Raw genomic sequence first — 144,179 nt, forward strand, 5'->3', positions numbered from 1 at the left:
AATTCATGTTTATACATATTTATGAACGATAAAACTAGGTTTTAACACCGAAATTATTGTTACCTCAAAAAGGACATAAATTGAGAAACAAACCAAAATGTTAAAATTCATTTAAAATGGAATAAGGGACGATAAAAAGGAAAATAAAAGCCAAGTGTGGGAAAATTCTCCAAGTTATTCAAAACATATATCACATATTTTTGTAACAAATAACTGAAAATACTTTTGCTTTGGACTAAACTAAACTGTTTTACTCGATGAAAGAAAAGAAAAGATGGATCTACACGATGAATCAATTCCATCATTAAAAGGAAGTAAAGTCTTCCGAAAAAGACACGCGCTTCTTGATTTAGGTCATGAAGTTGTCGTCCAGACCAGCTGTAGGTTGACAAAAAATCTAGAAAAGTCATCACTAAAATCAGCAGGAAATCCACGGACCTCAGCATTAAACAGGGTCGCCAAGTGGTCAGATTTATCCTAACCATGAGAAGGATTTATCTTGTACAATGGGGGGGCACCATGCAAATTAGCTGGATAAGACTAATGAATCAGATCCTCAGAAAGGATAATCTCCTTAAAGATTAAAAATCAGCTTTTAAGACTGATATTACTCAATCCTTGAGATTGACCTTAAAGATTGAGAATTACAAACTCGTGGAATTCAATGATATCTAAACTCGAGCTTGAACGAGAAAATATTTTGATAAAAAAAAATTACAAACCGATTTGTTTTCTGAAAACCCTATTTTCAATGCGTTCATCACCATTGAACGTAAAATCCTAGGAATTCACCTGGAATTCATTAGGTCACCTGAACTAAATCGGGTGTCAACCGTAAGAACGGTGGTTGCATAGTGGTCAAAGACAGGACCTTGTGCCATACCGAAAAATTATAAGGGTGAGCTTTACTATTGCTCCTACCAAGGATAGTAATTGCGTCCGACACGTTATAGACCATAATTAAAAGCATGTCAGGGGACATTGCCTTAACAGTTGCTTGTTCAATGCTTTCCTTTACAACCGGACGGTAGTTTACCGAAAGGTAATATACGGAGCAAGTAAACTGGACGTGTTGCTTCCCAAATACAAGGTTAGCAAGTGGGTGACACAAAACCGCAAGTTTTGAGCTAAAATTTTCAAATCTGAAACCCACTAAACCCACAAAAATATTTTGCAAACACCGGTAAAGGGTTATTCCGGAAAACTTATCTAGGGTAAAAACTAGATTTAATTTTCAAAAGATCAAATGTTTTCATAAAGATCCGGTTTCCTTAATGGATCTAAATTTTATAGTCATGCGGGACTGTAAACCATATCGTTACTACCATTGTTTATACCGCCGTATAGAAATCACTGATGTACAAAGTGTGAAGAATAAAGAAGTGATTCTAGTATTTCAAGACGATATTGCTTGAGGACAAGCAACGCTCAAGTGTGGGAATATTTGATAATGCTAAAAACGAACATATATTTCATAGCATTATTCCTCAAGAAAGACAAGCTTTTAGTTGCAATTGTTCTATTTAAAAGTGATATTCGTTTAAATAATAAAAGGTGAAGACAAAAGACAGATTCGACGAATTGAAGACGCAAACGACCAAAAAGCTCAAAAGTACAAAAGACAATCAAAGAGGTTCCAATTATTGATAAGAAACGTCTCAAAATTACAAGAGTACAAGATTCAAAACGCACAGTACAAAATATAAAATTGTACGCAAGGACGTTCGAAAATCCTGAACCGGGACCAGAGTCAACTCTCAACGCTCGACGCAACGGACTAAAAATTACAAGTCAACTATGCACATAAATATAATATAATATTTAAATAATTCTTATAATTATTTAATATATTATATTTATATTTAAAACCGTCGGTAAACAAAGAGCCAAGCTTGTGTGAGCTGTAAAAGTAAACTCCGCGACTCGCGGAGTTTGAAGGCCAAAATGGCCGCGAGTCGTGGAACCCCAATTTCAGAAACTCCCTATAAAGCTCGCGCATTCTGATAGTAAAAAATCCATCTATCTTTTTCTTCTCCTCATTCATACGTAAAATATATATATATATATATATATTTATAATTTATATTTTAATTTTAATTATAATTCTAATAATAAGGGTATGTTAGCGAATGTTGTAAGGGTGTAAGTCGAAATTCTGTCCGTGTAACGCTACGCTATTTTTAATCATTGTAAGTTATGTTCAACCTTTTTACATTAATGTCTCGTAGCTAAGTTATTATTATGCTTATTTAATCCGAAGTAATCATGATGTTGGGCTAATTACTAAAATTGGGTAATTGTGCTTTGTACCATAATTGGGGTTTGAACAAAAGAACGACACTTGTGGAAATTAGACTATGAGCTATTAATGGGCTTTATATTTGTTTAACTAAATGATAGTTTGTTAATGTTAATATAAAGATTTACAATTGGGCGTCCCTATAAATTACCATATACACTCGATCGGACACGATGGGCGGGGTATTTATATGTACGAATAATCGTTCATTTAACCGGACACGGGAATGGATTAATAGCCACTAGAATAATTAAAACAGGGGTGAAATTATGTACAAGGACACTTGGTATAATTGAGAACAAAATATTAAAACCTTGGGTTACACTCAGTCGACATCCTGGTGTAATTATTAAACAAAGTATTAAAATCTTGTTACAGTTTAAATCCCCAATTAGTTGGAATATTTAACTTCGGGTATAAGGATAATTTGACGAGGACACTCGCACTTTATATTTATGACTGATGGACTGTTATGGACAAAAACCAGACGGACATATTAAATAATCCAGGACAAAGGACAATTAACCCATGGGCATAAAACTAAAATCAACACGTCAAACATCATGACTACGGAAGTTTAAATAAGCATAATTCTTTTATTTCATATTTAATTTCCTTTATTTTATATTTAATTGGACTTCTAATTATCGCATTTTTATTGTTATTGTATTTAATTGCACTTTTAATTATCGTACTTTTTAATTATCGCAAGTTTATTTTATCGCACTTTTATTATTCGCAATTTCATTATCGTTATTTACTTTATGCTTTAATTTAAAGTCTTGTATTTATTTGGTTTTAACTGCGACTAAAGTTTTAAAATCGACAAACCGGTCATTAAACGGTAAAAACCCCCCATTTATAATAATAATATTACTTATATATATATATATTTGTATTTTTATAAAAGTAAACTAATATAGCGTTAAGATTTGTTTAAAAAGATTCCCTGTGGAACGAACTGGACTTACTAAAAACTACACTACTGTACGATTAGGTACACTGCCTATAAGTGTTGTAGCAAGGTTTAAGTATATCCATTCTATAAATAAATAAATAAATATCTTGTGTAAAATTGTATCGTATTGAATAGTATTTCCTGCTAAAATTTAATAGTATTTTATACCCCTTAGCTTTGACATCAGCTAGCGACACCAAAAGCATATAGTTCACAATTAAATATGCTAATACAAAATTCACACAACCATGGTTAACCAATCAAACAAGGGAACGGTACTTGAAAGACCGTCGGAGTTCATAACATCCATTAGTGTTACTTAAACACCGCGTAATCACTAATCACCTGGGTGATGTCTTGAACACTGCGACTAACTCACCCCCATGACAATGTGGCGTCTTGAACACCGCGATGATTCCACATGTCAATCAAAACAATGAGTGGTGTCTTGAACACCGCGACAATTCCACTCCCATGACAATGTGGTGTCTTAAACGCCGCGACAATACCACATGTCAATCAAACCAATGAGTGGTGTCTTAAACACCGCGACAATACCACTCGTTACTTAGAATGTGGTGTCTTGAAAACCGTAACAATTCTACATTCATACTACATAAATAAATACATTATATATGCACACGCATAATTATTCCACTCACCTTAACGATTCGGTGGCGGTTTTATACTTTCGCAAGCTTCAAGGCAAGGTACCTAATACAATAAGTACTCGATCAATGCACAAACTAGTTGGACTAAATACCAACAACTTACACATGTGCATTTAATGACTTAATGCATTAAATGCCCCATTTTCACCAAAACCGTACACTAAATGTCAAGACCACCACATATCACTAAAAGCTAGTGATTAAGGTCCAACAACACTAACTAATACGTAATTAGGGTATTTCATACCCCTATTTCTCAATTAGGTCAATTATTACCCATTTGACCACTTTAAGGTTAACACACCCATTTACTAAACATCTAGGTGTGCTAGTAATTAACTAACCAATTTAGGCTCATAAACCCCAATTAACACTTTGAAACCCTAGGTTAGTCATTCTTGAGTCCTCATGGCTCAATCTTACTCAAGAACACCCAAAATCACCAAATATGGGTTTTATGTTCTTCATTTACCCAAACCCTAACCCATACATAAATCAAAGTAAGGAAATCAAAGTTAGAACATACCACTACAACCAAAATGTAGCTAGAGAGGAGATAAACAACTTTATAACTCGAGCTAAGACTCAAAACTAGCCCTTTCTTCCTTTGCTTGAGCTTTCTCACACAAGAATCTCACTCTCTCTCTCTAAAATTGAAGTGGATAGGATAAGGTTGTTGGAATTGGAGTGAATGACACCCCAACATCCGGTCTACCGGCCTTAACTCGTCCACAAGTGAAATTATCAAAGAGCCCTTCAAAATATCTGATTAAAAGGAACAGAATCCGGCTACAGTGAACAGTGTGCCATGCGCACCCCTATGTGTGCGCTGAGCGCACCAAGCTCAGATCAGTCTCTGACCTCTGTTTAAATACACAAGGTCACCCACACTTCATGTACCCTATTTACACTGCTGTACAATAATTATTCGGGTCTTACAACTCTCCCCCACTTGAATCGGAGCACGTCCTCGCGATCCAAGCAGCATGACAAGAGGGAAGATAAACCAACACGAACTTTTCGAGCTCCCATGTAAACTCGGAACCTTTACTACTACACCATTGAACCTTATAAGTTCTCACATCTTTATTCCTCAACCTTTTGACCTTCTCATCGAGTATAGCAATCGGCTCCTCAATATACTCTAACTTATTGTTTAGCTCAATCTCGTCTAATGGCACCCAAGATGAATCATCCGCAAGACACTTACGGAGATGGGAAACATGAAATGTATTATGAATCCCCGCAAGCTCTTCGGGTAATTCCAAACGATACGCGACTTCACCAACACGAGCTAAAATTTTAAAAGGACCAATAAACCGAGGAGCTAACTTTCCCCGTTTTCGAAACCGAATAACACCTTTCCATGCCGAAACTTTAAGCATCACCATGTCGCCTTCTTGGAACTCAATTTGTCGTCTACGCTTATCGGCATAAGATTTTTGTCTATCTTGAGCCTTTTTTAAATGGGTCTGAATCATATCAATATTGTTATTCGTCTCTAAAATCAAATCGGTACTCCCGATTTCTCTTTGACCAACTTCACCCCAACAAATCGGAGTTCGACACCTCCGCCCATAAAGCATCTCATAAGGTGGCATCCCGATACTAGAATGATAACTATTATTGTACGAGAATTCCACCAAGGGCAAATGCTCATCCTAACTACCACCGAAATCAATAATACATGCCCGTAACATATCCTCTAATGTTTGGTTCGTACGTTCAGTTTGATCATCCTTTTGAGGATGGTACGCCGTGCTCAATTTCAATTGTGTACCCATATTGTAACGACCCTACTTTTTTCGTTATCTTTTACCGTTAATTATTTAACGACCGTTAACTGTTATTCATGCCACGTCATTTCTATGACCTATATTATTATTTTTGTAATAATATATTAATTATTATGTGTTAAATGAATATTTGTATTCATATTTTAAATTGCACGTTTCTACGTGTCGTGGATTTCTATCCGGCGAATCTTTTCGGTTTTCAAACCAACGGTCAAGCTTTTGGGATTTTTAAGTCCTAATTATTTTAAATATGATATTTTAATGTCATATATTTATTTATAGTGTTTATATATATTTTTCGTCGCGTATTTTTTATCTCCTCGAATTTTCAATCGCGTAGTCGTGTTTTCGCGTTTCGGGTTTCGATCGAGCGTTCGGGCCATAAGGAAATTGTCATTTAACAAAATTAGCCCATTAAGGGGCCCACTCTACCCATTTTTGGCTGGACCCTCTTTAGAGAGGGGGGGGGGGTAATGTGTGATTTTTGCATACTAGTGCCTTTTAGTCAAAAATTCACTAATACATTCATTTTAATCAAAACCTAAAGGCTCCTTCTCCTCTTCTCTCATCTTGAATGAACAATACAGCCCCATTATCATCATTTTAGGTTTTCTTCATCAACATATCAATTATTCATCATCTATAAAGATCAATTGCATATACGGGTTCTCCATCTCGCGATCTTCAACATCCTTCTTCTTGATTCTTGATTAGGGTATAAACCCTAACCCTAGCTTTTCAATTTTTCTTTAATTTTTCTATTTTTATATGTTATAATGATAGTATGATGCTTATATACTATTGTATTGTTGATTGTATGCGTAGAAATGCTCGTTAATTCATGTTTTCGGTTTGATTAATTTGGGACAGCAGCTTGTTTGATCTTTTCTGTAAATTTAACTATTATAAAAGTTAAATTAAAGTGTCTATATGAGTTCCTCTCATCAAGACATTAATTTTAGACTCCGGATTCATGTCTTTTCGATTCCCGGAGCTCTAGTTATGATTAAAATGGTGTTTTGTTGAGATTAAAATGTGAAAACGAATTGTTCCAGGTTTGGTCCAACTTTGTGACCACTTTTGGAGTCTTTAGGGTGTACTAGTGTGTTAGGATTGATGATGGGATGAACTTTCATGTTCGGGTCATCTAAATCCGAGCCACGGATCACCCGTTATGACTAAAACATGTTTTTGAACGGATTAAAGTTCCAAGTGGTGTAACGGCTGATCATCACGACTTGCTTACTGTTCTTGGTGTGTTCTTGAGTGTACCAATGTGTCGGGTGGTTTGATTAGGCGGAGATATATATAAGGCTCGCCGAAAACCGACACCCGGGGCTCAAGATATGACCCGATGAACTTTTAATTAAAACTTATGGTTAATTATTAGAACTTATGATATAAATAATGATTTTCATTATTATTAAATTACTTATGATATAAAAATTAATTATTATAATTTAAGACTTATGATATATATTTATTATACCATTTAATAATTACTTATGATTTAATTAACATTTTAATTAAATTTATGATTAATAATACTTTTATTATTAATGGAAAATACTTATGATAAGTATTAAACTTATATTATGAGATTATTATTATAAGACTTATAATCAGGATTAATTAATTATTTAACTATTATAAGGCTTAGTTATTATTTAATTATAATTTAATTATTAAATACTTATGATTTAATAATTATAATTAGAAACTTATGATGTGATTAATAATTCATTATTAATTAATAATACTTATGATATGATTTAAAATTTATTATTAATTAATAATACTTATATTATGACTAATATTTAACTAATTAATTAAATACTTATGTTATATTAATTATATCATTTAAAATTATATTAACTTTAATAATTCATTTTAATTTAATTAAACTTATGTTATGACATAATTATACATATTTAACTTTAATTAACATTATAACTTATATTATTATTACAACTTACACTTTTAAAATTAATGTTGACTATGTTTGACCAAGGTTGACTTTTAAGTCGACTTTCGGTTGACTTTGACTTTCAGTTGACTTTTGTTGACTTTCCATATAAGGAAACTTTCCTAACTTAAAGACTTTCTAGAAATAGAAACTTTTTAAATATGGAAACTTTCTAAATTTGGAAACTTTCCAAAAATAGAAACTTTCTAAAAATAGAAACTTTCCTAAAATAGAAACTTTCCTAAAATAGAAACTTTCCAAAAATAGAAACCTGCTAAAAATAGAAAGTGCGTGTCCGTACGCTGTTTCGATCAAACCGATGCATGTTGAGTGTTGTTCTATGTCTACTTGCAACATGTACAATAGCTATCATACTAAGACTTGACCTAAGTTAGTTATTTATATCGACCTGCTTTATTTATAGGTCGGCGTTGTGATCATTCCTGATCACTTTACTTCGTTTGCTGTTCGCATATTTGTGTGGTTACTTCGTTTGCTATTAAGGTGAGTTATAGTCCCCTTTTTCTATTTAAATCTTTTGGGATGAGAATACATGCAATTTATTTTATATTTTGGACTCAAGTGGAGGTTGGATTAAATTATTCATTGTGAGTTGAACAAAAATATTCCCTAGTCTGGTAACTGTAATCACTGGTTTTTACTGGTGAATGCGAATCCTACGGATAGATCTATCGGGTTTGACAACCCCATTTCGAGCTAGTCGCGGTAACAATTTATAATCGGAATGTTTAGTACTTCGTATTTAGTTGAAGATACACTTGTTCGGTGTATATTATTTATTGTATTTGGCAAGGGTAAATAAATGGTTAAGTGGTTACCAGGTGGCTCACGGAAAATGGAATAATGTTTTTATATGTTTTCTAGCATATAATTTTGTGGTCCAAAAAGGAGTTTTTATGTTTTCAAACATAAATTTTTATGGTTAAATTTAAATATTGTTTGCAATATTAAACCTATAATTCACTCAACATTTTTGTTGACAGTTACTCGCATGTTTTATTCTCAGGTTCATGATTGATTGCTTCCGATGTGCTTAGAGAGTCTGCATATTTATGATGGCAGCTTTTGTTAAACATTAGCTTGCATTCTATTTTGATACATTTAATAGTAGATGATGTTGACTTTGTTTTGGTCAACTTTTGGTTAAGTAATAATGTATGGTTTTTCTAAACTTACATATTTTGGTAGGTTTTCTTTATAGGAAATCATTTTTAAATAAAGAATGCAAGGTTATTTATCAAATTCATATAGAGTTATGATCCAGCTGTGGGACCAAGACAACGATGGTCGTCAAGTGTACTTTGACGGGTCGTTTCACATATCTTCATGAAACTTTTCCCAAAACCGAGATGTGAAACGAGTATCTCGATCCGAAATAATAGATATAGGAACCCCATGGCTCGATATCACTTCCTTGATAAACAACTTAGCCAAGGTTTCCGACGATATCGCTTCCCGAATGGGAGGAAACAAAGCACTTTTCGTCAATCGATCAACTATCACCCAAATAGAATCAAATTGGGTTCTCGCTGTCTTAGGTAACTTTGTGATGAAATCCATGGTAATGTGCTCCCATTTCCATTTCAAAATTTTAACGATTGTAACTTACCATGCGGCTTTTGGTGTTCGGCTTTCACTTGCAAACACGTGACGCATTGTTCAACATACTTAACAGCATCACGTTTCATGCCCAACCACCAATACTCTTTCCTCAAATCAAGATACATTTTCGTCGCGCCCAGGTGAATGGAATACCTTGACTTATGTGCTTCATCAAGTAGCACTCGTCGATGATCACACATTTTAGGCACTCATACTCTTCCTTGAAAAGATAACAAACCATGCGGACCTAAAGTAATAAACTCCGTTTGGCCCACAATACGTTCCTCATGCTTGTTGTTAACAAAAGCTTCAATTTGAGTCTCGCCAAGCTTTACAAGAAAATCGTTAGTAATAATCATGCGTAACGATCCTACTCGTATCGCCGGATGTTGACTCTTCCGACTTAGTGCATCCGCGACCACATTCGCTGTAGTGACCCGAACTTTTCCATGTTTATATATATTAATTGAGATTGATGTTTACATGATTAAATGTTTCCAACATGTTAAGCAATCAAACTTGTTAAGACTTGATTAATTGAAATAGGTTTCATATAGACAATTGACCACCCAAGTTGACCGGTGATTCACGAACGTTAAAACTTGTAAAAAACTATATGATGACATATATATGGTTATATATATAGTTAACATGATATTATGATAAGTAAACATATCATTAATTATATTAACAATGAACTACATATGTAAAAACAAGACTACTAACTTAATGATTTTGAAACGAGACATATATGTAACGTTTATCGTTGTAACGACATTTAATGTATATATATCATATTAAGAGATATTCGTACATCATAATATCATGATAATATAATAATTTAAAATCTCTTTTGTTATTATAAACATTGGGTTAACAACATTTAACAAGATCGTTAACCTAAAGGTTTCAAAACAACACTTACATGTAACGACTAACGATGACTTAACGACTCAGTTAAAATGTATATACATGTAGTGTTTTAATATGTATTTATACACTTTTGAAAGACTTCAATACACTTATCAAAATACTTCTACTTAACAAAAATGCTTACAATTACATTCTCGTTCAGTTTCATCAACAATTCTACTCGTATGCACCCGTATTCGTACTCGTACAATACACAGCTTTTAGATGTATGTACTATTGGTATATACACTCCAATGATCAGCTCTTAGCAGCCCATGTGAGTCACCTAACACATGTGGGAACCATCATTTGGCAACTAGCATGAAATATCTCATAAGATTACAAAAATATGAGTAATCATTCATGACTTATTTACATGAAAACAAAATTACATATCCTTTATATCTAATCCATACACCAACGACCAAAAACACCTACAAACACTTTCATTCTTCAATTTTCTTCATCTAATTGAACTCTCTCAAGTTCTATCTTCAAGTTCTAAGTGTTCTTCATAAATTCCAAAAGTTCTAGTTTCATAAAATCAAGAATACTTTCAAGTTTGCTAGCTCACTTCCAATCTTGTAAGGTGATCATCCAACCTCAAGAAATCTTTGTTTCTTACAGTAGGTTATCATTCTAATACAAGGTAATAATCATATTCAAACTTTGGTTCAATTTCTATAACTATAACAATCTTATTTCAAGTGATGATCTTACTTGAACTTGTTTTCGTGTCATGATTTTGCTTCAAGAACTTTGAGCCATCCAAGGATCCATTGAAGCTAGATCCATTTTTCTCTTTTCCAGTAGGTTCATCCAAGGAACTTAAGGTAGTAATGATGTTCATAACATCATTCGATTCATACATATAAAGCTATCTTATTCGAAGGTTTAAACTTGTAATCACTAGAACATAGTTTAGTTAATTCTAAACTTGTTCGCAAACAAAAGTTAATCCTTCTAACTTGACTTTTAAAATCAACTAAACACATGTTCTATATCTATATGATATGCTAACTTAATGATTTAAAACCTGGAAACACGAAAAACACCATAAAACCGGATTTACGCCGTCGTAGTAACACCGCGGGCTGTTTTGGGTTAGTTAATTAAAAACTATGATAAACTTTGATTTAAAAGTTGTTATTCTGAGAAAATGATTTTTATTATGAACATGAAACTATATCCAAAAATTATGGTTAAACTCAAAGTGGAAGTATGTTTTCTAAAATGGTCATCTAGACGTCGTTCTTTCGACTGAAATGACTACCTTTACAAAAATGACTTGTAACTTATTTTTCCGACTAGAAACCTATACTTTTTTGTTTATATTCATAAAATAGAGTTCAATATGAAACCATAGCAATTTGATTCACTCAAAACGGATTTAAAATGAAGAAGTTATGGGTAAAACAAGATTGGATAATTTTTCTCATTTTAGCTACGTGAAAATTGGTAACAAATCTATTCCAACCATAACTTAATCAACTGGTATTATATATTATGTAATCTTGAGATACCATAGACACGTATACAATGTTTCGACCTATCATGTCGACACATCTATATATATTTCGGAACAACCATAGACACTCTATATGTGAATGTTGGAGTTAGCTATACAGGGTTGAGGTTGATTCCAAAATATATATAGTTTGAGTTGTGATCAATACTGAGATACGTATACACTGGGTCGTGGATTGATTCAAGATAATATTTATCGATTTATTTCTGTACATCTAACTGTGGACAACTAGTTGTAGGTTACTAACGAGGACAGCTGACTTAATAAACTTAAAACATCAAAATATATTAAAAGTGTTGTAAATATATTTTGAACATACTTTGATATATATGTATATATTGTTATAGGTTCGTGAATCAACCAGTGGCCAAGTCTTACTTCCCGACGAAGTAAAAATCTGTGAAAGTGAGTTATAGTCCCACTTTTAAAATCTAATATTTTGGGATGAGAATACATGCAGGTTTTATAAATGATTTACAAAATAGACACAAGTACGTGAAACTACATTCTATGGTTGAATTATCGAAATCGAATATGCCCCTTTTTATTAAGTCTGGTAATCTAAGAATTAGGGAACAGACACCCTAATTGACGCGAATCCTAAAGATAGATCTATTGGGCCTAACAAACCCCATCCAAAGTACCGGATGCTTTAGTACTTCGAAATTTATATCATATCCGAAGGGTGTCCCGGAATGATGGGGATATTCTTATATATGCATCTTGTTATTGTCGGTTACCAGGTGTTCACCATATGAATGATTTTTATCTCTATGTATGGGATGTGTATTGAAATATGAAATCTTGTGGTCTATTGTTACGATTTGATATATATAGGTTAAACCTATAACTCACCAACATTTTTGTTGACGTTTTAAGCATGTTTATTCTCAGGTGATTATTAAGAGCTTCCGCTGTCGCATACTTAAATAAGGACAAGATTTGGAGTCCATGCTTGTATGATATTGTGTAAAAACTGCATTCAAGAAACTTATTTTGTTGTAACATATTTGTATTGTAAACCATTATGTAATGGTCGTGTGTAAACAGGATATTTTAGATTATCATTATTTGATAATCTACGTAAAGCTTTTTAAACCTTTATTGATGAAATAAAGGTTATGGTTTGTTTAAAAATGAATGCAGTCTTTGAAAAACGTCTCATATAGAGGTCAAAACCTCGCAACGAAATCAATTAATATGGAACGTTTTTAATCAATAAGAACGGGACATTTCAGTTGGTATCAGAGCGTTGGTCTTAGAGAACCAGAAAATTTGCATTAGTGTGTCTTATCGAGTTTGTTAGGATGCATTAGTGAGTCTGGACTTCGACCGTGTTTTCTTTAAAAATGATTGCTTAACATTTTTGTTGGAAACTATATATTTTTAGCATATGAATATTATGTGATATATTAATCTCTTAACGTGTTTGATATTATGTGATAGATGTCTACCTCTAGAACAAGTCCCATTGACTCACCTAATAATAATGAAGAGTCAAATGTAAATTGGAATGATTTGTGGACTGATTCACAAGTTCCCGAAGAGGAACCGGAAGAAGAGTCGGAACCGGAAGAAGAATCGGAACCGGAAGAAGAATCGGAACCGGATGAAGAAATAGAACCGGTGGGGGAAATAATAAAACGGTTAAGTAAAAGAAAATCCTCAACCAACCGACCAAAGTTAATTATGGTCAATGGTGTTTCCGCCAAGGAAGCAAAATATTGGGAGGATTACCAATTCTCCGATGAATCGGATTCCGACGAGAATTCCGATGATGTTATAGAAATTACCCCAACTGAATTTAAAAAGGCAAAAGAAAATAATAAGGGAAAGGGCATAAAAATAGAGAAATCTAATTCCAACCCCGATGAACTTTATATGTATCGTCAACCCCCGAAGTCCTTAAGTTGTAACAATGACCCGGGAACCTCTAAACCACCAGGTTTTTCTAAACCAATGTGGACAACGACGGCTCGTATTAGGGGAACATCATATATCCCTAGAAACTTGGAAAAACGAACCAAAACCGAAGAAGAAGAAACGAGCGAGTCGGAATAAGATAGTTGTATTCGTGTGGTGTAATATATGGAATATAGTGTTCTTATGCTTTATGATATATGTAAAAATTGCTTGTATTAATAAGTATTTTTTTTATGAATCTAACTCTTGTCTATTTTACAGTTTAAAAACACAAAATGGATAGACAACCCAATATTTTAAGAGACCTACCCGGAGACATGATTGATGAAATCTTGTCTAGAGTCGGCCAGAATTCTTCGGCACAACTATTTAAGGCGAGATCAGTTTGTAAGACATTCGAAGAACGTTCCAAGAATGTCTTGGTTTATAAGAGACTTTCGTTTGAAAGATGGGGGATATCACATTGGGAAACCCATAAGTTACGATGTGTTTACTTTGACGCATATATTGCGGGGAACCCAAATGCTATTTTACGCAACGGGTTAAGAAATTATTTTGACTCAATATATCCGAATATTGGACTTCGTGATTTAGAAAAAGCGGCTAACATGCAACATAAAGAAGCATGTTATGCTTACGGATTAGTAATGTTCGCTTCTCACCAAAGTGAGAACAAGAACATCGGGCTACAACTATTAAACAAAACGTTTCCACAAGTGACGGAGTCGGTAATTGGGGTAAGAAATGAGGTTTTTAGATTATTACGGGACTGTTGGACATTACGTAACCCTCGTCCCTTTGATGACGTTACAACACGCTGTCTTATCAACGGCCATAACGGTTATGTTGCACAAGACCAAGGATGGGAAGTAGTCCTAGTAAAACCAGAATGCATGACTTGTTTCTGGACGTATGAATTACGTGTCTTTATTGCCTTTGCTGAACGACTTGTGTACTAGCTAGAATTGTCTTCACAACTATCTTGTATCAAAGTTATTGTGTGCTATATTTCATGCTTTATGTAAAATAAGCGGTATTGTAAGTTTGTAAAATATTGTATAAAAGTTTGAACGCGAAATATTATTATAATCAGTTTTTCATATAGAATTGTAGTAGTTGAATTGTATATTAGCTACTAAGTATGAACTTAACGGGTAGGTACTACCCGAATTTAAACTTATAAAACGCTAATATGAAGAAAAAGCTTTTATAAATGAGTTCATATTATGCTACGAAATACTATTAACTACTCTTAATATTCTGTATGATTAACTTGTTCCATTTAACTATTTTGAAGGAAATGGCACCGACTACTCGACACACTGTGAATATGAATGAAGAGGAATTCCGTACTTTTCTAGCTTCAAACATAGCCGCAGTACAGGCTGCGCTACATACCAACAATAACCTTGGATCTAGCAGTACAGGAAATCGTGTAGGATGCACCTACAAAGAATTCACTGCCTGCAAACCTTTGGAATTTGATGGAACCGAAGGACCGATCGGATTGAAACGGTGGACCGAGAAGGTTGAATCGGTGTTTGCCATAAGTAAGTGTACTGAAGAGGACAAAGTGAAGTACGCTACGCATACCTTCACAGGTTCTGCGTTAACATGGTGGAATACCTATCTAGAGCAAGTGGGACAAGATGATGCGTACGCACTACCGTGGTCAGCATTCAAGCACTTGATGAACGAGAAGTACCGTCCCAGAACCGAGGTCAATAAGCTCAAGACAGAACTTAGAGGGTTACGAACCCAAGGATTTGATATTACCACGTACGAAAGACGATTCACAGAATTGTGCCTATTGTGTCCGGGAGCATTCGAAGATGAGGAAGAGAAGATCGACGCGTTTGTGAAAGGATTACCGGAAAGAATCCAAGAAGATATAAGTTCACACGAGCCCGCCTCCATACAACAGGCATGTAGAATGGCTCACAAACTAGTGAACCAGATTGAAGAAAGAATTAAAGAACAGACTGCTGAAGAGGCCAATGTGAAGCAAGTCAAAAGAAAGTGGGAGGAAAACGGTGATAAGAATCACCAATACAACAACAACAGCAATTACAACAATAATCGCAACAATTATCCCAACAATCGCAACATCAATCGCAACTACAACAAACGGCCCAACAACAACAACAACAACAACAACAACAGCAACTACAACAATCATCCCAACAACAATAATAACCGCAACAACAACAACAATCAGAAGCAACTATGCCAAAGGTGTGAAAAGAATCACTCGGGGTTCTGCACCAAATTTTGCAACAAGTGTAAAAGAAATGGTCATAGCGCGGCGAAGTGTGAGGTCTACGGACCAGGGGTTAATAGAACGAAAGGAACAAATGGTGTCGGAACGAGTAATGGCGGAGCAAGTAGTGTCGGAGCAAGTTATGCCAATGTAGTTTGTTATAAATGTGGAAAACCAGGCCACATTATTAGAAATTGCCCGAACCAGGAGAACACGAATGGACAAGGCCGTGGAAGAGTTTTCAATATTAATGCGGTAGAGGCACAGGAAGACCCGGAGCTTGTTACGGGTACGTTTCTTATTGACAATAAATCTGCTTACGTTTTATTTGATTCGGGTGCGGATAGAAGCTATATGAGTAGAGATTTTTGTGCTAAATTAAGTTGTCCATTGACGCCTTTGGATAGTAAATTTTTACTCGAATTAGCAAATGGTAAATTAATTTCAGCAGATAATATATGTCGGAATCGAGAAATTAAACTGGTTAGTGAAACATTTAAGATTGATTTGATACCAGTAGAGTTAGGGAGTTTTGATGTGATAATCGGTATGGACTGGTTGAAAGAAGTGAAAGCGGAGATCGTTTGTTACAAAAATGCAATTCGCATTATACGAGAAAAAGGAAAACCCTTAATGGTGTACGGAGAAAAGGGCAACACGAAGCTACATCTTATTAGTAATTTGAAGGCACAAAAACTAATAAGAAAAGGTTGCTATGCTGTTCTAGCACACGTCGAGAAAGTACAAACTGAAGAAAAGAGCATCAATGATGTTCCCATTGCAAAAGAATTTCCCGATGTATTTCCGAAAGAATTACCGGGATTACCCCCACATCGATCCGTTGAATTTCAAATAGATCTTGTACCAGGAGCTGCACCAATAGCTCGTGCTCCTTACAGACTCGCACCCAGCGAGATGAAAGAACTGCAAAGCCAATTACAAGAACTTTTAGAGCGTGGTTTCATTCGACCAAGCACATCACCGTGGGGAGCTCCTGTTTTGTTTGTCAAGAAGAAAGATGGTACATTCAGGTTGTGTATCGACTACCGAGAGTTGAACAAACTTACCATCAAGAACCGCTACCCACTACCGAGAATCGACGACTTATTTGATCAACTACAAGGCTCGTCTGTTTATTCAAAGATTGACTTACGTTCCGGGTATCATCAAATGCGGGTGAAAGAAGATGATATTCCAAAGACTGCTTTCAGAACACGTTACGGTCATTACGAGTTTATGGTCATGCCGTTTGGTTTAACTAATGCACCAGCTGTGTTCATGGACCTTATGAACCGAGTGTGTGGACCATACCTTGACAAGTTTGTCATTGTTTTCATTGATGACATACTTATTTACTCAAAGAATGACCAAGAACACGGTGAACATTTGAGAAAGGTGTTAGAAGTATTGAGGAAGGAAGAATTGTACGCTAAGTTTTCAAAGTGTGCATTTTGGTTGGAAGAAGTTCAATTCCTCGGTCACATAGTGAACAAAGAAGGTATTAAGGTGGATCCGGCAAAGATAGAAACTGTTGAAAAGTGGGAAACCCCGAAACTCCGAAACACATACGCCAGTTTTTAGGACTAGCTGGTTACTACAGAAGGTTCATCCAAGACTTTTCCAGAATAGCAAAACCCTTGACTGCATTAACGCATAAAGGGAAGAAATTTGAATGGAATGATGAACAAGAGAAAGCGTTTCAGTTATTGAAGAAAAAGCTAACTACGGCACCTATATTGTCATTGCCTGAAGGGAATGATGATTTTGTGATTTATTGTGATGCATCAAAGCAAGGTCTCGGTTGTGTATTAATGCAACGAACGAAGGTGATTGCTTATGCGTCTAGACAATTGAAGATTCACGAACAAAATTATACGACGCATGATTTGGAATTAGGCGCGGTTGTTTTTGCATTAAAGACTTGGAGGCACTACTTATATGGGGTCAAAAGTATTATATATACCGACCACAAAAGTCTTCAACACATATTTAATCAGAAACAACTGAATATGAGGCAGCGTAGGTGGATTGAATTATTGAATGATTACGACTTTGAGATTCGTTACCACCCGGGGAAGGCAAATGTGGTAGCCGATGCCTTGAGCAGGAAGGATAGAGAACCCATTCGAGTAAAATCTATGAATATAATGGTTCATAATAACATTTCTACTCAAATAAAGGAGGCACAACAAGGAGTTTTAAAATAGGGAAATTTAAAGGATGAAATACCCAAAGGATCGGAGAAGCATCTTAATATTCGGGAAGACGGAACTCGGTATAGGGCTGAAAGGATTTGGGTACCAAAATTTGGAGATATGAGAGAAATGGTACTTAGAGAAGCTCATAAAACCAGATACTCAATACATCCTGGAACGGGGAAGATGTACAAGGATCTCAAGAAACATTTTTGGTGGCCGGGTATGAAAGCTGATGTAGCTAAATACGTAGGAGAATGTTTGACGTGTTCTAAGGTCAAAGCTGAGCATCAGAAACCATCAGGTCTACTTCAACAACCCGAAATCCCGGAATGGAAATGGGAAAACATTACCATGGATTTCATCACTAAATTGCCAAGGACTGCAAGTGGTTTTGATACTATTTGGGTAATAGTTGATCGTCTCACCAAATCAGCACACTTCCTACCAATAAGAGAAGATGACAAGATGGAGAAGTTAGCACGACTGTATTTGAAGGAAGTCGTCTCCAGACATGGAATACCAATCTCTATTATCTCTGATAGGGATGGCAGATTTATTTCAAGATTCTGGCAGACATTACAGCAAGCATTAGGAACTCGTCTAGACATGAGTACTGCCTATCATCCACAAACTGATGGGCAGAGCGAAAGGACGATACAAACGCTTGAAGACATGCTACGAGCATGTGTTATTGATTTCGGAAACAGTTGGGATCGACATCTACCGTTAGCAGAATTTTCCTACAACAACAGCTACCATTCAAGCATTGAGATGGCGCCGTTTGAAGCACTTTATGGTAGAAAGTGCAGGTCTCCGATTTGTTGGAGTGAGGTGGGGGATAGACAGATTACGGGTCCGGAGATTATACAAGAAACTACCGAGAAGATCATCCAAATTCAACAACGGTTGAAAACCGCCCAAAGTCGACAAAAGAGCTACGCTGACATTAAAAGAAAAGATATAGAATTTGAAATTGGAGAGATGGTCATGCTTAAAGTTTCACCTTGGAAAGGCGTTGTTCGATTTGGTAAACGAGGGAAATTAAATCCAAGGTATATTGGACCATTCAAGATTATTGATCGTGTCGGACCAGTAGCTTACCGACTTGAGTTACCTCAACAACTCGCGGCTGTACATAACACTTTCCACGTCTCGAATTTGAAGAAATGTTTTGCTAAAGAAGATCTCACTATTCCGTTAGATGAAATCCAAATCAACGAAAAACTCCAATTCATCGAAGAACCCGTCGAAATAATGGATCGTGAGGTTAAAAGACTTAAGCAAAACAAGATACCAATTGTTAAGGTTCGATGGAATGCTCGTAGAGGACCCGAGTTCACCTGGGAGCGTGAAGATCAGATGAAGAAGAAATACCCGCATCTATTTCCAGAAGATTCGTCAACACCTTCAACAGCTTAAAATTTCGGGACGAAATTTATTTAACGGGTAGGTACTGTAGTGACCCGAACTTTTCCATGTTTATATATATTAATTGAGATTGATGTTTACATGATTAAATGTTTCCAACATGTTAAGCAATCAAACTTGTTAAGACTTGATTAATTGAAATAGGTTTCATATAGACAATTGACCACCCAAGTTGACCGGTGATTCACGAACGTTAAAACTTGTAAAAAACTATATGATGACATATATATGGTTATATATATAGTTAACATGATATTATGATAAGTAAACATATCATTAATTATATTAACAATGAACTACATATGTAAAAACAAGACTACTAACTTAATGATTTTGAAACGAGACATATATGTAACGTTTATCGTTGTAACGACATTTAATGTATATATATCATATTAAGAGATATTCGTACATCATAATATCATGATAATATAATAATTTAAAATCTCTTTTGTTATTATAAACATTGGGTTAACAACATTTAACAAGATCGTTAACCTAAAGGTTTCAAAACAACACTTACATGTAACGACTAACGATGACTTAACGACTCAGTTAAAATGTATATACATGTAGTGTTTTAATATGTATTTATACACTTTTGAAAGACTTCAATACACTTATCAAAATACTTCTACTTAACAAAAATGCTTACAATTACATTCTCGTTCAGTTTCATCAACAATTCTACTCGTATGCACCCGTATTCGTACTCGTACAATACACAGCTTTTAGATGTATGTACTATTGGTATATACACTCCAATGATCAGCTCTTAGCAGCCCATGTGAGTCACCTAACACATGTGGGAACCATCATTTGGCAACTAGCATGAAATATCTCATAAGATTACAAAAATATGAGTAATCATTCATGACTTATTTACATGAAAACAAAATTACATATCCTTTATATCTAATCCATACACCAACGACCAAAAACACCTACAAACACTTTCATTCTTCAATTTTCTTCATCTAATTGAACTCTCTCAAGTTCTATCTTCAAGTTCTAAGTGTTCTTCATAAATTCCAAAAGTTCTAGTTTCATAAAATCAAGAATACTTTCAAGTTTGCTAGCTCACTTCCAATCTTGTAAGGTGATCATCCAACCTCAAGAAATCTTTGTTTCTTACAGTAGGTTATCATTCTAATACAAGGTAATAATCATATTCAAACTTTGGTTCAATTTCTATAACTATAACAATCTTATTTCAAGTGATGATCTTACTTGAACTTGTTTTCGTGTCATGATTTTGCTTCAAGAACTTTGAGCCATCCAAGGATCCATTGAAGCTAGATCCACTTTTCTCTTTTCCAGTAGGTTCATCCAAGGAACTTAAGGTAGTAATGATGTTCATAACATCATTCGATTCATACATATAAAGCTATCTTATTCGAAGGTTTAAACTTGTAATCACTAGAACATAGTTTAGTTAATTCTAAACTTGTTCGCAAACAAAAGTTAATCCTTCTAACTTGACTTTTAAAATCAACTAAACACATGTTCTATATCTATATGATATGCTAACTTAATGATTTAAAACCTGGAAACACGAAAAACACCATAAAACCGGATTTACGCCGTCGTAGTAACACCGCGGGCTGTTTTGGGTTAGTTAATTAAAAACTATGATAAACTTTGATTTAAAAGTTGTTATTCTGAGAAAATGATTTTTATTATGAACATGAAACTATATCCAAAAATTATGGTTAAACTCAAAGTGGAAGTATGTTTTCTAAAATGGTCATCTAGACGTCGTTCTTTCGACTGAAATGACTACCTTTACAAAAATGACTTGTAACTTATTTTTCCGACTAGAAACCTATACTTTTTTGTTTATATTCATAAAATAGAGTTCAATATGAAACCATAGCAATTTGATTCACTCAAAACGGATTTAAAATGAAGAAGTTATGGGTAAAACAAGATTGGATAATTTTTCTCATTTTAGCTACGTGAAAATTGGTAACAAATCTATTCCAACCATAACTTAATCAACTGGTATTATATATTATGTAATCTTGAGATACCATAGACACGTATACAATGTTTCGACCTATCATGTCGACACATCTATATATATTTCGGAACAACCATAGACACTCTATATGTGAATGTTGGAGTTAGCTATACAGGGTTGAGGTTGATTCCAAAATATATATAGTTTGAGTTGTGATCAATACTGAGATACGTATACACTGGGTCGTGGATTGATTCAAGATAATATTTATCGATTTATTTCTGTACATCTAACTGTGGACAACTAGTTGTAGGTTACTAACGAGGACAGCTGACTTAATAAACTTAAAACATCAAAATATATTAAAAGTGTTGTAAATATATTTTGAACATACTTTGATATATATGTATATATTGTTATAGGTTCGTGAATCAACCAGTGGCCAAGTCTTACTTCCCGACGAAGTAAAAATCTGTGAAAGTGAGTTATAGTCCCACTTTTAAAATCTAATATTTTGGGATGAGAATACATGCAGGTTTTATAAATGATTTACAAAATAGACACAAGTACGTGAAACTACATTCTATGGTTGAATTATCGAAATCGAATATGCCCCTTTTTATTAAGTCTGGTAATCTAAGAATTAGGGAACAGACACCCTAATTGACGCGAATCCTAAAGATAGATCTATTGGGCCTAACAAACCCCATCCAAAGTACCGGATGCTTTAGTACTTCGAAATTTATATCATATCCGAAGGGTGTCCCGGAATGATGGGGATATTCTTATATATGCATCTTGTTATTGTCGGTTACCAGGTGTTCACCATATGAATGATTTTTATCTCTATGTATGGGATGTGTATTGAAATATGAAATCTTGTGGTCTATTGTTACGATTTGATATATATAGGTTAAACCTATAACTCACCAACATTTTTGTTGACGTTTTAAGCATGTTTATTCTCAGGTGATTATTAAGAGCTTCCGCTGTCGCATACTTAAATAAGGACAAGATTTGGAGTCCATGCTTGTATGATATTGTGTAAAAACTGCATTCAAGAAACTTATTTTGTTGTAACATATTTGTATTGTAAACCATTATGTAATGGTCGTGTGTAAACAGGATATTTTAGATTATCATTATTTGATAATCTACGTAAAGCTTTTTAAACCTTTATTGATGAAATAAAGGTTATGGTTTGTTTAAAAATGAATGCAGTCTTTGAAAAACGTCTCATATAGAGGTCAAAACCTCGCAACGAAATCAATTAATATGGAACGTTTTTAATCAATAAGAACGGGACATTTCATTCGCCTTACCCGGATGATAAAGTATCTCACAATCATAATCTTTCACCACATCCATCCATCTACGTTGACGATAATTTAAATCTCGTTGATCGAAAAGGTGTTTCAAACTCTTGTGATCCGAATAAATCGTACACTTGACACCATACAAGTAATGGCGCCAAATTTTCAACGCATGCACAACCGCCGCCAACTCAAGATCATGAGTCGGATATCTCGTTTCGTGTTCCTTTAATTGTCGAGAGGCATAAGCGATGACTTTACCCCTTTGCATTAGAACACACCCGAGCCCATTCAAAGAAGCATCACAATAAAGTCTTCTACACCTTCCGGTAAAACTAACACCGGAGGTTGACACAACTTCTCTTTTAACAATTGGAAAGAAATTTCTTGCTCGTTTTCCCAATTAAATCTCGCGTTCTTTCTCGTTAACTTTGTCAATGGAGAAGCAATCTTAGAAAATTCTTGGATAAACCGACGATAATAACCGTCCAATCCGAGAAAACTTCAGATTTCTTTAGGCATAGTCGGTCGTCCCCAACTCTTCACCGTCTCTATCTTCCCCGGATCTACTTGAATACCCTCCTTGTTCACAATGTGGCCAAGGAATTGAACTTCCCTTAGCCAAAATTCACATTTGGAGAATTTAGCATACAACTTCTCCTTCCGCAACGTCTTTAACACACCACGCAAATGATGTTCGTGTTCCTTCATACTCTTCGAATAAACAAGTATGTCGTCAATGAACACAATTACCGACTTGTCCAACATAGGTTGGCACACTCGGTTCATAAGATCCATGAACACCGCCGATGCATTTGTAAGACCAAAAGGCATAACTATGAATTCAAAATGCCCATAACGCGTTCGAAAAGCCGTTTTCTCGATATCTTCCTCACAGACCCGCATTTGGTGATAGCTGGACCGTAGGTCGATTTTAGAGAAATACGTTGCACCTTGGAGTTGGTCAAATAAATCGTCAATCCTAGGCAATGGATAACGATTCTTGATCGTCACTTTGTTCAACTCCCGATAATCGATGCATATCCGCATACTACCATCCTTCTTCTTCACGAATAAAATCGGAGCGCCCCATGGCGAAGCACTCGGTCGAATAAAACTCTTTTCAAGCAACTCTTGGGTTTGATTTAACAACTCTTGCATTTCCTTCGGCGCTAAACGATAAGGAGTTTTAGCAATGGGGGTAGCCCCCGGAACCAACTCAATGCGAAATTCAACTTGTCTTTCCGCCGGAACACCCGGTAACTCATCCGGAAAAACGTCTTCAAATTCATTTACCACCGGAATTTAACGAATGGGTGGTGGCTCATCACGAGTATCAACAACATGGGCAAGAAAAGCCATGCCACTACTAACAAGGAAACGACGTGCTCGCGCATCAGTGCATAATGGCACAAGTCTTCTCCGTCTCTCGTCGTAAATAATTAACTCTCCCCCACTTGGGGTCTTCACACGAATAGATTTTTCATGGCATGCAATATCGGCTTTATAACGATCGAGCAAATCCATACCAACGACAATATCAAATTCACCCAAGGTCATCAGGATAAGATCAATTTTAAACGTTTCGGAACCAAACACAATATCACAATCATTACACACATCAACCCCGAGCACCGTCTTACCATCTGCTATTTCGACTTCTACCGGATGACTTAACTTAGCTAGCGATTTATCAAGTTTAGACACAAATCTTGGAGAAACAAACGATAAATTAGCACCGCTATCAAATAGGATCCTTGCCGGATTAGAGTTAACCATGAAAGTATCTGAGACAACTTCGTTAGATTGCTTGGCTTCATCATTGGTCATCAAATAATTGTGACCCCTAGCCGTACCCACCGCCTTCTCTAGCTGCTTAGCATTATCATTGCGTAAATCGGGACACTCCGGCCTTCGGTGCCCTTCCTTACCACAATTATAACAAGTGAGTTTGGTTGTCGAAGATGAGTTGGTGCAATCACGGGCCATATGCCCATTTCGTCCACAATTGTGACAAGAATAACGGAGTTCTCCGAGAACACTTTTCTTCACACTACCGACACTCTCGGTTGCACCCCTACCCTTCTTGTTCGAATGACTAGTAGCTTCGAAATTCCTCTTGCCAAAAGTAAAGCCACTCTTTCTCAACACGAGCGCCTCAAAACCCTTGGCCATATTGAACAACTCATCAAAACTCTTCACCACATTTACACTAATCTTCTCTTGATAACTATCGTTCAAGATTCGATAAAAGTGTTCCTTCAACATTTTATCATTCCCGACATACTCCGGGCAAAATTGGGTCTTGGACAAGAAAACGGATTTGGGAGTGTTCAAATCCATCGACCCTTGCCTCAAGGAACGTAACTCATCCTTAAGATTGTAAGATCGGCCGAAGTTCGGTATTCGTCGAAAAATTCCGTCTTGAATTCATCCCAAGTGAATTCCATGCATTGTTCTTCGCCATAAACTTGGATCTTTGCGTCCCACCACAACTTTGCATCGCCCCTCAACATACTACACTCGTACCTTGTCTTCTTATTGAGAGGACATTCACAAGTACGGAAGGCCCCCTCCATATCGGAGATCCAACGGGCACTCTTAAGAGGGTCTCGTTCACCTTCAAAGGTGGGAGGTTGAGAATCCTTGAAGTTCTTATAGAAAAAGTCCCGTCTTCCCACATTATCTTCGTGAAGAACAGCCTTAACTTGCTCCTTTACTACGTTGACTAGTTACTCGTCAATCGTATCTAGAAGCATCTTCTTAACATCCTCGAGGAACTCCGCCTTTTGACGTTTAAAGATGGCCTCAACCTTGGCCGTAAACTCGGCGTCCTCACTCGTACCTCCATAATCATTTTCGGGTCCATTTCTCGTCTTCATTCTATAAAACGAAATAGGTTAAACGACGAAACGAAAGGACTTAACACGTATGTGTGTGTGTGTGTGTATATATATATATATATATATATATATATATATATATATATATATATTTATAGATATATATATATATATATATATATATATATATATATATATATATATATATATATATATATATATACCACACTACCCCATCTTGCTCAACAATCATCGTACATTGCTTGTTTGACACGATTTATGCCCATAACGATGGTAGCTAATCATTGTTACGCGAGCACGTCGCATTAACTCGCTAGTACAACGTCTATCTCGCTTGATGATTGCAAGAACACAACACAAAACAATTAGTGCATAGTTAGTTCACCTAATCCTAGGCACTAACTATTCCCCGGTCCGACCCGTCTCCTACAAGTTCCGCATAAAGCGCACACACAATACAAGTCTAAGTCTAGGCACCTATCTCAAGTCACCTAAATCCCTTAGACCATGCTCTGATACCACTTGTAACAACCCAACCCAATATAAAATCGAATACGCGAAATAATTTTTTTTTTATGTCAGAAGGGTGCGCCATGCGCACCACCTTAGGGTGCGCGGAGCGCAGACTGCCCTGGCAGCTTCTGTCCGAATTTGCAATTTTTCCAAAAAAGAGCACCCACTTCCCGAAATATTTAGACAAAACGCTTTTCACAACATGTTATAATAGTTAAAACTCACACGATTCAATAATAAAATAAGTTTAATGAAACCGGGCCCACATATGCCGTAATACGAGTTTCGTACAAAAATATGTAATTTCCAACCGAATTAGTTTAAATTCCAAACGACACTAGAGCATGATGTTTGGGGGTTAAACTACCCAACTCTCGGTCAAACTTCAAAAGCTAACACATCCAAAAGCGTCCCCTATCAAAACAAAGCGGGATCTCTAATCCAATCGAACGCCCTTACCCTTGTCAACGCCCGAGCCTATAAAAAGGTAAACAACGATGTAGTGACCCGAAATTTTCCATGTTTATATATATTAATTGAGATTGATATTTACATGATTAAATGTTTCCAACATGTTAAGCAATCAAACTTGTTAAGACTTGATTAATTGAAATATGTTTCATATAGACAATTGACCACCCAAGTTGACCGGTGATTCACGAACGTTAAAACTTGTAAAAACTATACGATGACATATATATGGTTATATATATAGTTAACATGTTTTTATTATAAGTATGTATCTCATTAGGTATTTTAACAATGAGTTATATACATAAAAATGAGACTATTAATTTAAGAAACTCGAAAACGATATATATAACGATTATCGTTATAACAATGTCTTACTAGGTACATATGAATCATATTAAGATATTGATACACTTGGTTAATTATGTTAAATGATAAGTAAATATATTATCAAGGGTATTAACAATGAAATACATATGTAAAAATAAGACTACTAACTTAATGATTTCGAAACGAGACATATATGTAACGATTATCGTTGTAACGACATTTAACTGTATATACATCATACTAAGATATATTATATATCATAATATCATGATAATATAATAATTTAACATCTCATTTGTTATAATAAACAATGGGTTAACAATATTCAACAAGATCGTTAACCTAAAGGTTTCAAAACAACATTTACATGTAACGACTAACGATGACTTAACGACTCAGTTAAAATGTATATACATGTAGTGTTTTAATATGTATTCATACACTTTTGAAAGACTTCAAGACACTTATCAAAATACTTCTACTTAACAAAAATGCTTACAATTACATCCTCGTTCAGTTTCATCAACAATTCTACTCGTATGCACCCGTATTCGTACTCGTACAATACACAGCTTTTAGATGTATGTACTATTGGTATATACACTCCAATGATCAGCTCTTAGCAGCCCATGTGAGTCACCTAACACATGTGGGAACCATCATTTGGCAACTAGCATGAAATATCTCATAAAATTACAAAAATATGAGTAATCATTCATGACTTATTTACATGAAAACAAAATTACATATCCTTTATATCTAATCCATACACCAACGACCAAAAACACCTACAAACACTTTCATTCTTCAATTTTCTTCATCTAATTGATCTCTCTCAAGTTCTATCTTCAAGTTCTAAGTGTTCTTCATATATTTTACAAGTTCTAGTTACATAAAATCAAGAATACTTTCAAGTTTGCTAGCTCACTTCCAATCTTGTAAGGTGATCATCCAACCTCAAGAAATCTTTGTTTCTTACAGTAGGTTATCATTCTTATACAAGGTAATAATCATATTCAAACTTTGGTTCAATTTCTATAACTATAACAATCTTATTTCAAGTGATGATCTTACTTGAACTTGTTTTCGTGTCATGATTCTGCTTCAAGAACTTCGAGCCATCCAAGGATCCGTTGAAGCTAGATCTATTTTTCTCTTTTCCAGTAGGTTTATCCAAGGAACTTAAGGTAGTAATGATGTTCATAACATCATTCAATTCATACATATAAAGCTATCTTATTCGAAGGTTTAAACTTGTAATCACTAGAACATAGTTTAGTTAATTCTAAACTTGTTCGCAAACAAAAGTTAATCCTTCTAACTTGACTTTTAAAATCAACTAAACACATGTTCTATATCTATATGATATGCTAACTTAATGATTTAAAACCTGGAAACACGAAAAACACCGTAAAACTGGATTTACGCCGTCGTAGTAACACCGCGGGCTGTTTTGGGTTAGTTAATTAAAAACTATGATAAACTTTGATTTAAAAGTTGTTATTCTGAGAAAATGATTTTTATTATGAACATGAAACTATATCCAAAAATTATGGTTAAACTCAAAGTGGAAGTATGTTTTCTAAAATGGTCATCTAGACGTCGTTCTTTCGACTGAAATGACTACCTTTACAAAAATGACTTGTAACTTATTTTTCCGACTATAAACCTATACTTTTTCTGTTTAGATTCATAAAATAGGGTTCAATATGAAACCATAGCAATTTGATTCACTCAAAACGGATTTAAAATGAAGAAGTTATGGGTAAAACAAGATTGGATAATTTTTCTCATTTTAGCTACGTGAAAATTGGTATCAAATCTATTCCAACCATAACTTAATCAACTTGTATTGTATATTATGTAATCTTGAGATACCATAGACACGTATACAATGTTTCGACCTATCATGTTGACACATCTATATATATTTCGGAACAACCATAGACACTCTATATGTGAATGTTGGAGTTAGCTATACAGGGTTGAGGTTGATTCCAAAATATATATAGTTTGAGTTGTGATCAATACTGAGATACGTATACACTGGGTCGTGGATTGATTCAAGATAATATTTATCGATTTATTTCTGTACATCTAACTGTGGACAACTAGTTGTAGGTTACTAACGAGGACAGCTGACTTAATAAACTTAAAACATCAAAATATATTAAAAGTGTTGTAAATATATTTTGAACATACTTTAATATACATGTATATATTGTTATAGGTTCGTGAATCAACAGTGGCCAAGGCTTACTTCTCGACGAAGTAAAAATCTGTGAAAGTGAGTTATAGTCCCACTTTTAAAATCTAATATTTTTGGGATGAGAATACATGCAGGTTTTATAAATGATTTACAAAATAGACCCAAGTACGTGAAACTACATTCTATGGTTGAATTATCGAAATCGAATATGCCCCTTTTTATTAAGTCTGGTAATCTAAGAATTAGGGAACAGACACCCTAATTGACGCGAATCCTAAAGATAGATCTATTGGGCTTAACAAACTCCATCCAAAGTACCAGATGCTTTAGTACTTCGAAATTTATATCATATTCGAAGGGTGTCCCGGAATGATGGGGATATTCTTATATATGCATCTTGTTAATGTCAGTTACCAGGTGTTCACCATATGAATGATTTTTATCTCTATGTATGGGATGTGTATTGAAATATGAAATCTTGTGGTCTATTATTATGATTTGATATATATAGGTTAAACCTATAACTCACCAACATTTTTGTTGACGTTTTAAGCATGTTTATTCTCAGGTGATTATTAAGAGCTTCCGCTGTCGCATACTTAAATAAGGACGAGATTTGGAGTCCATGCTTGTATGATATTGTGTAAAAACTGCATTCAAGAAACTTATTTTGTTGTAACATATTTGTATTGTAAACCATTATGTAATGGTCGTGTGTAAACAGGATATTTTAGATTATCATTATTTGATAATCTACGTAAAGCTTTTTAAACCTTTATTGATGAAATAAAGGTTATGGTTTGTTTTAAAATGAATGCAGTCTTTGAAAAATGTCTCATATAGAGGTCAAAACCTCGCAACGAAATCAATTAATATGGAACGTTTTTAATCAATAAGAACGGGAAATTTCAGTTGGTATCCTAGCGTTGGTCTTAGAGAACCAGAATTTTGCATTAGTGTGTCTTATCGAGTTTGTTAGGATGCATTAGTGAGTCTGGACTTCGACCGTGTTTACTTGAAAAATGATTGCTTAACAAATTTTGTTGGAAACTATATATTTTTAACATGTGAATATTATGTGATATATTAATCTCTTAACGCGTTTGATATTATGTGATAGATGTCTACCTCTAGAACAAGTCCCATTGACTCACCTAATAATAATGAAGAGTCAAATGTAAATTGGAATGATTCGTGGACTGATTCACAAATTCCCGAAGAGGAACCGGAAGAAGAGTCAGAACCGGAAGAAGAATCAGAACTGGAAGAGGAGGAACAGGATGAAGAAATAGAACCGGTGGGGGAAATAATAAAACGGTTAAGTAAAAGAAAATCCTCAACCAACCGACCAAGGTTAATTATGGTCAATGGTGTTTCCGCCAAGGAAGCAAAATATTGGGAGGATTACCAATTCTCCGATGAATCGAATTCCGACGAGAATTCCGATGATGTTATAGAAATTACCCCAACTGAATTTAAAAAGGCAAAAGAAAGTAATAAGGGAAAGGGCATAAAAATAGAGAAATCTAATTCTAACCCCGATGAACTTTATATGTATCGTCAACCCCCGAAGTCCTTAAGTTGTAACAATCACCCGGGAACCTCTAAACCACCCGGTTTTTCTAAACCAATGTGGATAACGACGGCTCGTATTAGGGGAACATCATATATCCCTAGAAACTTGGTAAAACGAACCAAAACCGAAGAAGAAGAAACGAGCGAGTCGGAATAAGATAGTTGTATTCGTGTGGTGTAATATATGTAATATAGTGTGCTTATGCTTTATGATATATGTAAAAATTGCTTGTATTAATAAGTATTTTTTTATGAATCTAACTCTTGTCTATTTTACAGTTTAAAAACACAAAATGGATAGACAACCCAATATTTTAAGAGACCTACCCGGAGACATGATTGATGAAATCTTGTCTAGAGTCGGTCAGAATTTCTCGGCACAACTATTTAAGGCGAGATCAGTTTGTAAGACATTCGAAGAACGTTCCAAGAATGTCTTGGTTTATAAGAGACTTTCGTTTGAAAGATGGGGGATATCACATTGGGAAACCCATAAGTTACGATGTGTTTACTTTGACGCATATATTGCGGGGAACCCAAATGCTATTTTACGCAACGGGTTAAGAAATTATTTTGACTCAATATATCCGAATATTGGACTTCGTAATTTAGAAAAAGCGGCTAACATGCAACATAAAGAAGCATGTTATGCTTACGGATTAGTAATGTTCGCTTCTCACCAAAGTGAGAACAAGAACATCGGGCTACAACTATTAAACAAAACGTTTCCACAAGTGACGGAGTCGGTAATTGGGGTAAGAAATGAGGTTTTTAGATTGTTACGGGACTGTTGGACATTACGTAACCCTCGTCCCTTTGACGACGTTACAACACGCTGTCTTATCAACGGCCATAACGGTTATGTTCCACAAGACCAAGGATGGGAAGTAGTCCTAGTAAAACCAGAATGCATGACTTGTTTCTGGACGTATGAATTACGTGTCTTTATTGCCTTTGCTGAACGACTTGTGTACTAGCTAGAATTATCTTCACAACTATCTTGTATCAAAGTTATTGTGTGCTATATTTCATGCTTTATGTAAAATAAGCGGTATTGTAAGTTTGTAAAATATTGTATAAAAGTTTGAATGCGAAATATTATTATAATCAGTTTTTCATATAGAATTGTAGTAGTTGAATTGTATATTAGCTACTAAGTATGAACTTAACGGGTAGGTACTACCCGAATTTAAACTTATAAAACGCTAATATGAAGAAAAAGCTTTTATAAATGAGTTCATATTATGCTACGAAATACTATTAACTACTCTTAATATTCTGTATGATTAACTTGTTCCATTTGACTATTTTGAAGGAAATGGCACCGACTACTCGACACACCGTGAATATGAATGAAGAGGAATTCCGTACTTTTCTAGCTTCAAACATAGCCGCAGTACAGGCTGCGCTACATACCAACAATAACCTTGGATCTAGCAGTACAGGAAATCGTGTAGGATGCACCTACAAAGAATTCACTGCCTGCAAACCTTTGGAATTTGATGGAACCGAAGGACAGATCGAATTGAAACGGTGGACCGAGAAGGTCGAATCGGTGTTTGCCATAAGTAAGTGTACTGAAGAGGACAAAGTGAAGTACGCTACGCATACCTTCACAGGTTCTGCGTTAACATGGTGGAATACCTATCTAGAGCAAGTGGGACAAGACGATGCGTACGCACTACCGTGGTCAGCATTCAAGCACTTGATGAACGAGAAGTACCGTCCCAGAACCGAGGTTAATAAGCTCAAGACAGAACTTAGAGGGTTACGAACCCAAGGATTTGATATTACCACGTACGAAAGACGATTCACAGAATTGTGCCTATTGTGTCCGGGAGCATTCGAAGATGAGGAAGAGAAGATCGACGCGTTTGTGAAAGGATTACCGGAAAGAATCCAAGAAGATATAAGTTCACACGAGCCCGCCTCCATACAACAGGCATGTAGAATGGCTCACAAACTAGTGAACCAGATTGAAGAAAGAATTAAAGAACAGACTGCTGAAGAGGCCAATGTGAAGCAAGTCAAAAGAAAGTGGGAGGAAAACGGTGATAAGAATCACCAATACAACAACAACGGCAATTACAACAATAATCGCAACAATTATCCCAACAATCGCAACATCAATCGCAACTACAACAAACGGCCCAACAACAACAACAACAACAACTACTACAACAATCATCCCAACAACAATAATAACCGCAACAACAACAACAATCAGAAGCAGCTATGCCAAAGGTGTGAAAAGTATCACTCGGGGTTCTGCACCAAATTTTGCAACAAGTGTAAAAGAAACGGTCATAGCGCGGCGAAGTGTGAGGTCTACGGACCAGGGGTTAATAGAACGAAAGGAACAAATGGTGTCGGAACGAGTAATGGCGGAGCAAGTAGTGTCGGAGCAAGTTATGCCAATGTAGTTTGTAATAAATGTGGAAAACCGGGCCACATTATTAGAAATTGCCCGAACCAGGAGAACACGAATGGACAAGGCCGCGGAAGAGTTTTCAATATTAATGCGGCAGAGGCACAGGAAGACCCGGAGCTTGTTACGGGTACGTTTCTTATTGACAATAAATCTGCTTACGTTTTATTTGATTCGGGTGCGGATAGAAGCTATATGAGTAGAGATTTTTGTGCTAAATTAAGTTGACCATTGACGCCTTTGGATAGTAAATTTTTACTCGAATTAGCAAATGGTAAATTAATTTCAGCAGATAATATATGTCAGAATCGAGAAATTAAACTGGTTAGCGAAACATTTAAGATTGATTTGATACCAGTAGAGTTAGGGAGTTTTGATGTGATAATCGGTATGGACTGGTTGAAAGAAGTGAAAGCAGAGATCGTCTGTTACAAAAATGCAATTCGCATTATACGAGAAAAAGGAAAACCCTTAATGGTGTACGGAGAAAAGGGCAACACGAAGCTACATCTTATTAGTAATTTGAAGGCACAAAAACTAATAAGAAAAGGTTGCTATGCTGTTCTAGCACACGTCGAGAAAGTACAAACTGAAGAAAAGAGCATCAATGATGTTCCCATTGCAAAAGAATTTCCCGATGTATTTCCGAAAGAATTACCGGGATTACCCCCACATCGATCCGTTGAATTTCAAATAGATCTTGTACCAGGAGCTGCACCAATAGCTCGTGCTCCTTACAGACTCACACCCAGCGAGATGAAAGAACTGCAAAGCCAATTACAAGAACTTTTAGAGCGTGGTTTTATTCGACCAAGCACATCACCGTGGGGAGCTCCTGTTTTGTTTGTCAAGAAGAAAGATGGTACATTCAGGTTGTGTTGTAACGACCTGGAAATTTCCGACCAAATTTAAACCTAAAACTCTATATGTTTCCGACACGATAAGCAAAATTTGTGATGTTGAGTCTAGAAAGTTTGAAATCCATATTCGGATAATCAATTGACCTTCGACTATTCCCGACGATTCACGAACAATTGGTTGTAAATAAATATGTATAGATACGTGTAAAATAAATAAATAAATAAATGTTCAATATATGTTAATTATATGAGTGTCAACTATTACATAATTAATAATATATAATATTAATATAATAAATTTAACTACAAGAAAAATATAATTATTATACTTATTACTCTCATTATCATTGTTAAACATTAATATTATTATATTTAGTATTATTATTACTAGACAATAAAACAAATTATTATCATTAACATTAATAATAATATTATTATTATTATTTTATGTATTTATTTATTTTCATTAATATCATTATTTTCTAGTATGATTAAAATTATCATTAATATATGAATTTTTATTTGTATTATTAATAGTATAAATATATATACACTTATTATTTTCCAAAATTTAGAATTACATACAGAAACATATATAAAAGTTATATAAATGGATATATACCTAGATACTGTTATATAACACGGATAAATACAGATCAATAGGATACAGATACTGATATTTACGCATCACTATCTGATATATATGTTTTTATCTTTATCTATTTGTTTTAAAGAATCCTGTCAAATCTCCATGTGATATGTCGACACCCATGATCTGAATAAATCAAGTGATTATCTTCTTACTTGATAAAAATTATCTATCTTTTTCCACACACCATGATCTTGTTTCTAACCCGTCACAACTATCATCGTGTTCTTCCAAGACAACTGCTTCTGCTTCGTATCACTTGACCCACAACCATCTCACCACCTCGCTCACTTTATCTCCCTCTCTCAAACCCACTTCCAATCGTGAATACCAACATACTTCTTTTCTTGAGGTGTAATCATGTGTAGACAACAGACTACACTCATCTTCTCGGCTTTATTCTATAGCAGAATCGTAACTCAGAATAACCACATAACAATTCTTTTCTTCCTTGTGATTTCCTAACCGAGAACTCATCAAGAACCACCATCACCCGCCACCATAAACAATCCCCGGCCACCATCAACAAACGTTACCTATTTCTTCTTCCACTCTCTCTCTTCTATCTCCCACTTCGTTCTTTTATTTTAATCAAGCCAAAACCAAGAACCACTATCAATTATTCTTTGTTCCTTTTAAATTTTGTGATACTCCTGCTGCTATTATTCACTATAAACACCACCTCAATAAACCACAAATCGTCACCCAAACTCAGGATAAACTACTGCAACCTCGAATTTGTTTTCTGATTCAGCTAGTAACCGACACCACAACACCCTTCTTCAAACCTCCGGTCACCTTCTTACTCAACCCATCACTACCGGTTACATCTTCTAACATCATCTCCACCATCGAATTAACTGGAAACCGTTACAATCACCTGCAAACTACTGCTGCAGTTCGATTTATGATTAAACCAGAATCCATTAAAATATTATGGTAGTAATACTGAAACATATTCTTTTTATCGGCTTAATTATAGGAAGGGGAAACAAAACCTTTTTGGTAGTGGAGAGAATAGAGAATATATGTGGGACATTCAAAATCATCATAGCCGACCATTTTAGATAACATATTGGAATTGTTTTCTTTTGAACAAACCGTAATACATATTCTGTGGGACTTGAGAAAAACTGTTTTGGGTCGACTTGTGTTATTACATCCCACATGGACCGTAACAATATCAAAGTATCGGGCCATAACATTTCTGTTGGACTTAGGAAAATAGTTTGGGCCAAGACTTCCTGATTGGGCCGTGGATGGTGTTGGTATTTTGTGAAAAATAATGAAAACCGAAAATATGGGTTAAAATAAATTTGATTGTGATTCTTAAACAGAAAAGCCTGAGATGGTGTAATGGTTAAGGTGTGTGTTGGGTGAACGTCAGGTCACGGGTTCGAGCCCTGCTGTGGGCAATTCTTTTTAGGAATGCTTATTAAGAAAGGGTTCGTGAATCGAAGGTCAACCTTATAATTTACCAATGGTGTTATATGTATTTTTACTACAAAATACATTAGGTGAGTATATAGTCCCACTTTTAAACTCTAAATATTTCGGGATGAGAATACATGTATTTTATGTTTTACGTTATGGACACAAGTAACTGAAAAATATATTCTACGTTGAGTTGTACCACTGGCATACTTCCCTGTAGCTTGGTAACTAATATTTACAGCGGTATTGTAAACGCGAATCCTGTTGATAGATCTATCGGGCCTGACAACCCCAACCGGACTGGACGACCAGTATTCAACGGTTGCACAGTACTTCGTTTTGTGACTACACTTGGTACAGTGTAGTAAGATTTCATAATAAAGGGAATATGCGACGTGATTAAATGTTAAGTATGGTTACCAAGTGCTCAACCACTTAGAATATTTTTATTAAATGTTTAAATCTATGAAATCTTGTGGTCTATAGTTATAACGCTGCTAGTATCAAACCTATATATCTCACCAACTTTATGTTGACTTTTTAAAGCATGTTATTCTCAGGTATGAATTAAGTCTTCCGCTGTGCATTAGCTCATATTAAGGACCTTACTTGGAATCGATCATCGCAATGGAACCACTGTTGAAGACTTCGTCCGGGAGGATTAGGACCGGTCCTTTCAGTTGGTATCAGAGCGTTGGTCTTAGTGAACCATGACTTGCATTAGTGTGTCTAACTGGTAGTTGTTAGGATACATTAGTGAGTCTGGACTTTGACCGTGTCTACCTGTCAAAAAGTTTTGCTTATCATTTCTAGTCGTAAACCATCTGCTTATCATCCTTAGGGAATTGTCTACTTATCATTCTTTAGTCTAGACACATCTTACTGCATTTAGTGCATCGATAGTGTATAGACAAAAATTCATATCTTAGCTCATCTGTAGACTTTCTTGTCATATGCCGTAAGTTCCTCTGTAGGTTACGAAATCTTTAGTATTATAAATATTCTATGAAGTTAGAATATCATCCTATATTCGAAAATCATTTCACATCAAAGATCCTTCTCAAATTGCCCTCTTAGCGATGAACTTGAAGCACTTACCGGCGAACCTGTTCGAAAAACCATTTTCTCTCTCATTTCTGGAGTATCTCGTCACGATTATATATTATCCTATATTTCAAATCTTACTCATCCACTCGCTTCAACCGTCAATCATCCCGTCATAAGAAGTTAACGAACTACGCGCTCGTGTGACGACTTTGGGAGAACCTGGTGCGAAGGTTACGAATACCAGCAGCAGCACCAGTAGCATAATCAGTACCACCATTATTGACGTTGACAGTACCCTTATTATCCCTAAACCATAACCGCGCCGTAACTCTCAACTTCACAACCTGTACCTCGAATATCAACATTTCACGCCTCAATATCACCATCTGTACTTCGAGTATGAACTTCGTTCTACACATCGATCTACATCGATTATCTTCGCTTTACGTATAATTCCATCTCATTTTACCTTCGTCCGACATGGCAATTACGTAATCTCTAAAGTTTTAGAGATCATGTAATCCAGTATTAACGATAAATCAAATGAGTATAATATCTTATTGACTCATTAAATCTATGATTACATCCGACGAAAATATATATGCAAGTATATTTTCATAAAGATTGTAATTTAAAAATTCTTTCGTACAAACTGTTAATGATGAAAATATTTTAACGGGTGGGTAGTACCCGAGGAATATTTAAAATTCTCATTAATAAGTTACGTTGTACGTTCTCTGAATCTGATTCAACGGTCATTTGCTATCCTACTTACAACCACCGATATATGTATCCGTTTATCCCAGATTAATCATTTCCATTTAAATTTCATATTTGGATTTTACCTACCCGAATCCAACAAGTGGCATAAAGAAGAAATATTGGACAAATTAAAAATTGTTAGAAACACACGAATTAACTAATTAAAAATCTGTTAAGGACTTCACGCTAACTGTTCCGGCTAACTGTTCCCAGCTAACTGATTAACATTTAATTTATCGCAATTTACATTCTCGCAATTTTATTTATTGTTATTTAATTTCCGCACTTTACATACCGTCGGGACACATGTACAACAATACGTCGGATTAATTCTGAGACAACACGTTGTGCAATGGGTCATGATATATATTTATTTATTTTACGCACTATAAATAAAGGGACATGTATACAAGGTTTCGACTTATCATATCGACCCATCTATATATATATTTCGAAACGACCATAGACACTCTATAGTTGGCTATACAGGGTTGAGGTGGATTCCAAAATATATATATGGTTTGAGTTGTGATCGACACTGAGACCGGTACACGGGTCACGATACGTATTATTTAATTCGAATATTATATATGAATCATTGAACTATCGGACTATTGGACTGCTAACTTTGGACAATTAAAATAAATTAAAATGTTGATTATAACATATGAAACTAAACAATTCTTCAAGTTTGCCACTTGATTTCATTCTAAAACTCATTTGTACTTTGACAATTACAATTCGCGTTCAAACCTTTCATAATCCTTGAAAACATTTCGATCGAGAGAATGAACTAACCGCACCTCATCTCTGGAAGAAAATATTCTTGCGTATAGTTGTGCACTCGAAAACTCTCGGAGACTGAGTTAACGTTTAACACGCAGCAGTATTAATTTCTTTAGTGTTATTATTACCCAAAACAACTTTGTAATCCCTTTCCAAATTAGCCAATTTTATCACAGCTCCAACAAGTTAACCTCAACTTCTCAGAAGGGTTAGTCTCGATATATACGTTATCCTTGCGCCGTCGCTATCGGAAAACCTTTTATATTCCACCATATTACCATAAGCGTTTAATCATCTAAAAACACAATTAGCTCGAAAACACCTCGGATTGATAACCGACGATTCAGTTATGGCTGCATTAAATGCAGAGGAAACAGTAAATTCATAGATGGCCTAAATAGCCAAAAGTTTGATGATAAAGAAGGGAGTGTTAGGAACGCACGATAGAAAATTTGGTACTGAAAAACGGTTTCAGCTAACCGTGAAGGAAACAAAGAACAAATACAAGGACTGAACCTGTCTTCAAAGAATCTAAACGATTCAGTGCCTGCTGAAACCGTTAGTAAGAACCCTACTCATTATTCTAAACCTTTCCAGATGATATTCTTCATCATCATCAAATCTTAGATACTATAAGATATCTTCATATCTTCCGTTAACATATCCTTCATATTTCTGGAAATATTTTCATAACTATTCTTATCTGAGATCATTTATCTCTCCGTGACATCTGCATTACAACATAAAAGAAACTGTGTTAGTTTCTAAGTTCTAAAACCTTCGAGTTTAAAATAGGAATGTTCTGAAGCAGTGTTGGGAATTGATGCATGAATTATTATAATATAATGAAACTTGATCAACTTCATTATATTACAGTAAGTCATGTTGAGTTTCTAATGGAATGTGATGATTCACAGTACCATCATCATGTACCATGTTACACGGCTCTTACATTCAATTCAAATTCTAAAAATATCAAGAAAATATTTCTTGATGATTCGGTCTTTTCCAGGATATTCTGGTAATTTGACAAATCAAAATCGTGCCAATACCATTTCTTTCTAAAAGCATTAGCTATGTTCATTCCAAATTTCATACCTACGAATTCCGGACCATTACTCACTTGACTCGAAGTCGGGAAGAGAAAACGAAAGCATGAAGCTCTGAAAAATAATGAAGGATTTACAAACCGTGTATATCAAAACGTGTTGCAACGTAAAGACACGGGAGAATTAAAAACATTATAATTCCGAATGATAGAAGTGAATAGATTCTTCTGAGAGTAGATGAAAAGAAGAATGACAGATGTGAAAATTAGGGGTATATCAAGAATCAGAATTGGGTGGAGGATATCGACGAATGTTTTAAAATAGGAATTAAGGAGAAATAGTGGAAAATGTAGGCTATGGAAATAAGAAGTAAAGGAGGCGGATTTATAGTGAAATATCCGACAGAGAGATCAAAACAGATTGTCGCATTAAATCAAAAGAAGATCCTGATCGCCGAATAACCAAATCTTATTATGTAAGATTTTCTTTAAATCCCTTAAATCTCGGAAATTCAAACATACCCACGTCATCGGTTAAAACAATTCCATATTCACTCATTTCATTCTTTTGTGATAGCTTCACTTGTGCGCTTCACATGATCGAATCGTTTTATCCATATCTTCCAATAATGATAAAACTCTATTATTACCTTATATTCGTCATGAAAACATTCCTATTGTTATTTATGACAACCTCTACCAAATTTCGGGGACGAAATTTCTTTAACGGGTGGGTACTGTAACGACCTGGAAATTTCCGACCAAATTTAAACCTAAAACTCTATATGTTTCCGACACGATAAGCAAAATTTGTGCTGTTGAGTCTAGAAAGTTTGAAATCCATATTCGGATAATCAATTGACCTTCGACTATTCCCGACGATTCACGAACAATTGGTTGTAAATAAATATGTATAGATACGTGTAAAATAAATAAATAAATAAATGTTCAATATATGTTAATTATATGAGTGTCAACTATTACATAATTAATAATATATAATATTAATATAATAAATTTAACTACAAGAAAAATATAATTATTATACTTATTACTCTCATTATCATTGTTAAACATTAATATTATTATATTTAGTATTATTATTACTAGACAATAAAACAAATTATTATCATTAACATTAATAATAATATTATTATTATTATTTTATGTATTTATTTATTTTCATTAATATCATTATTTTCTAGTATGATTAAAATTATCATTAATATATGAATTTTTATTTGTATTATTAATAGTATAAATATATATACACTTATTATTTTCCAAAATTTAGAATTACATACAGAAACATATATAAAAGTTATATAAATGGATATATACCTAGATACTGTTATATAACACGGATAAATACAGATCAATAGGATACAGATACTGATATTTACGCATCACTATCTGATATATATGTTTTTATCTTTATCTATTTGTTTTAAAGAATCCTGTCAAATCTCCATGTGATATGTCGACACCCATGATCTGAATAAATCAAGTGATTATCTTCTTACTTGATAAAAATTATCTATCTTTTTCCACACACCATGATCTTGTTTCTAACCCGTCACAACTATCATCGTGTTCTTCCAAGACAACTGCTTCTGCTTCGTATCACTTGACCCACAACCATCTCACCACCTCGCTCACTTTATCTCCCTCTCTCAAACCCACTTCCAATCGTGAATACCAACATACTTCTTTTCTTGAGGTGTAATCATGTGTAGACAACAGACTACACTCATCTTCTCGGCTTTATTCTATAGCAGAATCGTAACTCAGAATAACCACATAACAATTCTTTTCTTCCTTGTGATTTCCTAACCGAGAACTCATCAAGAACCACCATCACCCGCCACCATAAACAATCCCCGGCCACCATCAACAAACGTTACCTATTTCTTCTTCCACTCTCTCTCTTCTATCTCCCACTTCGTTCTTTTATTTTAATCAAGCCAAAACCAAGAACCACTATCAATTATTCTTTGTTCCTTTTAAATTTTGTGATACTCCTGCTGCTATTATTCACTATAAACACCACCTCAATAAACCACAAATCGTCACCCAAACTCAGGATAAACTACTGCAACCTCGAATTTGTTTTCTGATTCAGCTAGTAACCGACACCACAACACCCTTCTTCAAACCTCCGGTCACCTTCTTACTCAACCCATCACTACCGGTTACATCTTCTAACATCATCTCCACCATCGAATTAACTGGAAACCGTTACAATCACCTGCAAACTACTGCTGCAGTTCGATTTATGATTAAACCAGAATCCATTAAAATATTACGATAGTAATACTGAAACATATTCTTTTTATCGGCTTAATTATAGGAAGGGGAAACAAAACCTTTTTGGTAGTGGAGAGAATAGAGAATATATGTGGGACATTCGAAATCATCATAGCCGACCAATTTAGATAACATATTGGAATTGTTTTCTTTTGAACAAACCGTAATACATATTCTGTGGGACTTGAGAAAAACTGTTTTGGGTCGACTTGTGTTATTACATCCCACATGGACCGTAACAATATCAAAGTATCGGGCCATAACATTTCTGTTGGACTTAGGAAAATAGTTTGGGCCAAGACTTCCTGATTGGGCCGTGGATGGTGTTGGTATTTTGTGAAAAATAATGAAAACCGAAAATATGGGTTAAAATAAATTTGATTGTGATTCTTAAACAGAAAAGCCTGAGGTGGTGTAATGGTTAAGGTGTGTGTTGGGTGAACGTCAGGTCACGGGTTCGAGCCCTGCTGTGGGCAATTCTTTTTAGGAATGCTTATTAAGAAAGGGTTCGTGAATCGAAGGTCAACCTTATAATTTACCAATGGTGTTATATGTATTTTTACTACAAAATACATTAGGTGAGTATATAGTCCCACTTTTAAACTCTAAATATTTCGGGATGAGAATACATGTATTTTATGTTTTACGTTATGGACACAAGTAACTGAAAAATATATTCTACGTTGAGTTGTACCACTGGCATACTTCCCTGTAGCTTGGTAACTAATATTTACAGCGGTATTGTAAACGCGAATCCTGTTGATAGATCTATCGGGCCTGACAACCCCAACCGGACTGGACGACCAGTATTCAACGGTTGCACAGTACTTCGTTTTGTGACTACACTTGGTACAGTGTAGTAAGATTTCATAATAAAGGGAATATGCGACGTGATTAAATGTTAAGTATGGTTACCAAGTGCTCAACCACTTAGAATATTTTTATTAAATGTTTAAATCTATGAAATCTTGTGGTCTATAGTTATAACGCTGCTAGTATCAAACCTATATATCTCACCAACTTTATGTTGACTTTTTAAAGCATGTTATTCTCAGGTATGAATTAAGTCTTCCGCTGTGCATTAGCTCATATTAAGGACCTTACTTGGAATCGATCATCGCAATGGAACCACTGTTGAAGACTTCGTCCTGGAGGATTAGGACCGGTCCTTTCATGTGTATCGACTACCGAGAGTTGAACAAACTTACCATCAAGAACCGCTACCCACTACCGAGAATCGACGACTTATTTGATCAACTACAAGGCTCGTCTGTTTATTCAAAGATTGACTTACGTTCCGGGTATCATCAAATGCGGGTGAAAGAAGATGATATTCCAAAGACTGCTTTCAGAACACGTTACGGTCATTACGAGTTTATGGTCATGCCATTTGGTTTAACTAATGCACCAGCTGTGTTCATGGACCTTATTAACCGAGTGTGTGGACCATACCTTGACAAGTTTGTCATTGTTTTCATTGATGACATACTTATTTACTCAAAGAATGACCAAGAACACGGTGAACATTTGAGAAAGGTGTTAGAAGTATTGAGGAAGGAAGAATTGTACGCTAAGTTTTCAAAGTGTGCATTTTGGTTGGAAGAAGTTCAATTCCTCGGTCACATAGTGAACAAAGAAGGTATTAAGGTGGATCCGGCAAAGATAGAAACTGTTGAAAAGTGGGAAACCCAGAAAACTTCGAAACACATACGCCAGTTTTTAGGACTAGCTGGTTACTACAGAAGGTTCATCCAAGACTTTTCCAGAATAGCAAAACCCTTGACTGCATTAACGCATAAAGGGAAGAAATTTGAATGGAATGATGAACAAGAGAAAGCGTTTCAGTTATTGAAGAAAAAGCTAACTACGGCACCTATATTGTCATTGCCTGAAGGGAATGATGATTTTGTGATTTATTGTGACGCATCAAAGCAAGGTCTCGGTTGTGTATTAATGCAACGAACGAAGGTGATTGCTTATGCGTCTAGACAATTGAAGATTCACGAACAAAATTATACGACGCATGATTTGGAATTAGGCGCGGTTGTTTTTGCATTAAAGACTTGGAGGCACTACTTATATGGGGTCAAAAGTATTATATATACCGACCACAAAAGTCTTCAACACATATTTAATCAGAAACAACTGAATATGAGGCAGCGTAGGTGGATTGAATTGTTGAATGATTACGACTTTGAGATTCGTTACCACCCGGGAAAGGCAAATGTGGTAGCCGATGCCTTGAGCAGGAAGGACAGAGAACCCATTCGAGTAAAATCTATGAATATAATGATTCATAATAACCTTACTACTCAAATAAAGGAGGCGCAACAAGGAGTTTTAAAAGAGGGAAATTTAAAGGATGAAATACCCAAAGGATCAGAGAAGCATCTTAATATTCGGGAAGACGGAACCCGGTATAGGGCTGAAAGGATTTGGGTACCAAAATTTGGAGATATGAGAGAAATGGTACTTAGAGAAGCTCATAAAACCAGATACTCAATACATCCTGGAACGGGGAAGATGTACAAGGATCTCAAGAAACATTTTTGGTGGCCGGGTATGAAAGCCGATGTTGCTAAATACGTAGGAGAATGTTTGACGTGTTCTAAGGTCAAAGCTGAGCATCAGAAACCATCAGATCTACTTCAACAACCCGAAATCCCGGAATGGAAATGGGAAAACATTACCATGGATTTCATCACTAAATTGCCAAGGACTGCAAGTGGTTTTGATACTATTTGGGTAATAGTTGATCGTCTCACCAAATCAGCACACTTCCTGCCAATAAGAGAAGATGACAAGATGGAGAAGTTAGCACGACTGTATTTGAAGAAAGTCGTCTCCAGACATGGAATACCAATCTCTATTATCTCTGATAGGGATGGCAGATTTATTTCAAGATTCTGGCAGACATTACAGCAAGCATTAGGAACTCGTCTAGACATGAGTACTGCCTATCATCCACAAACTGATGGGCAGAGCGAAAGGACGATACAAACGCTTGAAGACATGCTGCGAGCATGTGTTATTGATTTCGGAAACAGTTGGGATCGACATCTACCGTTAGCAAAATTTTCCTACAACAACAGCTACCATTCAAGCATTGAGATGGCGCCGTTTGAAGCACTTTATGGTAGAAAGTGCAGGTCTCCGATTTGTTGGAGTGAAGTGGGGGATAGACAGATTACGGGTCCGGAGATTATACAAGAAACTACCGAGAAGATCATCCAAATTCAACAACGGTTGAAAACCGCCCAAAGTCGACAAAAGAGCTACGCTGACATTAAAAGAAAAGATATAGAATTTGAAATTGGAGAGATGGTCATGCTTAAAGTTGCACCTTGGAAAGGCGTTGTTCAATTTGGTAAACGAGGGAAATTAAATCCAAGGTATATTGGACCATTCAAGATTATTGATCGTGTCGGACCAGTAGCTTACCGACTTGAGTTACCTCAACAACTCGCGGCTGTACATAACACTTTCCACGTCTCGAATTTGAAGAAATGTTTTGCTAAAGAAGATCTCACTATTCCGTTAGATGAAATCCAAATCAACAAAAAAACTCCAATTCATCGAAGAACCCGTTGAAATAATGGATCGTGAGGTTAAAAGACTTAAGCAAAACAAGATACCAATTGTTAAGGTTCGATGGAATGCTCGTAGAGGACCCGAGTTCACCTGGGAGCGTGAAGATCAGATGAAGAAGAAATACCCGCATCTATTTCCAGAAGATTCGTCAACACCTTCAACAGCTTAAAATTTCGGGACGAAATTTATTTAACGGGAAGGTACTGTAGTGACCCGAACTTTTCCATGTTTATATATATTAATTGAGATTTATATTTACATGATTAAATATTTCCAACATGTTAAGCAATCAAACTTGTTAAGACTTGATTAATTGAAATATGTTTCATATAGACAATTGACCACCCAAGTTGACCGGTGATTCACGAACGTTAAAACTTGTAAAAACTATACGATGACATATATATGGTTATATATATAGTTAACATGTTTTTATTATAAGTATGTATCTCATTAGGTATTTTAACAATGAGTTATATACATAAAAATGAGACTATTAATTTAAGAAACTCGAAAACGATATATATAACGATTATCGTTATAACAACGTCTTACTAGGTACATATGAATCATATTAAGATATTGATACACTTGGTTAATTATGTTAAATGATAAGTAAATATATTATTAAGTGTATTAACAATGAAATACATATGTAAAAATAAGACTACTAACTTAATGATTTCGAAACGAGACATATATGTAACGATTATCGTTGTAACGACATTTAACTGTATATACATCATACTAAGATATATTATATATCATAATATCATGATAATATAATAATTTAACATCTCATTTGTTATAATAAACAATGGGTTAACAATATTCAACAAGATCGTTAACCTAAAGGTTTCAAAACAACATTTACATGTAACGACTAACGATGACTTAACGACTCAGTTAAAATGTATATACATGTAGTGTTTTAATATGTATTCATACACTTTTGAAAGACTTCAAGACACTTATCAAAATACTTCTACTTAACAAAAATGCTTACAATTACATCCTCGTTCAGTTTCATCAATAATTCTACTCGTATGCACCCGTATTCGTACTCGTACAATACACAGCTTTTAGATGTATGTACTATTGGTATATACACTCCAATGATCAGCTCTTAGCAGCCCATGTGAGTCACCTAACACATGTGGGAACCATCATTTGGCAACTAGCATTAAATATCTCATAAAATTACAAAAATATGAGTAATCATTCATGACTTATTTACATGAAAACAAAATTACATATCCTTTATATCTAATCCATACACCAACGACCAAAAACACCTACAAACACTTTCATTCTTCAATTTTCTTCATATAATTGATCTCTCTCAAGTTCTATCTTCAAGTTCTAAGTGTTCTTCATATATTTTACAAGTTCTAGTTACATAAAATCAAGAATACTTTCAAGTTTGCTAGCTCACTTCCAATCTTGTAAGGTGATCATCCAACCTCAAGAAATCTTTGTTTCTTACAGTAGGTTATCATTCTTATACAAGGTAATAATCATATTCAAACTTTGGTTCAATTTCTATAACTATAACAATCTTATTTCAAGTGATGATCTTACTTGAACTTGTTTTCGTGTCATGATTCTGCTTCAAGAACTTCGAGCCATCCAAGGATCCGTTGAAGCTAGATCTATTTTTATCTTTTCCAGTAGGTTTATCCAAGGAACTTAAGGTAGTAATGATGTTCATAACATCATTCAATTCATACATATAAAGCTATCTTATTCGAAGGTTTAAACTTGTAATCACTAGAACATAGTTTAGTTAATTCTAAACTTGTTCGCAAACAAAAGTTAATCCTTCTAACTTGACTTTTAAAATCAACTAAACACATGTTCTATATCTATATGATATGCTAACTTAATGATTTAAAACCTGGAAACACGAAAAACACCGTAAAACCGGATTTACGCCGTCGTAGTAACACCGCGGGCTGTTTTGGGTTAGTTAATTAAAAACTATGATAAACTTTGATTTAAAAGTTGTTATTCTGAGAAAATGATTTTTATTATGAACATGAAACTATATCCAAAAATTATGGTTAAACTCAATGTAACATCCCGCCTTTTTCCGTTAAATTTATTTTTAACACCGTCTTTTTTTTTTTAAATAATACCTTTCGTTATTTAAATTCGTAGTTTCCGTTGACTAACGTTCATAATAATTCCGTCATTTAATTATAACATCTCTCGTTAACTTGCGTTTTAAAAAAAAAAATATTTGATCGGTTAAATCCCGCACCCGCTTTGAAACTCGAGGGACCGGAGTTGCCAAATGGGCAAACTAGTTGACTAGGTCAACTAGTCAACCCATTTTTCCACCATTCATTCATTCCATCATCTCCCTCATCTCTTTTCTCTCCATCTCAAGAACACACACACAAACCCATTCCATTCATTCATCATCTAAATTCAATCTTGGAAGCTCACAACAAATCCGACTACATATTCTTAATCCTCTCGTCATTCTCTACGATTTGATACTAACTTCATCGATTTTGGGTAACAATTCTAAAACTCTAGATTTCTATAAATTCGTGTTTTTGACTTGAAATTGTGTTAGTTAGTGTCTATGGCTCGTGTCTAGCATGAATATATGATTTACTTGCTCGATTTGTTGTTTTGAGTAACTAGTTTGAACATTTGAAATGGGTTTGCTTAATCTTGCATTTTGGAAAATTAAATGTTGTTTGATTGTTAAAGTTCATGTTTTAATTGTGTTACTAGTATCACTAGCTTCGTTTTGATGCGTAGGTTGATTAAGAAAACTTCAAAAGCATGATTATTGATTTTGAGATGTTTGGCTAGGGTTTGATAGTTCTTGACATGAATTTTTGGATGCTTGAATGCCATGGAATGTTAATTGTTAGTGTTTAGTTGTAATGTATGCCTCATTACCTTCAAAACGGCATATCGTATGTGTAAATTGGATTCCCGAATCATAAAATACGTTTTACGAACTTGAAACTTTGAAAATAAACCTTTCTTGATCAATTGACGAGTTTTCGGTTATTGTAAATGATGTTTTTGCTTGATGAAAAGTGTTTAGTTGTATTCCTTGTCAAATTACCTTTCCAACGATATATAGTATGCATCTTGGATGTTTTCGGTTCATAAAATATGTTAATTTGAGTTTTGGTTCGTGACTTGGTCTATTTTTCTGCAAACTGCATGTTTCCCAGGTATTGCGCGCCGCGCATATACCCGCGCGCAGCGCAGAATTAGAAATCCCAGAGGTTTGCCTTCGTGGTTAAGTTCTGACCAGGATTTACACTTGGGTGCGCGCCGCGCAACCCATTGCGCGCCGCGCATACTGCCCAGCTCATTTGTCTTTGTTTTGCATGTCACAAAAATGTTTCCCGCTTTACTATAACCCCGTTTACCATGAAACTTGACTATTATGCTCGTATATGACTTCTCATCATGAGAAAATTATCAGACACCCGACCCGACCCCGTTGACCTTGACTTTGACCAAGTTTGACTTTTAGTCAAACTTAACCAAACTTTTATACAATCATTCTAACATGCTTTTATACTTGTTTCTTGTATGAAACTTGACAACGTGATTCACATGCTATATTTAATCGAGTCGTAACGAGCTATAGGACTAATTGAACACATTTCACCCGACCTTGTGTCGTAACCGGTTAATTGATATAACTTACTTGTTTAGGTCAAGGCTAAGCAACTTTCATGCACACGTTTACTTGTTGAAGTACCTTTATACTCGTGCACTCGAGGTGAGATCATAGTCCCACGTTTTACTCTTTTGAACTTACTTTTGGGATGAGAAAACATAAACGATTCTTTTGAACTAAGTGAACACAAGAACGGGAAAACAAACATTCTACATACGAGTTTAGAACGAAAATCCTCAATCCGATTATCATTAGTTACATCAGATGGTGTAAGCGAGAACTTATGTTATATGGCCATATGGGTTGACAACCCTCATCCTTGACGGTTCGCTACCGTCTACGGATGAAATATATTTTCGAGAATCATTGTTTGTTCTAGCACTATGGATGGGGTATACAACGGACGGAATGTTAAGCTTTGATAATTGGGTGCTCGTGAATATTAACTTTTAGAATGTACTACTATTATTTCAACTTTGCAAATCTTGTGGTTCGACTTACTTTACTTTTACTCACTTACTCAAACCTATGATTTCACCAACGTTTTTGCGTTGACAGATTCTTCTATGTTTTCTCAGGTTTTCACATGGCTATTTGTTACACGCTTCCGCACTCTTTGATTACTTGATTGGAGTCTACCATGCATGCATACGCTAGGGATAGCATTTTTGGATTTAAACTTTTGTCTACTTACTTACGCTATTTATAGCAACTGTGGTTTCAAACTAATTATGTCGCAAGTTATTTCATTCATACTTTATAACTTTGTAAACTTAAACTTATTGTCGATCCGTTTGATAAACTAAACTTTGTACCTTTCAAATGAACGCGACATAATTTTGGTCAAACGAGTCTCATATAGGGACTACGACCACGCAACGGGACCTAAGTTAACGACGCCGTCAATAACGGTTTTGGTCGGGTCGTTACAAGTGGTATCAGAGCGTTGGTTGTAGAGAACTAGGATGCATTAGTGTGTCTAACAGAGTCGTTAGGACGCATTAGTGAGTCTAGACTACAACCGGATAGTTAGCCATTGCATTCTGACATACATTTGCTATAGATAGCACTTACTTGACTACTTGTGCATTATACTTGAATCATTCTTAGGCAAACTTTTTTTTAATGGTACCCAATCTTCATCATACGAACTCGTATTCCGCCACTTTTTGGTAACACGTAAATTCATGATTCATACACGTATGGATGACGACGACTTCATTAGTCACACTTGTTCGGGAACTCTGTCTCCCGGATTGTTATTTGCCACCGTTTCAACTTACTATCGGTTTCCCACTGGTGTTTCTTACTATCTACTTTTTGGTGTTACTACCATCACTACTCTAGGTGAGTATCGTCATCAACATTTATCACTACGGTTGCGTGCTACTCGTTATCATGACTCGTTACTCTTTTCATACCTGAATACCTTATTGTCTGACTCGAACCACATTGACGTGAACAATTATTTATACACTTCCCTCGGGGAACGCTTCTTTATAGTTGCACTAATTCTTTCGATTCAATACGAGTCACGTTAGAGACGTCGTTACACTTTGTTTATTTTAAACTTCACGATTACACGAACTTGAATCTATAGAGTGATGTGGGAATGGAGGTATGAGTTAGCGTAATATAATGACACTCGATCAACGTGGTTATATTACGGTAAGACATACCAAAGTTCTAGTGACACGTGATGGTGGTTAGACTCGATCAACCTAAACACCACCATGTGCCATGTACATGACTTCATCTTTTCAGGTTTGGACATCCGAAAACTCCGAGAATATTTATAACAACCATACCGGGGACACACCTTCAATTATTGTCAAATTATATTTATGCTTCCGAATGAATTACCGATTCCATTCGACTTCAACCGTATGTCACACGGGTATACTAGCTCGTCCTCGCGCAGTCTTATTGACTAACTACAATTTACTCGTTATGCTCACATCGGGGCGGGAACTTCTCTTGCATCACCCTCGTACTTCCGGTTCAGGAGGTCCTTATTCTAAATTCTCAATGGAGAGCGACTCTTCACGTCATACAAGTATTCGCCGCGAGGGTGGATAGTCCTAACAATCGTTTTCAAAACCCGATAAGAACTTGCCCCGACGAACGTATTTGGAAACCGATAAATCTTCCGCGACGCGAATTTTCTTGAGAAACTTGTCCTAACAAACTTGTTCAAATATACCTTACGGAATGTACTTTGTTTCGGATCGAGATCCTCGTTTCATTTCTAGACTTCGGAGTGCCTCACAAAAAGCCTCGGGACCACGTTTAAACATGGGTACCGCGTATCATCCACAAACCGACGGACCAAGCAAACATATGATTCAAACCTTGGAAACCGTAATACGAATTTGTATTACTAACTTCAAATTTACTTGAGAAAAGTATTTTCCTTTAGCTTAATCCTCGTACTACAATGATCTTCATTCGAGTTTTAACGTCACACCTTTTGAAACCACATGTGACCGGAAACGTCATCCTCCTTTTTGTCGAAACCAAGTAAACGATGATCAATTCACCGGGGCCGAGCTTATTCATGAGCAATCGAGAGGATTTATTCATATTCAAGCAAGACCCAACGCGACTCGTAATCACCAGGAGCTATGCCGATGTTACACGTAAACCTTTCGAATTCCATGGGAAACCGCGTCACGTTAAGAGTCGCACCTTGGAAAGGTGCAATCCGTTTCGGGAAAACGTAGGAAGCTAAATCCGCGATATTTTGATCCTTTAAATTCTTGGGGTGTTTTGGACCCGTCGCTAGCCGTTTAGACTTTTCCGACTCATTTTGGGTCTCCGTTTATCCTACATTCGATGTATCAACTCAAAGACGTGTTTTGCGAAACGAGAACTTGTTATCTTCTTTGATGAACTCACTATCGACGATAAACCTCACTTCCTAGGAGGACCGGAAACCATAAAATCATGGAACCAAACCTTAAAACAACATACGACCCCGACCTTCAGGTTCGTTGAAATACCCAAGGACGTACCTTCACTTATTCGTAGAACCGACAACGCAAGATCTCGAGGAAGAAACAACGACTACTACTTCCAACTAAATTTCGGGACGAAATTTCTTTTAAGGTGTAGGTAATGTAACATCCCGCCTTTTTCCGTTAAATTTATTTTTAACACCGTCTTTTTTTTTTTTTAAATAATACCTTTCGTTATTTAAATTCGTAGTTTTCGTTGACTAACGTTCATAATAATTCCGTCATTTAATTATAACATCTCTCGTTAACTTGCGTTTTAAAAAAAAAATATTCGATCGGTTAAATCCCGCACCCGCTTTGAAACTCGAGGGACCGGAGTTGCCAAATGGGCAAACTAGTTGACTAGGTCAACTAGTCAACCCATTTTTCCACCATTCATTCATTCCATCATCTCCCTCATCTCTTTTCTCTCCATCTCAAGAACACACACACAAACCCATTCCATTCATTCATCATCTAAATTCAATCTTGGAAGCTCACAACAAATCCGACTACATATTCTTAATCCTCTCGTCATTCTCTACGATTTGATACTAACTTCATCGATTTTGGGTAACAATTCTAAAACTCTAGATTTCTATAAATTCGTGTTTTTGACTTGAAATTGTGTTAGTTAGTGTCTATGGCTCATGTCTAGCATGAATATATGATTTACTTGCTCGATTTGTTGTTTTGAGTAACTAGTTTGAACATTTGAAATGGGTTTGCTTAATCTTGCATTTTGGAAGATTAAATGTTGTTTGATTGTTAAAGTTCATGTTTTAATTGTGTTACTAGTATCACTAGCTTCGTTTTGATGCGTAGGTTGATTAAGAAAACTTCAAAAGCATGATTATTGATTTTGAGATGTTTGGCTAGGGTTTGATAGTTCTTGACATAAATTTTTGGATGCTTGAATGCCATGGAATGTTAATTGTTAGTGTTTAGTTGTAATGTATGCCTCATTACCTTCAAAACGGCATATCGTATGTGTAAATTGGATTCCCGAATCATAAAATACGTTTTACGAACTTGAAACTTTGAAAATAAACCTTTCTTGATCAATTGACGAGTTTTCGGTTATTGTAAATGATGTTTTTGCTTGATGAAAAGTGGTTAGTTGTATTCCTTGTCAAATTACCTTTCCAACGATATATAGTATGCATCTTGGATGTTTTCGGTTCATAAAATATGTTAATTTGAGTTTTGGTTCGTGACTTGGTCTATTTTTCTGCAAACTGCATGTTTCCCAGGTATTGCGCGCCGCGCATATACCCGCGCGCCGCGCAGAATTAGAAATCCCAGAGGTTTGCCTTCGTGATTAAGTTCTGACCAGGATTTACACTTGGATGCGCGCCGCGCAACCCATTGCGCGCCGCGCATACTGCCCAGCTCATTTGTCTTTGTTTTTCATGTCACAAAAATGTTTCCCGCTTTACTATAACCCCGTTTACCATGAAACTTGACTATTATGTTCGTATATGACTTCTCATCATGAGAAAATTGTCGGACACCCGACCCGACCCCGTTGACCTTGACTTTGACCAAGTTTGACTTTTAGTCAAACTTAACCAAACTTTTATACAATCATTCTAACATGCTTTTATACTTGTTTCTTGTATGAAACTTGACAACGTGATTCACATGCTATATTTAATCGAGTCGTAACGAGCCATAGGACTAATTGAACACATTTCACCCGACCTTGTGTCGTAACCGGTTAATTGATATAACTTACTTGTTTAGGTCAAGGCTAAGCAACTTTCATGCACACGTTTACTTGTTGAAGTACCTTTATACTCGTGCACTCGAGGTGAGATCATAGTCTCACGTTTTACTCTTTTGAACTTACTTTTGGGATGAGAAAACATAAACGATTCTTTTGAACTAAGTGAACACAAGAACGGGAAAACAAACATTCTACATACGAGTTTAGAACGAAAATCCTCAATCCGATTATCATTAGTTACATCAGATGGTGTAAGCGAGAACTTATGTTATATGGCCATATGGGTTGACAACCCTCATCCTTGACGGTTCGCTACCGTCTACGGATGAAATATATTTTCGAGAATCAGTGTTTGTTCTAGCACTATGGATGGGGTATACAACGGACGGAATGTTAAGCTTTGATAATTGGGTGCTCGTGAATATTAACTTTTAGAATGTACTACTATTATTTCAACTTTGCAAATCTTGTGGTTCGACTTACTTTACTTTTACTCACTTACTCAAACCTATGATTTCACCAACGTTTTTGCGTTGACAGATTCTTCTATGTTTTCTCAGGTTTTCACATGGCTATTTGTTACACGCTTCCGCACTCTTTGATTACTTGATTGGAGTCTACCATGCATGCATACGCTAGGGATAGCATTTTTGGATTTAAACTTTTGTCTACTTACTTACGCTATTTATAGCAACTGTGGTTTCAAACTAATTATGTCGCAAGTTATTTCATTCATACTTTATAACTTTGTAAACTTAAACTTATTGTCGATCCGTTTGATAAACTAAACTTTGTACCTTTCAAATGAACGCGACATAATTTTGGTCAAACGAGTCTCATATAGGGACTACGACCACGCAACGGGACCTAAGTTAACGACGCCGTCAATAACGGTTTTGGTCGGGTCGTTACACTCAAAGTGGAAGTATGTTTTCTAAAATGGTCATCTAGACGTCATTCTTTCGACTGAAATGACTACCTTTACAAAAACGACTTGTAACTTATTTTTCCGACTATAAACCTATACTTTTTCTGTTTAGATTCATAAAATAGGGTTCAATATGAAACCATAGCAATTTGATTCACTCAAAACGGATTTAAAATGAAGAAGTTATGGGTAAAACAAAATTGGATAATTTTTCTCATTTTAGCTACGTGAAAATTGGTAACAAATCTATTCCAACCATAACTTAATCAACTTGTATTGTATATTATGTAATCTTGAGATACCATAGACACGTATACAATGTTTCGACCTATCATGTCGACACATCTATATATATTTCGGAACAACCATAGACACTCTATATGTGAATGTTGGAGTTAGCTATACAGGGTTGAGGTTGATTCCAAAATATATATAGTTTGAGTTGTGATCAATACTGAGATACGTATACACTGGGTCGTGGATTGATTCAAGATAATATTTATCGATTTATTTCTGTACATCTAACTGTGGACAACTAGTTGTAGGTTACTAACGAGGACAGCTGACTTAATAAACTTAAAACATCAAAATATATTAAAAGTGTTGTAAATATATTTTGAACATACTTTAATATACATGTATATATTGTTATAGGTTCGTGAATCAACAGTGGCCAAGTCTTACTTCTCGACGAAGTAAAAATCTGTGAAAGTGAGTTATAGTCCCACTTTTAAAATCTAATATTTTTGGAATGAGAATACATGCAGGTTTTATAAATGATTTACAAAATAGACACAAGTACGTGAAACTACATTCTATGGTTGAATTATCGAAATCGAATATGCCCCTTTTTATTAAGTCTGGTAATCTAAGAATTAGGGAACAGACACCCTAATTGACGCGAATCCTAAAGATAGATCTATTGGGCTTAACAAACCCCATCCAAAGTACCGGATGCTTTAGTACTTCGAAATTTATATCATATCCGAAGGGTGTCCCGGAATGATGGGGATATTCTTATATATGCATCTTGTTAATGTCAGTTACCAGGTGTTCACCATATGAATGATTTTTATCTCTATGTATGGGATGTGTATTGAAATATGAAATCTTGTGGTCTATTATTATGATTTGATATATATAGGTTAAACCTATAACTCACCAACATTTTTGTTGACGTTTTAAGCATGTTTATTCTCAGGTGATTATTAAGAGCTTCCGCTGTCGCATACTTAAATAAGGACGAGATTTGGAGTCCATGCTTGTATGATATTGTGTAAAAACTGCATTCAAGAAACTTATTTTGTTGTAACATATTTGTATTGTAAACCATTATGTAATGGTCGTGTGTAAACAGGATATTTTAGATTATCATTATTTGATAATCTACGTAAAGCTTTTTAAACCTTTATTGATGAAATAAAGGTTATGGTTTGTTTTAAAATGAATGCAGTCTTTGAAAAACGTCTCATATAGAGGTCAAAACCTCGCAACGAAATCAATTAATATGGAACGTTTTTAATCAATAAGAACGGGACATTTCAAACGAGAGGGTAAGCAAAACGCTTAGTGAATGCAATAATTATACATATACATATATAACCTACTTACTTGCAATCACTTACACAATACCGCATACAAGCTAGCAATTCGACAACTATGCAAACATTATGCATAAACCAAATACCGCAATTCATAATAAGCTAGCGACACCAAAAGCATATAGTTCACAATTAAATATTCTAATACAAAATTTACACAACCATGGTTAACCAATCGAACAAGGGAACGGTACTTGAAAGACCGTCGGAGTTCATAACATCCATTAGTGTTACTTAAACACCGCGTAATCACTAATCCCCCGGGTGATGTCTTGAACACCGCGACTAACTCACCCCCATGACAATGTGACATCTTGAACACCGTGACGATTCCACATGTCAATCAAAACAATGAGTGGTGTCTTGAACACCGCGACAATTCCACTCCCATGACAATGTTGAAATGTCCCGTTCTTATTGATTAAAAACGTTCCATATTAATTGATTTCGTTGCGAGGTTTTGACCTCTATATGAGACGTTTTTCAAAGACTGCATTCATTTTTAAACAAACCATAACCTTTATTTCATCAATAAAGGTTTAAAAAGCTTTACGTAGATTATCAAATAATGATAATCTAAAATATCCTGTTTACACACGACCATTACATAATGGTTTACAATACAAATATGTTACAACAAAATAAGTTTCTTGAATGCAGTTTTTACACAATATCATACAAGCATGGACTCCAAATCTTGTCCTTATTTAAGTATGCGACAGCGGAAGCTCTTAATAATCACCTGAGAATAAACATGCTTAAAACGTCAACAAAAATGTTGGTGAGTTATAGGTTTAACCTATATATATCAAATCGTAACAATAGACCACAAGATTTCATATTTCAATACACATCCCATACATAGAGATAAAAATCATTCATATGGTGAACACCTGGTAACCGACAATAACAAGATGCATATATAAGAATATCCCCATCATTCCGGGACACCCTTCGGATATGATATAAATTTCGAAGTACTAAAGCATCCGGTACTTTGGATGGGGTTTGTTAGGCCCAATAGATCTATCTTTAGGATTCGCGTCAATTAGGGTGTCTGTTCCCTAATTCTTAGATTACCAGACTTAATAAAAAGGGGCATATTCGATTTCGATAATTCAACCATAGAATGTAGTTTCACGTACTTGTGTCTATTTTGTAAATCATTTATAAAACCTGCATGTATTCTCATCCCAAAAATATTAGATTTTAAAAGTGGGACTATAACTCACTTTCACAGATTTTTACTTCGTCGGGAAGTAAGACTTGGCCACTGGTTGATTCACGAACCTATAACAATATATACATATATATCAAAGTATGTTCAAAATATATTTACAACACTTTTAATATATTTTGATGTTTTAAGTTTATTAAGTCAGCTGTCCTCGTTAGTAACCTACAACTAGTTGTCCACAGTTAGATGTACAGAAATAAATCGATAAATATTATCTTGAATCAATCCACGACCCAGTGTATACGTATCTCAGTATTGATCACAACTCAAACTATATATATTTTGGAATCAACCTCAACCCTGTATAGCTAACTCCAACATTCACATATAGAGTGTCTATGGTTGTTCCGAAATATATATAGATGTGTCGACATGATAGGTCGAAACATTGTATACGTGTCTATGGTATCTCAAGATTACATAATATATAATACAAGTTGATTAAGTTATGGTTGGAATAGATTTGTTACCAATTTTCACGTAGCTAAAATGAGAAAAATTATCCAATCTTGTTTTACCCATAACTTCTTCATTTTAAATCCGTTTTGAGTGAATCAAATTGCTATGGTTTCATATTGAACTCTATTTTATGAATCTAAACAAAAAAAGTATAGGTTTATAGTCGGAAAAATAAGTTACAAGTCGTTTTTGTAAAGGTAGTCATTTCAGTCGAAAGAACGACGTCTAGATGACCATTTTAGAAAACATACTTCCACTTTGAGTTTAACCATAATTTTTGGATATAGTTTCATGTTCATAATAAAAATCATTTTCTCAGAATAACAACTTTTAAATCAAAGTTTATCATAGTTTTTAATTAACTAACCCAAAACAGCCCGCGGTGTTACTACGACGGCGTAAATCCGGTTTTACGGTGTTTTTCGTGTTTCCAGGTTTTAAATCATTAAGTTAGCATATCATATAGATATATAACATGTGTTTAGTTGATTTTAAAAGTCAAGTTAGAAGGATTAACTTTTGTTTGCGAACAAGTTTAGAATTAACTAAACTATGTTCTAGTGATTACAAGTCTAAACCTTCGAATAAGATAGCTTTATATGTATGAATCGAATGATGTTATGAACATCATTACTACCTTAAGTTCCTTGGATGAACCTACTGGAAAAGAGAAAAATGGATCTAGCTTCAATGGATCCTTGGATGGCTCAAAGTTCTTGAAGCAAAATCATGACACGAAAACAAGTTCAAGTAAGATCATCACTTGAAATAAGATTGTTATAGTTATAGAAATTGAACCAAAGTTTGAATATGATTATTACCTTGTATTAGAATGATAACCTACTGTAAGAAACAAAGATTTCTTGAGGTTGGATGATCACCTTACAAAATTGGAAGTGAGCTAGCAAACTTGAAAGTATTCTTGATTTTATGAAACTAGAACTTTTGGAATTTATGAAGAACACTTAGAACTTGAAGATAGAACTTGAGAGAGTTCAATTAGATGAAGAAAATTGAAGAATGAAAGTGTTTGTAGGTGTTTTTGGTCGTTGGTGTATGGATTAGATATAAAGGATATGTAATTTTGTTTTCATGTAAATAAGTCATGAATGATTACTCATATTTTTGTAATCTTATGAGATATTTCATGCTAGTTGCCAAATGATGGTTCCCACATGTGTTAGGTGACTCACATGGGCTGCTAAGAGCTGATCATTGGAGTGTATATACCAATAGTACATACATCTAAAAGCTGTGTATTGTACGAGTACGAATACGGGTGCATACGAGTAGAATTGTTGATGAAACTGAACGAGAATGTAATTGTAAGCATTTTTGTTAAGTAGAAGTATTTTGATAAGTGTATTGAAGTCTTTCAAAAGTGTATAAATACATATTAAAACACTACATGTATATACATTTTAACTGAGTCGTTAAGTCATCGTTAGTCGTTACATGTAAGTGTTGTTTTGAAACCTTTAGGTTAACGATCTTGTTAAATGTTGTTAACCCAATGTTTATAATAACAAAAGAGATTTTAAATTATTATATTATCATGATATTATGATGTACTAATATCTCTTAATATGATATATATACATTAAATGTCGTTACAACGATAAACGTTACATATATGTCTCGTTTCAAAATCATTAAGTTAGTAGTCTTGTTTTTACATATGTAGTTCATTGTTAATATAATTAATGATATGTTTACTTATCATAATATCATGTTAACTATATATATAACCATATATATGTCATCATATAGTTTTTTTACAAGTTTTAACGTTCGTGAATCACCGGTCAACTTGGGTGGTCAATTGTCTATATGAAACCTATTTCAATTAATCAAGTCTTAACAAGTTTGATTGCTTAACATGTTGGAAACATTTAATCATGTAAACATCAATCTCAATTAATATATATAAACATGGAAAAGTTCGGGTCACTACAGTACCTACCCGTTAAATAAATTTCGTCCCGAAATTTTAAGCTGTTGAAGGTGTTGACGAATCTTCTGGAAATAGATGCGGGTATTTCTTCTTCATCTGATCTTCACGCTCCCAGGTGAACTCAGGTCCTCTACGAGCATTCCATCGAACCTTAACAATTGGTATCTTGTTTTGCTTAAGTCTTTTAACCTCACGATCCATTATTTCGACGGGTTCTTCGATGAATTGGAGTTTTTCGTTGATTTGGATTTCATCTAACGGAATAGTGAGATCTTCTTTAGCAAAACATTTCTTCAAATTCGAGACGTGGAAAGTGTTATGTACAGCCGCGAGTTGTTGAGGTAACTCAAGTCGGTAAGCTACTGGTCCGACACGATCAATAATCTTGAATGGTCCAATATACCTTGGATTTAATTTCCCTCGTTTACCAAATCGAACAACGCCTTTCCAAGGTGAAACTTTAAGCATGACCATCTCTCCAATTTCAAATTCTATATCTTTTCTTTTAATGTCAGCGTAGCTCTTTTGTCGACTTTGGGCGGTTTTCAACCGTTGTTGAATTTGGATGATCTTCTCGGTAGTTTCTTGTATAATCTCCGGACCCGTAATCTGTCTATCCCCCACCTCACTCCAACAAATCGGAGACCTGCACTTTCTACCATAAAGTGCTTCAAACGGCGCCATCTCAATGCTTGAATGGTAGCTGTTGTTGTAGGAAAATTCTGCTAACGGTAGATGTCGATCCCAACTGTTTCCGAAATCAATAACACATGCTCGTAGCATGTCTTCAAGCGTTTGTATCGTCCTTTCGCTCTGCCCATCAGTTTGTGGATGATAGGCAGTACTCATGTCTAGACGAGTTCCTAATGCTTGCTGTAATGTCTGCCAGAATCTTGAAATAAATCTGCCATCCCTATCAGAGATAATAGAGATTGGTATTCCATGTCTGGAGACGACTTCCTTCAAATACAGTCGTGCTAACTTCTCCATCTTGTCATCTTCTCTTATTGGTAGGAAGTGTGCTGATTTGGTGAGACGATCAACTATTACCCAAATAGTATCAAAACCACTTGTAGTCCTTGGCAATTTAGTGATGAAATCCATGGTAATGTTTTCCCATTTCCATTCCGGGATTTCGGGTTGTTGAAGTAGACCTGATGGTTTCTGATGCTCAGCTTTGACCTTAGAACACGTCAAACATTCTCCTACGTATTTAGCAACATCGGCTTTCATACCCGGCCACCAAAAATGTTTCTTGAGATCCTTGTACATCTTCCCCGTTCCAGGATGTATTGAGTATCTGGTTTTATGAGCTTCTCTAAGTACCATTTCTCTCATATCTCCAAATTTTGGTACCCAAATCCTTTCAGCCCTATACCGGGTTCCGTCTTCCCGAATATTAAGATGCTTCTCCGATCCTTTGGGTATTTCATCCTTTAAATTTCCCTCTTTTAAAACTCCTTGTTGCACCTCCTTTATTTGAGTAGTAATGTTATTATGAATCATTATATTCATAGATTTTACTCGAATGGGTTCTCTATCCTTCCTGCTCAAGGCATCGGCTACCACATTTGCCTTCCCCGGGTGGTAACGAATCTCAAAATCGTAATCATTCAATAATTCAATCCACCTACGCTGCCTCATATTCAGTTGTTTCTGATTAAATATGTGTTGAAGACTTTTGTGGTCGGTATATATAATACTTTTGACCCCATATAAGTAGTGCCTCCAAGTCTTTAATGCAAAAACAACCGCGCCTAATTCCAAATCATGCGTCGTATAATTTTGTTCGTGAATCTTCAATTGTCTAGACGCATAAGCAATCACCTTCGTTCGTTGCATTAATACACAACCGAGACCTTGCTTTGATGCGTCACAATAAATCACAAAATCATCATTCCCTTCAGGCAATGACAATATAGGTGCCGTAGTTAGCTTTTTCTTCAATAACTGAAACGCTTTCTCTTGTTCATCATTCCATTCAAATTTCTTCCCTTTATGCGTTAATGCAGTCAAGGGTTTTGCTATTCTGGAAAAGTCTTGGATGAACCTTCTGTAGTAACCAGCTAGTCCTAAAAACTGGCGTATGTGTTTCGGAGTTTTCGGGGTTTCCCACTTTTCAACAGTTTCTATCTTTGCCGGATCCACCTTAATACCTTCTTTGTTCACTATGTGACCGAGGAATTGAACTTCTTCCAACCAAAATGCACACTTTGAAAACTTAGCGTACAATTCTTCCTTCCTCAATACTTCTAACACCTTTCTCAAATGTTCACCGTGTTCTTGGTCATTCTTTGAGTAAATAAGTATGTCATCAATGAAAACAATGACAAACTTGTCAAGGTATGGTCCACACACTCGGTTCATAAGGTCCATGAACACAGCTGGTGCATTAGTTAAACCAAACGGCATGACCATAAACTCGTAATGACCGTAACGTGTTCTGAAAGCAGTCTTTGGAATATCATCTTCTTTCACCCGCATTTGATGATACCCGGAACGTAAGTCAATCTTTGAATAAACAGACGAGCCTTGTAGTTGATCAAATAAGTCGTCGATTCTCGGTAGTGGGTAGCGGTTCTTGATGGTAAGTTTGTTCAACTCTCGGTAGTCGATACACAACCTGAATGTACCATCTTTCTTCTTGACAAACAAAACAGGAGCTCCCCACGGTGATGTGCTTGGTCGAATGAAACCACGCTCTAAAAGTTCTTGTAATTGGCTTTGCAGTTCTTTCATCTCGCTGGGTGCGAGTCTGTAAGGAGCACGAGCTATTGGTGCAGCTCCTGGTACAAGATCTATTTGAAATTCAACGGATCGATGTGGGGGTAATCCCGGTAATTCTTTCGGAAATACATCGGGAAATTCTTTTGCAATGGGAACATCATTGATGCTCTTTTCTTCAGTTTGTACTTTCTCGACGTGTGCTAGAACAGCATAGCAACCTTTTCTTATTAGTTTTTGTGCCTTCAAATTACTAATAAGATGTAGCTTCGTGTTGCCCTTTTCTCCGTACACCATTAAGGGTTTTCCTTTTTCTCGTATAATGCGAATTGCATTTTTGTAACAAACGATCTCCGCTTTCACTTCTTTCAACCAGTCCATACCGATTATCACATCAAAACTCCCTAACTCTACTGGTATCAAATCAATCTTAAATGTTTCGCTAACCAGTTTAATTTCTCGATTCCGACATATATTATCTGCTGAAATTAATTTACCATTTGCTAATTCGAGTAAAAATTTACTATCCAAAGGCGTCAATGGACAACTTAATTTAGCACAAAAATCTCTACTCATATAGCTTCTATCCGCACCCGAATCAAATAAAACGTAAGCAGATTTATTGTCAATAAGAAACGTACCCGTAACAAGCTCCGGGTCTTCCTGTGCCTCTGCCGCATTAATATTGAAAACTCTTCCGCGGCCTTGTCCATTCGTGTTCTCCTGGTTCGGGCAATTTCTAATAATGTGGCCCGGTTTTCCACATTTATAACAAACCACATTGGCATAACTTGCTCCGACACTACTTGCTCCGCCATTACTTGTTCCGACACCATTTGTTCCTTTCGTTCTATTAACCCCTGGTCCGTAGACCTCACACTTCGCCGCGCTATGACCATTTCTTTTACACTTGTTGCAAAATTTGGTGCAGAACCCCGAGTGATTCTTTTCACACCTTTGGCATAGTTGCTTCTGATTGTTGTTGTTGTTGTTGCGGTTATTATTGTTGTTGGGATGATTGTTGTAGTTGCTGTTGTTGTTGTTGTTGTTGTTGTTGTTGTTGGGCCGTTTGTTGTAGTTGCGATTGATGTTGCGATTGTTGGGATAATTGTTGCGATTATTGTTGTAATTGCTGTTGTTGTTGTATTGGTGATTCTTATCACCGTTTTCCTCCCACTTTCTTTTGACTTGCTTCACATTGGCCTCTTCAGCAGTCTGTTCTTTAATTCTTTCTTCAATCTGGTTCACTAGTTTGTGAGCCATTCTACATGCCTGTTGTATGGAGGCGGGCTCGTGTGAACTTATATCTTCTTGGATTCTTTCCGGTAATCCTTTCACAAACGCGTCGATCTTCTCTTCCTCATCTTCGAATGCTCCCGGACACAATAGGCACAATTCTGTGAATCGTCTTTCGTACGTGGTAATATCAAATCCTTGGGTTCGTAACCCTCTAAGTTCTGTCTTGAGCTTATTGACCTCGGTTCTGGGACGGTACTTCTCGTTCATCAAGTGCTTGAATGCTGACCACGGTAGTGCGTACGCATCATCTTGTCCCACTTGCTCTAGATAGGTATTCCACCATGTTAACGCAGAACCTGTGAAGGTATGCGTAGCGTACTTCACTTTGTCCTCTTCAGTACACTTACTTATGGCAAACACCGATTCAACCTTCTCGGTCCACCGTTTCAATCCGATCGGTCCTTCGGTTCCATCAAATTCCAAAGGTTTGCAGGCAGTGAATTCTTTGTAGGTGCATCCTACACGATTTCCTGTACTGCTAGATCCAAGGTTATTGTTGGTATGTAGCGCAGCCTGTACTGCGGCTATGTTTGAAGCTAGAAAAGTACGGAATTCCTCTTCATTCATATTCACGGTGTGTCGAGTAGTCGGTGCCATTTCCTTCAAAATAGTTAAATGGAACAAGTTAATCATACAGAATATTAAGAGTAGTTAATAGTATTTCGTAGCATAATATGAACTCATTTATAAAAGCTTTTTCTTCATATTAGCGTTTTATAAGTTTAAATTCGGGTAGTACCTACCCGTTAAGTTCATACTTAGTAGCTAATATACAATTCAACTACTACAATTCTATATGAAAAACTGATTATAATAATATTTCGCGTTCAAACTTTTATACAATATTTTACAAACTTACAATACCGCTTATTTTACATAAAGCATGAAATATAGCACACAATAACTTTGATACAAGATAGTTGTGAAGACAATTCTAGCTAGTACACAAGTCGTTCAGCAAAGGCAATAAAGACACGTAATTCATACGTCCAGAAACAAGTCATGCATTCTGGTTTTACTAGGACTACTTCCCATCCTTGGTCTTGTGCAACATAACCGTTATGGCCGTTGATAAGACAGCGTGTTGTAACGTCATCAAAGGGACGAGGGTTACGTAATGTCCAACAGTCCCGTAATAATCTAAAAACCTCATTTCTTACCCCAATTACCGACTCCGTCACTTGTGGAAACGTTTTGTTTAATAGTTGTAGCCCGATGTTCTTGTTCTCACTTTGGTGAGAAGCGAACATTACTAATCCGTAAGCATAACATGCTTCTTTATGTTGCATGTTAGCCGCTTTTTCTAAATCACGAAGTCCAATATTCGGATATATTGAGTCAAAATAATTTCTTAACCCGTTGCGTAAAATAGCATTTGGGTTCCCCGCAATATATGCGTCAAAGTAAACACATCGTAACTTATGGGTTTCCCAATGTGATATCCCCCATCTTTCAAACGAAAGTCTCTTATAAACCAAGACATTCTTGGAACGTTCTTCGAATGTCTTACAAACTGATCTCGCCTTAAATAGTTGTGCCGAAGAATTCTGGCCGACTCTAGACAAGATTTCATCAATCATGTCTCCGGGTAGGTCTCTTAAAATATTGGGTTGTCTATCCATTTTGTGTTTTTAAACTGTAAAATAGACAAGAGTTAGATTCATAAAAAAAATACTTATTAATACAAGCAATTTTTTACATATATCATAAAGCATAAGAACACTATATTCCATATATTACACCACACGAATACAACTATCTTATTCCGACTCGCTCGTTTCTTCTTCTTCGGTTTTGGTTCGTTTTGCCAAGTTTCTAGGGATATATGATGTTCCCCTAATACGAGCCGTCGTTGTCCACATTGGTTTAGAAAAACCTGGTGGTTTAGAGGTTCCCGGGTCATTGTTACAACTTAAGGACTTCGGGGTTTGACGATACATATAAAGTTCATCGGGGTTGGAATTAGATTTCTCTATTTTTATGCCCTTTCTCTTATTATTTTCTTTTGCCTTTTTAAATTCAGTTGGGGTAATTTCTATAACATCATCGGAATTCTCGTCGGAATCCGATTCATCGGAGAATTGGTAATCCTCCCAATATTTTGCTTCCTTGGCGGAAACACCATTGACCATAATTAACCTTGGTCGGTTGGTTGAGGATTTTCTTTTACTTAACCGTTTTATTATTTCCCCCACCGGTTCTATTTCTTCATCCGGTTCCGATTCTTCTTCCGGTTCCGATTCTTCTTCCGGTTCCGACTCTTCTTCCGGTTCCTCTTCGGGAACTTGTGAATCAGTCCACGAATCATTCCAATTTACATTTGACTCTTCATTATTATTAGGTGAGTCAATGGGACTTGTTCTAGAGGTAGACATCTATCACATAATATCAAACGCGTTAAGAGATTAATATATCACATAATATTCACATGTTAAAAATATATAGTTTCCAACAAAATTTGTTAAGCAATCATTTTTCAAATAAACACGGTCGAAGTCCAGACTCACTAATGCATCCTAATAAACTCGATAAGACACACTAATGCAAAATTCTGGTTCTCTAAGACCAACGCTCGGATACCAACTGAAATGTCCCGTTCTTATTGATTAAAAACGTTCCATATTAATTGATTTCGTTGCGAGGTTTTGACCTCTATATGAGACGTTTTTCAAAGACTGCATTCATTTTTAAACAAACCATAACCTTTATTTCATCAATAAAGGTTTAAAAAGCTTTACGTAGATTATCAAATAATGATAATCTAAAATATCCTGTTTACACACGACCATTACATAATGGTTTACAATACAAATATGTTACAACAAAATAAGTTTCTTGAATGCAGTTTTTACACAATATCATACAAGCATGGACTCCAAATCTTGTCCTTATTTAAGTATGCGACAGCGGAAGCTCTTAATAATCACCTGAGAATAAACATGCTTAAAACGTCAACAAAAATGTTGGTGAGTTATAGGTTTAACCTATATATATCAAATCGTAACAATAGACCACAAGATTTCATATTTCAATACACATCCCATACATAGAGATAAAAATCATTCATATGGTGAACACCTGGTAACCGACAATAACAAGATGCATATATAAGAATATCCCCATCATTCCGGGACACCCTTCGGATATGATATAAATTTCGAAGTACTAAAGCATCCGGTACTTTGGATGGGGTTTGTTAGGCCCAATAGATCTATCTTTAGGATTCGCGTCAATTAGGGTGTCTGTTCCCTAATTCTTAGATTACCAGACTTAATAAAAAGGGGCATATTCGATTTCGATAATTCAACCATAGAATGTAGTTTCACGTACTTGTGTCTATTTTGTAAATCATTTATAAAACCTGCATGTATTCTCATCCCAAAAATATTAGATTTTAAAAGTGGGACTATAACTCACTTTCACAGATTTTTACTTCGTCGGGAAGTAAGACTTGGCCACTGGTTGATTCACGAACCTATAACAATATATACATATATATCAAAGTATGTTCAAAATATATTTACAACACTTTTAATATATTTTGATGTTTTAAGTTTATTAAGTCAGCTGTCCTCGTTAGTAACCTACAACTAGTTGTCCACAGTTAGATGTACAGAAATAAATCGATAAATATTATCTTGAATCAATCCACGACCCAGTGTATACGTATCTCAGTATTGATCACAACTCAAACTATATATATTTTGGAATCAACCTCAACCCTGTATAGCTAACTCCAACATTCACATATAGAGTGTCTATGGTTGTTCCGAAATATATATAGATGTGTCGACATGATAGGTCGAAACATTGTATACGTGTCTATGGTATCTCAAGATTACATAATATATAATACAAGTTGATTAAGTTATGGTTGGAATAGATTTGTTACCAATTTTCACGTAGCTAAAATGAGAAAAATTATCCAATCTTGTTTTACCCATAACTTCTTCATTTTAAATCCGTTTTGAGTGAATCAAATTGCTATGGTTTCATATTGAACTCTATTTTATGAATCTAAACAAAAAAAGTATAGGTTTATAGTCGGAAAAATAAGTTACAAGTCGTTTTTGTAAAGGTAGTCATTTCAGTCGAAAGAACGACGTCTAGATGACCATTTTAGAAAACATACTTCCACTTTGAGTTTAACCATAATTTTTGGATATAGTTTCATGTTCATAATAAAAATCATTTTCTCAGAATAACAACTTTTAAATCAAAGTTTATCATAGTTTTTAATTAACTAACCCAAAACAGCCCGCGGTGTTACTACGACGGCGTAAATCCGGTTTTACGGTGTTTTTCGTGTTTCCAGGTTTTAAATCATTAAGTTAGCATATCATATAGATATATAACATGTGTTTAGTTGATTTTAAAAGTCAAGTTAGAAGGATTAACTTTTGTTTGCGAACAAGTTTAGAATTAACTAAACTATGTTCTAGTGATTACAAGTCTAAACCTTCGAATAAGATAGCTTTATATGTATGAATCGAATGATGTTATGAACATCATTACTACCTTAAGTTCCTTGGATGAACCTACTGGAAAAGAAAAAAATGGATCTAGCTTCAATGGATCCTTGGATGGCTCAAAGTTCTTGAAGCAAAATCATGACACGAAAACAAGTTCAAGTAAGATCATCACTTGAAATAAGATTGTTATAGTTATAGAAATTGAACCAAAGTTTGAATATGATTATTACCTTGTATTAGAATGATAACCTACTGTAAGAAACAAAGATTTCTTGAGGTTGGATGATCACCTTACAAAATTGGAAGTGAGCTAGCAAACTTGAAAGTATTCTTGATTTTATGAAACTAGAACTTTTGGAATTTATGAAGAACACTTAGAACTTGAAGATAGAACTTGAGAGAGTTCAATTAGATGAAGAAAATTGAAGAATGAAAGTGTTTGTAGGTGTTTTTGGTCGTTGGTGTATGGATTAGATATAAAGGATATGTAATTTTGTTTTCATGTAAATAAGTCATGAATGATTACTCATATTTTTGTAATCTTATGAGATATTTCATGCTAGTTGCCAAATGATGGTTCCCACATGTGTTAGGTGACTCACATGGGCTGCTAAGAGCTGATCATTGGAGTGTATATACCAATAGTACATACATCTAAAAGCTGTGTATTGTACGAGTACGAATACGGGTGCATACGAGTAGAATTGTTGATGAAACTGAACGAGAATGTAATTGTAAGCATTTTTGTTAAGTAGAAGTATTTTGATAAGTGTATTGAAGTCTTTCAAAAGTGTATAAATACATATTAAAACACTACATGTATATACATTTTAACTGAGTCGTTAAGTCATCGTTAGTCGTTACATGTAAGTGTTGTTTTGAAACCTTTAGGTTAACGATCTTGTTAAATGTTGTTAACCCAATGTTTATAATAACAAAAGAGATTTTAAATTATTATATTATCATGATATTATGATGTACTAATATCTCTTAATATGATATATATACATTAAATGTCGTTACAACGATAAACGTTACATATATGTCTCGTTTCAAAATCATTAAGTTAGTAGTCTTGTTTTTACATATGTAGTTCATTGTTAATATAATTAATGATATGTTTACTTATCATAATATCATGTTAACTATATATATAACCATATATATGTCATCATATAGTTTTTTTACAAGTTTTAACGTTCGTGAATCACCGGTCAACTTGGGTGGTCAATTGTCTATATGAAACCTATTTCAATTAATCAAGTCTTAACAAGTTTGATTGCTTAACATGTTGGAAACATTTAATCATGTAAACATCAATCTCAATTAATATATATAAACATGGAAAAGTTCGGGTCACTACAAATGTGGTGTCTTAAACACCGCGACAATACCACATGTCAATCAAACCAATAAGTGGTGTCTTAAACACCGCAATAATACCACTCGTTACTTAGAATGTGGTGTCATGAACACCGCGACAATTCCACATTCATACTACACAAATAAATACATTATATATGCACACGCATAATTATTCCACTCACCTTAACGATTCGGTGGCGGTTTTATACTTCCGCGAGCTTCAAGGCATGGTACCTAATACAATAAGTACTCGATCAACGCACAAACTAGTTGGACTAAATACCAACAACTTACACATGTGCATTTAATGACTTAATGCATTAAATGCCCCATTTTCACCAAAACCGTACACTAAATGTCAAGACCACCACATATCACTAAAAGCTAGTGATTAAGGTCCAACAACACTAACTAATACGTAATTAGGGTATTTCATACCCATATTTCTCAATTAGGTCAATTATTACCCATTTGACCACTTTAAGGTCAACACACCCATTTACTAAACATCTAGGTGTGCTAGTAATTAACTAACCAATTTAGGCTCATAAACCCCAATTAACACTTTAAAACCCTAGGTTAGTCATTCTTGAGTCCTCATGGCTCAATCTTACTCAAGAACACCCAAAATCACCAAATATGGGTTTTATGTTCTTCATTTACCCAAACCCTAACCCATACATAAATCAAAGTAAGGAAATCAAAGTTAGAACATACCACTACAACCAAAACGTAGCTAGAGAGGAGATAAACAACTTTATAACTCGAGCTAAGACTCAAAACTAGCTCTTTCTTCCTTTGCTTGAGCTTTCTCACACAAGAATCTCTCTCTCTCTCTCTAAAATTGAAGTGGATAGGATAAGGTTGTTGGAATTGGAGTGAATGACACCCCAAGATCTGGTCTACTGGCCTTAACTCGTCCACAAGTGAAATTACCAAAGAGCCCTTCAAAATATCTGATTAAAAGGAACAGAATCCGGCTACAGTGAACAGTGCGCCACGCGCACCCCTATGTGTACGCTGAGCGCACCAAGCTCAGATCAGTTTCTGACCTCTGTTTAAATACACAAGGTCACCGACACTTCATGTACCCTATTTACACTGCTGTACAATAATTATTCGGGTCTTACACACATGCTCTATATCCATCAGAATTTCCACAACCAGCTTCCATCACCCAATGGAACTCTCGAAATTGGGAATTTAAAACGTTTTGGCCCATAAATAATCAGATGGTTCTGATTACCCCACAATAAAACTCTTCATAACACTCGTGTCTCGTGTACTCATCTTACACGAAACGATGCGGAATTAATCACGTTGTTGGTCTATACACAGTCAGATGCTCCTGGCTGCCCCACTAATCTTCACATAATACAAGTGCTTTACTTAAACGCTTACTAAATAAGTTCACCGGACAAAGGAGGTTGTCCACTAAACTTTATGCATCAATGCTTCAATGAATAGTAAATTATCTTCTCATCTCACTATCAATAACGCTTGAGTAGGTCGATGTTGATTATGCGTCTTATAATTACACCCCTCGAATAAAAATCCAAAGTAGCTTCGCACGAGTTCAAATCTTCATTCCTACAGATCAATCGAACCTATACGCCTGAATTTAAGATACGTGTGACATCACTTAATGCATAACAGCAAAGGTTCACGGGCTCATGATGTCTCGTTGGTACTTCTCTCGTGCAGACCAAGGTCGGGTCAGAATTATCATGATGCAAGACCCTAGTGCGTCACTAAATTCTTAAACATGTAGCTTAATTCATATTTCCTGCACAAATCACCTTCTCGTACGCTTCTCGATACAATCACATCTCAATCATCTCTTGATCACATCTCGATCACACATCAATCGGTATAAATGACTTTGTTAGTTGATAAACACATAAGCTCATGGGTTAATTCGAGTTGCAGAATCAAATTCGGATGCTTTTAACTTGAACTTCCTTTATTTCATGGCTATATTGTTGAATCTTTACGTATAAAGGACCATGGTTGAAAAGAATAGTCACTTACAAGCTTCAAGGACCATGGTTGAAAAATTCAAAAAACTTGAGGGACCAAAACTGTAAAGTATGAAACTTTAGGGACCAAAAGTGTAAATTTTCCAAAGTTCAGGGCTGAAAATAAAATTTTCAGAAAGTTGAGGGACAAAAAATAAAAATATTGAAAAGTTTTCAAAAAATTTCATTGGGAGTCCTTGGGGATTTAACAGCCGTTAGATATATTTAACTGAAGGACTGACTGTGTAAAATATTAACCGGTTATGGAACTGGGTCGGATCTTGGGTCGGATCCGAATATGGGTTGTAGAATCATGGATCATGGGTTGTTGGTTGGTTCATGGGTCATGGTGTGATGGTAATCGTTGAATTTAAAAAAAGAATGGAATCTATAAATCTTTGTAAAAGAGAGACAAGGGACAAGGATATGACAAGTGGGGTCCGCATGGTTACTCCTTTTCTTTTAATTCAGCCGACACCAGCTAAGAATAATGGGAAAAATTGTGGGACCCATATTCAAAGTTCCACATAATTACAGTCATGCCATCGTCTTCTTTGCTTTGTATCTGTTTCCTGTTTATGTTCAAAAAAAATTTTCGAACGTACGACTCAGCCATCCAAACTTAAATTTCGATATTTTTTTTTAACATCAAGCGTACAGATCAAATGATCAAGAGTGTATTAGAGTCAGACGTACGGTTCGGTTGTGTGTTTCTTCTTCTTCTTCCTCTTAAAACCCCAAACCGTACGAGTCACATATGTATGCATCAAATTTGAATTTCTAGCTCATCAACCGTACGTTTTGAAGAACCCACTCGTGTAATCAAAATCTCAGCCACACATTTCAACTCTCACACGTGCATTTGGGCTGTTCATCGTGTTCTTCAAGCTTTTGCAGATTCCGGCAGCTGGGCGGCGGTGCAACGGTGGAAGATGGCGGCTTTCATGGAAAATTGCTCAAAACTACACCAAAACTCATGAAATTTGGTAGGAATCACCACTAGGACCCGCTAAACACATCTCCATTCTAGGATTTGTCAAACAAACAACAGAAATTACAGATTAATCGATTTTCAGTTCACTTTTTCATAAACAAAAATTTCTTCAAAACTCGATTAAATCAATGGATTAGGACTTATAATTTTGAGGAATCAATCACTAGACGATTACCAAGATTTTCTCATTCTTATTTCTCTTTAATTCGGCCTAAATCATCAAAACCCAAAAAAGTCAACAAAAGTCAAAACCGAGACCCAAATTTGATTTTCATCAAATTGCTGCAATCAAATCGGTTATTGTTTAATCTTAGGCTCTGATATTGTGATGACCCGTCCAAATTCATTTGGACGAATACATCATTCATTGATTTCACAGTGAGGTACTGAGCTCTACATGATACGTTTTGTAAACATTGCATTCATTTGAAAAGTCACACCATAATTGAATATCAAATTACAAGGTTTTTGACGTTTGATGATTTCTACATATAGACAATCACCATAAATAATAGTTTACAATACTACATCCGTTGATAATGCAGTCAAAATAAGATACATGGTAATGATTTTGTGAATGCAACGTTTTCTTGAATAAAGCATGTATGACTCCATGCACATAGCTTGTATAACGTATAAGTAAACAGTGAAAGACTTCTAGGAACCTGAGATTAAACATGCTTAAAAGTGTCAACACAAAGGTTGGTGAGTTCATAGTTTTAATGTTGCGCATAATCTGTATATAAAGGTGGATCACAAGATTTTAGTTGTTTCATCCAGAAACGTTTATCAAAATATTCTACAAGATTGAGCACCCTGGTAACTAAACTTTAACGTTATAATAAGTACCCCTATTTTAACATACATTCAACCTATCACACCCCCCAATTAGGGCCTGGGTGAATGTGACATTAATATCAAATAAACCAACATATTATAATATACGAGAACAATACTAAATGATAAGAATAAACCTTATTGAGTACGCAGCGGAAAATGAAATGTCGTTACAATAATGGAAATTACAATAAAGTAATTGTTTCAAATGCAAGAATAATAAATACGATATCTCTTGATCCTAAGTCCAAGTAGCATCACATAAGTAGTAAGTAAATAGGCTTGATCAATCGGCACCTAAGACAAACATGCTAAAGTGTCAACCAAAAAGGTTGAGTGAAGTTCATAGGTTTAACAAATAAGTTTGACCGTTGTTTTAGACCATAAGATTTAGTTTATAAAGTTGATCTCGCATGGATAAAAAAGTTATGCCAATTCGTGATATTTAGACTAAACGTTCAAAGTTTGCCAAGTTGTGTCTATACTTGTCCGTTTAATTTCATTATTAAGTAATACAATGACTTGGTCAAATGTATCGGGGACGTTACTCCCGATAGGCCTACCCCCATTAATTAAGAATGCATTTAACGAGCAACTAAAAATATCACTGTAGGGACTTAGTCGGACATAGCCGGGTATAGCATAGTTTAACAGTTGGTACTTGTGTCTAAATTGTAAATAGTAAAGTAGCATGTGTCTCACCCCAAAAAGTTAAATAAGTTGCATGCAATAAAGAGTGGGGCTATGAGTTCACCTTAGTAAGCAGAGAGAGATCGTTATTCCTCGGAATAGAAAGTTTGGATGAATGAGCAGAAAGTCAACCTAAGAACATTTAAGAGTAGTTAAGTGTTTGCCCAAGTTTAAGTTTAAGTATGAAAGTGTTTTAAGTATAGTTCGTTTTACTAAGTTCCATTCCTAGTAAGTTTCCACTTTTAGTAAGTTTCCATTTTTAGTAAGTTAGTGTCGATCACTAGTGAGTTGTCCTTAATAAGTCTACCACCTATTAAGTGTGAATGTATCTAAGTGTATGATTACTATAGTCGGGTTGACATTGTGCACCATACCCAAACATCTATTTCACCGCCGAGTCACTAGAATGACCAATTTTTACCGGTTGGCCCATGATTTCTTGACCAAAATCTAAGTTTGGCATTCGTAATCCACAAGCGTCCCATAGTGGTACCAAGGGTCACCCTAGGCCTTAAGCAACGTCGACGTTCGAGTAATCACACGTTATCGTGAATGACTATTGTAATCGTGTGTCATACTATAAGTAGTATATTATAAGTGATAGTAGTAGTATGAGTGTATAAGTGTTAAGTAGTAGTATAAGTATATGTAGTAGTTTGTATATAAATAGTATTAGGGTTAAGTAGTAGTATTAATTAGGTTTAATTAATTAAAGTAGTATTTAATGATTAGGGTTTATGTGATAAATGTTTAATAGTATTATTAGGTTTAGGGTTTAGTGAAGTAATGATTAGGTAATGATTAGGGTTTTATTTAATGTATTAGGGTTTTATTAAATTAGGGTTTAATAAATTAGGTTTAGGTTTAATTAGGGTTTTATTTATTTAATATATATATATATATATATATATATATATATATATATATATATATATATATATATATATATATATATATATATATATATATATATATATATATATATATATATATATATATGTAGTCGTGTGTATATATGTATATATATATATATATTTTTTATTAGTAAATACATATATATGTAATGTATATCTACTTTCCAAATATAACTGCCCTAACACAATCTTAGTGAATCATTAAGGTTTTTAAGATCTAAACAAAACTCTTTTTTTTATATATATGTAGCCTTATGTATGTATATGTATATGCATATTTTATTTTTTTTACATAAACAATATAGTTGTTAAGATCATGCATGAATGTACAAGTTTAATTATTTAAGTTTAATTATTTAAGTATACAAGGTTTAAGGTTATTTATTTTGTTCACGAAAATTAATAAGCTCACTATTTTTATCTTTTTATTAACTTGTCGTTTATTACACAAAGTTAATTATTATATTTTATAATTCTTAATGCTTAACAATTATTGATTATAGTTTAATCATTAAGTTTTAGTTATATAGTTTGGGCATTTAATAAGAAAAAATATAGAATGGAAAAATGATGGTCGTTATAGTACCTCCCCGTTATTAGAATCTTCGTCCCGAAGTTTTAAGCAGATTCCTCGTTTGCATCAGCAGTTGAGAAGAGATGGGGATATTTCTGTATCATGTGGTCTTTGCGTTTCCAGGTATATTCGGGGCCTCTACGCGAATTTCAACGGACTTTAACGATAGTTATGTTGCTTTTACGCGTTTGTTTGACCTCTCCTTCCATGATTTCTATAGGTTCTTTAACGAAATGCATTTCCTCATCAATGCGGATATCATCCAACGGAATAACAAGTGTGTCATCAGCAAGACACCTTTTAAGATTCGAGACATGAAACACGTCATGTACTTGGCTAAGTTCAGTTGGTAGTTCTAATCGGTACGCCACGGGACTGACTCTTTGAGTGACTGTGAAAGGTCCAACATATCGTGGACTGAGTTTTCTTCGTTTACCGAAACGGACAACGCCTTTCCAAGGGGATACTTTCAACATGACTTTATCTCCAACTTGGTATTCTATGTCCTTTCGCTTTCTATCGGCATAGCTCTTTTGTCAGCTACGGGCAGTTTCTAATCGTTGCTTAATTTGAACGATCTTTTTGGTAGTTTCATGAATAATTTCAGGACCAGTTAAATGTCTGTCCTCGAGTTCGTCCCAACACAAAGGGGAACTACATTTCCGGCCGTATAAACCTTCAAAAGGTGCAGCTTTAATGCTAGAGTGATAACTGTTGTTATAGGAAAATTCAACTAAAGGTAGATGTCTATCCCATCCTTTGCCGAAATCGATTACACAAGCACGTAGCATATCTTCCAAGGTTTGAATAGTTCATTCACTTTGACCATCGGTTTGCGGATGATAGGCTGTACTCATGTCGAGTTGAGTTCCGAGAGCGGATTGTAAAGATTTACAGAATCTAGAAACGAATCGACCATCGCGATCAGAAATAATCGAGATAGGAACTCCATGACGTGAGACAATTTCTTTAATATAAAGCTGTGATAACTTCTCCATCTTGTCGGTTTCCTTGATCGGTATGAAATGTGCAGATTTAGTAACACGATCAACTATGACCCAAATAGTATCGTTACCGTTTTGAAGTCTTAGACAACTTAGTAACGAAATCCATAGTGATGCATTCCCACTTCCACTGCGGGATATCGGGTTGTGTCAATAGACTAGAAGGCTTTTGATGTTCTGCCTTGACTTTCAAACAAGTGAGACACTTACTAACATAAGTAGCAATGTCGGCATTCATGTTAGGCCACCAGTAGAATTCCTTCACATCGTGATACATCTTACTGAAACCTGGATGAATAGAGTATCTAGTCTTATGTGCTTCATCCAAGACTAGTTCAAGGAGATTACCGAAGCGATTGGACCCAAATTCTGTTGCCAAAGTACCGTGTACCATTAGCTTTCACTTGGAGTTGGTTCTCAAAACCGATAGGTCCTTCACATTCGATAAGTGTTGGTTTAATAGCTTCAAGTTGAGCTTCACTGATTCGTGATATGAGATTCGACTTGATTTTCAGATTTAAAGCACGAACACGTTTAACATCATCTTTTCGACTAAGAGCATTGGCAACCACATTTGCCTTGCCAGGATGATATTCCATCTTACAGTCATAATCGTTCAATAACTCGAGCCATCGGCTTTGCCTCATATTCAACTGTTTTTGATCAAAGATGTGTCGAAGACTTTTATGGTCAGTGTACATAGTAAACTTGGTACCAAACCCAACTCAAGGTCGTGTGTGGTATAGTTCTCCTCATGTTTCTTCAACTGTCTAGATGCATAGGCAATAACTTTTTCACATTGCATTAAAACACAACCAAAGCCTTGCTTTGAGACATCGCAGTAAACAACAAAGTCGTCGGTACCTTTAGGTAAAGAGAGAATCGGGGTTGTGGTCAATTTATCCTTCAGAACCTTGAAAGCAGATTCCCGTTCTTCGGACCACTCAAAATTCTTCCCTTTGTGAGTTAACTTCGTAAGGGGTTTAGCAAGAAGAGAAAAATCTTTTATGAACCTTCGATAATAATCGGTAAGTCCCAAAAATTGACGAATATGCTTCGTAGTCTTTGGTATCTCCCAGTTCTGAATAACGGTAATCTTAGCTGGATCGACATGTATTCCGTTACTATCAACAACATGTCCAAGGAATTGTACGGTTTTGAGCCAAAACTCGCACTTTGAAAATTTATCGTAAAGTTGTTCCTTCCGTAAGAGTTCAAGAATCATGCGCAAATGCTGCTCATGTTCTTTCTCACTCTTGGAGTAGATCAAGATGTCATCAATGAACACAATGACAAATTTGTCAAGATACGACTTGCCGACACGATTCATAAGATCCATGAACATGGCAGGAGCATTAGTTAAGCCAAAAGGCATAACACAGAATTCATAGTGCCCATAACGAGTGCGAAAATCAGTCTTAGGAATATTAGATTCCTTGACTTTGAGATGGTGATAACCGGACCTCAAATCATTCTTTGAATAAACACTTGACCCTTGAAGTTGGTTTAATAGATCATCAATACGTGGCAACGGATAACGGTTCTTGATAGTAAGCTTGTTGAGTTTGCGGTAATCAATGCACATCCTTAACGTACCATCCTTTTTTTTAACGAATAGAATAGGAGCTCCCCATGGGGATGAGCTTGGACGAATGAAACCTTTATCCAATAGTTCTTGGAGTTGGTTAGAAAGTTCTTTCATTTCGGAAGGTGCTAATCGGTATGGTGTTTTAGCAATAGGAGCAGCACCGGGAGCTAAATCAATTTGGAATTTAACTTGTCGAGGAGGTGGAAGAGTAGGAAGATCTTCGAGAAACACATCTGGAAAGTCTTTAACCACTGGTACATCTTCAATACACTTCTCTTTCGATTTAATCATCTTAACGTGGGCTAGAATAGCTGGATAACCTTTCATAAGGTATTTGCGAGTTCTAATACAGGAGATAATGTTGAGATTAGAACCACTCTTGTCGCCTTGAATGGCTAGAGTCTCTCCATTTCCCAACGGAATGTTAACGGTTTTATCGAAACACAAGATTGCAGCATGTAATGGACGTAACCAATCCATTCCAACTACGACATCAAAACTTCTGAGCTCGACCGGCAAAAGGTCTATCTTAAATTCTTTGTTGGCTAAGATTAGGTTGCAGTTTTTATAGATTTTATTGACTTTCATGATCTTTCCATTGGCTACTTCTACTAATCGTTTAGTTTCTAAGGGTTGAGGCTTTTCAGTAAATAGGGTACAAAATTCACTAGACACGTAACTTTTGTGGGCACCCGTATCGAATAAAATAGTTTCATAACAATTATTGACAAGATACGTACTCGTGATGACCTCATCTTCATCTTGGGCTTCAGCAGCAGTAAGAACAAAAGCACGACCCTTTGCAGCAGTCGTGTTGGCTCCAGTAGTGGGAGTATCTTTCTTCTTAGGACAATTTGGACTAATGTGTCACTTTTCTCCACAAGTGTAACAAGTAGGAGGAGCTTTGGCAGGAACAATAGCTTTATCCTTTGGAGGAGTCTTACAGGTCTTAGCAACGTGTCCCACTTTCTTACACAACGAACAAGTAGCAGTACACCGCCCCGGGTGATGCCTTTCACAACGAATACAAAAAGGATAAGTGCCCTTATAATTCGTCCTTGTACTATCCGCCGGCTTCTTACTAACATTATGAGTTGAACCTTGAGATGGCTCAAACTTCCTTTTACCTTCATTGCTCTTAGTGTCAACCTGCTTATTAGCCTACGCCCTTCTTCTCTTGGCCAACATCAGATTTTGTGCCATGAGAATCACATCATCAAGAGTAACCTTCTCGGCAACGATAACATTCCCCTGAACATCCTCGGGGAGACCTTCAATATACCTTTCAATCCTTCTAGCTTCGATAGGAAACATCTCGGGACACAAAGTTGAAAGCTTGAGAAAACGATTGGTGTAGCCTTCAATATCAGTACCCTTCACCTTGAGTTCCCAGAACTCGGCTTCAAGTTTTTAAACTTGACTTTTAGACAGAATTTATTAACCATCATGCTTTTGAGTTCGTCCCATGGGATTGCATTAGCATTATCAATCCCCACGGACTTAGCATGAGCAGTCCACCAAGTCAAAGCATTGCCGGCTAATGAGCTAGTGGCATATTTGACCCGATCATTATCCCCGCAGTTGCAAACATGAAAGATAGACTCTAGCTTCTCGAACCATCGAACTAGTTCGACAGCCTCTTCATTTCCCTTGAAAGCGGGAGGGTGGCAGTTTGTAAAGTCCTTATAAGAACAAGGTTTCGGTTGGGTGTTAACATTATTAGCTTGAGCGTTACCTTGGGCGGCAGTGAGCAACTGTTGGAATTGCTCGGTGGTCAATACGATGTTGTTAATGGTAGGTGTAGCTGGATGAACCATGATGTCACTACATAGAAGTGAACATAAGTTTGGTAAGGTGACAAGTTATAAGTTTGGGCAATTATAAGTATGAATTAAATAAAGCATTGATATCACATGATATTAATAGAACACTTTATATTATTGGAGCGAGGCATTAATAAGCCTTTTTTTAATACACGATTCGGAAATAGAAATAGTTTAAGGCATAGCCTTTACATAGACAAGAAATTGGAAAAATAAACTAGGAAATATTAAGATTGAAGTAATCTTCATATTTCTTCTTCTCGCCCTCAACCTTCTTCATAAACTCATCAACTTTCTCGTTCCTCGCCTTTTGCTTCTCACAGAGATACTCAAAGTTATCGTAGAGGTTAGTAACGCGGCTGTTGACTGCGTTGTTATCGTACCCCTTTTGAGCAAGCTGCTTGTTGACTCGATTTCTTTCCATATCCAACCAGAAATCAACATTCTCCTTGAGATGAGCAAGTGATTGCTTTCCCCAACGGGTGTTACGTTATTCCTCATACTTCACCAACTTTATCTCTTTCTTTAACTCCGCATTCACCTCCAAAAGTTTCTTGATCACTAAGTCTTTTTCATCCATTCGAGCCTCGATCCTTGCAACATGGCGAAACAAACCATCGATGTTATTCTCGGTAGTCGTTCGCAGATTCATGATTTCACACATGGCGTCATGGTTATCATAAGAAATAGATCGGGCTCTTTTCTTAGATGGGCCATCTTCATTAAAATCAGCAGTGCGTTTCCCCTTGTCTTTAATTCTTGGGGTTCGTAGTAGTCAGGAGACTTAGGTAAAGTATTCGGACTATAGTTTAGTGAGGGAGGACCACCAAGACCATAAGGTGGGCTTTGGACTTGTCTCGAAGTTAAAGAGTGTCCAACACCTACTTCGGTGGTAGGGTTGAAGCGAGCCATTTCTTCAGAAGATTTGAAGAGAGTCATTTTGTTTGGTTGATTAACGCTTGAGCTTGACATCCTAACATTAGGAAAGAGACTTTGATTAGAATCTTTGAGTCAAGTTTAGTAAAGCATAAGTGTTAAGATTATAAGGCAATCCTAAGTGCTTTAAGTCTAAGGCAGGAAAGGTTATAGTTTCCTAGATTGCTAAGGCACCCTAGCTAGCAAATAAGGCACACATAAAGATGCAATCCTGGTTCTCTATAACAGCCTGGTTATGCTCTGATATCAATCTATCACACCCCCAATTAGGGCATGGGTGAATGTGGCATTAATATCAAATAAACCAACATATTATAATATACGAGAACAATACTAAATGATAAGAATAAACTTTATTGAGTACGCAGCGGAAAATGAAATGTCGTTACAATAATGGAAATTACAATAAAGTAATTGTTTCAAATGCAAGAATAATAAATGCTATATCTCTTAATCCAAAGTCTAAGTAGTATCACATAAGCAGTAAGTAAATAGGCTTGATCAATCGGCACCTGAGACAAACATGCTAAAGTGTACTAACTCAAATAGCATACGTCTGTTTTATAGTTCAGGCTAGGGTTTCTATACCTGGAACAGACGGGGATGTCAAGCCCTATGAATCCATATACAACTACTCGCGCCCACAAGTTTTTATAACCGGCAGTTACTAGTTACTAAAGCTAAGGGATTTTCAGTTCAAACTCAGTGTAGAATTAAGTGTGTACTTGTGTCCATTGTTTTTAAAATAAAGTGCATGTATTATCAGCCCAAAAATATAGATTGCAAAAACAATTAAAAAGGGAGCAAATGAAACTCACCTTAGCAGCACATAAGGTCATTCACCGAAATATGACCGAAGCTTGGAATGTAAAATAACCGTAGATCTCAACCTAGAGAACATATGTTGGTCAATACATGTCTAACAAGCTAGGTCAGGTCATAGTGTATCACAATCCTAATGCTCGAGACCGACATGCAAAAGTTAACAAAAGTCATCTCAAAAAGTCAACTTGACCCAATATGATCTTTAAATCTATACATGTTTATTAACATAGTATAAGTCTTGATAATTGAACGAATTTATAGTTTATCAAACACAAAATATTACTTATTTCAGGAGTTATATTATATTTGAATTATCATGGCAATCGAAAATATTTTATTATTTCACATATTTTTTCCAATACTTGTAGAATCAGATTATAGTATTTATAAAGCTTTAAAATATGATAAAATGGTCAACTTTGATAATTGCTCTACAAAACGAGACGTGCCTTATATAGAAATTCATTTATTTGATTAGTAATATCTAAAAATCTAATTTATCAATCTCATAGACAAGTTGTTTAAATATTAATTTACAGTTTCAAACACAATTTCAATTAACGTCAAACATAAATCAGTTGACCATATCTTTTAATCCGTTCATCGAAATCACGCGATTTCTAAATGAAAAGTTATTAATTTTTCGATAGCTTTCCAACGACATGCATATCATATACTTTATATCAGTAGCATATGTATCAAATTCGTGATTCATCATAAACTATCTAACGACAAAATTAAAGCACACAAGCATGTATAAACATATATACTCGAGCACTAGACCTGGATACACTATTAATGTATAAAAGATAAGATATGAATGCTCACGTATCAATATTGTGATTCAATATTGTAGGAAAGTACGTAGACGCAACGGAGATAATAAACACTAGGTTTGACTTGCGAACAATACCCATGAACATTACCCATAACCTCCATAGCTATAACTGATAATGCTAAAAACGAACATATATTTCATAGCATTATTCCTCAAGAAAGACAAGCTTTTAGTTGCAATTTGATAATGCTAAAAACGAACATATATTTCATAGCATTATTCCTCAAGAAAGACAAGCTTTTAGTTGCAATTGTTCTATTTACAAGTGATATTCGCTTAAATAATAAAAGGTGAAGACAAAAGACAGATTCGACGAATTGAAGACGCAAACGACCAAAAAGCTCAAAAGTACAAAAGACAATCAAAGAGGTTCCAATTATTGATAAGAAACGTCTCGAAATTACAAGAGTACAAGATTCAAAACGCAAAGTACAAGATATTAAATTGTACGCAAGGACGTTCGAAAATCCGGAACCGGGACCAGAGTCAACTCTCAACGCTCGACGCAACGGACTAAAAATTACAAGTTAACTATGTATATAAATATAATATAATATATAATTACTTATATTAATTATATATATATTATATTTATAAATAAATCGTCGGCAAGAAAGTCTCCAAAAGCTGGTGAGCTGTATTTACAAACTCCGCGACTCGCGGAGTTTGAAGGCCAAAAGGGCCGCGAGTCGCGGAGCCCCAAGTTTTGAAACTCCCTATAAAAGCAACCGAATTCTGAGCATTTTTTCACGATCATATATCATTCTCTCTATCTATATACGTAAAATATATATATATATAATTTATATTTTAATTTTAATTTTAATTATAATTCTAATAATAAGGGTATGTTAGCGAATATTGTAAGGGTGTAAGTCGAAATTCTGTCCGTGTAACGCTACGCTATTTTTTATCATTGTAAGTTATGTTCAACCTTTTTACATTAATGTCTCGTAGCTAAGTTATTATTATGCTTATTTAATCCGAAATAATCATGATGTTGGGCTAATTACTAAAATTGGGTAATTGGGCTTTGTACCATAATGGGAGTTTGGATAAAAGAACGACACTTGTGGAAATTAGACTATGGGCTATTAATTGGTTTTATATTAATTAAACAATACCTTGTTAATTTAATATACAAACTTATAATTCGACGTATTTATATATAACCACATACGCTTGACTGGGTACGGTGGGCGGGATATCTATAAATACCAATAATTATTCATTTTACCGGATACGGAACTTGATTAATAGTTAATAGACTTGTTGAAACAGGGGTGAATTACATTCAAGGGTAATTGGTGTAATTGTTAACAAAGTAGTAAAACCTTGGTTTACACGCAGTCGATAACCTGGTGTATTCATTAAACAAAGTATTAAAACCTTGTTACAATTCGAATCCCCAATTAGTTGGAATATTTGACTTCGGGAATAAGAATAATTTAACGAAGGCTTTCGCTCTTTATATTTATGACTGATGGACTATTATGGACAAAATCCGTATGGACATATTAAATAATCCAGGACAAAGGACAATTAACCCATGGGCATAAAACTAAAATCAACACGTCAAACATCATGATTACGGAAGTTTAAATAAGCATAATTCTTTTATTTCATATTTAATTTCCTTTATTTTATATTTAATTGCACTTCTAATTATCGCATTTTTATTGTTATTTTATTTAATTGCACTTTTAATTATCGTACTTTTTAATTATCGCAAGTTTATTTTATCGCACTTTTATTATTCGCAATTTCATTATCGTTATTTACTTTACGCTTTAATTTAAGTCTTGTATTTATTTTTAATATTTTACATTTGGTTTTAACTGCGACTAAAGTTTTAAAATCGACAAACCGGTCATTAAACGGTAAAAACCCCCCCTTTATAATAATAATATTACTTATATATATATTTGTATTTTTATAAAAGTAAACTAATATAGCGTTAAGCTTTGTTTAAAGATTTCCCTGTGGAACGAACCGGACTTACTAAAAACTACACTACTGTACGATTAGGTACACTGCCTATAAGTGTTGTAGCAAGGTTTAAGTATATCTATTCTATAAATAAATAAATATCTTGTGTAAAATTGTATCGTATTTAATAGTATTTCCTGTAAAAATATAAGCTATTTTATATACTACCCCGCTGCAAACATCAAGTATTTTTGGCGCCGCTGCCGGGGAACTCTTAAAAGCCGGAAGCGCAACGCTAATATAAAAAAAAAGATTTTTACTTTACTTTTATTAAAATTCGTTTTTATAAAAGTACGTTTTAAATATTCGAAAATATAAAAAGAAAAACAAAAATTTATATATTTTTAAGAGTTTGTTAAAAGTTTTATAAGTTTCTTTATTTTTATTTTAGTTTATAAAAATATAAGTTTTATTTAATTTATTTTATAAATATATTTTATAAATATAAAACCGAAAAAAAATATATATATATATATATAAATCTAGCTTTAAGATTTTTATTTTTAAAATTATAAAGTAGTTCCATTTTTATTCTAGTTTTTAAAATACAAGTTTTTATTATATATAAATTTTAGATTATAAAACAGAAAAATATAAAAAAAAAAAAAAAAAAAAAACGCGTCGATTTTTAAATAAGCTGTCAATTGAATTTCTGAACCCCGCGACTCGCGGGGTTTGTTGTTTGAAATACCGCGACTCGCGGAGGGGACCTGACACCGACAGAAACCCTAACTCAATTAATTACGGAGTAATTATTAATTATTATTATTATAACCCTACCTAATTATTATTATTATAATTACTTTTACTTTTTATTTAATTTATGTATTTAGTATTAATTAGTTTAATTAATTTGTAAAATTAGTAGTTTTAATAAATAAATAATATAAAAATAATATTTTTATAAAAATTGTAATTTTTACAACTTTTTGTATATTTTTATATTTTGTCCCTTTTTAATAGTTTTAGCGTAATATTTGTATTTTTTCGCTCATATTTAGTTTTAAACTTAGTTTTTGCCATAGTTATTTTTACTTCTAGATTTTTAGGCTTTGCCGTAGAATTTCTTAAGTGCTTTTTCTTTAGACTAAGATTTAAGTGCTTTAGAATTTTGCGACGCAGTTTTTAGATTTTAGCTTTTTTTTTTTAAGTTATTTCCATTTGGGATATAGTTTTTCTTGTAAGCTTTAATATTTTTAGACACCTTTTACCTATGTATCAATTATCATTCCAATTAGTAATCTCAATTTGCGATTATAATTTTAAGTTAGTTGTAGTAATAAGGTTAGGTTAGTCAAGTATTTTTAAGTTTTATAAGTTTCTTTTATTTTTCCGTCACCTTTATTTTTCAACCATTTTTCTTTTTCAACCTTTTTCGACGAACTCTTTTTCTTTCTTATTTCTCACTATTCTAGTTTTTAGGACATAGATTTTTATTCTACTTCTTATCTAAATTTCTTAAAATTACGAAAATTTATTTTAAGTGGTTAAATTGATAGACATCAAAAATTTCTGGTTCGTAGTAATAGTTGGATTTGTACGTGGACCGGGTTATTGGAGCCAAACAGTCCTCAATTATATTGAGACCAAACGAATTCTGCCCCTCTGCTGCATCTTTTGGCTATTCGAAACGTGGGCAAAATCAGAAAAGTCTATTGATTGGATAACTTATTATAATTTTTCTTTCCTTTTAAAAACTAATAGGATATTCAGTGAATGCACCGAGCAAGACGTTCACCACCTTTTGTACGTTCACCACCTGTAACTAGATCAAGACATTTAGCAAATATTACTGCCGTTGATTTTTCTTTAGAATCGTCATCCAGTCGACCAAGTACTTCAGTTCAAATTTCCGATAATCCATTTTTTGAACCCGACCTCACAATTGAGAATCCGGAGAATATTCAGGAACGATTCGTAGATCCTGAACCACTAAACTTTCCTCCGGAACCACCAATCATTCAAACAGAGATTGTTGAGGAACGAACCATTAAATCAGAATCCTCTAGTGATTCCGATTCAACAAATTCAATTTTGGAGAATTTGGAACCTTTAAGTATGGAAGACCGAATGAGAGCTAAACGCACTGGCCAAGGTCACGCAATTACTCATCCAGACATTAATGCGCCAGATTATGAAATCAAAGGACAAATTCTACATATGGTGACTAATCAATGCCAATTTAGTGGTGCGTCGAAGGAAGATCCAAATGAACATCTACGTACCTTTAATAGGATCTGCACACTATTTAAAATCCGAGAAGTGGAGGATGAACAGATATATCTCATGTTATTTCCCTGGACTTTAAAGGGAGAAGCCAAAGATTGGTTGGAATCGTTACCTGAAGGGGCGATTGATACATGGGACGTTTTAGTTGACAAATTTCTTAAACAATTCTTTCCTGCATCTAAAGCCGTAAGACTTCAAGCAGAAATTGTTACGTTCACACAGAAGCCAAATGAAACTCTATATGAGGCGTGGACAAGATATGGAAAGTTATTAAGAGGATGTCCGCAACATGGTTTAGACACCTGTCAAATAGTACAAATATTCTACCAAGGATGCGACATCACTACAAGGAAAGACATAGATATAGCAGCTGGTGGTTCTATTATGAAGAAAACCGAAACTGATGCTTACAAAATTATTGATAACACTGCTTCCCACTCACATGAGTGGCACCAAGAAAAAGATATCGTTAGATCATCTAAAGCAGCTAGAGCCGATTCTAGCCATGACTTAGATTCCATTTCCGCAAAGATAGATGCTGTTGAGAGACGAATGGAAAAGATGACTAAAGATATTCACTCAATACGAATTAGTTGTGAGCAGTGTGGAGGACCACATTTGACAAAAGATTGTCTCAGTATTGAATTAACAATGGAACAAAGAGAGAATATTTCATACATAAACCAAAGGCCTGGAAATAATTATCAGAATAATTATCAACCGCCAAGACCGATTTACAATCAAAACCAGAATTATAACCGAAATATTCCATACAACAACCAACAAGGTCCTAGCAATCAACAAGTATCCAATAATACTTACAATCAGCAAAGACTTAATTTTCAAAACAAACCACCACAACAAATCAATGATAAAAAGCCGAATTTAGAAGATATGATGACGAAGCTAGTTGAAACTCAAACGCAGTTTTTCACATCTCAGAAACAAACCAATGAACAAAATGCTCAAGCATTTAGAAATCAACAAGCTTCTATTCAAAATCTGGAACAAGAAGTAAGTAACCTAGCAAGGTTAATAGGTGAAAGAAAACCGGGAAGTTTACCTAGTGATACAAATGCTAACCCCCGGAATGAAACAGCTAATGCCATTACCACAAGAAGTGGTACAACACTTAAACCACCGGAAATACCTGTAACTTCTGATGAAGCTATTCCTACTCCACAAGAACCACAACCTGATCAAGATAAGGAAAAAGAACCGGTAGTTGAAAAGGTTAATGAAGATAACACAGTTAAGGATAAACCTTATGTTAAACCATACCAACCACCACTTCCTTACCCGAGTAAAATGAAGAAAGAGAAACTTGAAGCCGAGCAATCCAAATTCTTGGATATGTTTAAACAGATAAATGTAAATCTTCCTTTCATTGATGTAATTTCAGGAATGCCTAGATATGCTAAATTCTTGAAAGATCTAATCTCAAATAGAAAGAAAATGGAAAAACTCTCGGCTGTTACTATGAATGCTAATTGTTCAGCAGTGCTGTTGAATAAGATACCAGAAAAACTATCTGATCCAGGAAGTTTCACAATTCCATGTTTTCTGGGTAGTCTTAGTTCAATAGAAGCATTGGCAGACTTAGGTGCTAGTATAAATCTAATGCCGTATTCACTATACACTAAACTAGACCTTGGAGAATTGAAACCAACAAGAATAAGCATACAACTAGCCGATAGATCAATAAAATATCCTAGAGGGATAATGGAGAACATGCTAGTTAAAGTTGGTACTTTAGTATTTCCAGTAGATTTTGTTGTTCTGGACATGGAAGAAGATTCTCAAGTTCCTCTCATATTAGGAAGACCATTCTTAAACACGACTAAAGCAATGATAGACGTGTTCGGTAAGAAATTGACCCTAAGTATAGAGGATGAGAGTGTTACCTTTTCAGTTGATAGAGCAATGCAACAACCACAATCTGCAGATGATACATGTTATTATATTCAAACTATAGATGCACATGCAGAATTATTAGAAGAATTTCCAGAATTACAAGGAACAGGAGAATGTTCTTTAGGAGAAGGTAATGAACCAATTGATGAAGCTGAAATGTTAGCTACACTTATAGCTAATGGATATGAACCAACAACAGAAGAAATTCAAATGCTAAAAGAAGAAGATAGATATCGATACAAATCATCGATAGAAGAACCTCCGAAATTAGAGTTAAAGCCACTTCCAAACCATTTGGAATACGCTTATTTACATGGTGAATCTGAATTACCTGTAATAATATCGTCTTCTCTTACTAAAAATGAGAAATCACAACTCATTTCTGTGTTGAAAGCTCATAAACCAGCCATTGCATGGAAGATTCATGATATTAAAGGAATAAGTCCTTCGTATTGCACACATAAAATCCTTATGAAAGAAGGTCATAAAACGTATGTGCAACGCCAACGAAGACTAAATCCTAATATGCAAGGTGTAGTTAAGAAAGAGATTATTAAACTGCTAGACGCAGGTTTAATTTATCCAATTTCTGATAGTCCATGGGTAAGCCCAGTTCAATGCGTGCCTAAGAAGGGTGGCTTGACTGTCATTACAAATGAGAAAAATGAGCTTATTCCTACTAGGACTGTAACAGGATGGCGTGTATGTATTGATTATAGAAAATTAAATGACGCCACCAGAAAAGATCACTTTCCCTTACCTTTCATAGATCAAATGTTGGAAAGATTAGCCGGAAACAGTTATTATTGTTTTCTAGATGGATTTTTCGGATATTTTCAAATTCCAATAGCACCCGAAGATCAAGAGAAAACCACATTCACGTGCCCTTATGGTACTTTTGCTTACAAACGCATGCCATTTGGACTTTGCAACGCCCCAGCAACCTTTCAAAGGTGTATGATGGCGATTTTTCATGACATGATAGAAGAATGCATGGAATTTTTCATGGATGACTTTTCAGTCTTCGGTGATACATTTGAATCATGTCTAGTTAATTTTGAACGAATGCTTATTAGATGCGAACAATCAAATATAGTACTTAATTGGGAGAAATGCCATTTCATGGTTAAAGAAGGCATCGTTCTTGGTCATAAAATTTCAAAAGAAGGAATTGAAGTGGATAGAGCTAAAGTAGATGTAATTGCTAAACTTCCACATCCCACCAATGTTAGAGGAGTTAGGAGTTTTCTAGGGCATGCCGGTTTTTACCGACGTTTCATAAAAGATTTTTCTAAAATTGCCACTCCTATGAATAAACTCCTAGAAAAGGATGCTCCATTCATCTTTTCAGATGAGTGTATCAAATCTTTTAATATTCTTAAAGAGAAACTCACTAATGCACCGATCATGATAACACCAAATTGGAATCTACCATTTGAACTAATGTGCGATGCAAGTGATTTTGCAATGGGAGCCGTTTTAGGACAAAGGATTGAAAAACGATTTCAACCTATATATTATGCTAGTAAGACGTTACAAGGAGCACAAACGAACTATACAACTACTGAAAAAGAACTCCTTGCTATTGTCTTTGCTTTTGACAACTTTCGATCATATCTCGTTCTAGCAAAAACGGTGGTCTATACCGACCATTCTGCTCTTAGATACCTATTTTCGAAACAAGATGCTAAACCAAGATTAATCCATTGGATCTTACTCTTATAAGAGTTTGATATTGAAATCCGAGATAAACGAGGAGCAGAAAATCTCGCCGCTGATCATCTTTCTCGTCTTGAAAATCCTGAGTTAGAAGTTCTAAATGAATCGGCCATACAAGACAACTTTCCTGATGAATATCTATTGAAGATAGATTATAAAGAAATTCCATGGTTTGCAGACTATGCAAACTACTTAGTTTGTGGATTCCTTGAAAAAGGATTATCGTACCAAAGACGAAAGAAATTCTTCAGTGATATAAAACACTATTTTTGGGAAGATCCACATCTGTTTAAAAGTTATCCCGATGGAATAATACGCCGATGTGTATTTGGAGATGAAGCTAGTAAAATATTACACCATTGTCACACAGGACCAACAGGAGGGCATTATGGGCCTCAACTAACAGCAAGAAAAGTTTATGATGCTGGATTCTATTGGCCTACAATTTACAAAGACGCACACCTTCTTTGCAAATCCTGTGATGCTTGTCAAAGGGCCGGAAAAATAAGTCAACGTGATGAAATGCCACAAAATGTCACCCAAGTATGTGAAGTATTTGACATTTCAGGTATTGACTTTATGGGTCCATTTCCAAAATCTCATAATAATCTATATATACTCGTAGCCATTGATTATGTATCTAAATGGGCGGAAGCACAAGCTCTCCCAACTAACGATGCACGAGTTGTAGTCAATTTTTTAAAACGTCTTTTTGCAAGGTTTGGAACACCGAAAGCTTTAATAAGTGATCGGGGTACTCATTTCTGTAATAATCAACTTGAGAAAGTTCTTAAAAGATATGGAGTAACTCATAAAATCTCCACCGCATATCATCCACAAACAAGTGGACAAGTTGAAAATACCAATTGAGCTTTAAAACGTATTCTAGAGAAAATCGTAGGATCAAATCCGAAGGAATGGTCCATTAAATTGGAGGATGCACTCTGGGCTTTTAGAACTGCCTACAAAACTCCAATTGGAACCACACCTTTTAGACTTGTTTATGGAAAAGCATGTCATCTTCCAGTAGAAATTGAACACAAAGCATTTTGGGCTTTGAAGGAACGTAATCTTGATTTACATGAAGCCGGACGTCTACGATTAAGTCAACTAAACGAATTAGAAGAATTATGACATGAAGCATACGAAAATTCGTTAATCTATAAAGAAAGAACGAAGAAATGGCATGATAAAAGAATCAGAAGTTCAAAAGAATTTAAAGAAGGAGACAGAGTTCTTCTTTTCAATTCACGCTTCAAGCTATTTCCTGGAAAATTGAAATCAAGATGGTCTGGACCATTCATAGTCAAAAGAGTTTTCCCATACGGAACGATAGAATTAATAAATTCAAAAGGGATTGAATTTAAAGTTAATGGTCACAGAGTTAAACATTACATACATGGTCCGATGGAAGTCGACAACGAAGTTAATCACAATTTCGACACCACAGCTAACTAAGTGTGGGGAGAATCAAGTCTTTAAAGGATAATATGTATTTCTGTTAGAGTTAGATTGTCTGTTTTCGTGTAGTTCTCGAAAATGGAACCTGAATGGTCTTTCCCTAGCAGACCCTAAAGAACTAGTCTTCTCCCCCCATTCTGAATTTTTAATTTTTTTAGGTTTTTACGAAATGAAGACTGCCTGTGAACTAAACCATGGTCTAATGCTACACGCTTTGATCACTAAACGTAATAATGACACCCTACCGAGTGAAATAGTATCAGTAATCAAAGAAAGAATGGACGGAGTTAGAAAAGAATCCAGATGCAAAGATAATAAGTTACAATTTGGTAAAGGAAAATCAAAATCCGCAGCGAAAAGAAGAGCACGACACCTAGAAAGATGTCACAAATGCGGAAAATGGTCACATGGAGGTAAATGTTCAAATAATCAAACCTATTCAAATACCGAATTTGTTACTTTATGCAGAGACGGACCGTTCATATGTTTAGAAGAAAAGACACTGAATGCTCGAGGTTACACCTATGTAGCCATGGAAAACCAATTAAACCGACTATCTTATGAATGTGATAGATCATATAACTAAGAAATCTATTTCACAGGTATGTCTGTACAATTTTTATTTTATTTATTTTTATTTTTAACCTTTTGATAATAAACGCTAATTTGTTCGCTAAAAAGTATTAAATTGGTATTGAATAACATTAGGTTTGGCGACCGAAATTATTGATATCATTCAAAAATTTATTACATCACTGTGAAATTTAACGTTTATTCTTAAGGTATAAATATCTTTAATCAATCAACCCAAAATATTTCAAAAATTCGTCATGAGTTAAATTAGGTTTTGGAACCGAAATTACTTTACCGAAAAGAGGGGCGCATATTTTTGATAATATTTGATTGATAAAAGTGGGATAAAAAGCCAAAAAGATTTTTAATTTTATTTTTACCATGTTTTTAAAATTAATATATAAATCTTAAATTAATATTGTAAACTTTGTAAAATCAATATATTTAAAATTGTAAATATTTGAAAAATTAATATAAGTTTGGTGTAAATTTATAATATGAATTTTTAAATTAAGTTTGGTGTGAATTTTTAATTTTTAAAATATGAATTTTTAATTTTATGCATTTCAAATTTTAAGTTTGGTGTGAATTTTTAATATTAATTTTGAATTTTATATTTAAGTTGTGTAAATTTAAAAACAAAAATTTACTTTATCTCATTAAGTTAAAAATATGATTTTTAAAATTCATCGTAAGTTGAAGACTAGGTCTTTGAACCGAAATTGCTTTACCCAAGGGAGGGACGAGAACTTTTATTATCATTATTTTTAATCTTATTGAATTAAAGTATGCCAAAAACATTAAAAAACCCAAAAATCTTAGCTTTTAAAATAATCGCTACAAAAAGACAAATTTTAAAATTATGTCGAAGGACGGACTAGGACATCGATTTGAAACGACCTCGTCCTAAATAACAAGGGAAACAAAATTTTAAAATTAATTACTTAATTGTTTTAATTAGTATAAGTTATAAAAAAAAAAAAAAAAAGCAAACTCCGCGACTCGCGGAGTTTGAAGGGTCCAAACACCGCGAGTCGCGGGAGGACGGAAATACAGAAAAAAAAATATATACTGATCAAAACTGATCAGACCACAAAACCAAAGAAAAACACTGCGAACAAAAATCCGAAAAACCCGAAAAATACACCCCAAAATCACAATTTTTAACCGTTAATCATCAAATCTTTTACTAAAATCATGTTGAGAAGGATGCTATCAAGGAATTACTCAAGAAAAAAGGTAAATTTCTACACCTAAACACCATTTAATCCGAAATTTGGTGTTCTTGAGCAATTTTTCCCCAATTTGATTTTGATGCTTTTTAGTATAATTATGCTTAAATTATTTATGTATTATGCTTGTATAACCTAGATTGATGCTATTTAACATGATTAGAAGCCTTAAACTTCAAATTTAGAGTAATCTAGGGTTTGTGTTCTTGAGCAAATTTGGGGCTTTTTGATATAAACAGGTTATGGCCGATTTTTGTCATGAATTGTTGCTAAATTAAGTAGTGTAACATGTCTAGGTAGTTAAATGATCCAAACTTTGAGCCTAAACATGATTTTGAGAATTAAAGTGGACTTTTTCAAGTCTAAAATTCATGAACTTGATTTTTGAGAGATAATGCCATTTGAAACTTGTTTAATTGCTAGTAATGATTATTTTGACATGTTATTTGAGTTGAATGCTTATGAACTTGGCGAACATTTTCGTATATGCTATTTTGAAAAAGTGTAGATTTGATGAAAATATGAAAATGAGCTTAAGTTTGATATAAATTAATCATGTCATTGTAATTATTTTGATTGATGATTTTGCTGACACTAATGCATATTTGGATGCACAAAAATTGTGTTTGATGTGTTTTGCAGACTGAAAGGGGTGAATCTTCGTCCCAAGCTCGCAATGCTCCTGCTGAGAATGCGGAACAACAGGAGGTGGATAACTACTACAAGCAAGATATACCTCATCCAGTCATGACCTTTTCTGATATGCACTTGGAAGATTTGCACCCGAACCTGAGATTTGACAGACTTTAGATAGATTATCCAAAATATCAAAGGGGTTTGCATACTCTTCATTCCAAAGTTGTTGAGGTACCTAGGGTCATAGAATGGGGACCCTTAGAAGCTGTAGAATTGGCCGGGCCAATTAGGGAATTACTTGTACAGAGGTATGGTAATTCTACTTTTAATGACTGGGTACGTTTATTCACCATGCGTAGACCTGTATATAAAGTATGGTGTGAAGAATTGTTGTGTAGTATAGAGTTAAATGATCGGGTAGCTAGTTTAACTGATCGATCTTTTATTAGATTTTTGTTAGGAGGTTCGATGCGCTACATGTCTTTACTAGACATGGCTCAGGCTTTACGTATATATACGCCTGAGGAGTTAGCATCTGCTGATTGTAGAGGGTTGATACTAAATGGTTGAAATATAGATGAAAATTTTGATACACACGGTGTATGGAGTCAAATGACAAGCCATCACCGATTCAAAGGGGGAAATTACTCTTATTTGGATATAGATAGAGCTGAATTAAGAGTGATTCATAGGTTTTTAGCTAATTCGATTACACAAAGAGGTAAGAACAAGGAAAAGGTAAATGAACAGGATTTGTTTTACCATATGTGTATTCGAGACCCACAAAGTGCTGTAAGTATACCTTATTGTGTGGGTTATTATTTATCAGCTATGGTTAGGGAGATGAGACCGCATAGCATAATAGGAGGTGGTATTTTTATTACTTTGATTGCTGAATATCTCGGTGTGGATATAAGTCGGGGGGGATTATTAGTCGAAGAACCAGAACCCCGCGATACTATAGGTTTAAATGTATACCATGGTGCGAAAGTTTTGAAGAGGCGAAATAACGCCGCAGTACAATACCATGGTAGACATCCACAGGTTGAGAGAAACCAACAGCAAGGTAATATAGGAGGGGGAAATGAGTTGCAAGAAATGCAAAGGTTTATAGCTTCACAGGAGTATGAAAATGCTAGACAGAGAGCATTTGAAGATTGGCAAGTTCATCAGAACCAAATCATAGCTCATTGCCAACATATAGGTAGAAACTATATTCCTACACCAAAACCCATATTCCCTCCCTGGTCTATAGAGATGCAACCACCGTATCCTATGTATAACCCTGCCGAAGCATTCTATAGCACCTATGGTTATGCTTGGAACCCCTATTGGTACCAGTATCATCCCTAGTCTACTTAGTTTTATTTATTTTGTAATTTGTAATATTGATACGTTTAATACTTATGTTAATATTGTAATAGTTTTTATAATTTTCTAACTTTTATTCTTAAATTTTAATAATTTTTGAATGTGGGGTAATATACCAAACTTCAAAAATATGTATATATGTTTGCAGTTTATCTTATGTACACAACAGGGTAAAACAACGCATTTTCAAAGACTGGCATTAAGTTCAGCAAAAGCAACTAATTTTGACGACAAGATGCAAAATATATGTGAAATAACAACAAGACGGAATGAACAAATGATGTGCACCATTTATCATTCAGCAAACAAACGCCAATATATTTGGAAACTTTGGTAAAATTTTAATCATTTTCACACAAATCACCCTCAATAATTTAAATTGTTACTGATTTCTTGCAAATGAGGGCATTGCAAGACCTTAAGTGTGGGAAGGGGTTAAATTCTTTCGGATTTTAAAATTTTTATCTTAAACACTTGGTTACCATTAAAAATACTAGTAAAACAGTAGTTGTATTAGAATCTAGTGCTCTCTGATAATAAAGAACAGCCCTAGTCTTATATACTGACTACCCAATTCTAGTAAAATTTTTTAAAATTTTCAATTAAATGAACTCAAAATCATGTTTATACATATTTATGAACGATAAAACTAGGTTTTAACACCGAAATTATTGTTACCTCGGAAAGGACATAAATTGAGAAACAAACCAAAATATTAAAATTCATTTAAAATGGAATAGAGGACGATAAAAAGGAAAATAAAAGCCAAGTGTGGGAAAATTACCAAGTTATCTTAAACATATGTCACATATTTCTGTAACAAATAACTGAAAATACTTTTGCTTTGGACTAAACTAAACTGTTTTACCCGATGAAAGAAAAGAAGAGATGGATCTACACGATGAATCAATTCCATCATTAAAAGGAAGTAAAGTCTTCCGAAAAAGACACGCGCTTCTTGATTTAGGTCATGAAGTTGTCGTCCAGACCAGCTGTAGGTTGACGAAAAATCTAGAAAAGTCATCACTAAAATCAGCAGGAAATCCACGGACCTCAGCATTAAACAGGGTCGCCAAGTGATCAGATTTATCCTAACCATGAGAAGGATTTATCTCGTAAAATGGGGGGGCACCATGCAAATTAGCTGGATAAGACTAATGAATCAGATCCCCAGAAAGGATAATCTCCTTAAAGATTAAAAATCAGCTTTTAAGACTGATATTACTCAATCCTAGAGATTGACCTTAAAGATTGAGAATTCAAACTCATGGAATTCAATAATATCTAAACTCGAGCTTGAACGAGAAAATATTTTGATCAAAAATTACAAACCGATTTGTTTTCTGAAAACCCTATTTTCAATGCGTTCATAACCATTGAACGTAAAATCCTAGGAATTCACCTGGAATTCATTAGGTCACCTGAACTAAATCGGGTGTCAGCCGTAAGAACGGTGGTTGCATAGTGGTCAAAGACAGGACCTTGTGCCAGACCGAAAAATCATAAGGGTGAGCTTTACTATTGCTCCTACCAAGGATAGTAATTGCGTCCGACACGTTATAGACCATAATTAAAAGCATGTCAGGGGACATTGCCTTAACAGTTGCTTGTTCAACGCTTTCCTTTACAACCGGACGGTAGTTTACCGAAAGGTAATATACGGGACAAGTAAACTGGACGTGTTGCTTTCCTAATACAAGGTTAGCAAGTGGGTGACACAAAACCGCAAGTTTTGAGCTAAAATTTTCAAATCTGAAACCCACCAAACCCACAAAAATATTTTGCAAACACCGGTGAAGGGTTATTCCGGAAAACTTATCTAGGGTAAAAACTAGATTTAATTTTCAAAAGATCAAATGTTTTCATAAAGATCCAATTTCCTTAAGGATCTACATTTTCATAGTCATGTGGGACTGTAAACCATATCGTTACTACCATTGTTTATACCGCCGTATAGAAATCACTGATGTACAAAGTGTGAAGAATAAAGAAGTGATTCTAGTATTTCAAGACGATATTGCTTGAGGACAAGCAACGCTCAAGTGTGGGAATATTTGATAATGCTAAAAACGAACATATATTTCATAGCATTATTCCTCAAGAAAGACAAGCTTTAGTTGCAATTGTTCTATTTACAAGTGATATTCGTTTAAATAATAAAAGGTGAAGACAAAAGACAGATTCGATGAATTGAAGACGCAAACGACCAAAAAGCTCAAAAGTACAAAAGACAATCAAAGAGGTTCCAATTATTGATAAGAAACGTCTCGAAATTACAAGAGTACAAGATTCAAAACGCAAAGTACAAGATATTTAATTGTACGCAAGGACGTTCGAAAATCCGGAACCGGGACCAGAGTCAACTCTCAACGCTCGACGCAACGGACTAAAAATTACAAGTTAACTGTGTGAATAAATATAATATAATATATAATTAATTATATTAATTATATATATATTATATTTATAAATAAATCATCGGCAAGAAAGTCTCCAAAAGCTGGTGAGCTGTATTTACAAACTCCGCGACTCGCGGAGTTTGAAGGCCAAAAGGGCCGCGAGTCGCGGAGCCCCAAGTTTTGAAACTCCCTATAAAAGCAACCGAATTCTGAGCATTTTTTCACGATCATATATCATTCTCTCTATCTATATACGTAAAATATATATATATAATTTATATTTTAATTTTAATTTTAATTATAATTCTAATAATAAGGGTATGTTAGCGAATATTGTAAGGGTGTAAGTCGAAATTCTGTCCGTGTAACGCTACGCTATTTTTTATCATTGTAAGTTATGTTCAACCTTTTTACATTAATGTCTCGTAGCTAAGTTATTATTATGCTTATTTAATCCGAAATAATCATGATGTTGGGCTAATTACTAAAATTGGGTAATTGGGCTTTGTACCATAATGGGAGTTTGGATAAAAGAACGACACTTGTAGAAATTAGACTATGGGCTATTAATTGGTTTTATATTAATTAAACAATACCTTGTTAATTTAATATACAAACTTATAATTCGACGTATTTATATATAACTACATACGCTTGACTGGGTACGGTGGGCGGGATATCTATAAATACCAATAATTATTCATTTTACCGGATACGGAACTGGATTAATAGTTAATAGACTTGTTGAAACAGGGGTGAATTACATTCAAGGGTAATTGGTGTAATTGTTAACAAAGTAGTAAAACCTTGGTTTACACGCAGTCGATAACCTGGTGTATTCATTAAACAAAGTATTAAAACCTTGTTACAATTCGAATCCCCAATTAGTTGGAATATTTGACTTCGGGAATAAGAATAATTTGACGAAGGCTTTCGCTCTTTATATTTATGACTGATGGACTATTATGGACAAAATTCGTATGGACATATTAAATAATCCAGGACAAAGGACAATTAACCCATGGGCATAAAACTAAAATCAACACGTCAAACATCATGATTACGGAAGTTTAAATAAGCATAATTCTTTTATTTCATATTTAATTTCCTTTATTTTATATTTAATTGCACTTCTAATTATCGCATTTTTATTGTTATTTTATTTAATTGCACTTTTAATTATCGTACTTTTTAATTATCGCAAGTTTATTTTATCGCACTTTTATTATTCGTAATTTCATTATCGTTATTTACTTTACGCTTTAATTTAAGTCTTGTATTTATTTTTAATATTTTACATTTGGTTTTAACTGCGACTAAAGTTTTAAAATCGACAAACCGGTCATTAAACGGTAAAAACCCCCCTTTTATAATAACAATATTACTTATATATATATTTGTATTTTTATAAAAGTAAACTAATATAGCGTTAAACTTTGTTTAAAGATTTCCCTGTGGAACGAACCGGACTTACTAAAAACTACACTACTGTACGATTAGGTACACTGCCTATAAGTGTTGTAGCAAGGTTTAAGTATATCCATTCTATAAATAAATAAATATCTTGTGTAAAATTGTATCGTATTTAATAGTATTTCCTGTAAAAATATAAGCTATTTTATATACTACCCCGCTGCAAACATCACAATTGTTCTATTTACAAGTGATATTCGTTTAAATTATAAAAGGTGAAGACAAAAGACAGATTCGACGAATTGAAGATGCAAACGACCAAAAAGCTCAAAAGTACAAAATACAATCAAAGAGGTTCCAATTATTGATAAGAAACGTCTCGAAATTACAAGAGTACAAGATTCAAAACGCAAAGTACAAGATATTAAATTGTACGCAAGGACGTTCGAAAATCCGGAACCGGGACATGAGTCAACTCTCAACGCTCGACGCAACGGACTAAAAATTACAAGTTAACTATGTATATAAATATAATATAATATATAATTAATTATATTAATTATATATATAAATTATATTTATAAATAAATCGTCGGCAAGAAAGACTCCAAAAGCTGGTGAGCTGTATTTACAAACTCCGCGACTCGCGGAGTTTGAAGGCAAAATAGGCCGCGAGTCGCGGAGCCCCAAAATTTGAAACTCCCTATAAAGCCAACCGAATTCTGAGCATTTTTCATCCATCATATATCCATCTCTCTATCTATATCGTATATATTTATATTTATATTTTAATTTTAATTTTAATTTTAATTTTAATTTTAATTTTAATTTTAATTTTAATTTTAATCCTAATAATAAGGATATGTTAGCGAATGTTGTAAGGGTGTAAGTCGAAATTCTGTCCGTGTAATGCTACGCTATTTTTAATCATTGTAAGTTATGTTCAACCTTTTTAATTTAATGTCTCGTAGCTAAGTTATTATTATGCTTATTTAATCCGAAGTAATCATGATGTTGGGCTAATTACCAAAATTGGGTAATTGGGCTTTGTACCATAATTTGGGTTTGGATAAAAGAACGACACTTGTGGAAATTAGACTATGGGCTATTAATTGGTTTTATATTAACTAAACAATACCTTGTTAATTTAATATACAAACTTATAATTCGACGTATATATATATAACCACATACGCTTGACTGGGTACGGTGGTCTGGATATCTATAAATACCAATAATTATTCATTTTACCGGATACGGAACTGGATTAATAGTTAATAGACTAATTGAAACAGGGGTGAATTACATTCAAGGGTAATTGGTGAAATTGTTAACAAAGTAGTAAAACCTTGGTTTACACGCAGTCGATAACCTGGTGTATTCATTAAACAAAGTATTAAAACCTTGTTACAATTCGAATCCCCAATTAGTTGGAATATTTGACTTCGAGAATAAGAATAATTTGATGAAGGCTTTCGCTTTTTATATTTATGACTGATGGACTATTATGGACAAAATCCGTATGGACATATTAAATAATCCAGGACAAAGGACAATTAACCCATGGGCATAAAACTAAAATCAACACGTCAAACATCATGATTACGGAAGTTTAAATAAGCATAATTCTTTTATTTCATATTTAATTTCCTTTATTTTATATTTAATTGCACTTCTAATTATCGCATTTTTATTTATTGTTATTGTATTTAATTGCACTTTTAATTATCGTACTTTTTAATTATCGCAAGTTTATTTTATCGCACTTTTATTATTCGCAATTTCATTATCGTTATTTACTTTACGCTTTAATTTAAGTCTTGTATTTATTTTTAATATTTTACATTTGGTTTTAACTGCGACTAAAGTTTTAAAATCGACAAACCGGTCATTAAACGGTAAAAACCCCCTTTATAATAATAATATTACTTTTATATATATTTGTATTTTTATAAAAGCAAACTAATATAGCGTTAAGCTTTGTTTAAAGATTTCCCTGTGGAACGAACCGGACTTACTAAAAACTACACTACTGTACGATTAGGTACACTGCCTATAAGTGTTGTAGCAAGGTTTAAGTATATCTATTCTCTAAATAAATAAATATCTTGTGTAAAATTGTATCGTATTTAATAGTATTTCCTGTAAAAATATAAGCTATTTCGTATACCCCGCTGCAAACATCAAGTATTTTTGGCGCCGCTGCCGGGGATCTCTTAAAAGCCGAAAGCGTAACGCTAATATAAAAAAAAAGATTTTTATTTTACTTTTATTAAAATTCGTTTTTATAAAAGTACGTTTTAAATATTCGAAAATATAAAAAGAAAAACAAAAATTTTTATATTTTTAAGAGTTTGTTAAAAGTTTTATAAGTTTCTTTATTTTTATTTTAGTTTATAAAAATATAAGTTTTATTTAAATATCTTTTATTTATATAAAAACAGAAAATTAGAAAACATAAAAAAAAACGCGTCGATTTAAAACTGTGCCAGAGTTGAAATTTGAATCCCCGCGACTCGCGGGGTTTGATGCTTTAAATACCGCAACTCGCGGAGCTTTTCTGACACGCGACAGAAACCCTAACTGCAATTAATTACGGGTAATTAATTATTATTATTATTATTTAACCCTAATTATTATTATTATTATAATTAGTTTTATTTTAAGTTTTACTTTTTATTTAATTTGTTTTATTTAGTTAAATTAGTTTAATTAAATTGTAAAATTAATAGTTTTAATAAATAAATAATATAAAAATAATATTTTTATAAAATTTATACTTTTTACAACTTTTTGTATATTTTTATATTTTGTCCCTTTTTAATTGTTTTAGCGTAATATTTGTATTTTTAGCTCATATTTAGTTTTAAACTTAGTTTTTGTCATAGTTATTTTTACTTCTAGATTTTTAGGCTTTGCCGTAGAATTCCTTAAGTGTTTCTTTTTCTTTAGACTAAGATTTAGGTGCTTTAGAATTTTGCGACGCCTTTTTAAGTTTTAGTTTCTTTTTAAGTTATTTCCATTTGGGATTTAGTTTTTCCTGTAAGCTTTAATATTTTTAGACGACTTTTACCTATGTATCAATTATCATTCCAATTAGTAATCTCAATTTGCGATTATAATTTTAAGTTAGTTGTAGTAATAAGGTTAGGTTAGTCAAGTATTTTAAGTTTTATAAATTTCTTTTATTTTTCCGTCACCTTTTATTTTTCAACCATTATTTTTCTTTTTCGACCTTTTTCGACGAACTCTTTTTTTTTTCTTTCTTATTTCTCGCTATTCTAGTTTTAGGACATAGATTTTTATTCTACTTCTTATCTAAATTTCTTAAAATTACGAAAATTTATTTTAAGTGGTTAAATTAATAGACATCAAAATTTTCTGGTTCGTAGTAATAGTTGGATTTGTACGTGGACCGGGTTATTGGAGCCAAACAGTCCTCAATTATATTGAGACCAAACGAATCCTGCCCCTCTGCTGCATCTTTTGGCTATTCGAAACGTGGGCAAAATCAGAAAAGTCTATTGATTGGATAACTTATTATAATTTTTCTTTCCTTTTAAAAACTAATAGGATATTCAGTGAATGCACCGAGCAAGATGTTCACTACCTTTTGTACGTTCACCACCTGTAACTAGATCAAGACATTTAGTAAATATTACCGCCGTTGATTTTTCTTTAGAATCGTCATCCAGTCGACCAAGTACTCCAGTTCAAATTTCCGATAATCCATTTTTTGAACCCGACCTCAAAATTGAGAATCCGGAGAATATTCAGGAACGATTCGTAGATCCTGAACCACTAAACTTTCCTCCGGAACCACCAATCATTCAAACAAAGATTGTTGAGGAACGAACCATTAAATCAGAATCCTCTAGTGATTCCGATTCAACAAATTCAATTATGGAGAATCTGGAACCTTTAAGTATGGAAGACCGAATGAGAGCTAAACGCACTGGCCAAGGTCACGCAATTACTCATCCAGACATTAATGCGCCAGATTATGAAATTAAAGGACAAATTCTACATATGGTGACTAATCAATTCCAATTTAGTGGTGCGCCGAAGGAAGATCCAAATGAACATTTACGTACCTTTAATAGGATCTGCACACTATTTAAAATCCGAGAAGTTGAGGATGAACAGATATATCTCATGTTATTTCCCTGGACTTTAAAGGGAGAAGCCAAAGATTGGTTGGAATCGTTACCTGAAGGGGCGATCGATACATGGGACGTTTTAGTTGACAAATTTCTTAAACAATTCTTTCCGGCATCTAAAGCCGTAAGACTTCAAGCAGAAATTGTTACGTTTACACAGAAGCCAAATGAAACTCTATATGAGGCGTGGACAAGATATGGAAAGTTGTTAAGAGGATGTCCGCAACATGGTTTAGACACCTGTCAAATAGTACAAATATTCTACCAAGGATGCGACATCACTACAAGGAAAGACATAGATATAGCAGCTGGTGGTTCTATTATGAAGAAAACCGAAACTGATGCTTACAAAATTATTGATAACACTGCTTCCCACTCACATGAGTGGCACCAAGAAAAAGATATCGTTAGATCATCTAAAGCAGCTAGAGCCGATTCTAGCCATGACTTAGATTCCATTTCCGCAAAGATAGATGCTGTGGAGAGACGAATGGAAAAGATGACTAAAGATATTCACTCAATACGAATTAGTTGTGAGCAGTGTGGAGGACCACATTTGACAAAAGATTGTCTCAGTATTGAATTAACAATGGAACAAAGAGAGAATATTTCATACATAAACCAAAGGCCTGGAAATAATTATCAGAATAATTATCAACCGCCAAGACCGATTTACAATCAAAACCAGAATTATAACCGAAATATTCCATACAACAACCAACAAGGTCCTAGCAATCAACAAGTATCCAATAATAATTACAATCAGTAAAGACCTAATTTTCAAAACAAACCACCACAACAAACCGATGATAAAAAGCCGAATTTAGAAGATATGATGACGAAGCTAGTTGAAACTCAAACGCAGTTTTTCACATCTCAGAAACAAACCAATGAACAAAATGCTCAAGCATTTAGAAATCAACAAGCTTCTATTCAAAATCTGGAATAAGAAGTAACCTAGCAAGGTTAATAGGTGAAAGAAAACCGGGAAGTTTACCTAGTGATACAAATGCTAACCCCCGGAATGAAACAGCTAAAGCTATTACCACAAGAAGTGGTACAACACTTAAACCACCTGAAATACCTGTAACTTCTGATGAAACTATTCCTACTCCACAAGAACCACAACCTGATCAAGATAAGGAAAAAGAACCGGTAGTTGAAAAGGTTAATGAAGATAACACAGTTAAGGCTAAACCTTATGTTAAACCATACCAACCACCACTTCCTTACCCGAGTAAAATAAAGAAAGAGAAACTTGAAGCCGAGCAATCCAAATTCTTGGATATGTTTAAACAGATAAATGTAAATCTTCCTTTCATTGATGTGATTTCAGGAATGCCTAGATATGCTAAATTCTTGAAAGATCTAATCTCAAATAGAAAGAAAATGGAAGAACTCTCGGCTGTTACTATGAATGCTAATTGTTCAGCAGTGCTGTTGAATAAGATACCAGAAAAACTATCTGATCCAGGAAGTTTCACAATTCCATGTTTTCTGGGTAGTCTTAGTTCAATAGAAGCATTGGCAGACTTAGGTGCTAGTATAAATCTAATGCCGTATTCACTATACGCTAAACTAGACCTTGGAGAATTGAAACCAACCAGAATAAGCATACAACTAGCCGATAGATCAATAAAATATCCTAGAGGGATAATGGAGAACATGCTAGTTAAAGTTGGTACTTTAGTATTTCCAGTAGATTTTGTTGTTTTGGACATGGAAGAAGATTCTCAAGTTCCTCTCATATTAGGAAGACCATTCTTAAACACGGCTAAAGCAATGATAGACGTGTTCGGTAAGAAATTGACCCTAAGTATAGAGGATGAGAGTGTTACCTTTTCAGTTGATAGAGCAATGCAACAACCACAATCTGCAGATGATACATGTTATTATATTCAAACCATAGATGCACATGCAGAATTATTAGAAGAATTTCCAGAATTACAAGGAACAGGAGAATGTTCTTTAGGAGAAGGTAATGAACCAATTGATGAAGCTAAAATGTTAGCTACACTTATAGCTAATGGATATGAACCAACAACAGAAGAAATTCAAATGCTAAAAGAAGAAGACAGATATCGATATAAATCATCGATAGAAGAACCTCCGAAATTAGAGTTAAAGCCACTTCCAAACCATTTGGAATACGCTTATTTACATGGTGAATCTGAATTACCTGTAATAATATCGCCTTCTCTTACTGAAAATGAGAAATCACAACTCATTTCTGTGTTGAAAGCTCATAAACCAGCCATTGCATGGAAGATTCATGATATTAAAGGAATAAGTCCTTCGTATTGCACACATAAAATCCTTATGGAAGAAGGTCATAAAACGTATGTGCAACGCCAACGAAGACTAAATCCTAATATGCAAGATGTAGTTAAGAAAGAGATTATTAAACTGCTAGATGCAGGTTTGATATATCCAATCTCTGATAGTCCATGGGTAAGCCCAGTTCAATGCGTACCTAAGAAGGGTGGCATGACTGTCATTACAAATGAGAAAAATGAGCTTATTCCTACTAGGACTGTAACAGGATGGCGTGTATGTATTGATTATAGAAAATTAAATGACGCCACCAGAAAAGATCACTTTCCCTTACCTTTCATAGATCAAATGTTGGAAAGATTAGCCGGAAATAGTTACTATTGTTTTCTAGATGGATTTTCCGGATATTTTCAAATTCCAATAGCACCCGAAGATCAAGAGAAAACCACATTCACGTGCCCTTATGGTACTTTTGCTTACAAACGCATGCCATTTGGACTTTGCAAGGCCCCTGCAACCTTTCAAAGGTGTATGATGGCAATTTTTCATGACATTATAGAAGAATGCATGGAAGTTTTCATGGATGACTTTTCAGTCTTCGGTGATACATTTGAATCATGTCTAGTTAATCTGGAACGAATGCTTATTAGATGCGAACAATCAAATCTAGTACTTAATTGGGAGAAATGCCATTTCATGGTTAAAGAAGGCATCGTTCTTGGTCATAAAATTTCAAAAGAAGGAATTGAAGTGGATAGAGCTAAAGTAGATGTAATTGCTAAACTTCCACATCCCACCAATGTTAGAGGAGTTAGGAGTTTTCTAGGGCATGCCGGTTTTTACCGACGTTTCATAAAAGATTTTTCTAAAATTGCCAATCCTATGAATAAACTCCTAGAAAAGGATGCTCCATTCATCTTTTCAGATGAGTGTATCAAATCTTTTAATATTCTTAAAGAGAAACTCACTAATGTGCCGATCATGATAACACCAAATTGGAATCTACCGTTTGAACTAATGTGCGATGCAAGTGATTTTGCAATGGGAGCCGTTTTAGGACAAAGGATTGAAAAACGATTTCAACCTATATATTATGCTAGTAAGACGTTACAAGGAGCACAAACGAACTATACAACTACTGAAAAAGAACTCCTTGCTATTGTCTTTGCTTTTGACAAATTTCGATCATATCTCGTTCTAGCAAAAACGGTGGTCTATACCGACCATTCTGCTCTTAGATACCTATTTTCAAAACAAGATGCTAAACCAAGATTAATCCGTTGGATCTTACTCTTACAAGAGTTTGATATTGAAATCCGAGATAAAAAAGGAGCAGAAAATCTCGCCGCTGATCATCTTTCTCGTCTTGAAAATCCCGAATTAGAAGTTCTAAATGAATCGGCCATACAAGACAACTTTCCTGATGAATATCTATTGAAGATAGATTATAATGAAATCCCATGGTTTGCAGACTATGCAAACTACTTAGTTTGTGGATTCCTTGAAAAAGGATTATCGTACCAAAGACGAAAGAAATTCTTCAGTGATATAAAACACTATTTTTGGGAAGATCCACATCTGTTTAAAAGTTGTTCCGATGGAATAATACGCCGATGTGTATTTGGAAATGAAGCCAGTAAAATATTAAACCATTGTCACACAGGACCAACAGGAGGGCATTATGGGCCTCAACTAACAGCAAGAAAAGTTTATGATACTGGATTCTATTGGCCTACAATTTATAAAGACGCACACCTTCTTTGCAAATCCTGTGATGCTTGTCAAAGGGCCGGAAAAATAAGTTAACGTGATGAAATGCCACAAAATGTCATCCAAGTATGTGAAGTATTTGATATTTGGGGTATTGACTTTATGGGTCCATTTCCAAAATCTCATAATAATCTATATATACTCGTAGCCATTGATTATGTATCTAAATGGGCGAAAGCACAAGCTCTCCCAACTAACGATGCACGAGTTGTAGTCAACTTTTTAAAACGTCTTTTTGCAAGGTTTGGAACACCGAAAGCTTTAATAAGTGATCGGGGTACTCATTTCTGTAATAATCAACTTGAGAAAGTTCTTAAAAGATATGGAGTAACTCATAAAATCTCCACCGCATATCATCCACAAACAAGTGGACAAGTTAAAAATACCAACCGAGCTTTAAAACGTATTCTAGAGAAAACCGTAGGATCAAATCCGAAGGAATGGTCCACTAAATTGGAGGATGCACTCTGGGCTTTTAGAACAGCCTACAAAACTCCAATTGGAACCACACCTTTTAGACTTGTTTATGGAAAAGCATGTCATCTTCCAGTAGAAATTGAACACAAAGCATTTTGGGCTTTGAAGACATGTAATCTTGATTTACATGAAGCCGGACGTCTACGATTAAGTCAACTAAACGAATTAGAAGAATTAAGACATGAAGCATACGAAAATTCGTTAATCTATAAAGAAAGAACGAAGAAATGGCATGATAAAAGAATCAGAAGTTCAAAAGAATTTAAAGAAGGAGACAGAGTTCTTCTTTTCAATTCACGATTCAAGCTATTTCCTGGAAAATTGAAATCAAGATGGTCTGGACCATTCATAGTCAAAAGAGTTTTCCCATACGGAACGATAGAATTAATAAATTCAAATGGAATTGAATTTAAAGTTAATGGTCACAGAGTTAAACATTACATACATGGTCCGATGGAAGTTGACAATGAAGTTAATCACAATTTTGATACCACAGCTAACTAAGTGTGGGGAGAATCAAGTCTTTAAAGGGGTTTATGTATTTCTGTTAGAGTTAGATTGTCTGTTTTCGTGTAGTTCTCGAAAATGGAACCCGAATGGTCTTTCCCTAGCAGACCCTAAAGAACTAGTCTTCTCCCCCCATTCTGAATTTTTATTTTTTTTAGGAAATGAAGACTGCCTGTGAACTAAACCATGGTCTAATGCTACACGCTTTGATCACTAAACGTAATAATGACACACTTCCAAGTGAAATAGTATCAGTAATCAGAGAAAGAATGGACGGAGTTAGAAAAGAATCCAGATGCGAAGATAATAAGTTACAATTTGGTAAAGGAAAATCAAAATCTGCAGCGAAAAGAAGAGCACGACACCTAGAAAGATGTCACAAATGCGGAAAATGGTCACATGGAGGTAAATGTTCAAATAATCAAACCTATTCAAACACCGAATTTGTTACTTTATGCAGAGACAGACCGTTCATATGTTTAGAAGAAAAGACACTAAATGCTCGAGGTTACGCCTATGTAGCTATGGAAAACCAATTAAACCGACTATCTTATGAATGGGATAGATCATATAACTAAGAATACTATCTCACAGGTAAGTCTGTACAGTCTCAATTTTTATTTTTTTTTATTTTTATTTTTAACCTTTTGATAATAAACGCTAATTTGTTCGCTATAAAGTATTAAATTGGTATTGAATAAAATTAGGTTTGGCGACCGAAATTATTGATATCATTCAAAAATTTATTACATCACTGCGAAATTTAACGTTTATTCTTAAGGTATAAATATCTTTAATCAATCAACCCAAAATATTTCAAAAATTCGTCATGAGTTAAATTAGGTCTTGGAACCGAAATTACTTTACCGAAAAGAGGGGCGCATATTTTTGATAATATTTGATTGATTAAAGTGGGATAAAAAGACAAAAAGATTTTTAATTTTATTTTTACCATGTTTTTAAAATTAATATATAAATCTTAAATTAATATTGTAAACTTTGTAAAATCAATATATTTAAAATTGTAAATATTTGAAAAATTAATATAAGTTTGGTGTGAATTTATAATATGAATTTTTAAATTAAGTTTGGTGTGAATTTATAATATGAATTTTTAAATTAAGTTTGGTGTGAATTTTTAATTTTTAAAATATGAATTTTAATTTTATGCATTTTAAATTTTAAATTTGGTGTGAATTTTTAATATTAATTTTGAATTTTATATTTAAATTGTGTGAATTTAAAAACAAAAATTTACTTTATCTCATTAAGTTAAAAATATGATTTTTAAAATTCGTCGTAAGTTAAAGACTAGGTCTTTGAACCGGAATTGCTTTACCCAAGGGAGGGACGAGAATTTTTATTATCATTATTTTTAATCTTATTGAATTAAAGTATGCCAAAAACATTAAAAAACCAAAAATCTTAGCTTTTAAAACAATCGCTACAAAAAGAAAAATTTTAAAATTTTATCGAGGAACGGACTAGGACATCGATCCGAAACGACCTCGTCCTAAATAACAAGGGAAACAAAATTTTAAAAATTTAATTATTTTATAAGTTAAAGATTATATAAAAAAAAAAAAACTCCGCGACTCGCGGAGTTTGAAGGGTAAATCTCCGCGACTCGCGGAGGGACCAATTTACAGAAAAAAAAATTAAAACTGAACGAACAGCTCAAACCACACAACACACAAAAAAAAAACTGCGAACAAACTGCCGAAAAAACACGAAAAATACACCCCAAAATCACAATTTTTAACCGTTAATCATCAAATCTTTTACTAAAATCATGTTGAGAAGGATGCTATCAAGGAATTACTCAAGAAAAACGGTAAATTTCTACACCTAAACACCATTTAATCCGAAAATTAGTGTTCTTGAGCAATTTTTTCCCCAATTTGATTTTGATGCTTTTTAGTGTAATTATGCTTAAATTGTTTATGTATTATGCTTGTATAACCTAGATTGATGCTGTTTAACATGATTAGAAGCCTTAAACTTCAAATTTTGAGTAATCTAGGGTTTGTGTTCTTGAGCAAATTTGGGACTTTTTGATATAAACAGGTTATGGCCGATTTTTGTCATGAATTGTTGCTAAATTAAGTAGTGTAACATGTTTAGGTAGTTAAATGATCCAAACTTTGAGCCTAAACATGATTTTGAGAATTAAAGTGGACTTTTTCAAGTCTAAAAATTCATGAACTTGATTTTTGAAAGATAATGCCATTTGAAACTTGTTTAATTGCTAGTAATGATTATTTTGACATGTTATTTGAGTTGAATGCTTATGAACTTGGCGAACATTTTCGTATATGCTATTTTGAAAAAGTGTAGATTTGATGAAAATATGAAAATGAGCTTAAGTTTGATATAAATTAATCATGTCATTGTAATTATTTTGATTGATGATTTTGCTGACACTAATGCATATTTGGATGCACAAAAATTGTGTTTGATGTGTTTTGCAGACTGAAAGGGGTGAATCTTCATCCCAAGCTCGCAATGCTCCTGCTGAGAATGCGGAACAACAGGAGGTGGATAACTACTACAAGCAAGATATACCTCATCCAGTCATGACCTTTTTTGATATGCACTTGGAAGATTTGCACCCGAACCTGAGATTTGACAGACTTTGGATAGATTATCCAAAATATCAAAGGGGTTTGCATACTCTTCATTCCAAAGTTGTTGAGGTACCTAGGGTCATAGAATGGGGACCCTTAGAAGCTGTAGAATTGGCCGGGCCAATTAGGGAATTACTTGTACAGAGGTATGGTAATTCTACTTTTAATGACTGGGTACGTTTATTCACCATGCGTAGACCTGTATATAAAGTATGGTGTGAAGAATTGTTGTGTAGTATAGAGTTGAATGATCGGGTAGCTAGTTTAACCGATCGATCTTTTATTAGATTTTTGTTAGGAGGTTCGATGCGCCACATGTCTTTACTAGACATGGCTCAGGCTTTACGTATATATAAGCCTGAGGAGTTAGCATCTGCCGATTGTAGAGGATTGATACTAAATGGTAGAAAGATAGATGAAAATTTTGATACACACGGTGTATGGAGTCAAATGACAAGCCATCACCGTTTCAGAGAGGGAAATTACTCTTATTTGGATATAGATAGAGCTGAATTAAGAGTGATTCATAGGTTTTTAGCTAATTCGATTACACAAAGAGGTAAGAACAAGGAAAAGGTAAATGAACAGGATTTGTTTTACCATATGTGTATTCGAGACCCACAAAGCGCTGTAAGTATACCTTATTGTGTGAGTTATTATTTATCAGCTATGGTTAGGGGGATGAGACCGCATAGCATAATAGGAGGTGGTATTTTTATTACTTTGATTGCTGAATATCTCGGTGTGGATATAAGTCGGGGGGGATTATTAGTCGAAGAACCAGAACCCCGCGATACTATAGGTTTAAATGTATACCATGGTGCGAAAGTTTTGAAGAGGTGAAATAACGCCGCAGTACAATACCATGGTAGACATCCACAGGTTGAGAGAAACCAACAGCAAGGTAATGTAGGAGGGGGAAATGAGATGCAAGAAATGCAAAGGTTTATAGCTTTACAGGAGTACGAAAATGCTAGACAGAGAGCATTTGAAGATTGGCAAGTTCATCAGAACCAAATCATAGCTCATTGCCAACATATAGGTAGAAACTATATTCCTACTCCGAAACCCATGTTCCCTCCCTGGTCTATAGAGATGCAACCACCGTATCCTACGTATAACCCTGCCGAAGCATTCTATAGCACCTATGGTTATGCTTGGAACCCCTATTGGTATCAATATCATCCCTAGTCTACTTAGTTTTTTTTATTTATTTTGTAATTTGTAATATTGATACGTTTAATACTTATGTTAATATTGTAATAGTTTTTATAATTTTCTAACTTTTATTCTTAGATTTTAATAATTTTTGAATGTGGGGTAATATACCAAACTTCAAAAATATGTCTATATGTTTGCAGTTTCTCTTATGTACACAACAGGGTAAAACAACGCATTTTTAAAGACTGGCATTAAGTTCAGCAAAAGCAACTAATTTTGACGACAAGATGCAAAATATATGTGAAATAACAACAAGACGGAATGAACAAATGATGTGCACCATTTATCATTCAGCAAACAAACGCCAATATATTTGGAAACTTTGGTAAAAATTTAATCATTTTCACACAAATCACCCTCAATAATTTAAATTGTTACTGATTTCTTGCAAATGAGGGCATTGCAAGATCTTACGTGTGGGAAGGGGTTAAATTCTTTCGGATTTTAAAATTTTTACTTTATACACTTGGTTACCATTAAAAATACTAGTAAAGCAGTAGTTGTATTAGAATCTAGTGCTCTCTGATAATAAAGAACAGCCCTAGTCTTATATACTGACTACCCAATTCTAGTAAAATTTTTCAAAATTTTCAATTAAATGAACTCAAAATCATGTTTATACATATTTATGAACGATAAAACTAGGTTTTAACACCAAAATTATTGTAACCTCGGAAAGGACATAAATTGAGAAACAAACCAAAATGTTAAAATTCATTTAAAATGGAATAGAGGACGATAAAAAGGAAAATAAAAGCCAAGTGTGGGAAAATTCTCCAAGTTATTCAAAACATATATCACATATATCTGTAACAAATAACTGAAAATACTTTTGCTTTGGACTAAACTAAACTGTTTTACCAGATGAAAGAAAAGAAGAGATGGATCTACATGATGAATCAATTCCATCATTAAAAGGAAGTAAAGTCTTCCGAAAAAGACACGCGCTTATTGATTTAGGTCATGAAGTTGTCGTCCAGACCAGCTGTAGGTTGACGAAAAATCTAGAAAAGTCATCACTAAAATCAGCAGGAAATCCACGGACCTCAGCATTAAACAGGGTCGCCAAGTGGTCAGATTTATCCTAACCATGAGAAGGATTTATCTCATAAAATGGGGGGCACCATGCAAATTAGCTGGATAAGACTAATGAATCAGATCCCCAGAAAGGATAATCTCCTTAAAGATTAAAAATCAGCTTTTAAGACTGATATTACTCAATCCTTGAGATTGACCTTAAAGATTGAGAATTCAAACTCATGGAATTCAATGATATCTAAACTCGAGCTTGAACGAGAAAATATTTTGATCAAAATTACAAACCGATTTGTTTTATGAAAACCCTATTTTCAATGCGTTCATTACCATTGAACGTAAAATCCTAGGAATTCACCTGGAATTCATTAGGTCACCTGAACTAAATTGGGTGTCAACCGTAAGAACGGTGGTTGCATAGTGGTCAAAGACAGGACCTTGTGCCAGACCGAAAAATCATAAGGGTGAGCTTTACTATTGCTCCTACCAAGGATAGTAATTGCGTCCGACACATTATAGACCATAATTAAAAGCATGTCAGGGGACATTGCCTTAACAGTTGCTTGTTCAACGCTTTCCTTTACAACCGGACGGTAGTTTACCGAAAGGTAATATACGGGACAAGTAAACTGGACGTGTTGCTTTCCAAATACAAGGTTAGCAAGTGAGTGACACAAAACCGCAAGTTTTGAGCTAAAATTTTCAAATCAGAAACCCACCAAACCCACAAAAATATTTTGCAAACACCGGTGAAGGGTTATTCCAGAAAACTTATCTAGGGTAAAAACTAGATTTAATTTTCAAAAGATCAAATGTTTTCATAAAGATCCAATTTCCTTAATGGATCTAAATTTTTATAGTCATGTGGGACTGTAAACCATATCGTTACTACCATTGTTTATACCGCCGTATAGAAATCACTGATGTACAAAGTGTGAAGAATAAAGAAGTGATTCTAGTATTTCAAGACGATATTGCTTGAGGACAAGCAACGCTCAAGTGTGGGAATATTTGATAATGCTAAAAACGAACATATATTTCATAGCATTATTCCTCAAGAAAGACAAGCTTTTAGTTGCAATTGTTCTATTTACAAGTGATATTCGTTTAAATAATAAAAGGTGAAGACAAAAGACAGATTCGACGAATTGAAGACGCAAACGACCAAAAAGCTCAAAAGTACAAAATACAATCAAAGAGGTTCCAATTATTGATAAGAAACGTCTCGAAATTACAAGAGTACAAGATTCAAAACGCAAAGTATAAGATATTAAATTGTACGCAAGGACGTTCGAAAATCCGGAACCGGGACATGAGTCAACTCTCAACGCTCGACGCAACGGACTAAAAATTACAAGTTAACTATGTATATAAATATAATATAATATATAATTAATTATATTAATTATATATATATTATATTTATAAATAAATCGTCGGCAAGAAAGACTCCAAAAGCTGGTGAGCTGTATTTACAAACTCCGCGACTCGCGGAGTTTGAAGGCAAAATAGGCCGCGAGTCGCGGAGCCCCAAAATTTGAAACTCCCTATAAAGCCAACCGAATTCTGAGCATTTTTCATCCATCATATATCCATCTCTCTATCTATATCGTATACATTTATATTTATATTTTAATTTTAATTTTAATTTTAATCCTAATAATAAGGGTATGTTAGCGAATGTTGTAAGGGTGTAAGTCGAAATTCTGTCCGTGTAACGCTACGCTATTTTTAATCATTGTAAGTTATGTTCAACCTTTTTAATTTAATGTCTCGTAGCTAAGTTATTATTATGCTTATTTAATCCGAAGTAATCATGATGTTGGGCTAATTACTAAAATTAGGTAATTGGGCTTTGTACCATAATTGGGGTTTGGATAAAAGAACGACACTTGTGGAAATTAGACTATGGGCTATTAATGGGTTTTATATTAACTAAACAATACCTTGTTAATTTAATATACAAACTTATAATTCGACGTATATATATATAACCACATACGCTTGACTGGGTACGATGGGCGGGATATCTATAAATACCAATAATTATTCATTTTACCGGATACGGAACTGGATTAATAGTTAATAGACTAGTTGAAACAGGGGTGAATTACATTCAAGGGTAATTGGTGTAATTGTTAACAAAGTAGTAAAACCTTGGTTTACACGCAGTTGATAACCTGGTGTATTCATTAAACAAAGTATTAAAACCTTGTTACAATTCGAATCCCCAATTAGTTGGAATATTTGACTTCGGGAATAAGAATAATTTGACGAAGGCTTTCGCTTTTTATATTTATGACTGATGGACTATTATGGACAAAATCCGTATGGACATATTAAATAATCCAGGACAAAGGACAATTAACCCATGGGCATAAAACTAAAATCAACACGTCAAACATCATGATTACGGAAGTTTAAATAAGCATAATTCTTTTATTTCATATTTAATTTCCTTTATTTTATATTTAATTGCACTTCTAATTATCGCATTTTTATTTATTGTTATTGTATTTAATTGCACTTTTAATTATCGTACTTTTTAATTATCGCAAGTTTATTTTATCGCACTTTTATTATTCGCAATTTCATTATCGTTATTTACTTTACGCTTTAATTTAAGTCTTGTATTTATTTTTAATATTTTACATTTGGTTTTAACTGCGACTAAAGTTTTAAAATCGACAAACCGGTCATTAAACGGTAAAAACCCCCCTTTATAATAATAATATTACTTATATATATATTTGTATTTTTATAAAAGTAAACTAATATAGCGTTAAGCTTTGTTTAAAGATTTCCTTGTGGAATGAACCGGACTTACTAAAAACTACACTACTGTACGATTAGGTACACTGCCTATAAGTGTTGTAGCAAGGTTTAAGTATATCCATTCTCTAAATAAATAAATATCTTGTGTAAAAATGTATCGTATTTAATAGTATTTCCTGTAAAAATATAAGCTATTTCGTATACCCCGCTGCAAACATCAATAACCCATAGTTTCCTTAGCTTTGACTCATTTGAAAACTCGGTTTAAAATCATTTGAGTAGTACTTCGTCATAGTATTTTATGTATAATACTAATAATAATATTAATACTACTGATAATAATAATAAGATTAATAATAATATTAATCTTAATAATAATAATAATAATATAAATATAATACCGAGTAATTTATGTGTGTGTGTCGAAGCAGAAATGTGCGAGCTTTATAGATGTTTGCTGAGATTGATCCCCATGCGATTGCATGGGTTTCATGCCCATTTGCCATGCGATCGCATGGCCAGCTGGTACGCACCCAATATATTTTGTTTTCTTGTTTGTCGACATATTATTCACTTTAGCAAATAGTGTTTACTGTAGCAAATAGTGTTTTACTGTAGCAAATAGTATTTAATGTAGCAAAGTCGTTTTTACTGTAGCAAATAGCATTTTACTGTAGCAAAGTCGTTTTTACTATAGCAAATAGTGTTTTACTGTAACCAATAGTGTTTTACTTGTTCATCTTAAACGTTTTAGTTAACTTATCTAAATATCAATCGAATCAATAAAAGAATGTTACTATCGTTTACTAAATAACTTGAAATTATATATATATATATATATATATATATATATATATATATATATATATATATATATATGTATGTATGTATGTGTATATATATATATGTATGTATATATATATATATATATATATATATATATATGTGTGTGTGTGTGTGTGTGTGTGTGTGTGTGTATGTATATATGTGTGTGTGTGTGTGTGTGTATATCTTTATTTATTATACATAAATTAGTTTTTAAATACGCATTGCAAGTTATTTATGAATACTTAATATTTCAACTTATTGTATATATATATATATATATATATATATATATATATATATATATATATATATATATATATATATATATATATATATATATATATATATATATATATATATATTACAAATAGATGTTCGTGAATCGTCGGTCAATAGTCAAAGGTAAACTGAATATATAACATTAGTTCAAAAATTTTGAGAATCAATATTACAGACTTTGCTTATCTTGTCGAAATCATATAAAGATTAAGTTTAAATTTGGTCGAAAATTTCTGGGTCGTCCAGTACCTACCCGTTAAATAAATTTCGTCCTGAAATTTGAGTGAGGTCGTCATGGCTAACAATAAAAATGTTTTTATGACGAATATGATTGGATAAATAGAGTTTTATCATTATTGACTAATATAGATAAAACGATTCGATTATGTGAAGCGTACGAGTGAAGCTGTCACAAAAGGTTGAAATAGAGATTTAACTTTTGTCATACCCCGTCCTAATCCATCTGGACGAAGTCACCAACATCTGGTCCCATTTCGATGATCGACTCCAAATGATGTCTTTTATAATGAGCAAATGCACAGCGGATGATTTCTTTCATACCTGAGAATAAACATGCTTTCAAGTGTCAATCAAAAGGTTGGTGAGTTCATAGGTTTATCATAAAATAATAAAATTCATCATTTTGATAGACCACAAGATTTAAATGCTGCATGGTACAAATGGGCCCGAATCCTATACCCACCTGTAATGTACATGCGATATCTTTTAAATACAGTACACCTTTCTCGTGTACGAAACCATTTTTCAAAAATCTTAGTAACCGTACACATATCTCGTGTACAAAATATCATACACATAACTTGTGTATAAAATCATTCTCTCGATACATAACATTCACATCAATTGGTGGCAATTATCATGTCCACATAATTCAATGGTGGCAATTATCATGTCCACATAAATCAATGGTGGCAATTATCATGTCCCCATAATTCAAGGGTGGCAATTATCATGTCCACATAATTCAACGGTGGCAATTATCATGTCCACATAATTCAATGGTGGCAATTATCATGTCCACATAATTCAATAATAATCCGCAGAACTTCTGTCTGCATAATATAATAATTCATTCGAGGAATGTTTTGCTTGTGTCTATCTCGTCAAACATTTATAAAAGCATTTCATGTATTCGCAGTTCAAAATATATTTCAAAAGCATTTAATAAAGCAGTTGTAAAAATAGCGCATGTATTCTCAGTCCCAAAAATGTAAAGAGTAAAAGGGAATCAAATGAACTCACCATACTGTATTTTGTAGTAAAAATATTCATACGACGGAACTGAAAAATGGAGGGTTGGCCTCGGATTCACGAACCTATATCATTTATATATATATTAAAACATATACTTGTAATCGGACGAATATATATATTATTTCAATTGTTTATATCTTTATATCAATATGTATACTTTTATATATGTTTTATATAAGTATTTTAATAACAATTTTCATTGTAGTAATAATAATAATATTAATAGTAATATTGTTAGTAATAATAATGTAGTTCTTATAATAGTAATAATGAATAATGATACTAGTAATAAATAAAATGATAGTAATGATGATAATAATATTAATGTTAAAAATAATAATAATAATAATAATAATAATAATAATAATAATAATAATAATAATAATAATAATAATAATAATAATAATAATAATAATAATAATAGTAATAATAATAACAAGTTTAATATTTATGAAATTAATAATAATAATCATATTCATAAAATAATAATAAAGATAATAATGATAAAAATAATGATAATTCTAATAATAATACTAATGATATTTTTAAAGAAATTGATAATTTTAATAGTCATGACAATACTTATACTCATATTGATAAGAATGTTAATGGTAATAATAATACTTATCTTTAATAATAATAATGATGTGATAATAATAATAATATCAATAACAATAATAATATTAATAAAAATAGGAATTCTACCTCAAAAAGAAAGTGGCTTAAAACTAATGTCCCAGCCCGGGATCGAACCCGCGACCTCTTGCTAATCTAACAACACCCTACACCACTCCGCTGTTTCTGCTATTCTGTTAACATACGAATTCAAATTTCTTTTATCTTTATTTCCGTATTCATCTTCTTCATCAAGAATTTCAATCTTTTAGAAACCCATTAATCATAACAATCAATTATCCTAATGGCTATTGTTTCCATCATCATCTTCCATGGGTTATCATCATCATTGATAACATCCCATATCATTTCCTTACCACATCATCGTTCTTCAATCTTATCATAATTCATCGCCAAGATCATAGTATTCTCGCCATAATCATACGATTACAACCATGTCACCATCGTAATCATATCATCATAATATCATAATGATCATCATCATGGTCTATTATTTCATGTATCATTTAACGAATATCATTATTATTATTATTCTTGATTTACTTCATCACGACATTAACCGTTTTCCATTTTCAAACCTCATCCTTAACGATTTAACTCAGAAAAGCAAGGGTGATAGTAGTAGCACTATACAGTCCTCAATTGGGCTACTCGTTCTTGGATCAAGAATCGATGTATTTTGTACATATTGGCCCAGCAGAACTCTAAGCTCTCGGCCCAAAATAGAACTCTATGGTTTCCATTTACGTAGAACTGCAAGTGGTTGGAACAGGGACAAGACAAGGTTGTTCGATCATAACCTTCACTCGTCCATTCCCCTATTACCTTTGTTCACGTTTTTAGATAATAGAAAAAGGGAAGTAAACATTCTGCAGTGGTATTAGCCTTCGAATAGAAAGCAGAAAAAAGAAAAAAAACAATGGAAGTGGGTTGTTGTTCGGGCTGTATAATTATATCCACCATCATACCCATTATCGTTGAGAGGAAAAAAATAATAATAATCATCGTTCTCTCCTTTCTGGTAATTGCCAAAATCATCTTCTAACTTTCACAATTGAAAAATTGGGTTTTGGGCCAAGTAATACCCGAAAACATGGCAGCCTAGTTAGGAACAATTCTCACGGCCCAAAACATTAATCGTTGGTTCCAGTTTCTGTTTGCAGATGACTTAAGTCGACAACAATAATGGATGGGTCCTCAATGCTACTGCTACTCTAAATAAATGACCACACACCTTACTTTCCTTTTCTTGAGTTGTTTGTGACTCACCAAAGTAATCAAGAGCCAATCGGCTCTCCTCATAGCCTTCTCCTTTAAATATTCAACACACATAATGAAAATTTCCCAAATGTCTTTACTTTTGGTCGGCCATATATTTTAGAAGTTGTTCCACTTGCATATTCTATAAGGTGTTGTGATATTATTATATATATTCAAGTTGGCAAGATTCAATTAAATATGTGGTGTAGCTCCCTTTATCTTTTGTTTTGAAATTTTCACGAACCAAAACACAAAAGCACCATTTTCTTGTTTCTTTATGTCAATTGAAAAGAAAGGAAACAGAAATCGAAAACATAACAGTAGTAGCGAATTAAAATAATGATAGTATGATGGTTTCAATTAATAACAGGTACAAGCTTGAACAAGTAGGGTTTTAGTTCTTGATGGTTTGTAACCGAATAGTAAGTGATGGTGGGTTCGATGATTGGTTTAGTGACGAAGAAGAAGAAGAAGGATGAGGGTGGTGCTTGTGAAGTTTGGTCTTTCACGACATAAGTAGAAGCAAAAGCAAGTGTGGTTTAGAGATGGTTCACTATGGAAAAGAATATGGTTGCTAATGGTGATGATCGAATAACGGTTTATGATTAAAATGAAACTGAGGACGAACAAATATGCAAGTGATTGGTATGAGATGGTTGTAAACCAAGGATAGTAACAATAATTTGAGATGGTGATGATGAATGTAATTTTCTATAACTCTCTCTACCTCTCTGTGATTTATGTATGTAACTATTTATGTATATAGTGAGTGATATCGTATCAATAACTGGTCACATTTTGTTTTGTAGGATAGATGGTGGTCGAAAAAAATATTCGAGGTCAGAAGGAGAAGACAAGAAAAATAATAAAGAGATGAATTCGATGGCTAACAGAATTTGTGGTTACTCGTTTGTCTTATTGAAGTGCAGATTCGATGGGTACAATTTTCAGACAGGAAGGACAATAATATTCAATCAAGAAGAAGAGAAGAAAAAAAAATATTAACTAGATAGTGAAAGCTAACAGATTTCGTACCATATCTGATTTTGATATCTACAATTTTTGTATCTTTTTAAATTATTATATCTATTGTAAATCTCTAGCAGATTATGATTTCTAACTGAAATTGTATTTAATTAGTTGTCTTATTACAAAGATTCGATTCAGTTTGCTTTTACATGCAGAAGAAAAGTAGAAGAATAGAGTTGGACAGGGACGTGAAACAGATTTAAAGAAAATTACTTGATCAAGATTAGACAGAAAAAAAATAATAAAAGTTGATGTGTATAGGAAATAGATTTGATTCATATCTCATATATATATCTTTAATTAACAATTAGTATTACAAATATATTAATGATAATAATACTTTTAATATGAATGTAATAATATTAATATCAGTAATAGAATAATAAAAATGATAATTGTTAATAATATTGTTATTAATGATAATAATATATATTTTGATAAATAATAATAATAACTATAAAAATGATAAATGATAATAATATTAATAAATAATAATGATAACTGTAACAATAACAATAATACTAACTAATAATATCTAAATTACAACTAGGTTATAAATTTTAATCATTTTTATAACTATATATATATACATACATATTCTTTTTCAATTAACTGTTCGTGAATCATCGGAAGCGGTCGAAGGGTAATTGCATATATGAAAATAGTTCAAAAATTTTGAGACTCAATTTAACAGACTTTGCTTAACGTATCAAAATCATATAAAGATTAAGTTTAAATTTGGTCAGAAATTTTCGGGTCGTCACAACTTTGGACGTAGTCACGGTGGATTTTCGGATTTCAAGGGATTTAGAGGAAAATCTTCGTAATAAGATTTGATTCTTTGGTAGTTAAGGAAATTAGGATCTTCTTTAGTTAAATGCAATAATCTGTTTCGATTGCTCTGTCGGATATTTTACTATAAATCTACTCCCTTTCGTTTCCTTATTTTCACAGCTCACACTTTCTATTCTTTCTCCCTCAATTCATACTTTATAGTATTCGTTAATATGCTCCATCCAGTTATGGTTCTTGATATACTCCTAACTTTCATATCTGTCATTCTTCTTTTTCATCTGTCGCCGGAAGAATCTATTCACTTCTACTATACTCTTGGTTTTATAGTGTTTTTAGTTATCCCGTGTCTTTATATTGCTATATGCATCGATATACACAGTTTGTAATTTCTGGGTTATTGTTAGGTTTTATATCTCCCCTTATATTTCGATGTCCCTGCTTCTGTCTTTCCATAATCATTGACATCCACAGTTAATGCTCTCTCTTATTTGCTGCGATTTATACTCCCATTTCTATTTCGGAGCTTCATGCTTTTGTTTTCTTTTTGCAAGTAATGGTCCAGAATTCGTAGGTATAGAGTTTCGAATGATCATAATATATAAAGCAGAAAGAAAAGGTAATAGCACGATTTGATTTGTCAAATTACCAGAATATCCGAAAAAGACTGAATCATCAAGAAAAATAGTTTCTTGATATGTTTAGAGGTTAAATAGAATGAAAGAGTTATGTAATATGGTTCATGATGAGGGTATGATCTGTGAATCATCACATTCCATTAGAAACTCAGCATGACTTACTGTAATATAATCACGTTGATCAAGTGTCATTATATTATACTAACTCATGCTTCAATTTCCAACACTACTTCAAAAACATTCATATTTTAAATTCGAATTTTTCAGAGTTTAGAAACTAAAACAGTTTCCTTTATGATATAACACAGATATCGCGAAGAGATAAATGATTTCAGATAAGAATAGTTATGAAAATATCTTCAGAAATATCGAGGATATTTATAATGAAAGATACGATGATATCTTAGAATTTCTAATATCGAAGGATGATGAAGAAGTTTTGTCCGTAAAGGTTTAAAGTCAGAAGTAAGGTATTTGTTAATGACTTCAGCAGATACTGAATCATTTAGATTCTTTGAAGGCAGGTTTAGTCTTTGTGATTTGTCCACAGCCTCCTTCATGGTTTGCTCAATCCGTTTTCCAGTTCTAACTTTTCTGAGCTTTGCCAACACACTATTCTTTATCATCAAACTTTTGACTGTTAAAGTCATTTACAGTTTTTGCCGCTTCTTCAGCATTCAATGTTATCATAACCGAATCGTCAGTTATCAATCCGAGGTGTTTTCAAGAGTTTGAAGGGTTTGAATGAAGATTGTAATTGTCAAGATACATATGTTGTTCTAGAATTTTGAATGATACAAATATTTTTCTGAGGTTTAGAAGTGATGTTCTAGCAAAGTTTTGAAGTCAAAGTATAACTTTGAAAGATATAGGGATCTAAGAGTGATATCTTCTGTTAAATCTTAACTTGGATTCAGATTTGTCAAAATCAGAATATGTAATCAAATTTGGGTGAGAATGATTGTTTTGATTTCTATGAAAGAATGTATATCATTGTGAAAGTAGTGAGTATAGTTTATGATTTGTTGAATTAGAATCGAAGAATGTAACATATTAATTGTGAATTTATATATCTTTCGGGTATTACCTACCCGTTAAAAGTTTCACAAGTAATATTTTGTACCAGAGAATTTTATTACAGTCTTTATGAAAATATATGTATGTATATTTTCTTCAGATGTAATACAGATTTAATGAGTTAATATCATATTAAGCTCATTTGATTTTCGGCTGGATTAGAAATGAATAATCTCTAAAACATTAAAGATTTCATAATCTTCGCGGTGTATTTCACTAATGTAATCAATACTTCATTATTCAGTTTTATTGATATTTCCTCAGTGAATCATGTTGGTGCTTATGGAATTCATGCTAACTTCGCAAGGTACAAATGATGTTTTCTGGAAAGTTTCAAGTACATCGAAAATGAAAGTGTAAAATCAAACATGTATTTGAATAATACACTTAATTTATTATGAAATGGAATCTATTAAGTCGAAGCAGAGATTATAGTTAACGATTGTTAAGTCATTAACGAAGGATGTACATCATAACATATTAATAACATGAACTAACCGAGTAGTTAAGATTCACACGTAATAGCTTAGTACGAAAAGATTTATTTTGATCTGAAAATTCATATATATATATATATATATATATATATATATATATATATATATATATATATATATATATATATATATATATATATATATATATATATATATATATATATAATATACATATAATTTCTTCAGAGGGAATGAGTTAATACTTCATAACTCGTTGATACGATATACGCGTTGTTGATTACTAATGATGTTTGCGGTGATTATGGATCTGACGGAGCTTGTGATGTTGTAGATGCTGCTGATGCTGACGATGCTGAAGGTACTGATGGTGCTGGTGATGCTGACGGTGCTGTTGATGCTGCTGGTAAAACAGATTTAGCTTGTAAATTGTGCATCATTCTGATCAGGGTTTTATTTCATCATTTCTATTCTCTCACTCATCTGGTTTACAATTAGAACTAGAATAAGTAATCTCTAAAACTTTTAGAAACTACATATTCTCTGCAGAATATTTCTTCGATGAAGTTATGAATCAATACTTCATCATTTATGGTTGTTGGTATTCCTTGGCATCTATGGTGCGTATGACGTTGATGTTCAAGGTACAGATTGTGATGTTGAGGTGTGTGATGCGGATGTTGTTGTTGGTGGTGGTAATGATACCGTTAGTGTTGATGATGGTGGTATTTTTGATGCCGATGATGTTGCTGGTGCTTGTAACCTTCGCACCATATTCTCTGTAACGACCCGGAAATTTCCGACCAAATTTAAACCTTAAACTCTATATGTTTCCGACACGATAAGCAAAAACCTTGATGTTGAGTCTAGAAAGTCTGAAATCTAAATCTGGAAGATTAGTTTCCCTTTTGACCAAGCCTGACGATTCACGAATGATTATGTGTATATGTGTTATATGATTATTTATAGTTAACGATAACAAAAGTATTAGATATGTAATAGGTTTTGAAATAAGATTATTATATTGGCAAGAGTAAAAGATAATATGTTTAATAAATATCTGAAACCATTTTTGTCAAATTATTTAAGAATCATTTTAATAAGATTAAACGTTTTAACGTTATTTTAAAAGTCATAACTTTTCTAGAAACCTTTTGTTAAACGATAAATGTAACGGTCCGTCATTTTTATAAAAATAAATATTTAATTAAAACGTGTTTATTAAATATATATTTATGTATTTTACAAAATGATTAAATATAGTCTTTAACTAAATATAAAACGTTTTGTATTTAAAAACACTTAGTTAAACAACGAACACATTTTTTTTTTTTTTTTGATATAATATAATTTGATTATAAAATATTTTTATGGATTTTCAATAATATAAAAATAAAAATAAAGATAATATAAAGATTTTTAATGACACCAAAAGACTACAACATTTCATCACATGATTGTAAGTTAAAACATTGTAAATCACTAAACCTGCGCACTTGCACGAGAAAAATCATAACTAATTCATTCGGACTCGAAAAAGGGTGATCTTGGTGTCCAAACGACCGTAACTCAAAAATCTACAACTTTCGTGACTATACCTTACACGAATCGTGTACCCATCTACACGAATCGTGTAATGTTTTGCCGACATAAAGTGGGTAGGTGACGAAAATTTCTTTAAAAGGCCTTCTAGGATAACTTTTATTTCATTTCAACGCTAACACACACACATATATTTATTACTCCGTATACTTAACTTATTATTATTATTATAATTATAATTATTAATATTATTATGATTAATATTATGATTGTTATAATTATTAGTATTAATCTTAAGATTAAAATTATTAATCTTAAGATTAGGAGTGTTGTTAATTCTAAAAATATACCAAATGTTATGACGGGGCTCTGCCCAAATGTTCCAAAACTGGTTTCATGAATGGGATAAGATTAAGGAGATTATGGGTCAAATCTATGAAAGTTATGAGTAATGTTCGGGGGTTTTGTTTGTGAGACAAACTAGTGTTTATCATCTCCGTTGCGTCTAAATTCTTTCCTGCAATATTGAATCTCAATATTGATACGTGAGCACTCAAAACTTGACTTTTATTTAGTAAGTAGTGTATCCCTGACTAGTGCTCGAGAAATTAGGATTATGCATGCTTTTATATTCATTTTGTCAAAATATATTTTTAGGATAGAATCTGAATTAGTTACTACTGTGGTTAATATAAGGTATATGATATATATGTTTTTGGAAAGGTGGCGAAAAACTATAAACTTTTCATTTAGATGTCGAATGGATTCGACGGATGAATTTGATGATATAGTCAATTGAATTTTGTGTAAATTATTAAAATGAATATTTTTACTACGACCTCATTAAAATCATTGTTAAAAAAAAAATATTGATTGTTATAATTATTATTATCAAAATATTATTATCATGATTTTTATCAACAATTAAAATATATATTTTTTTATCAAAAACTATTAAAATATTATTTTTAAAACTATCAAAATATTATTTTGATCATTAAATTATTATTTTGATCATTATTATTAAAACTATCAATTTATTATTTTTAACATTAAAATTTTGATGTAAATATTATAAAACATCGTTTTATATATATATAAAGTATTAGTAATGAATTATAGCATTAATTACTTTAATAAGTTTTATAAAAATATTTTAAACAACAATATTTAATTATATTTAATCGTGTATAAATTCTTTGAAAATATTATTATAAAGTATTAACTTATCATTTTAGTATATATTTTTATGTAAAGTTTTATTTATTAATAAGTGAATTATATTATAATTTACTCTAATAAATTTTGTAAAAATATTTAAGAATATAAAATGACAATATTTAACTAAAAATAATTATGTATAAAATTTGGAAATCTTTTTGAGTCAAATGAATTTCTGTTAACTTTTACATATTAGTCTCGAGCATTAGGATTGTGGTACACTATAAATTAACTTCAATTGTTAAATAGATATTAACCGATATAAATATATATAATTAGGTTCGTGAATCGAAGGCCAACCTTATAAGTTATCAATGGTGTTATATGTATTTTTACTACAAAATACATTAGGTGAGTATATAGTCCCTTTTAAACTCTAAATATTTTTGGGCTGAGAATACATGCGCTGTTTTATAAATGATTTACGTTATGGACACAAGTAACTGAAAAATATATTCTACGTTGAGTTGTACCACTGGCATACTTCCCTGTAGCTTGGTAACTACTATTTACAGCGGTATTGTAAACGCGAATCCTGTTGATAGATCTATCGGGCCTGACAACCCCAACCGGACTGGACGACCAGTATTCAACGGTTGCACAGTACTTCGTTTTGTGACTACACCTTGGTACGGTGTAGTAAGATTTCATATTAAAGGGAATATGCGACGTGATTAAATGTTAAGTATGGTTACCAAGTGCTCAACCACTTAGAATATTTTTATTGAATGATTATATACGAAATCTTGTGGTCCATTGTTATAACGCTGCTAGCATCAAACCTATATATCTCACCAACTTTATGTTGACCTTTTAAAGCATGTTATTCTCAGGTACGAATTAAGTCTTCCGCTGTGCATTAGCTCATATAAAGGATACTAGTTGGGACCATTTAAGCCATGATACAAGAACGTTGCATTCGAGTCATTGGAGATCATTAAAGACTATTATTAAGTAAATGACAGATTAAGTCATTTGGATATTGTGAAATGTGAGACGAACATATCAATTTTGATGTAATGATAGATTGCCTTTTTAAGAATAAATGCAACGTTTGTAAAATGTATCATATAGAGGTCAAATACCTCGCGATGTTATCAACTATTATAATTCGTTTGTAATCGATATGGACGTTGTCCGGATGGATTAGGAACGGATCGTTATAGGTGGTATCAGAGCGTTGGTCTTAGCGAACCAGGTCACCCATTAGTGTGTCTAACTGGTAGTTGTTAGGATACATTAGTGAGACTGGACTTTGACCGTGTTTGCCTGTTAAAAAGTTTTGCTTATCATTTCTAGTCGGAAACCATCTGCTTATCATCCTTAGGAAATTTCCTGCTTATCATTCTTTAGTCTAGACACGTCTTACTGCATTTAGTGCATCGATGGTGTATAGACAAAAAAAAAAAAAAAAAAAAAAAAAAAAATTCATATCCTAGCGTATCTGTAGACTTGCCTGTCATATGCCGTAAATTCCTCTGTAGTTTACGAAATCTTTAGTATTATACATAGATATTCTATACAGCTAGAATATCATCCGACATCCGAAAAATCATATCACATCGAAGATCTTTTCCATTCACCAAATTGCCCTTTTCAACCTGAAGCGCTTACCGGCGAACCTGTTCAAGAAACCATTTTCTCTCCCCTTTCTCCGAGTATTTCGTCACAATTATCTTATATATTTTGAATCTTACTCACCCGCTCGTTTCAATCGTCAATTATCCCGACATAATATAAGAAGTTAACGAACTACGTGCTCGAGTAATGGTTTTGGAGAACCTGGTGCGAAGGTTACAAACACCAGCAGCAGCACCATCGACAGCATCACCATCATCAACGTCAATGGTATCCTTATCACCCTCAAACCGTAACCATACCGTAAATCTCAACGTCACAAATTACACCTCGAGTATAATCATCGTTCTACGTATCGTTCTATCTACTTTATCTTCGTTCTACATATCGTTCTACATCAATTATTTCCGCTCAACATGGTGATTATGTAATTTCTAAAGTTTTAGAGATTATGTAATCTAGTATTAACGATAAATCAAATGAGTTTAATACCTTATTGACTCATTAAATCATTAATTACATCTGAAGAAAATATATATGCAAGTATATTTTCATAAAGATCGTAATTAAAAATTCTTTCGTACAAACTGTTAATGATGAAAATATTTTAACGGGTGGGTAGCACCCGAGGAATATTTAGAATTCACATTAATAAGTTACACTGTACATTCTTCGAATCTGATTCAACGATTATCTATTATCCTACTTACAACCACCAATAAAGGTATCCGTTCACCCCAGATTAACCATTTTCATTTAAATTTCATATTTGAATTTTTACCTATCCGAATCCAACAAGTGGCAAAACGAAGAAAACATTGGACAAAAATAAAAAGTGTTAGAAACAAATGATTTAATTAACTGAAATTGTGATAGGATTTCACGCTAACTGTTCTGGCTAACTATTCCCAGCTAACTGACTAACATTTACTTTATCGCAATTTACATTCTCGCAATTTTATTTATTGTCATTTAATTTCTGTTATTTACTTTTATGCATTTTTAAGTCGGGACACATGTACGCAATACGTCGGATTAATTCTGAGACAACACGGTGCATGGGTCATGATATATATTTATTTATTTTACGCACTTTAAATAAACGGGACACGTATACAAGGTTTCGACATATCATATTGACCCATCTATATATATATTTCGGAACAACCGTAGACACTCTATATGTGAAGGTGGGAGTTGGCTATACAGGGTCGGAGTTGATTCCAAAATATGTATATACTTTGAGTTGTGATCGACACCGAGACCGGTACACGGGTCACGATATGTATTATTTAATTCGAATATTATATATATATATATATATATATATATATATATATATATATATATATATATATATATATATATATATATATATATATATATATATATATATATATATATATATATATATATATATTATTAAACTATTGGACTATTGGACAATCGAACTAACAGACTGCTAACTATGGACAAGTAAAATTAATTAAAATATTGATTATAACATATGAAACTAAATAATTCTTCAAGTTTGCCACTTGATTCTATCTTAAACCTCATTCGTATCTTGACAATTACAATTCGCATTCACAACTTTTCATGATTCCTGAAAACACCTCGGTCGAGAAGTTGAACCAGCCGCACCTCGTCTATGAAAGAAAGATTTATGCATACAGTTATACACCTGAAAAACTCTCAAACCCGAATTCATAGTTTAACACATACCGTGTTGAATCCTTTGCTATTCATTAGCAAAAACAATCCTACACTTCCTTTTCAAGAAGCTAATTTTGTCACAGCTCCACTTCGACTTCTCAGTAAGACTACTCCTATTATAACTTCGATATTTATATCTTGTTCTTTCGCCAACGTCACCGGAGAACCTTTTATATTCCACGACATCAAGTAGTTCGTCATATCTTTGGCAGAATCCGCAATCTGTATTTTGAAAATCTCGTAGAAATTCTTCCAGTTATACCGAAAACGTCTATCCCTAAGAGTTTCATACTTCGAATGTGAAGTTTCTGAAAAACACCCTGAACTATGAAGTAGTTCTTAAAATGTTGATGAAGCAGCAAAAACTGTAAACGACTTTAACAAGTTAAAGGTTGACGATAAAGAACAGTAGGTTGGTAAAGCTCAGAAAAAGAGAAGGGTTGGAACTGGAAAACGGATTGAGCAAAGTATGAAGGAGGCCGTGAACAAATCGTGAAAACAGAACCTGTCTTCAAAGGATCTAAATGATCCAGTGCCTGCTGAAACCGTTAGTAAGAACTCTACTCCTTATTCTAAACTTTTCAAGATGATATTCTTCATCATCATCTTATCTTAGATATTATAAGAAATTTACATATCCTTCGTTATACACATTCTCCATATTTCTGGAGATATTCTCACAACTATTCCTATCTGCGATCATTCAACTCTTCGTAACATCTGCGTTACAATATAAAAGAAACTGTGTTAGTTTCTAAGTTCTAAAACTATCGAGTTTAAAATAGGAATGTTCTGAAGCAGTGTTGGGAACTGATGCATGAATTAATATAATATAATGAAACTTGATCAACTTCATTATATTACAGTAAGTCATGTTAAGTTTCTAATGGAATGTGATGATTCACAGTACCATCATCATATGCCATGTTACACGGCTCTTATATTCTATTCAATCCCCAAACATATTAGAACGTATCACCCTGATAGTTCTAATTTTCCGAAATATTCTGGTAATTTTTTTTTACGAATCAAGATCGTGCCATTACAATTTTATTCTAAAACCAATAGCTAGGTTCATTCCAAATTTCCTACCTACGAATTTCGGACCATTGCTCGCTTGGCTCGAGGACGGGAAGAAGAAACGAAGGGATAAAACCTCAGAATAGAAATAGGAACATAAACCATAGCAAATAAGAGAGAACATTAACTGTGGATGACAATGATTTTAAGGGACAGGAGTAGGAACATCGAAATATAAGGGAAGATATAAAACCCAACAACCACTCAGAAACTACAAACCGTGTATATCAATACGTATTGCAACGTAAAGACACGGGAGAATTAGAAACATTATAATTCCAAGGAAGGGATAAAAGAGAATAGATTCTTCTGGTGATAGATGAAAAAGAAGAATGAAAGATATGAAAGTTAGAAATATAACAAGGATTAGAATGGGATGGAATATTTGAGTGAATGCCTTAAAGTAGGAACTAAAGAGAAAGAATAGAAGGTGTGGGAAGTAAGAAGGGAAGGAGGTAAATTTATAGTGAAATATTCGACAAAGAAATCAAAACAGATTGATGCGTTAAATCAAAGAAGATCCTGATCGCCGCAAAACTAAATCTTATTACATAAGATTTTCCTCAAAACCCTTAAATTCCGGAAATCGATCATAATCACGTCATCGGTTACAACAATTCTATATTTACTCATTTCACTCTCTTTTGTGATAGCTTCGCTAGTACGCTTCACATAATCGAAATGTTTTATCTATATCTATCAATAATGATAAAACTCCGTTATCACCTCATATTCGTCATGAAAGCATTCCTATTGTTATCCATGATGACCTCTAACAAATTTCGGGGACGAAATTTCTTTAACGGGTGGGTACTGTAACGACCCGGAAATTTCCGACCAAATTTAAACCTTAAACTCTATATGTTTCCGACACGATAAGCAAAAACCTTGATGTTGAGTCTAGAAAGTCTGAAATCTAAATCTGGAAGATTAGTTACCCTTTTGACCAAGCCTGACGATTCACGAATGATTATGTGTATATGTGTTATATGATTATTTATAGTTAACGATAACAAAAGTATTAGATATGTAATAGGTTTTGAAATAAGATTATTATATTGGCAAGAGTAAAAGATAATATGTTTAATAAATATCTGAAACCATTTTTGTCAAATTATTTAAGAATCATTTTAATAAGATTAAACGTTTTAACGTTATTTTAAAAGTCATAACTTTTCTAGAAACCTTTTGTTAAACGATAAATGTAACGGTCCGTGATTTTTATAAAAATAAATATTTAATTAAAACGTGTTTATTAAATATATATTTATGTATTTTACAAAATGATTAAATATAGTCTTTAACTAAATATAAAACGTTTTGTATTTAAAAACACTTAGTTAAACAACGAACACATTTTTTTTTTTTTTTTGATATAATATAATTTGATTATAAAATATTTTTATGGATTTTCAATAATATAAAAATAAAAATAAAGATAATATAAAGATTTTTAATGACACCAAAAGACTACAACATTTCATCACATGATTGTAAGTTAAAACATTGTAAATCACTAAACCTGCGCACTTGCACGAGAAAAATCATAACTAATTCATTCGGACTCGAAAAAGGGTGATCTTGGTGTCCAAACGACCGTAACTCAAAAATCTACAACTTTCGTGACTATACCTTACACGAATCGTGTACCCATCTACACGAATCGTGTAATGTTTTGCCGACATAAAGTGGGTAGGTGACGAAAATTTCTTTAAAAGGCCTTCTAGGATAACTTTTATTTCATTTCAACGCTAACACACACACATATATTTATTACTCCGTATACTTAACTTATTATTATTATTATAATTATAATTATTAATATTATTATGATTAATATTATGATTGTTATAATTATTAGTATTAATCTTAAGATTAAAATTATTAATCTTAAGATTAGGAGTGTTGTTAATTCTAAAAATATACCAAATGTTATGACGGGGCTCTGTCCAAATGTTCCAAAACTGGTTTCATGAATGGGATAAGATTAAGGAGATTATGGGTCAAATCTATGAAAGTTATGAGTAATGTTCGGGGGTTTTGTTTGTGAGACAAACTAGTGTTTATCATCTCCGTTGCGTCTAAATTCTTTCCTGCAATATTGAATCTCAATATTGATACGTGAGCACTCAAAACTTGACTTTTATTTAGTAAGTAGTGTATCCCTGACTAGTGCTCGAGAAATTAGGATTATGCATGCTTTTATATTCATTTTGTCAAAATATATTTTTAGGATAGAATCTGAATTAGTTACTACTGTGGTTAATATAAGGTATATGATATATATGTTTTTGGAAAGGTGGCGAAAAACTATAAACTTTTCATTTAGATGTCGAATGGATTCGACGGATGAATTTGATGATATAGTCAATTGAATTTTGTGTAAATTATTAAAATGAATATTTTTACTACGACCTCATTAAAATCATTGTTAAAAAAAAAATATTGATTGTTATAATTATTATTATCAAAATATTATTATCATGATTTTTATCAACAATTAAAATATATATTTTTTTATCAAAAACTATTAAAATATTATTTTTAAAACTATCAAAATATTATTTTGATCATTAAATTATTATTTTGATCATTATTATTAAAACTATCAATTTATTATTTTTAACATTAAAATTTTGATGTAAATATTATAAAACATCGTTTTATATATATATAAAGTATTAGTAATGAATTATAGCATTAATTACTTTAATAAGTTTTATAAAAATATTTTAAACAACAATATTTAATTATATTTAATCGTGTATAAATTCTTTGAAAATATTATTATAAAGTATTAACTTATCATTTTAGTATATATTTTTATGTAAAGTTTTATTTATTAATAAGTGAATTATATTATAATTTACTCTAATAAATTTTGTAAAAATATTTAAGAATATAAAATGACAATATTTAACTAAAAATAATTATGTATAAAATTTGGAAATCTTTTTGAGTCAAATGAATTTCTGTTAACTTTTACATATTAGTCTCGAGCATTAGGATTGTGGTACACTATAAATTAACTTCAATTGTTAAATAGATATTAACCGATATAAATATATATAATTAGGTTCGTGAATCGAAGGCCAACCTTATAAGTTATCAATGGTGTTATATGTATTTTTACTACAAAATACATTAGGTGAGTATATAGTCCCTTTTAAACTCTAAATATTTTTGGGCTGAGATAATGTTTAGGACTAGGATATGATGATGATTAGACTAGGATTATAATAATAAGAAGAGGTGGGATGATAAATGATGAAGATGTTATTTGGTTCTGTAAGATTAAAGAAGAAGACAATAGGCATAGCTGGTTTAAAAGGTTTTAAAGTATTAGAGTAATCAGATTGAAATAGATGGAGCGATGGTTGGATGAGGGGTTATTGAACGATAGGTCATGGGTTCGAAACCTGGAAGCTGAATAATATTTTTTTTAAAGCTACCTTAAGAGTGTGGTCTGTTGGATCAAGTTTTCTGTTTGGCTATCTTATTTCACTTTGGGCCGTAATCTATTGATTTAAAAGGAATTAGATGTTAGTTATTTGAGAAAAGAAGTGTCAGAGGACTGGGTAAAGATGTTATGGGTTTTAGAGAGGTCGTGGGTTCGAGTCCCGGCAGCAGCGTTCTTTTTTTTGGACTTCTCATCAAAGGTTGTAAACCTTTATTATTATTATTATTATTATTATTATTATTATTATTATTATTATTATTATTATTATTATTATTATTATTATTATTATTATTATTATTATTATTATTATTATTATTATTATTTGTATTTGTATTATTATTATTATTATTATTATTATTATTATTATTATTATTATTATCAATTATTGTTATTATTAGTTGTTATTGTTATTAATACTAGTAATATGTATATTAGAATAATTAAAAGTAATATTATTATGGTTGTTACTAAATACAACTATTATTATTATTAACATAATTAGGAACGTTATTGTTATTATTATCAATAGTTTGAAAATAATAAAATTTATTATTATTTTCCTTAAATATTAGTATTAGTATCATTTTATTAGTTATTAGTATTATTATTATCATTATTAACATAAGCATCATTAAAAATAATATTTATTGTTATTATTATTATTATCATTATTAATAAAGTTATTATTATGTGTATTAGTAACTAAATAATATCAAAACTATCATAATATTTTTTTTATACTTAGTACATATACTATAATTATATTAGTATTTCACGTAACTATATATATATATATATATATATATATATATATATATATATATATATATATATATAACAAACCTATTCATATTTTTCTTTATTTATAAAAACTTACTTATAACAAACTATTAATTTATAAATATAACATTAAACAAGTATATATATATAAATATAGATACATTAATATAAGTATATAGAGTTTAATCATTTTAAAACATATATACAAAATAAATATATATAACATATAAATTATTAATATAAAAATTATATCATTAATAATAATATATATCAATTTATTCAATTATGAATATATGTTTTAATATATACATACCAATGATATAGGTTCGTGAATCCGAGGCCAACCCTATACTTGTTCAATATCGTCATATGTATTTTTACTACAAAATACATTAGGTGAGTTTCATTTGCTCCCTTTTTAAATGCTTTTGTGATATATATTTTTGGGACTGAGAATACATGCGCTGCTTTTATAAATGTTTTAAGAAATAGACACAAGTACTTAAAATTACATTCTATGGTTGGATTATTAACCGAATATCGCCCTTCAAGTCTGGTAACCTAAGAATTTAGGGAAATGGCCCCTGATTGATGCGAATCCTAAAAATAGATCTATAGACCTTGACAAGTCCCATTCGGGGTATGAATGCTTTAGTACTTCGAGATTATTATACAGACGAGAGGTTCTATTTTGGGGATATTCTATGCATTAAGTTAACGTCGGTTACCAGGTGTTCAATCCATATGAATGATTTTTATCTCTATGCAGTTTGCGAAATGCCTGATACGAGATGTGTATTTATGAGAAATGAAAATCTTGTGGTCTATTAAAATTATGAAATGATTATTTATGACAAACTAATGAACTCACCAACCTTTTGGTTAACACTTGAAAGCATGTTTATTCTCAGGTATGAAAGAAATCTTCCGCTGTGCATTTGCTCATTTTAAAATATCACTTGGAGTCATTCATGGCATATTTCAAAAGACGTTGCATTCGAGTCGTCGAGTTCATCAAGATTATTAATAAGTCAATTATAGTTGAATATATTATGAAATGATATGCATGCCGTCAACTTTCGATGTAAAGCAAGTTTGTCTTTTAAAAATGAATGCAATGTTTGTAAAATGTATCATATAGAGGTCAAGCACCTCGCGATGTAATCAACTATTATGATTCATTTATAATCGATATGGACTTCGTCCGGATGGATTAGGATGGGTTATGAAAGTTGGTATCAGAGCGGTGGTCTTAGCGAACCAGGTCTTACATTAGTGTGTCTAACTGATAGTATTCTAGATGCATTAGTGAGTCTCGACTTCGACCGTGTCTGCTTGTCAAAAGTTTTGCTTATCATTTAGTGTCAAAAATTATTTGCTTATCTTCCTTAAAGTCTAGACACGTCTTACTGCCTCTATTGCATAGACTGTGTATAGATAAATTCATATCTTAGCATATCTGTTACTGTAGACTTTATCTGACACGTTTCCTTAATTTCCTCCGTAATCTACGGGATCTTCTGTACTATATTAGATATTCTATATACTTAGAATATTATCCGATAACCGAAAATCATTTCATATCGAAAATCCTCTAACTGATCATAAGAGATGGATCCTACACCTAGCTTGGATTCCAATAGTTCCGGAAGCAATTTCGAGATGTATATTGAAGCAGACTCCGAAGTCAATGAACCAGAAGTGCCTCAACCATTTAGTTATTTTTCTTTCTGGAGGAGATGGGGGTGGGTCCGAGACTTACTCACTCGATGGAGAAATGAAGAAGGCGAGCCCTACTGCGAACCAAACTTACCTCCTAACATCGGAGAAAACGATGTACTCACCGGTGAACCTATGCGCAACACTGTATTCACCCTTCTTGCTAAAGTTTTCCACCTCGAAGGTCGCATTACTGCAATCTCAGAAAATATTCTACCTCTACTTCCGAATACCAATCGAAGGGGAATATTAGAAAAAGTTAGGGAACTTCGAATTGATAATCAAGATCTATCGAATCAGATGAGTGGATGGATAGAAATGATAGAGGGTAGGATAGAAACCCTGACAAGAATGGTGCGTGATTTACAAGCTATACTTACTACACCAACATCATCACCAACCTCAGCACTAACAACACTTGTAGCACCGACAGCAACAGTACCACCATCAGCAGCACCAGCAACATAACCAGTACCAACAGCAACATCATCTAACGTCTCAACCTCGCAATCTATACCCCAAGCATAATCATCATTCTACGAATCGTTCTACATAAACTATATTCGTCCTTCATGGCGATTATGTAATCTCTAAAGTTTTAGAGATTATGTACTCTAGTTCTAGCCGTAAATCTGGTGAGTTTAATTTCACATTGACTCATTAAATCCATGATTACGTCTGAAGAAAATATATATGTATATATATTTTCATAGAGATTGTAATTAAAATTTTTATTGTACAAACTGTTAATGGTGAAAATATTTTAACGGGTAGGTAATACCCAAGAAATATTTAGATTTCACATTAATAAGTTACACTGTGCATTCTTCAAATCTGATTCAACAGTCATTTACTATCCTACTTACATCCACAGATATAAGTAACCGTTCACCACAGAATAATCATTTTCATTCAATTTCATATTTGAATTTTGATTTATTAGAATTCAACAAGTGGCATAATGAAGAAAACATTGGACAAAATAAAATTTGTTTGAAACAAACAAATTAACTATGAGAAATTTTGTTAAGAATCCACGCTAACTGTTCCTAGCTAACTAATTACATTTTTAATTATCACAGTTTATTTATCGCAATTTAATTATCGCAATTTTATTTATCGTCATTTAAATTCTGTATTTATTATACGCACTTTAAATATCGGGACACGTATACAAGGTTTTGACATATCATATCGACGCATATATATATATATATATATTATTTGGAATAACCATAGACACTCTATATGCAGTAATGATCGAGTTCTCTATACAGGGTTGAGGTTGATTCCATAATAATATATATACTTTGAGTTGTGATCGAATCTGAGACATGTACACGGGTCACGATACGTATTAATTAATTCGAATATTATATATTAATTTATATATGAATTATTGGACTGTTAACTGTGGATTATCGACTGCGGACTAATGACATTGGACAATTTAAAATGAATTAAAATATTGATTATAATATATGAAACTAAATAATTCTTCAAGTTTGCCACTTGATTTAATCTTAAACCACATTTGTATCTTGACGATTACAATCTGCGATTTAAACCCTTCATAATTCTTGAAAACACTTCAATCGATAGGATGAACCAACCGCACTTCATCTACGGAAGGAAAGATTTATGCATATAGTTATGCACCTGAAAATACTTGGAACCTGAGTAAACGTTTAACATGTATCTGTGCTAGCTCCTTTGACGTTGTTATTACCGAAAATAACGTTACAATCCCTCTTCAAATTAGCCAATTTTGTCACAGCTCCAACAAGTTAATTTTGACTTTTTGTTCGAAACAATCTTATTATAATCTTGATATATCTGCGTGCTCTTTTATTGTTACCCGATAACCTTTTATATTCCACCATATTATCAGTAGATGTACCAGCAACCTCGTTGCTCCTTGGTTTAAATCTCTCCGACAAATCACTATATTTATCTATTGAAGTCTCATCATGTACTCATCTACATCTTGTAACAATAATTTTCATACCAATTATCGGGAATCAGCAATCAGTACTTTGAAAACTCACAGCATATCTACATCAACCGTTATATGTATAACATTTATCTCTTAGAATTATGATCTTTCATTCTGAAATTCTGAAAAGCACTCAGTCTACAAAACAATACTCTGAATGTTGAAAAAGCTGAATGAAGCAGCAGAAACCGTAGACAACCATAAACGACCTTAATCATCGGAAGTCTGATGATAAAGAATATTATGTTGGAAAAGCTCAGAAAAGTTGGAACTGGAAAACGGATTGAGCTAACCACGAAGGAGACCAAGGACAAATACAAGGACCATATCCTATATTCAAAGAATCCAGGTAGTTCTGGATCCGATGAAATCTTTAGAGAATATCCTGCTCTGAAGTCTTGTTAAAATCTTGCAGAAAATCTTTCTTCATCAACCATCGAACTTAGAGATTTCAAAATATCATCATAAATATCTTCGATATTTCTGAAGATATTTTCATAAATATTCTCGTCCAAAATTATTTATCTCTTCGTGCTATCTATATTACATCATAAAGGAAACTACTTTAGTTTCTAAAATTCTATAAAAATTTGAGTTTGAATTATGAATGATTTTGAAGTAGTCTTGAAAATTGATGCATGAGTTAGTATAATATAATGACACTTGATTAACGTGATTATATTACAGTAAGTCATGCTGAGTTCTAATGGAACGTGATGATTCAAAGACCCTAACGTCATCATTTGTCATGTTACATAACTCTTTCATTCTACTTAACTCCTGAACAAATCAAGAAAATGTATTCTTGATGGTTCTATCTTCCGTGATGTTGATAAATTTGAAAATCAAATCGTGTTATCACGTTCCTTCCTGATTAGAATATTATAATCATTCTGAAACATATATCCGCGAATTCTGGACCATTACAAGAGATGCCCAAATGCAAGAGGAATAAACGAAGGGACAAAGCTCCGAAATAGAAAGTGAAGTATAAATCGGAGCAAATAGGAGGGAGTATTAACTGTGGATAACAATGATTATAGGAAACATAAATAGGGACATTGAAATATAAGGGGAGATATAAAGCCCAATAACAACAAGGAAATTACAGACCGTGTACATCAATGTTTATCGCAACATAAAGACACGGGAGAATTAAAAACACTATAACCCCAAGGGCGAAGTAAAAGAAAACAGATTCCTTCGGTGGAAGTTGGAAAAGGAGAATGATTGTTGCAATAGTCAGGATATGGACAAGGATCAGAACTAGATTAAGCATTTTCAGAATCTTTTTTATGTATGAAACAAGAAGGAAAGTATGGGAATGGTGAGAATAATGGAACGGAAGAGTTTAATTTATAATGGAAATATCAGACAGAGTAATCGAAGCAGATCACCGTATTTAATTAGAGATATCTTAATTTCCTTACTCACCGAAGAATCAAATCTTTTAGATTTCGAAAATTTTCTTTAAATCCCTTGAATTCCGGAATTCAACAATGACTACATCAAAAGATAATACGCACCTTATTTTTTTAATTGCAACCAAGACAACGTCAAAAGTTAAAACGAAACTTCATTTATTCATTTCACTCTTTTGTGATAGCTTCATTCATGCTCTTTGAATAATCGAATTATTTTATCTGTATTATTCAATAATGATAAAACTCTATTTATCAGCACATATTCGTCAGGAAAACATATTTATTGTTAGCCATGACGACCTCACTCAAATTTCGGGACGAAATTTCTTTAACGGGTAGGTACTGTGATGACCCGAGAATTTTCGACCAAATTTAAACTTAATCTTTATATGATTTCGATACGATAAGCAAAGTATGTAATTTTGAGTCTAGAAAACATTGGAACGATGTTCATATATTCAATTGACCTTCGACTGCTCTCGACGATTCACGAACAATTAATTATAAATAGATATGTGTGTATGTATATATAAATAATAATTCGAAATATAACTTGAAGTATTATATGTTATTGTTATTAAAAATTAATAAAATAAAAATAGGATATTATAATAATTATTATTTAAAATATATCTCTATATATAAATAAAGTATACTAAAAATAAATATTTAATGATTGTAATAATCGTTTGATGTTCCGATTGATATTAAGCAAGTTAAATTCGAACTTATGTAATTTTAAAATAAAAGGTGATCCGAAAATGAGTTATATAAGTTATAGGCTTATTAAAAGTATATTTAGGATCTAATTATTTAATTTTAACACTTTTTATATTTTACTCATAATTGAGAGGGACAGTTGATGTAATTTTTATTTAATAGTCAATGACCAAATTTTAAACCATAATGACCTAAATAAATAAAGATACTTAATTTAAAATTTTGGGATTTTTCCGAAGACTTCTATTCGCCACTGAGTGAACAACGGGGCATGATATAACAGTTCTTGAAAATCGTCGGTAGGAAGAGAACAAGAGTGTGGCTGCTCTTACTTTTAAAACATGTTGATTTATTATTTTATTGTCTACTACAGTATTCACATACATAAAACCAAATATGAACAACCAACTTATTTCTTTTAATTTTATTTTAATTACTCCGTTCGTGATTTAATACTGCATATCACAACTTTTACTGTTGCAAATGAATTATCATTACTGTGTTCAAAGATATAATTATATTTTAATATATCTATATATTCTTACACATTACATACTTATGGATACACCTCCCTTACTCTTATGTTTTTTTTTCTTTTTCTTCAATCCAACTGAACCATGAACCATCAAACCATTGACCAATTTGCACCACCACTCCGTCCACCACTATTCGCCATTTTATTCAAATCGCTACTGTTCGAATATATTAACAAGTTTAAAACTATTATCCAACAATCACCATCATTATGAACCAACTGGTGGCTCCTGGTTCGACCAACACAAGAACCAAACCCATTGATCACTTTGGTCATCACCTTCCATCCCCAATAACCTCACGGCAACCACCATGGTTCCACCACTTTTCACCATAACAATCGAAAACCACCCTCGTTCACCTCTAGCCAACACCACCGAACACCCATCTATCTTTTTATGTTAACTACAACCGTCACTCACCACCTAACCACCGTGAGCATCTACAGTCACCATAGCCAATCAACATCTCTCCTCCTTCTCTCTTATTTTCTTCTTCATAAAACACCCATCACCTTTCATCACCATTCGAGCAGACCACAACCACCATAGACCTCCATCAGCCACCATCACCGAAGCTTCCAACACCATTACTCGAAATTGTCTGTTTAAGACTATCACAAACACTACCACCTCTCACCATCTGGCCACCATCTTTCTCTTTTTCAGTTTACAGCCAATAACCACGGTCCACTACCATAACCACCACCGTACAACCACCCTGATGTTCTATTTGCTTTTCTATCATAACTATAAGATGATGATGATTATGATTATAGAGGTGATTATGATCATAATGATGCGGTGGTGGTAGGAGTTTACGGGCAGGAGATTTAAGAAAATGGAAGAAGAAGTTCATACGATGTAGATGATAGTGATCATGATGAGTCGATGACATTTCGTTAATGATATTATAGTGAATCTGTGATGTACAATGATCTCAACGAAGATGATAATGAATGGTATGATGATCGTAATATCATAATAAGATAATGTTTAAGACTAGGATATGATGATGATTAGACTAGGATTATAATAATAAGAAGAGGTGGGATGATAAATGATGAAGATATTATTTGGTTCTGTAAGATTAAAGAAGAAGACAATAGGCATAGCTGGTTTAAAAGGTTTTAAAGTATTAGAGTAATCAGATTGAAACAGATGGAGTGATGGTTGGACGA

This window comes from Rutidosis leptorrhynchoides, chromosome 3 (genome assembly GCF_046630445.1).
Source record: "Rutidosis leptorrhynchoides isolate AG116_Rl617_1_P2 chromosome 3, CSIRO_AGI_Rlap_v1, whole genome shotgun sequence".
Classification (NCBI taxonomy): domain Eukaryota; kingdom Viridiplantae; phylum Streptophyta; class Magnoliopsida; order Asterales; family Asteraceae; genus Rutidosis; species Rutidosis leptorrhynchoides.